This window comes from Talpa occidentalis, unplaced genomic scaffold (genome assembly GCF_014898055.3).
Source record: "Talpa occidentalis isolate TD23 unplaced genomic scaffold, MPIMG_talOcc4v2.1 talOcc4.9, whole genome shotgun sequence".
In the NCBI taxonomy this organism is placed as follows: Eukaryota; Metazoa; Chordata; class Mammalia; order Eulipotyphla; family Talpidae; genus Talpa; species Talpa occidentalis.
This window is the reverse complement of record NW_023605305.1, coordinates 2295572-2401145: the sequence shown is the minus strand read 5'-3', so window position 1 is coordinate 2401145 and position 105574 is coordinate 2295572. Positions and strand designations below refer to the sequence as shown.

The 105574-nt window shown below is 65.3% G+C and overlaps 6 protein-coding genes and 2 long non-coding RNA genes across 10 annotated transcripts; 4 read left to right on the top strand and 4 right to left on the bottom strand.

The window, feature by feature from the left end:
• Nucleotides 1-2388: 2388 nt before the first annotated feature.
• On the top strand, nt 2389-9197 carry GPR153 (G protein-coupled receptor 153). Its single transcript, XM_037500238.2, is given in 7 exon segments — nt 2389-5041; nt 5335-5764; nt 7278-7479; nt 8042-8230; nt 8452-8507; nt 8510-8570; nt 8573-9197. Coding segments are annotated over 7 exon segments (2727 nt in total). The 5' UTR covers nt 2389-3806; the 3' UTR covers nt 9127-9197.
• A 3232-nt stretch (nt 9198-12429) lies between these two features.
• On the bottom strand, nt 12430-13361 carry HES3 (hes family bHLH transcription factor 3). The gene is made up of 3 exons (XM_037501459.1): nt 13281-13361; nt 13096-13177; nt 12430-12782 (listed from the first exon to the last, which is right to left on the bottom strand). The coding sequence occupies exons 1-3, from the start codon at nt 13359-13361 to the stop codon at nt 12430-12432; spliced, it is 516 nt and encodes a 171-aa protein (XP_037357356.1).
• A 7747-nt stretch (nt 13362-21108) lies between these two features.
• On the top strand, nt 21109-28909 carry ICMT (isoprenylcysteine carboxyl methyltransferase). The gene is made up of 5 exons (XM_037499693.2): nt 21109-21303; nt 21818-21906; nt 22790-22959; nt 23687-23904; nt 25701-28909. Exons 1-5 carry the CDS (start codon nt 21109-21111, stop codon nt 25881-25883), a joined length of 855 nt encoding a protein of 284 aa, XP_037355590.1. The 3' UTR covers nt 25884-28909.
• Nucleotides 28910-29415: 506 nt separating this feature from the next.
• Nucleotides 29416-38893, bottom strand: RNF207 (ring finger protein 207). Its single transcript, XM_037499692.2, has 17 exons — nt 38703-38893; nt 37976-38108; nt 36846-36990; nt 36678-36759; nt 36528-36603; nt 36335-36460; nt 35990-36036; nt 35703-35775; nt 35550-35618; nt 35142-35210; nt 34979-35073; nt 34220-34406; nt 33909-34094; nt 33685-33736; nt 33280-33397; nt 30338-30418; nt 29416-29691 (listed from the first exon to the last, which is right to left on the bottom strand). The coding sequence occupies exons 1-17, from the start codon at nt 38891-38893 to the stop codon at nt 29526-29528; spliced, it is 1896 nt and encodes a 631-aa protein (XP_037355589.1). The 3' UTR covers nt 29416-29525.
• Nucleotides 38894-42508: 3615 nt separating this feature from the next.
• Nucleotides 42509-50561, top strand: RPL22 (ribosomal protein L22). The gene is made up of 4 exons (XM_037499829.2): nt 42509-42565; nt 45864-45968; nt 48014-48138; nt 49850-50561. Exons 1-4 carry the CDS (start codon nt 42554-42556, stop codon nt 49992-49994), a joined length of 387 nt encoding a protein of 128 aa, XP_037355726.1. The 5' UTR covers nt 42509-42553; the 3' UTR covers nt 49995-50561.
• Nucleotides 47918-50924, bottom strand: LOC119236155 (uncharacterized). 2 transcript variants are annotated; one of them, XR_008550248.1, is made up of 3 exons: nt 50751-50924; nt 49693-50520; nt 47918-49249 (listed from the first exon to the last, which is right to left on the bottom strand). It is a non-coding gene; the product is annotated as an uncharacterized LOC119236155 (long non-coding RNA). The 2 variants fall into 2 exon arrangements; XR_005122993.2 differs by having other exon boundaries at nt 47918-48762.
• Nucleotides 50925-51502: 578 nt separating this feature from the next.
• On the bottom strand, nt 51503-54840 carry LOC119236156 (uncharacterized). 2 transcript variants are annotated; one of them, XR_005122995.2, is made up of 4 exons: nt 54743-54840; nt 52720-52813; nt 51659-51840; nt 51503-51577 (listed from the first exon to the last, which is right to left on the bottom strand). It is a non-coding gene; the product is annotated as an uncharacterized LOC119236156 (long non-coding RNA). The 2 variants fall into 2 exon arrangements; XR_008550249.1 differs by lacking the exon at nt 51659-51840.
• Nucleotides 54841-55680: 840 nt separating this feature from the next.
• CHD5 (chromodomain helicase DNA binding protein 5) lies at nt 55681-105126 on the top strand. The gene is given in 46 exon segments (XM_037500036.1): nt 55681-55759; nt 64382-64509; nt 70782-70961; nt 72286-72404; nt 72856-73094; nt 75218-75342; nt 76483-76606; nt 77178-77344; nt 77460-77681; nt 79148-79354; nt 79484-79695; nt 81361-81492; nt 81578-81686; nt 82635-82826; nt 82901-83101; nt 85423-85560; nt 85639-85760; nt 86346-86519; nt 86737-86878; nt 87770-87901; nt 89778-89895; nt 90955-91079; nt 91926-92157; nt 92321-92431; nt 92718-92890; nt 93813-93827; nt 93829-93988; nt 94208-94300; nt 94491-94579; nt 94866-94999; nt 95437-95581; nt 95978-96137; nt 97386-97424; nt 97427-97464; nt 97670-97794; nt 101152-101237; nt 101559-101651; nt 101654-101695; nt 101938-101979; nt 101982-102045; nt 103402-103534; nt 103821-104016; nt 104631-104794; nt 104893-104935; nt 104938-105006; nt 105085-105126. Coding segments are annotated over 46 exon segments (5841 nt in total). The 3' UTR covers nt 105093-105126.
• The last annotated feature ends 448 nt before the right edge of the window (nt 105127-105574 follow it).

The window sequence follows — 105574 nt, the reverse complement described above, 5'->3', positions numbered from 1 at the left end:
GCTTGTGTTTCCCTTGAAACACACTTGACCACCAGTCACCTGGCTAGTCTCCCGCTGCCGTGGCCTGTGTATAACCAGGTCTGTCCGCACAGGGCACCGAGCGGCACGGAGGGCCCTGAGTGTCCAGAGCAACACCAGGGGGGCCTGCCCTGGCTCCCCAGTCCCAGCCCCACGGTCTCATTGGGGAGCCTTTCTAGGCAAACACCTGTGTCTCACAGGACTGAATGACCTGAAGGTCCACCCAGGCCCCAGCACTGCTCCTGGGGGATGCGGTGGTGCCGGGGGATGCAGGAGCCAGGTCCAGGAGCGCATGGGCAGATTGGGCTGCGTTTGGCTGGGGCCTGGTGGAGATGGGTGGGGCCCCCCTTCCTCTGGACACAGGGCTGCCCTCACCGGCTTCCCCCAGGGAAGGGCCGTGCTGTGCTGGGCCGGAGTGGCTCTGAGGCCTTGTGCCCGGGTGTGTGGGGGCCCTGGCTTCCCAGAGGCAGGAAGGGCCACTGTCCTGCCTGCAAGGCCCCTCTCCCTCCCCTAGGGGTCTGCCGAGGCCCCCATCCCAGGTAGTTATCTGCCCCCCAGATGCCCCTCAGCGGGTGGGTGGCAGCCTGAGCCCTGACAGGGGTGGGGGCGGGCAGTGCTGAGGGAGGGAGGGGACAGGGTCCGGGGTGAAGGTGGCAGACCCCTGGCGAGCCCCCAAGCTTCAGGGAGAACGTCCCGAGCCCCGGCGAAGGGGCAACCACAGGTGGCCCCTTCACTTAATTCCCCAGGACACCCCGGGGCCCGGGTGAGCTTGAACCCTCCTCGGCCCGCGTCAGCCGCTCGCCCTGGAGTCGCCGCTCCTCTGGCCTGGGGTCCTCTCCACGCGCCCCCCATTGCTCGCCTCGGGTGCGGCTTCCTCGGAGGCCCCAGCCCCCGCTCCTTCCACCCCGCCCCGGGCCCCGGGGTCCGAGGGCCCCGAGCGCGGGCCTGGGTCGCCCCCGGGAGGCTCCGGGGCGCCGGGACCGCGGACGGCAGCGCGGGCGGCGGGGTCCGGCCGGGGCGCGCCCGCGGCGGCGCGGGGGGCGGGGGGCGGGGGGCGGGGGGCGGGGGCGGGGCGCGCGGGCCGAGGGGCGGCGCGCGGCACCCGCAGAGGCATGCGCCCTGCTCCGCCCCCCGCCCCCGCCCGCCCCCGCCCCGGCCGCGGGCGCAGCACCGGCGCGCGCCGAGTCCGCGGCGGGCGGGAGGGCGGCCGGGCGGGGCGGCGGGCGAGGGAGCGCCGGGCTCGGGCGCCGCCGCCAGGATGCCCCGGCCCGCGGGCCGCGCCGCCGCCAGCCACCCCGCGGCCCCCGGCGGCCCGCGCTCGGCCGGGGGGCGCGGGAGCCGCGGCCGGAGCCGCAGCCGGAGCCGGAGGCGGGAGCAGCGCGCAGGAGCCCCGGGCGCCGGACGCAGCGTGAGCGCCCCTGCCCGGGCGGGGGGCGGGGGCCGGCGGCGCCGCCGGGGGCTCGGCGCGGGGTGTCCGCGGGCTGGCGCCGGGGTCCGGCCGGGCGGCGCGCCTCCCCCAACTTGGGGACCTTCGGGGCAACTTCCTGGGGTCCGGCCCCCTCCCCGCCCCGCCTCGGGGCCCAGCGCCGCCCCGGCTGGCTTCCGCGGAACGGGGTGGGCTGGTCTGGGGGCCCCGGGCTCCCCCTGTCCCGGGGGCGGGGGCGGGGGCGCCGGGGTCCGCAGTCCCGCCGGCCTGCGGCTCCCGGGGTCGCCCCGACGCGCCCTCGGGGCTGGGCAGGGCTGCGCCGGGCGGGCGGGCGGCGGGGTGGGCGCGGGGCCGGGGCCGGGGCCGGGGCGGGGCGGGGGGCGCCGGGGCCGGGCCGGGGCCGGGGCTGGGGCGGGGGGCGCCGGGGGCGGGGTCGGCGGGCGGGGGGCGCCGGGGGCGCGGGGCTGCGCTGCGCCCCGGGCGGCGGCCGGGCCGGGCCGGGCCTGGAGCCCTGCGCGGCGGCGGCGCGGGGTGGGGCGCGGACCCGCGCGAGCCCGCTGGGCGCCGTCAGTCGAGCCCGGGGAATCCTTTCAAGTTCTGGGTTCTCTTTGTTGCGCAATCGAGCCCCGGGGCCCCGCGGCCTCATTGGCCCGCGCCCGTGACGTCACGCGCCGGCCCCGCCCGCGGACCCCGCGGGGCGAGTTTTCTGGGCCGGGGTGAGGCCCGCGGCTTCGCCTCGGGGCGCTGGGGAGGGGGCGGGGGACTGCGGTGTCTGGGGAGGGGGGCGCCCCACCTGCAGTGCCGCGGGCGCGCCTTGGACAGGACGCGGGAGACTCTCCCCAGCAGGGGGCGGGAACCCCCCGGGGTGCGGACCTGCCCCCGACGGCCAGAGCCCGCGGGGCGCTCCTGGGGTGAACGCGCAGCCGCTGTGATCCCCGCTCCGCTCCGCCCGCAGGTGGGGGCGCCGCTGCTCCCGCATAGCCAGCCCGTCTCCAGGCATCGGGCACCCGGGTCCACTCCCCACCAGCCCGGGGACCCACCTCCCCCATCCCAGCACCCCCAGGCTCAGGAGTCCCGGCCCCCACCCGCCTGGGCTCCAGGGCCTCCCTGTTCCCAGCTGCAGGGCGGGCACAGTGGTGGGACCCCAGCACCCTAGGGTTTGAGTGTCCAGGACTTCCATGTCCGGCCGCAGGCAGGAAGGAAACAGCTTGGAGGAATGGTGGACCTCTCCCTGCCTCTGCCTGAGCAGCGCTGCCCTGGGGATGCTGGCAGCCCCCGTCGCGTGCAGCCCCGGGGGACGCCCGCTGGGAGGAGGGTGCCTGCTGACAGGAGGTGCGGCCCCCTGCACCCTGGCACGCCCCCGTCCCCAGAGCGGCGCCTGCAGTCAGACCCTTGGCTAGGCCGCCGGAAGAACTGGCAGCTAAGGCCTCGTGCGTTGGAGCCCGGGACGCCGCCCCCCAGTGACTGACATGCAGGCAGAAGCTGGGGTCACGGGGTGGACAGCACCTGTGGGGCATCTGCGGGAAGGCCCCCCGCCTGTGGGCACACCAGCGGGCCGGGTCCTGAGCTGGGCATGTGATGCGGCATCTGCACGTCCAGCGCCAGCAGCACCCACACTGCCTGCTGCGGGTCTCCGAGGCATCCCCCTTCCCGGCCCCACATTCTGGTTGGGGTAACTGTCCCCGTGTGTCTGAGGGTCCCCCCACCTCCAAGCTCAGTGTCTGCCCTTAGAGCCAGCACAGCCCTGCGAGTGGGAAGGGCGGCGCGGAGGACACGTGTCTCGGGCCTGCTGCGTCTGGCTCCCCGGAGGCCTTCCCCGGCCCGGAGGCCTGTGAGGCCCGCGCGGTCCAGGCCAGATCACAACTGAGGAAACTGAGGCCCGCTTGAGTCAAGCAGTAGCTGGTGGGGAGCCGGGGTGGAACCTAACGGTTCTTTACCCCACTCTGTGGCCGCGGGGTGCTGTGTGCTGAGGTGGGTGGTTGGCTGGACACGGGGGGATGACAGGGCCACGCCGGGCAGGTGGGAGGGGAGGCGGCCCTGCAAAGCGGAAACCTACTGTTTAGGAAGCACCTCCCCTGGCCCCAAGCATCCCCCCAGCTCTGAGGAGGCCCTTGAGGGGCACTAGCTGGTCCAGAATAGATTCCTCCCCTGTCAGGGGTCCGGGCAGGCCCACTCGGGGGCACAGCGATGAACGAGACTGTCCTCAGAGGTCCCTCGGTGTCCAGAGCGGCCAGGCCACACGCACAGGGAGAGCGCAGCCTGCAGCCGGCACCAGGGGCTGGCGGTGACTGCCCCATCCCAAGCTGGAAGCCGTCCCTGGGGGTCATGTGGCTGGTCTGCCAGGACAGGGCACCTCCCGGACATGGGCCTCCTGCCCGGTGTCTGCGCTCACGCCCACGGGCGGTCAGCGCTTGCTCCTCGGGCCCAGGTCTACTCCCTGGCTGTCTCCAGGCCCAGTGCCCAGGGCGTTGGAGCAAAATGCCGACTTCCCCAAAGCACCTTCTTGGGTGACACCTGGGGCTTTCGGAGACGAGGCATTTGGCCACCCCCGGCCCTGGCGGAAGCATCGCCGCCCATGACGGAGGAGGAGGGTGTGGTTGCCAGGACGGCCGGTGGGCTGGAGCTTCATTTGACCCTGTGGTTATGCCAGGCAGGTCTGGGCACGGAGGCCAGCTGGGGGTTGACCCACACAAAGCAGGCTGCCCTTTCCCAGGGGGGCTTGAGAGAGGCCACCAGCCCCCCCACCTCTCGGGCGAGGTTCATGGCTTATCCTCCCGGATCAAAGGGTGGCAACAGGGCTGGTTCTGGGGCCAGGCCAGGGCACATGTGGGACAACCATGCCCCGTGGGCCCAGCCTGCCCGGTCCCTGAGGATGCAGGTGGCCTGGAAGGAGGCCCAGATTCCACGCCTTGGCCAGCAGAGGGTGGGGGTGAGGGGACACGCACCCCTCCCCTCCCCTGGGTGCCAGGGTCAAGGCAGGAGGCCCCGGAGTGCAGAGGTGGGCAAAGCAGCCCATCCCCAGCCAGAACCGGGCAGGTCATGGACCTCCGCCCCTCCCACTCCCAGGAGCCCCAAGAGCTTCACGCTGTGCCCAGAGGGTCACTGGGTGTTCACTGCTCCCCCACTGCAGGTGCTCGCGCTCCCTGGCGTCCCCCAGCTGCTGCGTGTGAGGGCTGCTGCCCCCGCCGAGGCCTGGCTCCCAGGAGGATGCCCGGGCCGCCGGCCAGCTCCCGTCTGCACCATGAGTGAGGAGCGGCGGCTGCCGGGCAGTGCGGTGGGCTGGCTGGCATGTGGCGGTCTCTCCCTGTTGGCCAACGCCTGGGGCATCCTCAGCGTGGGTGCCAAGCAGAAGAAGTGGAAGCCCCTGGAGTTCCTGCTGTGCACGCTGGCGGCCACCCACATGCTGAACGTGGCGGTGCCCATCGCCACGTACTCCGTGGTGCAGCTGCGGCGGCAGCGCCCCGGCTACGAGTGGAACGAGGGCCTGTGCAAGGTCTTTGTGTCCACCTTCTACACCCTCACCCTGGCCACCTGCTTCTCCGTCACCTCGCTGTCCTACCACCGCATGTGGATGGTCCGCTGGCCCGTCAACTACCGGTGAGCTCCGGGCCGCGTGGTCACTGGGCTCTCAGTGGGGTGGGGGTGGGTGGCGGAACCCGGAGCCACCTGGTGCCCTTGCATGTGCCTTTGTGGGGTGACAGTGGCCCCAGTGGAGAGCTGGGGGCGGCGGGGAGGCCCCAGAGGGGCGGCAGGTTGCCGGGGCCCAGGCCCCCACAATGCTGACTGGGCCGTGACTGTGACATACTGGGGGGCGGGGGTGGTTGGGGATGGGGGGCGGAGGAGGCCCATGAGTGACCCCGGGTCGCCCTGTCCCGCCCTGTCCCGTGCAGGCTGAGCAACGCCAAGAAGCAGGCGGTCCACACTGTCATGGGTATCTGGATGGTGTCCTTCATCCTGTCGGCGTTGCCGGCCGTGGGCTGGCACGACACCAGCGAGCGCTTCTATGCCCACGGCTGCCGCTTCATCGTGGCTGAGATCGGCCTGGGCTTTGGCGTCTGCTTCCTGCTGCTGGTGGGCGGCAGCGTGGCCATGGGCGTGGTGTGCACGGCCATCGCCCTCTTCCAGACGCTGGTGGGACAGGTGGGGCGCCGGGCTGACCGCCGAGCCTTCACCGTGCCCACCATCGTGGTGGAGGATGCACAGGGCAAGCGGCGCTCCTCCATCGACGGCTCTGAGCCCCCCAAAACTTCGCTGCAGGTCACGGGCCTGGTGGCCACCATTGTCGTCATCTACGACTGCCTCATGGGCTTCCCCGTGCTGGTGGGTGTGACCGTCAGGGACCCGGCTCTGGGGCGGGCCCGGGGCTGGCACACACCAGGCTGCACGGGGCAGAAGGGAGGGGCCCTTGTCACCATCCCCATTTTACAGATTTGGGGACCCAGGTTCTGAGAAGTAAAATGACCCTCCTGAAGTCGGGCAGCCGTGGGGAGACTGGAACCCATGTCAGGGGACCGCCGAGCCTGGGTCTTTGTGCCATGCTGCCTGGGGGGCACAAAAAGGGGGTACTGTGCCCACCAACTTTCCGGAGGGTCCAGAGCCCAGGATGGATGCAGGGCTCAGCGGGACAGGACTGGCTCTGGTTCTGAACTGGGAGGCAGGGCAGGCCTGGGATTCTGCTGCATGGTCAGACTTGATCCCAGCAGCCGAGGAAGGTCCTGCCCAAAAGGGTCCAGGATCACCAGGGCTGCCTGGGCCCTGCCTGCCTGGCTGCACCCTGGCCTGGCCGTGACTGCTGTCTAGACTCACTCCCAAGCCCTTCTGCCCGCAGAGCTGCAGTCCAGCCCCCAAGGTCTGGAGCAGGACAGGCAGGGGCCCAGGACAAGGGCCGGCCAGGAGCTTCCTCCAGACAGCTGGGCAAGGCTGTGTTCCTGGACTCTCGCCAGACATGAGCCCCAGCAGGGGCCTAGTGGGCTGGGGAGCTGCTCGAATGCAGCCCCGGCCACCTGCTGCCCACCCCGGTGGCCCAGGCCCACAGGGTCTCAGGTCCACCCTGTGTGTGATGGGAGCCGGGGCCCCCGTCCCTGCGCTGGGGGCGAGGGGACATTTGAGCAGTGTCAGATCCAGACAGGCGGGAGGCCCTCCTGCCTCTCCAGGCCAGGGTGCTGTGGGGGAGCCCGCACAGACGTCGGCCTTCCCCTCACCCTGGGAGGTGCGCCCAGCCATTTCACAGAAGGAGAACGTGCGCCCCCTAGAGGCTGAGCACCGTCCTGCCGGCTGACAGGACCAGGGCGGTTCTGGGGTGCGGTCTCCGCTCTGATGGCAGAGTGCTCCGTGTCACTGGGCAGGGAGCCAGGGCCCTGGGCAGTGACCCAAAGGCCACCTGGCCGAGCCCTCTGATCCTTGGACGCTTTGATTTTCTTCCTCTGGAGTCTGAGGCCTAGACCCCTAGCCAGGGCAGGTGGGGGAGGCCATAGGCCATGGAGGACCTAGGCAGGGGAGGGCGATGGCTGAGGCTCGAGAACTGTTAAAATGGAGACCTGGTTCACCAAGCCTCTAACCAAAGGGTGGGTATCCCATGGCCCTGCCCTACTCCCCAGGCATTCGCGGGGTCACGGGAGAGGGTGCCCAGCACACTGCAGCCTCTACACACTCGTGGTCACCAGCTGGGGTCCCGCGGTTCTCCGTGGGCAGGGGCTCCCACTCTCCTGCACGGTGCTGTGGGCCGGGTGCCCCTGGCAGGTGGACATCAGCCCCACCACTCAGAGCAGAGGCTGGGGGGCGGGGGGTGGTGGTGCCAGGATCCTCTGGCCCTGGCCGAGCCCTGTGCCCACAGGTGGTGAGCTTCAGCAGCCTGCGGGCGGACGCCTCGGCACCCTGGATGGCGCTGTGTGTGCTCTGGTGCTCGGTGGCCCAGGCCCTGCTGCTGCCCGTGTTCCTCTGGGCCTGCGAGCGCTACCGCGCCGACCTCAAGGCCGTCTGGGGGAAGTGCGTGGCCCTCATGGCCAACGATGAGGACTTGGACGATGATGAGGATGGCCTGAGAGTGGCCCCCCGAGAGTGTAAGTTGTGGGTGAGGTCAGAGGGGTTGGGGGGGGTGACAGCTATCGGGTAACCAACCCGTGGAGAGAGGGACGCCCCATTCTCAGTTGCTAGATACCCCTTGTGTTCACCCCCAAATGTACTGGGACCCCTAAAAGACCCCAGCCTGGTGTCCCTTGGGGCACTTTCATGCCCACTTAGCTGCCCTGGGCAGTACCAACTTCAGGGATCCCCAGCAGACTGCCCCAGGGGCTCCTAGCCCAGGTCCTGTCTCCTTCAGCAGTAACAATGCCACCAAGGGAGCTCTTGCTACCTGCCAGCCAGCATCAGCCCCCATGTGCCCCCCAAGCTCCCAGGGTAACCTCAGATCCCACCCCTACAGATAAGGTCACTGGCTGGGTGTGACCGCCGGGTCCCACAGCTGCAAGGTGGCACGGCAGGGTCTGAACCAGGACCCTAGCCAGCCTCTGCCCTGTGTGTGTCTGGGGTGGGGGGTGCCCAGGACTTGCTCCAGGAGGCCCCCAGGTTCCCCAGCTCCAACACTCTGCCCGCCTGCAGACACCAGCCTGGAGGGTGGCATCCCCACCAACCTGGTGTTGGAGCGCTCCCTGGACTACAGCTACGGGGGCGACTTTGTGGCCCTGGAGAGGATGGCCAGGTACGAGCTGTCTGCGCTGGAGGGGGGCCTGCCCCAGTTCTACCCGCTGCGGCCCCTGCAGGAGGACAAGATGCAGTACCTGCAGGTAGGCGCGGCCCGGGCGTTCCTCTCTGGGCACCCCGCCCCCCTCCCTTGTCCCCAGTGCTCTGGGGGAAGCGCCGGGTCCTCCTATGTCCTGGGCGGTGCCGAGGGCGGGAGAGACGGTCCGCGTTCCCAAGCCCCCTCCTTGGCCGGGGCCGCCCTGAGGGCAGGCCAACCTTCCCGGGGTGCCCGCGGGCCAGGGCCCCCGGCTGACCGCGGGTCCCCGCAGGTCCCGCCACGCGGCGCTTCTCGCACGACGACGCGGACGTGTGGGCCGCCGTGCCCGGCCGCTGCCCGCCCTCCTGCCGCGCTGGGGCTCGGGCGAGGACCTGGCCGCGCTGGTGCTGCCCCCGGGCCCGACCGGCGCCGCGGGAGCCCGCTGGCCTCGGCGGAGGACGCGCCCCCGTTCCGCCCGCGCCGCTGCTCCGCGGAGAGCCTGCCGGCCGCGCGCCCCCCGGCCCTGGACGGCGGCCCGCGCCGCGCCCCCGGCTCGCCCCCCGGCAGCCCGCGCCGCCGCGCCGGGCCCGGCGCGCGCTCGGCCTCGGCCTCGCTGCTGCCCGACGCCTTCGCGCTGACCGCCTTCGAGCGCGAGCCGCAGGCGCGCGCCGCGCGCCCGCCGCGCCCGGCCCTTCCCGGCCCGCGCCCCCGGCCCCGGCCCCGCCGGCGCGCGCCCCCCGGGGAGGCGGCGCCCCATGGCAGCGGCGCGCAGCGGAGCCCCGGGCCGCGCCTGAGCGCGCGCGCGCACGCCGGGACCCTGCGCACCGCGCGGAGCGCGTCGTGGGGCGACCCGGGGGGCCTGCGCGCGGCCGGCGGCGACGGCAGCACCAGCAGCTTCCTGAGCTCGCCCTCCGGGTCCTCGGGCTACGTCACGCTGCACTCGGACTCCCTGGGCTCGGCGTCCTAGGGCCCGTCGGGGGCTCGGCCGGCGGGGGCCAAAGCACCAAAGACGCCGCCCTGGCCCTCCCCGAGCCCGGGACAGGCCCGCGCGGGGCCCGGCGGCGGGGCCCGGACGTGCGCCCGCCCTCCCGGGGCCACAGGGCGGCGGGTCTCTGCCGGCCGTGGCCGGGCCAGCGGGCCTTGCTTGCAGGAGCAGAGTGGGGGGTGGGAAAACCGAGCCGGGGCCGCTATCGCGGGGAAAGGCCCCGCGGTGGGGGAGAGGCCCCCCCACTGCGTCCTGCCGCCTCGCTGCCCCTCACTCGCACCGCGGGGGCAGTGGCCGTGGGTCTCTAAGCACAGGGTCTTCAGCCCCCAAACAACCTCTGAGCAGGGCTCTGGCCCGTTCTGCCTCAGTTTCCCCATCTGTGATGAGCAGGTGACCACGTTAACTCTCAGGACTGCTTGGAGAAGTCGCCTGCCCCGGGCAGCGCCTCAGATGGCCTGGGGTCCTCTGTGGGTCAGTCTGCAGGGTGTGGCTCTAGGCCTGAGCCGCGCACTCAGTGCCCCCAGCTGAAGCACAACCCATCAGCACCCTCACCTTTGGCACCAGACCTCCCTGGACCGCCATAGCTTCCCCACCTGCATTGCTCTGCCACCACTGCCACTCCCACGGCCAGCCCCCTGGGTGGCTCCCACCCTGAGGGACCTGGGTGCAGGGTGGAAAGGGCTGAAGCAAGCAGGAAGCAGGGGTGGGCCTTCCTGTACCCGCTGCCCAGCCCTTGCTTCTCTTCTGGCCAGAAAGGGGTCCTGGCTTACAGGCCTCCTGGGTCTTGGTGAGAGTCCTCTCCCCTGAGGACAGAGCTCCTCTTTGCTGCCGTCCTGGGCGGACCCCTTGCAGGCTCGAGCTTTACCACGTGTGTGGGGAGGGTGCGGGGGGGGGTGACTCGGGAGCAACTGTTACCTTGAACTGGAGGGACAGGGCAAACGCTGTCCTGCCTCTATGCTGTGGCCCCACGCAGGAGAGGATTTGGGGGGCGCGAGCAGGCCTGCACCCTGTTCCTCTTGCTCTGCAGCTGGGGTTACAGAGCTGCCTCTGCCCTTTGGGCTGCCAAGCCCACCTCCTCGCCATCCAGACAGGTCCCAGCCCAGGAGAGGCAAAGGGACCAGGGAGGGTAGCCTCGGCCTCGGAGGCCCCCTGCAGATCCTGGCCGTGGGGTAACTTAGGGGGTGAGCTGGCCCACAGGTGAGCCAGATGGGGGTGCTGTGTCCAGCCCTGGCCAATGATGCTGAGCCTTCAAGGACTGACATGTCATACGGGGGCAGAGATCACCAGCTCGCCACTGTCACCCCTTCAGACTGGCCCACTGTCCCCTTGGGTTTTCACCTTCATGTCCACTGGCAATATTTGCAGGAGAACCTGGTCCCCCAAAGCCCCTCCAGTTCTGGTTTTCACAAAATTGAAGAGGAGGGAGGACCTCAGTGGAGGATGCTGGGGGCCTGGTGCTCCCTCTCACTTTGTCCAGCCTCCAGACCAGTTGGCTGCGTTGAAAAGCAGCTTGACCCCGGGCTCGCTGTGCATGGAGCTGTCTTCAGGCCACGTCTATGCAGAGCTGGGGATCTGTTTGTAGTTTTTTTGACAACTGAGCATTTCTCTACTGTACAGAATCCAATAAAAACGTCCTCACGATTTGCACCCGGCATTGCTAGGCTGGTTTCATGGCAACACCCTTCTGAAGCCTACCTGGAGCGGGGCAGCTGCGCCCACACCTCTCTCCCTCTGGGCCCTGAACCCCTCCGCTGGTGTCCGGTTCCTCTGGGTCTGACAAGTGCTGACCCTCTCCCGACGAGGGGGATGGGCACGGAGCAGCGCGAAGCCCCGAGTCCAAATGGCAGCCCCTGGGGTGTCTTCAGGGCTGCCAGCCCCCTTGCGGGTGTTTTAAAAGACCGAGAAAGGCAGGACCTGGGGGCGAGGCACCTGTGACATTTGCGCAGACGTTCACCCCTCTCCGCGCTCCCGCCTGGAGTCAGGAGGCTGCACCCCGGGTCCGCAAAGCAAGATCGCCACCTGGTGGGCCAGAGAGGAGGTAGCCCCCCCACGACCGCGCAGGGGGGAGCGGCACTCGAGAGGCGGCCCCCGAGACCGCACTGCGCGCACCCCAGCTGCGCCCGCGCGGGGCAGTCCTCTGGCCGAGGTGGGGGGCCGGGGCGTGGCGGGTCGCTCGCCCCACGGACTGGCCAGGACGGGTTTAGGGCGCGGTCCAGGCAGGGCAACGCCGAAGGGGGGCTGTGTCCATAGAGAGTGGCCATAGAGGGGCAGAAAGGAGCGCCCGGGTAGGCACGGCGGGAGGAACCAGAACCTTCGCGCTCTTTTACCCACTTCACAGGCCCCGCTGTCTTTATTGAGAATTTCAAGCAGGTGGAGGAGGAGCTGGCACCCCAGGCGGCCCCGCGGGCCGGCGCCCCATGCAGGGGGCCTGGGGGAGACCCTGCCCGGCGCGCCCCACCACGAAGTCCGGGCGCAGCAGCCACCTCCTGGGGAGAAGGGGCGGCCGCCGAGGGGCGCGGGTTCCTGGCGGCCCGGAGTTCGCAGGCCGGAGCGCTGCGGCCGGGTGGGGCCCCGCGCGGGGTCTCTGTGGAGGGCGCGAGGGGCCCTCTCCGCGCGAGATGCCGGGCCCGCCGCCGCCGCCCTTGGCTGGCTGGGCCGTGCGCGGGGTCCCTCCCGAGCGGGGCGGGGCGCGGGGGGAGCCGGGCAGGGCCTCCCTCTCGGCGGGGCGGGAGCCGGGGCCGGCTGGGGACCCCGCGGCGCGGGGCGGGTCTTCCGAGGGGGCCGGGCCGGGCGCGCGGAGGGGCGGGGGCCGGGGCGCCCGGCGGGGCTGGGCGGGGGCCCGTCGCTGGCGGGGCGGGGCCGGCGCGCTTTGTGCCGGTGGGAACCGGGCGTCCCCGGCCGGCTGAATGGGCCGGGGCGGGGCAGCGATTCTCCTCGCTGCCAGGGGTCCGCTCTGGCCGCTGCGGGCGGGACCTTCCCAGCGCGCGGGCCCTGGGGGCGGGGCGGGCGGCCCGCTCGGGGCCCCTGGGAAAAGGGCGCGCCCTGGACGTCCCCGGCCGGCCCCGCTGGAGGGTGGGGGAGGGAGGGTCCCGGCGGCAGCATGGGCTGCGGGAGCGAGGGCTGGGCCGCGCCGAGGTGCCAGGCACCGGCTGCCCGAGGCTCGGTGTCCCCGCCCGGGCGGGCGCGCCCGCAGGAACGGACGACGAGGGGCCCGGCCTTCCCCCGGGGCGCCCGGACAGCCTCCAGGCGCGCCGAGCAGCCGGGGCCCCCGCGACGGCGCTGGCCTCACCAGGGCCGCCACACGTGCAGCCCGGGCCGCGGGCTCTCGGCGCAGCGGGGCGACGCCGGCGGGGGCGCCGGGACGCGGGTGGACGCGCCGGGGAGCCGCGGGGGCGAGGGCCGGGAGCCGCCCGCAGCGGGGCCGGGACCCCAGACGGCCGGGGCGCTGGGGGCGCGCGGCGCGGCCGCCTCCCGGCCGGGGCCGGCGCTGTCCATGGTGCTGCCGCCCGCGCGCCCGAGCGCCAGGGGCCAGCGCGCGCCGCCGCCGTCCTCGCCGCGCCGCGGGAGCGGGCCCAGGCCGGGCAGGCAGCCGCGGAAGCCCGACGGGTGTTCCGCTCCGCTGGGGACCGGCCAGAGCCCTGGGGAAGGGGCGGCAGACAGAAATGGGGGGGTGGGGTGGGGAGAGTAAGAGAGGGGGGTGAAGGGGGAGATGGGGCAGAGAAGTGTGGAGAAGGGCGGGGGAGAAGCGACCTAAAGGTCTCTCCGCAGGGTCCAGACCTTCACCGGCCCGGATCAAAGCTCCACAGCCAGCGACCTGGCGCCCCTCCTCACCCAGCCACCCCCGCCCTGAAGTTCCCCCCAGTCCCTCCCCTCTCCGCCTGGACTCCCGCGCTCCGGGTTGCGCGTCTCTTCGCCCCCCACCCTCACCCCCACCCCTGGGACCTTCTCTACCTTGCACTGCGTGCTGAAGGCTTTTCATGTACTTGACGCTCAGTTCCAGTATGTCCGCCTTCTCCAGCTTGCGTTTCCGGATCTGCAGCCCGTGAAAAGGGCCCTTAGCCGGGGACTTGGGTCGGTTGGAGGGGATGAAGCTCGGATCGCGTCACCCCCACCACCACCACGGCCCCCCGTCTCGCCTGGTGGGAGTAGTGTTTCTCCAGCAGGGACTTGAGTTGTTCCAGCGACACATTGATGCGTGCCCGGCGCTTCTTCTCCATCAACGGTTTGGAGATCTGTGGGTGAACAGCCATCAGAACACAGGACTATGGCCCTCTCGCCTCCGGGCCCTGCAGGGCCTGGGCAGGCCCCCACCCTGCGCCCCTCAAGACCCCCAACCTTGCGGAAGCTGCCCGCGGGGCTGCTGGAGCCGCCCTGGGTGGAGGGCTCAGTGCCCATGTTGTGGCATCTGGACCCGTGGGAGGCAGCACCGCCTTTATAGGGGCCCCTCGTTTACATGTCAATGAGGCTTTCCAAGACTGGAGGACCCCTGGGGGGGAGGGGACAAAGGGGGGGGTGCACCAGGACATTCCCCACCTCTTTCTGCCCGACCCCCTCCCGGACTTCAGCTTCTCCTCCGGGACCCCTCCTCCCTCTGGAGAGACCCCTTTTACCCTTCCTCACTCTATTTCCCTGCCCCCCACCTCCCCAAGTCTGGGATCCTGTCCCAGGCCCATCCCCTCCATGCTCTGTCCCACCCCAGTCTCTCTAGGCTCTGAGTCTCCACACCAGCCTCACTTGCCCAGTCTTTGATGCCCCTTGTCTCTGAGCATTCCCTGGGGGCACCCACCGACTAGGTCCCTGGGTCCAGCCGGCTGGGAGCTCTGCCAATGACTGTGACCATGTGCTTGGCCCCCCAGGGCTGATGAAGATGCGGAGATGGAGCCCTCCAGCGAGGCCTTTCTGCGGGCTTCACGCTCGGGCCACACCGGCAACGCCGCATTAGTCGCCCTAATGTTGGGACAATGCAGCGATTTTCTGCCTGTAGCCACTCAAAGCCGGGCGCAGGCTGGGCCTGCGGGGGCCACGCAGCAACATGTGTCCCATTAAAGCGTGCAGCCCGCCCGCAGGGCCACAGCCAGCCTCCTCCTCGCGAGTCCAGGCACTGGGAGCATGTCCAGGCAGGGGGGAGGGGGGCACAGCCTGGTACGTCCAGCTGGCGGGGGGCCCTGCTCTGGCCACGGTGAGCCGAAATGACCGCCCCACGCTCCTGGGGCCAGGCCTGGGTTCCAGGCAGGGCAACCGCGGGGCCTCTCTCTCAGAGGAGACCTAGGAGCTTATTTCCAAAGATCTTCCCTCCGTCCCAACAAATGGGAGGTGGGGTGGGGAAGGATCATGGGGGAGACCCCTCTGCGCTTTGGGAGGGCAGGCGGGACCACTTTCCAAAATTCAGGCGGTGGCCGGAGTCCCAGGGGGCTGGGCGGGCAGGCGGGTGAGCCAGGCCCTGCCTCAGGCCTCTGGCTGGTCCCTGGGCTGAAGTCCGCCAGCTGTTGACTGAAGGCGGGGTGACGTCCGGAGGGGTCCCTGGGCCCACACTCCTTTACTGGATTCCTGGGCTTAGTTTCAAGGTTTGTAAAACGGGGTTCCCAAGAAGGCGGGTCCCTAGGGCTGCCTTTGAGGACGCGAGGGGGCAGGTGGACGCCAAGTCTTCTGTTGCGCCCGCGGCAGAGGGATGGACAAGCTGCCCTTCGCTGGCCCTCAGCGTGGCGGGGGAGTTGTTGGGTCCTAGGTGGGCGCCCCAGCTCTGGAATCGCGGCGTCCTGCCCCACCCCGCCCTCTCCCCGGGTCCTGGGGGGCGGGGGCGCGGCGCGGCGTTCCCAGGCCCCGGGCAGCGTGGAGAATCGCGCTCCGCCCTCCGTGCCGGGCGCGGCTGCGGCCACGGCGCCCGGAATCCCCCGCCCGCCCGAGTCGCGGGGCCCGCGCGCCAGGTCCCGCCGCCGGGCCGGGGCGGAGCGGCAGGGCCGGGGCACGGCGGGCTCCGGCACGCGCCGCGCGGCTTTGAAGCGCCGGGGCCGGCCGGGGCCTCGGCGAGGAGGCTGCGGCCGGCCGGGGCGGCGGTGGCGAGGGACAGGGGCGCGGCGGGGCGGCGCGGCGGGGCACAAAGGGAGCAGCCGAGTGTCACGGGCTTTGTGCGGGCCCCACAAAGCCGCGTCCGCGCCCGCCCCTTCGCCGCCGGGCTCCGGGCGCCCCGCAGCGCGCGGGCTTCCAGCTGCTGCACATCTGCAGGGCGGCCGGGCGCGCGCCGCGCTCCGGAGGCCGCGCCTCTCCCCGCCCGCCCCGGCGAGGCGCGCGGGCAGCCGGGCAATTTGTCCCCTAATTACGAGCCTCCCCAGAAAGCGCCGCCCGCGCCTTTCAACCCGCGCGCATTAGCAAGCCAATGGGCCCGGCGCGGCTCTCGCGGCCGCCGCGGGGCGCCGGCCCGCCCCTCTCCAGAGTTAGGGCCCCCATAAAGGGGCCCGCCCCCCCCCGCTCGCCCCCCGCTCGCCCCCGGGCACCTGCGCCTCCTGGGGACGCGGCCCCCCTTCAACCCCTGTCCGAGAACCCCGGCCGCGCTCGGGGGCGGGTGGGGGTGCTGCTCGCGTGGGTGGCTTAGTGCTGCCGAAGCCGTGGAAAATGGACCGCAAAATGCGCTAATTCGCAATGTTCTGCTCGGGCGGCGCGAGGCGAGGCCGCCGGGCCGGGACCCCACCGCGGGCCGGTCCCGCCCCCGCCCAGTTCGGCGGCCGGGCCTCGCCTGCCCTGCCCACCCGGAGCCGCCTGCCGCGCCCCCGCCGCTCTTTCACTCCTCGAGACTATCCTGCGGCTGGCGTGTCCCCCACACTTTGGGAATTTCACCCCTTTCTCCCCAGCGCCCTCCTCACAAACAGCCCCCTCCGCCAGCTTGGCGCCTCAAACCGGCTGGATGCAAAACCGGATGCAAGACGGAACCGGATCGTGCAAATTCCACCCTCCCTTCCCCCGGGGCGCAGAGACAGCTCCTCCAGCTCCCGTCCCCACTTCATCCCCAGCTCGGGCTCCTTCTGGGCCTCCGCTTCCCGTCCCCTGGGGCGGGGGGGGGTCAGTTCTCTGCATCCCGCAGACTTTGGGAAAGAGGCAGAGCCGAGTCGCTTTCCCTCCCCGCGCCTGGCCGGCTAGTCCAGCACCTGGGCGTCCTCAGGCCCGCCGGGCTGGGTCGGGGAGAGCTGCGAAGAAGCAGGGGAGACGAGGAGTAGTATCGGGGTCACCCTGTCCTCGCTGAGAGTCAGCAGGATGATGCCCTCTCGGGCTGCCGGGAAGGGCAGGAACCAACTTAGAGCCGGGCCTTCAGCGGGATGTAGGATGTAGGTCACTGCTCCCTTTCCATCTTTAGCATCTGGGGCCCCCAGGGGCCTGGAAAGGAACACAAGTCCTGGCCGAGCTCTGGGGAGACCCAGGACGCCCTCTTCTTTGTCAAGGAGACAATTTTTCCATAGCCAGGAGGCTCTGGTGGTCCCCAGGGCCACTCAGGACCAGCCCTCTGCTTCTTCCTCGTGCTGCAGGCTTAGGGCCAGAGTGACCCGCGCCTCTGTCGGCCCTGCTTCCTTTTTTTTTTTTTGAAGAAAAAAGTTGTTTAAAAGTTGTTTTAAAGACACAACTTTATAGGAAGTCAGGTCTAGAAACAAGACGGGGAGGGGCCTGTAGAGGCCAGAACAGGAGCCCTACCCTTGTCACACCAACCGTCTCTGGTACATCCCTGGGGGGAAGCCGGGGAACCCCTTCCTGCTCTGTCCCTGGACATCTAAAACAGCGCTAACTGGGGAGAGCTGTGGAGGTGGCTGTGGGTGCGGGGCCTGGAGGCAGGAATGCACAGTGCCCTCCACAGATGCATTTCAAAGTGGAATGAAGTGATCGCGCCATGTAATTAACTATTGGGACACAGCAAAAGCCCTGAAATGACTCAGCCAATTGTGTACAGATGGGGTTGGAGAGGCTGCGATTGTTTAACTCTCTTTAGCTGGGTTGGGGCTCCCAATAGCCCAGCAGCCGCGGGCCCTCCAGGGGACAAAGGCAGAGCCTCTGGTGAGTGCATCAACACTGAACCGGGCTGGGCCAGCTTGGGGAGAGTGAATTCAGAGAGACCCGCATTGTCCCAGCCCTTTGTGTTACTCCCCAGCTGGCTCTAATCTTTAAATATTTACCCGGCCCCTTTGTGCACCTATGACTTATGCACTTTAGGCTGATGTGCTCATAAATTACGCGTCACTTCCCCGTTTCCAGACTAGAAGGAGGGGGCGATCGTGCCTGGAGCCGGGAATGGGCAGAGGAGGGAAAAGAAAACCTCTCTCTCCTGGGAGAGCAGCAGTCACGGGCGGGCACCTCCCGGCCTCCCTGTGGGAAGTGGACGAGCAGGGGCCTGTGAATGACATGGACCCCCAGGAGGCCACTCTGATGACTGGCAGGGACCCATCCCAGGGAGGAAGGAGAGACAGGATTCTGGACTTTTCCCTACTTGGTGTCAGACACGGACGGGAGCCCTAGGAGTCGGCGTTAAAGTGTTTGGTCAGCTCCGGAGAGAGGGGGGCACCCCATCCTTGCACATGCCTCCTCTGTGCTGTGGGCCACCCCCCTTCTCATGGTCTTTCTTGCTCAATACAGCAGTCCCGGCTAAGGAATGGGAGTGTGATTTCATCTCAGTCTGGAGTTAAACTTGAAAATGTCAAGGTGGTCTTTGGGGCGCCTTAAGACAGGAGGGAACCCCGACCTCCCCTGGTGGCGCAGCGGTTGAGCGCTGGGCTGTAAAGCTGCCTGCAGCCTCTGCAGCGCCGGTTCGATCCCCGGCCCCGGCGAGGGTCCCACATGGCGCGCAGACCTCTCCTGCCGCCCGCTGCTCCCCTTAGCAGTGCATTTCAGTCCTTCTGCCTGCTCTGCTCCCCGCTCTGGCTCTGGTGAATTCTCTCACCCTCCTGCGCTTCTGACTGTACCCAGTGCTTGTATAAATAAATAAATCAATCTTTAAAAAAAAAAAAAAAACAACACAGGAGGGAACCCCACTGGGCCCAGGATAGAAAGCCATGAGCTGATAGGTGGATGGCAGCATAGGGGGAGTCCCCAAAGAGGGACCTTCCTGCATGAGAAAGGACTCCCTTTGTGCCTGCCTGCAAGCTCCTAGAACAAGACACATTCAGATGCTTATTTATCCAAAAAGGCAAGCAAGCCATGCCAGGGCTGAGTAGTTTTCCTTTATTTTCTTATATTTTTGTGCTGTTCCCCTAGCTTGGGGGGTGGGGTCAAAGTGCTGGGATGCTGGAGAGGCGGCCAGAATGGGTCTGTGCGCTGAGAACTTCCTTTCTGGAGGGGAAGCCTCCGGAGTGTGTTTAGGTCTATGTCTCTGTGTGAATTACTGTGTTGCTGTGCGTATCTCTTTGTGTGCCACTTTGTTTCTCTGCATCTTTATTTGTTTTTTTTTTAATATGTATTTGTTTATGCATACTAGAACTGGGGTACAGGCCAGAGGTGGGCTGAGAGGATTCACCAGAAACAGAGAGGGGAGCAGAACAGGCAGATCTACTGAAACACACTGCTAAGGGGAGCAGTGGGGAGACAGGAGAGGTCTGCTGCGCCATGTGGGTAGCTCCCTGGCCAGGGATGGAACTTGTGCTGCAGAGACTGCGGACATCTTCATAGGTTGCTTCTTTTTTTTTTTTTTTTTTTTCATAGGTTGCTTCTTAACCCCTTGTGCCACCAGGGAGGCCCTGCATTTCTATTTGTTTACTTGTCTTTCTCCTCCATCACTGCTCTGCACTGCTGGGCCCTGGCAGATTCAATAACTCCAGTGATGTCTAAAATAATTCCCCTTCCTAGGGGGTCTGGCGCTCCCTGGTAGGGAACAACCTGTTTCTGTCTTCCTTTTCCAAAATGGGGCTGATGAAGATGCAGGACCTGAAAGGAAGTAATGGGCAGAGGAGAGGATTGTTCAGATTCTCCAGGCTGGATTACATGTTACGCTAAGCAACCCTCCCCTCCCCAGAACAGAGATGGCCCCTGGGGGTGAGTCAGGTGGCAAGCAGATGCCAAGGGCCAGAGGAGCTTCTTTGGAGTAGCTCTCTGCCCCTGGACCAGGCTCACTCCCGGCGTGAAGATGCAGTGAGTGCCCTCTAGTGGCCCCAAGGTGTTGGGCACAGAGAGAGGTCCTGAGTTTGGGGGAGACCCTGAGAAACTGGGAGCAGTGGCAGGAGAACCCCATCTCAACCTCCAGAGAGAGGGCCTCCCTGGTGGCGCAAGGGTTAAGCACTGCACTATGAAGCAATCTGCAGCCTCTGCAGCATGAGTTCAATCCCCAGGCGGCCAGGGAGCAACCCACATGGCGAGGCAGACCTCTCCTGTCTCGCCCGCTGCTCCCCTCAGCAGTGTATTTCGTCAGTCTGCCTGTTCTGTTCCCCACTCTGTCTCTGGTGAATTCTCTCACCCCTACATCTGTGGCCTGTACCCCAGCTCTTGTATGCATAAATAAATAAATCTTTAAAAAAAAAAAACCTGCAGAGAGAGCAAGGCCTCTATCCCACACTTCAACTGGGTGACTTTGATTTGAAAACATTAAATCTTGCAATTCCCATCAACCAAATTTAGAGAATATCTTCTGGGCACCATTTAAACATCCTTAGATTTAAAGAATTTGATCGATGGTGCATGTGAAATCAGGACAAACTGAGACTCAGTTTGTCCAGGGTCACGAAGTCTGGCTATGATGGCATGTTGGGTCAGGATTCCAGCCCAAGTTCTCCATCCTTCCCTGAGCCCAGCCACCGGGCCCCTGGCCTCCTGCCAAGGGGGCTGCAAGCGCTCAGATGCCCGCAGCCCACAGTCCTCTTGACCTCATTCTCTGTCAGCCACTCACTGCTCTGGGCTCCAGCCTCCCCTGGGCCTGTCCCCTACCCTGCCTCAGACTTCTTCCCTCCTGCCAGTGTCTTTGCCAACTCGTTGCCCTCCTTCCATCAGACGCCCTTGCTCTCATTTCCAGAGACGGGCAGGCGGCCTGCGGGTCCCCGAGGGTGCCAAGCCCAGCTCCAGGTCTCTTCCATGCAGACTCCTAGGCCTCCAGCCCTCCGGCCCCAGCCTCTCCTGGGGGCCCCACTCCCCTCCCCGTTCTTTCTTGGCTCCGGCCTCACCTCTGCCCGCCTGCAGCTGGTCCCTCTCCCTGGCTTCTTGGTCTTTCCCCTTTATCGCGCCTGTGAGCTCCCCGAGGGGGACGCAGTAAGCCTTGGAAAAAGCAGAGAACAATTTCTGACTGTAAGTCAGGCTTTGACTGTAGACGCTGCCTTTGCACAAAAGCACAGAAGGCAATGAAGGCCCCAGGTTGCGCCCCCTGAAGGTACCTGCGTCCGCAACCCTGTCGTGTGTCACCCGCCGCGCGGGCTCGCGCAGACGCTCCTGCTTCCCGCAGCCGGGGCGGCTCTGCGGAACCTTTAATTCTGCCCTAAAACTTCTACTAGAAAAACCACAGCAAACGCGCCGGGACACCCTGGGGCGACGGCCGTCCACGGCGCTGCCCCGGCCCCCCGCGAGCGGCAGGCGTCTGTTTCGGGGTGGGGGGACCCGCCGAGGATGGGGTCGCTTCGATTTCACCCGCTTTCTCCCCGCAGGCACTTTCTTGAGTTTGGGGCCAACTTCTGCGAGACGCGGGCGGCCACGTGCGCGCCCCGCCGCGGCAGCCGGGCCCGGGAGCCGGGGGCGGGGCCGGGAGCTGGGGGCGGGGCCGCGGGCCGGGGGCGGGGCCGGGGAGGGACCCGGGGCGGGGCCCGGGAGCCGGGGGCGGGGCCGGGCGGCGGCGCGACCGCCAAATTCGGGCCCCCGCCCCGCGGCGCGGCGGTCTCGCGAGAACTGGCGGGCGGCGCGCGGCTCCCGGCAGTGGCCGCCCGGCCGGCGTCGGCGGCGCAGTGCGCAGGCGCGGCGGGCGGGTTTCCCGGGGCTACAGCCGGCGCCGCCGCGGCCCGTCGTCCGCCGCCCGGCGCCATGGCGGGCTGCGGGGCGCGGGCTCCGCGGGGCTCCGAGGCGCGCCTCAGCCTCGCCACCTTCCTGCTGGGCGCCTCGGTGCTCGCGCTGCCGCTCCTCACGCGCGCCGGCCTGCAGGGCCGCACCGGGCTGGCGCTCTACGTGGCCGGGCTCAACGCGCTGCTGCTGCTGCTCTACCGGCCGCCGCGCTACCAGGTGGGGGCGGCCGGGCGGGCGGGCGGCGGGCGGGCGGCGGGCGGGCCGGGCGCGCCGGGCCCGGGGGCAGGTGGCGGGGCCCCGCGGGCGCTCGCGCTGGTCGGGGCTGCCGGGTGTGGAGCCCCCGGGCCGCGTCCCGGGCGCAGGCCCCGCAGGGTCGCCGTGGGGCCCGGCGAGGGCCCGGGGGTGCACCCGGGGGACCCGGCCAGCCACCTAGTGTGTGCGGGTCCCCGCCGCCCTGGCCGGGGAGAGCCGGAGGAGCTGACGGCCCCGGCCAGGGGCGCTGGCCCTCGAGGGCTGCCCCGCGCGCGGGCCCTCGGTCCGCAGAGCGGGTGCCGGCCCGTCGCCCCCACTGTGTAGACGGGGAGACCGAGGACGGAGAGGCTGAGCAGGTTGTCCAGGGTCACGCGGCTGGAGAGTGGCTGAGGGTGTGAGCCCGGGTCGCCCGGCGCCCCAGCCCTGGGCAGACCGGCTCCCCGACGGCCAGGTGACGCCTCTCCTGGGTCCCTTGCAGATAGCCGTCCGGGCTTGTTTCCTTGGCTTTGTGTTTGGCTGTGGCGTGCTGCTAAGTTTTAGCCAGTCTTCTTGGAATCACTTTGGCTGGTAAGAAGCTCTTTGGGGTGGCGGGGTGAGGCGCGGGTGGGCGGGCGGGGCCGGTGGTGGTGTCTTCTCATCTGTGTCTCCTCCTGGCTGAGGCTGTTGAGGGGTCTGTGGGTGAGGCTCCTCGCTTCCTCCTCTCGGACCTTGAGGACTGGTGTCCGTTCCGCTGTTGCAGACACAAACAGGTCCCAGGCACGCTCCCCACAGGTGGCCTCGCCCACACCTGCAGCGGCACTGGCAGAGATGCGGTGACCCCTTCCCCGAAGAGGGACAGGTCCTCTGTGACGGGAGGGGCGAGGCCCCGGCTCGTCTTCACTGGCCTTTTCCATCTCTAATTTCCATTAGGTCACAGCTAGTGCCTCCCCCACGGCCAGTGTAGGACTTTCCCTACACTATGATTTCAGTCCCTTGAGCCTTCTAGCCCCTGACCTGGATAGGAACCAGCGGCTTCCAGGTAAAAAGCTTTTCTCCTCCTGTCAATATGCTGGGCCATCCAATCCCTCTTGGCTGGAATTGTTTCCGTTTTGCTGCATCTTTTGTGGACATACACCTCCGCTTTCTTTTGGTGTTTCCCCCTTGTGTGTTCCTGTGCGTGGTGTCATCTGAAAAGACTGAGGGGCCCATAACGCCTTCCTAGTCTGTGTCTGGTTATTGTATTTACTTGTGATGGGGGAGAAAACGTGACCCCTCGGAGGCCCCCCTTTCTGCAAGCCTGAAGGGGAATAGTGCTCCCCGGGGGTGCCTGCTGTCCACCCTCAGACACGCGACACCAGGGCCTCTTCCTAGAACTGGGGGCCATTCCGCAGACCCCAAGCCGGACTTGGACTTGTGGCTGACTTGGTTCCCTGGCCCCCATTGACCTGCCTTTCTTTTTGTTTTTAAATAGGTATATGTGCTCCCTGTCATTGTTCCACTACTCTGAGTACCTAGTCACAGCCGTCAATAACCCCAAAAGTTTGTCCCTGGATTCCTTTCTTCTGAATCACAGTCTGGAGTATACAGTAGCTGCTCTTTCTTCTTGGATAGAGTTCACACTTGAGAATATCTTCTGGCCAGGTCAGTGTGCCCTGCTTTCCTCCGGAGGGGAGAAGGGAGGCCCCCCCCCTGCTCATGTCCCAGGAGGACAGTGGCGCGGGTTAAACTCTCGGGTCTAATCTTACCCAGTGATTATCCCCAGACTCCTCGCCTCCCTCAGCTGCACTTGGGAATTCTACTCTGAATTTGGAATCGAGGACACGGTGACCTTTTGCCTTAGGCCTTGCGTAACAGGGCACTAGGAAGTCCCAGCCTTGATAGCGGTGGTGCTTATTTACAGTCCAAGGAGGTTCGGCTCGCTTCATTTTCTGGGACTTGGGAAGTTTCATGTGAAGATTTTATGAGCAGAAGCCTCTGCACCTGAGCCTGCTTGCGGGTCGAAGTTTGCACAGCAGATCCAGTCGCACCCCAGGCTTCAGGAAAGGCCGAGTGCGAAGCCCCAGATGCTTCTCTGCCGCGCTTAGCTGTCCTTGTCCCCCCGGGGAGGGACCCAGAGCCCAGGCTCTAGGAGGCTCTTTGCCACGACCTGCCAGTTGGGTCGTCAGCACTTTACAGGAAATGGATGAACAGCAAACTTAGGGGAATGTGTTTTGCTTATGATGAAATTTTAATGTGACAAATGCTAATTGTCCACCAGCGTGTTTCTTGGCGTTTCTATCTTTGGAGAAAATAGGTCAGTTTTAAGCATCCAGAGTAGGAACTCCAGCGCCCCGGGTCTCACTCCCCCTGTCACTCATGTGTCCTGCAGAGCTGAAGCAGATCACCTGGCTCAGTGCCACCGGGCTACTGATGGTGGTCTTCGGAGAGTGTCTGAGGAAAGCGGCCATGTTTACAGCGGGGTCCAATTTCAACCACGTGGTACAGAATGAAAAGTCAGAAACGCACACCCTGGTGACAAGCGGGGTGTACGCTTGGTTCCGGCACCCTTCCTACGTCGGGTGGTTTTACTGGAGTATCGGGACCCAGGTATAGTATCAGATGTGCCGCTGGTCCCTTTTGCTTTTGCTCTTTTCACATTTCTCAGTTGACCTCTGTTAAACGTAGCGTAAGCTCGGCCGTTCTGAGCATACTGGGCAGTGACGTCCAGCGTCCTCATGAGGCCGGCGGTCTCCTGTAGACAGGTAGCGTTTCCGGTCACCTTTCAAGTGATAACTAAATAAAAGCCAGAAGAACTCATCTAGTCCTTAACCTTCTTTACTGTGTACCTCACCCCGGGGCCTCCTGACTTGTGGACTCTTGCTGACTCCGCCGTCCCCGTCTGCCTGTTTCACTCTGACCTGAAGGACCCCGGTGGGGTGAGGATGGGGCGCTGTGGGGGGAGAGCCCGCCGCCGTTCAAGTGGAGGTTGGGGCTGATGGCGTGTGCTGGGTGGGCTTGTCCCAACCCAGGCTGCGGGCCGGGCCTTGTTACCTGACGCGTGTCTCTTGTGTCTTGAGTCTGTGCTTTGGGTCCTTGGAGGTCCTAGAAGGACCTGGCTGGAGAATGTGAACAGTTTAGAGAACGCATCACCTCTTTGAGGAGACCCATTCGGGGCTGCCTCGCTCCTGGCGACCCTCTGGACCCCAGCGGTGTAGTCGGGGTGGGCACAGTGCCTGCTCTAGGGCTTGCATTTCTGAGCTGAAGACTCCGGATCAGCGATCGTGTCTCCTGGGCTCAGTGTAGTTGGGTCACGTGGTCCGCCGTCAACGCTGAGCGTGACCCCAAGTGCTTTAAGACTGAAGGGGTTTCCTGCCTCTCCGACCAGAGACATTTTTACATGGGCCCAGTACACAAGTGTGTGTCAGATGGAACCGGTCTTTCCTGGAGCAGTCCTTGCTCGCATTGCCTTCATTCCCACCTCCTGCCACAGTGGTGGGTCATGGCCTGCGCTGGGGGGCACCCGCTGCCAGGCACACCACTGGCTATGTGGGTGCCAGCCTGGGCAGGGCTGGCCCAGCCAGGCCCGCATCTGAGCTCCACCAGCCACCTCCTCTTTCCTCCCCCTGTGGAGTGGGGCCCGCAGGCCACTTCACGTTTGCTGTGTGTGTGGTAGGGGGCAGAGGGCGCACTGACGGGGCCTGGCGTGTGCTGGGACGCCTGCGCTTGGTCGAGAATGCCAAGTCAGGTGCTCGGTGGGAGACTTGCGTCCAAGGGGTCGGTGGGCAGAGGGTGAGTGAGCGGGGGCCGTGGGCAGTTTCCCCAGAGCTGGCGGTGCTCCTGGCCTGGAGGACTGTTTGGTGACGATGTGGTGTGGGGACAGCTCTCCGGAGGGACAGAGCTGTGAGTGGCAGGTGAGAGGCAGCAGTGGCTTCAGGCTGGCCCGGGCGAGAAGTAGCCGGTGCTGACGTGCCTGACTCGGAAGCTGGGCTAAGGGTTGAGGCCTCAGAGCCTTCAGCCCGATTCTTTCAACAGCAATTTGGGGTTTGGAAGCTCAGGTAGCGGTGTGTGGGGTACTCAGATCAAGTGTGGATGTGGTGCGGAGCCCCAGGAGGAGGCGGGCAGCAGGGCCTGGAGTGCCGTCACCCTGCCCTGAGGGCCGGTGTCCGAGAGGTGTGTGTGTGTGTCCTTACATTTCTAGCTGTCGCGTGAGAGGAGCAACAGGAAAGTGTGGCCGAGGCCCCGGGACGAGTGTTTAGTCCTGGAGCTTGAGGACCAGCCAGCCCGCAGCCCTTCGAGGCCCCCGGGCCTTGGCTGGATGCCGCTGTGGGGGTTGGAGAGAAGCAGGTGCCGCCAAAGTTCAGGGCCGGGTCACTGACCCTCGTCAACTTCGTGTTCCCTGTCAGGTGATGCTGTGTAACCCCATCTGCGGCGTGGGCTACGCCCTGACCGTGTGGCGATTCTTCCGGGATCGCACGGAGGAGGAGGAGATCTCGCTCATCCACTTTTTCGGAGAGGAGTACCTGGAGTACAAGAAGCGGGTGCCCACGGGCCTGCCTTTCATAAAGGGGGTCAAGGTGGAGCTGTGACGGCCGGGGCGGCCGGGCCGGGCCGAGGGCCCCACACCACGCAGCCGGGACGGAGCCGCCTCCAGTCGCCACCCGCAGAATGGATTTCCTTAATCATTTTGTATGTCACCAATTACGCTTCTGGGACGTTGTTCAAGACCCGAAGGTCGGGAGGCCTTAGGACTAAAGGGCTGCTCCCCACGCCCCCCGCGGAGCAGTCTGTGCTGGGGCCGAATCAAGGTAGGACCGAGATGAAAGCCGAACCGGGAGCAGGTCACAGGAGATCAGCAGCGAACCGCCGGAGCGCCCTGGGGGGAGCTGGGCCTCGTGCCGCCCCCCACGAGCACCAAGCGGGAGGATGTGACCCCAGCCCTCGGGAGAGGCGGCCGCGCTCACATGGAGAGGATGCAGGCAGGGGTGTGGGCGTCCATGCTCCCGAGCGTGAGAGACGCATCCAGAACCTTTCATTTAAAAGAAAAACGCAAACAGCAGCTTTAACCTCTTTATTTCTGTCCTAAGTGCATGACATCTGTGGACATCCTCAGCCGCCTCCCTCGAAGACGCCCCGGCCCTCGCCTGTGTAAGCGCGTTTGTATGTCTTTTGTTAATCAGCAGCCATAGGAATCGAGAGGGGAGCCCCGTTACCGCAGCCCGGGCTTGGGTCTGGCAGAAAGGGCGCTTGGGCCCCTCAAGGCCATCTGTCCGCGGTCACCAGAGTGCCCCAGGCCAGAGAGGCGGAGGCCGTAGTGGCTCTCAGCTCCCGCCCGCCTCCCAGGAGGGGCTGGTAGCAGGGACAGGCCTCGCAAAGGGGTCGATTTCCCTTGATCTAAGAAGTTCTTGGAGACAGCAGTAGACGCAGACTGCTCTCCAGTCACTGGGGCTTGCTTCTTTTGCCACAGCTTATATTTTTGTGTTCAGTTCACATCTATTGGCGGTTGGCCGCTGTGTTCTGTTCTCGAAGCCCCATCACCCCCCACGCCTGCCCGCTGGCCTGAAGGCCGGCCCCCAGGCAGCCGCAGAGCCCCAGCGAGCCGGCTCGCGAGTCTTACGTAGTGCAGGTGGTCCCAGCGGAGGCTCAGGCCATGTTTTTGTTCAGGTTTGGGGGAGCGGTTGACCCCGCGTCACATGGGCTTCCAGGCCCTTGTCTGACTCCGGGCCAGACAGGAAGTCGGGCTCGGCGTGAAAATCTCCCGTGAGGTTTTGCGGTGGCACCGCTGAGGTGTGACCCTGGTCCGGCCCAGCCCGGCGCCAGGCCCCCCTCGCCCCCGCCTGGCTCGGAGGAGCCGCCCACCTTTCCGTGCCTACGCCTCCCCATCTGTAGAATGGGGTCAATGCCACCTACCTCACAGGGGTGTCGCCAAGATGCAGGACAATGTCAGACATTTTGTTGCTTACCTGAGAGAGGACACGAATGAGGTCTGGACAGTGTATGAGTCTCATGACGTGGACAGACGTCTGCCTCCCTGTGCCAGAGGCCGGGATGCGTGTCCACTTTAAAGAGCACTTTGCCAACGCATCGATGCCGCTTATTTCTAGAGGTCACGGCCTAATTCATTGTTTCATTTTCATATATACCAAAGAGGTTTACGGGTTTGTTGACGGGCGGGACGTGGGGGGTGAGTACTGGTGGCACCCCCTGCCTGGCCTTGGGGCTGGGGCTGACCCAGTGCTGCCCCGGTCCTGCAGGCCTCCGTCAGTGAAGTCAGCCCTACACCCCCTAGGATTGCAGAGCGGGAGGGGAAGCTGGGCATGGCGGCCCTTCTGGCTCCCAGGATGGGTCTCTTGCCGCTGGCAGGACTGCCCCCTGCTCCCCGGGGCCAGGAGTCATCGCTAACCGACAACGAGAAGCTGCTCGGACGGAGAGCGTCTGGAGGTGTCCACACCGACTGCCGTGCTCCCTCCACCTGCCAGACGTCAGGAGGGCTGTCCTGCTGGGTCTGGGGCTCAGAATCGCAGCCTTAGGGTTTGGGAGGTGGGGCGAGGCTGCTCCCCCGCCTGGGGCTTGCTGCCCTGTGCTTGCTTTTAAGGCCTGGGCAGAAGGAAAACATTCCCACCCGAACTCGCGGTCGTGGCGGTGGAAGTCAGCAATTACTTCGGGCCAGCCAGCCGTGAGCTACTTGAGGGCAGGGCTGCGAGCCAGCCGGACTTCCTTCTCATACTGAGATCTTCAGATTATTTTTAACTCGATAAATTTAGCAGTGACCAGGTACGCAGCGGAGAATCAGGTTAATGAGGTACAGGCTTTTTGGGTATTCCGGGAAGCTTTTTGGGTAAAGGCCACGTTGCCAGTTCCCTCAAATTAAGAAACTGTCGAGAGATTTCTTTTTCCACGGCAGGGTGTAAGGTGGAGGAGGGTCTTCCCTGGGGAACGGGCGCGGCACGGGCCGGAGCTCCTTTGAGGCGGCATAACATGAAACAAACGTGTCGGGCGGGTTTGCGGGTGCTGAGGCCGGCGGTCACCTCAGAGAGGGGGCCAGGGCCCTGGCTGAAGCAGACGGGGTGGGCCCGGCATCCCTCTTCTGGTGTGAACTGCTTTTTGAGCCCACAAAGTGCACCGTCCTAGTCCCTTCCATTTATTTAACACTCGGGGGGTCGACCCTGGGGACTCAGCCCTAAGCCAGGGCGTCCTGTCGCGTCACGGACCGGGCCCTGCAGGGTGGCAGCCCCTCGGGAGCAGGCAGGCCGTGCTGTCCCCGACGCCCTCCCTGCGCCTTCGTAGTTGGCCTCCTCTGCTCAGTAGCCTCGCAGCCCTCTCTGGTGGGAGAGACCCACCCTGTGCCCCCCGAGGGCGGCGCCCGCAGGAGCGGGTCCCACTCGCTTGCTTTCCAGAAAGCCGCGCCCCGTAGCTAGGAGAGTAACTCAGATGGAGTGATTATTCTACTCTTCTTTATACATGCAAAAAATGTTTATTTAACTATTTTAAATTGGATTTTCTTTCACAGATACTGATTATTCTTTCCAATTCTTAAATAAAATGTACTTGATTTCACTATGAGCCACAATGTGATTGTGCGGGCCGTACAAACTCCAGAAGTGTCCAGAACCCACAGCGTGAAACTACTCTGTTCTGAATTCCTACCTTGCCCAGGCTGTGAGGAGCGCCCCCTCCTGCCCTTCCGGCCGCCGGGACTGCTGGCACGGACGCCTGGGCTCCTGCCTGCGGGCGGAACTCTGGGTTGTGTGGGTTCATTTTTTCTTTACCGTTTATTATGCCCCCCTTGAGAAGTGCGGTGCGGGCATGGAAGCCGCGAGAGGACGCCCTGGCATCCGCTCTGTCCGAGGGAGGTGAACTAGGACGGGGGAGCCCCTCCCTTTGCCTGGGCCAGTGCTCACTAGCCGGGTGGGGCTCCAGGGGCCGGGTAGGGAACAGGATTCCCGCAGGGGCAGGGCCTCGCAGGCACAGTCTTCTCTGAGTTGCACCGGGCTGAGCCGGGCCTGACTCTGGGTGTTGACTCAGGGCCTCCCGCCGCACCAGGAAGTTGCCCCACATCCCTCCCGGCAGACACTGCTACAGCCGGGGTTAGCAGAGCGCAGCCCGAGCCAGAGAGCCGGAAACGTGCACGCCAGAGCCTGCCTTTATTGAGAAAGGATTACCCTTCAAAAATTACCAAGAGGGGAACCGCCTCTCAAATGCCCCGGTGCTGGCATAAGGGGCCCCGTTTGCTAGGTCGGGGGCTCTCTCCAGGTGGAGACATCACCCCCATTTTTCTGCTTGGGTCTGTGATGACCTTTGCTTTTCGCCGATGGCTCCTCCGTGAGCTCCCGGCGCCCGGCTGGTTCCTCCAGGCTCTGATGTCGCCTCCTGTCTGCGACCCCGCTGGCTTCGCTCCTGAGGGAGGCCACCCTGATGTCACCAGGCCTCAGGGGCCCAGCACCAAGACCCCTGGGCCGGGGCTTTCGGATTCGGGAGTCTGGAAGGGCCCCTGCAGGTGCCGTGCTGGGCAGAACGACACCCTCTCCTGAAGGACTCTGAGCGCACGTGATGATTCCTAGTTACTGCCACGTCCCCAGTTTGGCTGTGGCGGGCCACCAGCTTCACGCTGACAGTCCCCTAGAGCTGCTGGGGGGACGGGCTGACCTCAGGTCCCCATCAGGACTCTACAGTGCAGACCCGGCCCTCCAGGCCCCAGCGCCGTGACTCAGGGGTGTCCCTGGTGAGATGCGGAAGGTCCGCCGCACCTCGGACGGACGTGCGGCCTCAAGCACGGTGGCCGCTGCCCTGGTAATTCTCGCCCACAAACAGGCCTGTGCCCTTGCTCACAGGTGGGTGTGGGTCCCCGGGTGTACGGAGGCCTGTCTGCCATGCTGGCTGCTCCCGCGGGCCGCGTGCGGCTGGCTATGGTGTAAGAAGGGCCTGTCTGGCCCTGGCCGCTTCTGCCCTCTCTGAGCCACTTGTAAGTCACACCCAGCCTCTGGCCCCGGGCAAGGCCCACCTGTGCACAAGGGCGGGGGAAGCTGGTCCTCGCCCTGCTTACCTGGCCTGGGCCTCGCCGCTCCTGCCGTCCTCCAGCAGGCTTGGCCGGTGCTCTGGCTGCTCCTCTGCGGGGGCCTGGAGCCTGCAAGGCAGCAAGCCCCAGGCCCTCAGGCGGCGAGTGGCCACCACCCGCCCAGCTCACCCAGCAAAGCCAAGCACTCGGCGCCCACGGGGACTCCGGCCCGGCCGTGACTACGGTGTGGACAAGAGTGCTCGGGCGGGAGCACTTCCGGTCGGGGACGCTGGGGTTGGAGGCTGAGCAGGCTGGGGTGGGCAGCGCGGGCCTGTTCCCACGGGGCCTGCTCCCACAGGGCGCTTTGGGAGGGCCTCTCTGCTGACAGTCACATGAGACGGGAGTGGGAAGGCGCCGTGGGACAATCTGAAGCAAGAACATTCCAGACAGAGGCCAGGAGGTGGGGCCCGCGTAGCTGCTCTGGGGACCCAAAGGCCCCTGTGGCGGGTGGGAGGGGAAGGGGCTGGCCGGCTGACCTCTGGAGCGGTGGGGCAGGGCTCGCACTGGGGCAGCAGTGGAGACAAAACCTGTGAACTAAGGAATCAAGTCAACAGGTCTGGGGTGCGTTGGAAATGGAGGTGAGAGAAGGAACCCAGATCCCCCCATACTTGGACACCTGTGTGGCTGTGAAGCCATTTCCTCTGGGGACACCTGAGAAACATGTTGGGGGAGAAAATCAAGCTCTGCGGGCTGTGCGGGGGGAGGTGCGGGGCACCGGGGAGGGGCAGTGGGATGACTGGAGCCGGGGAAGGACTGGTGGGGAGAGGGCTTGGGGGTGCTCTGCACGATAGGCCTTTAAAGCCAGGATGAGTGCGTGGAGGGCCAGCAGGGGGCGCAGCACAGGGCCCCCAAGGGAGGAGGCAAAGCCAGGCACTACCGGCTTTGTGGGATCCCCGGACAGCCCAGACCCAGGAGTGTGGCAGAGGGCCAGGGCGGCGGCCCCGGCGTAGCTGCGAGGTCGCTGGCGGCGGAAACTAGAGTGTGCCCTGTGGGTGGTTGGTGAGTGGGTGGGTGGAGAGGAAGCAGAAGGGGCAGCCTCAGACACCCGGGAAACTTGAAAGGGCTCTAAAGACCCTCTGCCCCAGGTCCCAGGAGGTGGGCTGGGCCTGAGCGCCCCCGCATTCGTGAAGCTAGGCACAGGCGCCACCTCCTGGCGGAGACGGGTCCGCCGGCACGGGTGTCGGGGCGGGTCGGGCTTCCTGACCCAGCTCCCTGCAGCTGAGCACAGAGTGGAAGTGCAGGGGGAGGAGCACAGTGGGTGTGTGCACATGGCGTGGGCAGCACCCAGAACATCACCTCCACCCAGAGGCCCCTCCGGATGTCACTCCCCCTGCTGCAAACAGCAGGGCGTAGTTCTGCCTGGCGCTGAGGTTTTATTTTTTTTTTTTTAAGATTTGTTTTATTTATTTATACAAGCACTGGGTACAGTCAGAAGCGCGGGAGGGTGAGAGAATTCACCAGAGCCAGAGCGGGGAGCAGAGCAGGCAGAAGGACCGAAGGACACTGCTGAGGGGAGCAGCGGGCGGCAGGAGAGGTCTGCGCACCATGGGGGACCCTCCTCCGTGGCCGGGGAGCAGCCGGGGATCGAACCGGCGCTGCAGAGGCAGCGGGCAGCCTCACAACCCAGCGTTCAACCGCTGTGGCGCTGAGGTTTTATAAATAGAACCACACCGTGTCTGTAGTTAGTGCGCTGAATGCCAGCCCGGGAGGGAACCCTGCAGCCAGACCCGCGTAGCCGGGGCTTCATCGAAACTGCGCAAGCGACGCCGAGCTGAGCCTCTCGGTGTGATGGGGCAACACAGCCACGCGGCCCAGAGCTCTGGCTGAGCGTGGTGACCGCACACGCCCTCTCTAACATTCCCTCCCCAAGCTCACTAAGACTTCCGTAAAGGGATCTGGACATCAGGGGAACAACTTGCCAGGGTCACAACAGGAGAGGGTAACACCAGAATTTGGCGGGCTGGAGAGAACGTGGTGAGGGTAACTAATTGTGAGCAGCCCCAAGAAACCTGTTGAGGGTCTCCCTGTTGGCACAGGGGTTAAAGGAGCTATCAAGCTACTGCCGGCCTCTGCAGCACGAGTTCGATCCGCGTCCGGCCAGGGAGCTACCCACATGGCGCAGCAGACCTCTCCTGTCTCGCCTGCTGCTCCCCTCAGCAGTGGATTTTGGTCCATCTGTCTGTTCTGCTCCCTGCTCTGTCTCTGGGGAATCCTCTCACCTCCCGCACCTCTGGCTTACACCCCAGTTCTTGTATGCATAAATAAATAAACCTTTAAAAAAAAAACCTTAAAAAAAAATAAACCTTAAAAAATCTCCAATCTCTTGTCCACACCATAGTCACGGCCGGGCAAAGCCCAGGAGTGAGACCAGTGGAATCCCCAGGGTGGTTGTGGAGGGAGACCTGCAGGTCCACCCTGGCTGGGGTCAGCTCCCTGGCAGGGGATCGAACTCAGGCCCTGGTGGTGACAGCTTGATAGCGCTGAGACTTAACCCTGCACCACCAGGTAGGCCAAGAAAAACTTGGGAGCCTCCCTGGTGGTTCAGGGTTAAATCTCAGTGCTATCAAGCTGTCACCAGCCACTGAGGCCTGAGTTTGAGACCCGGCCACAGGGCGCAGCAGGCCTCTCTTGTCCCCCCGCTGCTCCCCCAGCAGTGTATTTCAGTCAGTCCGCCTGTTCTGCTCCCCACTCTGTCTCTGGTGAGTCCACTCACCCCTGCACCTCTGGCCTGCACCCCAGCTCTTGTATGCATAAAGAAAAAAAAAAAAGAAACACGGAGCAGCTCACACACTCACTGCTATTGCTTGTGGCTGGCACCTGGCACACCCAGATGCCCAGGTGAAACCCCTGCTGACCCGCTGCCTGCCCTGGAGGGCCCTTCCCCACAACATCCGGTGTTCTGCTCCCCTGGGGACACTCCCGGATCTCACCTGGGCTCCAGCCGCTCCTTCACCTTGGCAATGGAGCGGACATAGGGCGTGATCTGCTTGGTGATGGTGGTCAGGTAGGCATTCTCCTGTTTCAGCTGGAGAAGGTCATGGAGCTGGGCTGTGGGGTCAAGGCCTAGAGTGTTAGGTCTTGGCTTCAAACTCCCACACTGACCCCACACCCTCTCAAGGCGCTATTTCAGCAGCGACCTCTGAGAGTCGTGAGGACGTCCTGCTTGCTGGATCCTGCCCCAGATGCGTCGGTTGGAAGCCAGTTAGCCGCTGTGAGGCCAAGCCAAGCGCGAGGGGAGCGTGGGGGACGCACACGGGTTAGTGGGTAGCTGACGCCTGCCTCCGCCAGCACGTGCGTTAGCTCCAGGACAGGGGTCCCCAGAGAGGGCCCGGGACCTTCGTAAATCTCCTGCTCATTGGCCACTCGCTGGTAGGACTCCTCCCAGATCTGAAAGACAGGAAGGTGGTCATTGCCCTGGACGCTGAGCGGCCACTCAGGCACGCCCTCCCCCCGCCCCCAGACGTTCGCACGCTTCCAGAACCTACCACCAGAGGGCCTCGGCGGGCGCCAGGTTCCCTCCCCCGGCCGCGCGCCCGGAGCCGGGTTCGGGGCCGCTCACCTCCTGGAAGAGCGCGCGCATGCCCTCCACGCACGCGTGCTCCGCGGCGATCTGCGCGTCCAGCTGCAGGGCCTTGCGCAGAATGTCCCCCATGATCTCGGCCTTGATGAGCGAGTGGTGCCTGGTGAGGTCGCGGTGCAGCTCCTGCACCTGGTCCTTCAGGTTCTGCATCTCAGCCTGCAGGCGCTGCGCGAGGGGCGAGAGCCGGGCGGCTGCAGGGGCCGCTCCCGGGCCGGTAACTGGGCAGCCAGGCCGGCCAGTCCCTCCGAGGGGGCTGAGGCCCCTCCCGGCCCGCAGGGCCCGCCCCTCACCTGGTAGGAGCCCTCGTAGTGGCGGCAGTGCTCCGCGAAGGGTGTGTCCTCGCCCTCGGCCAGCAGCACCTTGGTGCTGATGGACCGGTGCGGCGTGGGCTTCTGGACGGGTGACCCCAACATCTTTCCCACCGGGGAAGGGCAGCCAGGCCCCATGAGCACCTTGGGGCCTGGGCCCCCTGCTAACCTGGGAAGGGCCAGATGTGGGGGTTGGGAGGGCCTGCCCCCGCCCCTTCCCCTACATTGTGCGCACATCTGGCCAGTGGCACCAAAGCCAGTGACATCAGCACGGAGCTTGTGAGTCTTCCCAAGTAGGGCGATGTCCCTGCCGAAAGGTGCATGGGGGTGCCCTCGCGGCCCAGTCTCCCTGGGGTGCCCTGGGTGAATCAGGTCAGGCATTTCTCCCAACGGGTGGGGAGTCTCCAGCGCTCCAGACTAGGCACCCCATCTACCCCTTCCCTTCAGGCCTGACGTGTCCCAGCAGGTCATGAGGGCTCCAGCCCCAAGGTCTGGGGGGTGCAGCCCTTGTGTCCTCTCCTGGCCGACCTCCACTCTGGTTCAGCCACAGCTTTCGACCCCGGGGATCCCCTGTGCTCACTTCCGTGCTGGCCAGGGGGCACTCACTCTCCTGCGTGGCCACCGCTGGCGGCCAGAAGCAGCAGCTTAGGGAGCTTGGGGAGCTGGCAGGGGCCGCTTAGTGGCACCCACCCCACCAGGACCTGGTATCCGCTGCCCCCCCAGTCCCCCCTTGCTGCTCACGTGTTGGTGCCGCCACTGGCCCCTGGTGCCCGACGCCCCAGCAGCAGCAGTGGCTCCAAGCAGCGCGCGAACTCGGCGTGGTGGTCGCTGGAAATCTGGGCAGGGGAGGGTGGTGAGGCAGCCTCCCAGCCCAGCCCGCCCGCCCGCCGGTCCCCCAGCTCACCTTGCTGCTCTGTGCGGGCCGGAGGCGATGTGGCCGCGTGACGACGCCCTGCAGCCTCTGGATGAGCTCCTGGGCATGGGAGGCAGGCTGTGGGGACTCAGCTCGGGTCATGGGGGAGGGGGGATGTGGGGGGAGGCCCAAGGGGCACGGCCCAGAACCCCCACCCCACCCCACCCCGCACACCCAAATCTAAAGGACGGGTAGGGGTGCCAGGCTCCAGGGGACACTGCACTTGCGGGGAGCCAGAGCTTGCTGCCCTTTTAACATAGACTCAGTTGTCCCTAAAGGGTGTGTAGTTAGATGCTGGCGTGGAGGGTTGGAGACGGCCAGCACCCCCCAGGCCAGCCTCCAGGTGGCAGGCTGTGGTGCCCGCCTGGTGGGGAGGCCCAGCAGGAGGCCAAGACTCACGTATCCCAGGTCCAGGAACTCGGCCTTGTTGGCCAAGCTGAGGAAGGAAGAGCAGATGACCAGGTGGACCTGTGAGGGGGACCCTGCTCAGTGCCTGGCCCGTGGGAGCGGCCTCTGGGCTCGGGTGCCAGGCCCCAAACCCACTGCCCTCACCTGCAGGGTGGGCAGCAGAGTGGCCAAGTGGGACAGCTGCTCCTTGAAGGCCTTGTCCTTCTCTTCGTACTGGCTGGGGAGGGACAGGCATCTTGTCTCAAGGGGAGGGCTGCCCCCCCCAGGGAGCTCAGAATTGCGTGATTCTGTCTCCCCCCCTTTGGCGGTTGTCCCTGTCACCCCTTCCCGTTTCCTGAGCCCCTCCCCTGCTCAGCAGGCGGACACCTGCGTGCTCCCAGGAAGGGCGAGGACTGCCCCGCCCAGCGAGCCAGCGGGCCCGCCGCACTCACCTCTGCACAGCCTGCAGCAGCAGGTCCTTCCTCTCAGCCAGCTTGTCCTGGAGGCAGAGTCAGCTCCCAGGGGCGCGGCCCTGCCCCTCCCGGCCCCCCTCATCCCCCCTCCCCCGCAGCCAGTCTTCCCCGACCAGCCAGCCCTGCCCAGGAGCAGGGGCCTCCCTCAGCCTGTCCCTGTCGAGTCCCTTAAAGGTCACTTCCCGCGGGGCGTCTTCCCTGAGTCCCCCCAGACCGGCACCCGCCTAGGGCTGGCCCTGGCTCCCCTCTGCCTCTCCGTGCCCCGCGCCTGGGGGTGACGGCTGAGGGTGCTCCCCTGCCCGGTGCCCTCTCCCCGCCCCTCACCTGCACGCTGCCGAAAAGCGCGTGGATGGCGGCCTCCTCGTCCGCGGCGCTGCGCCGCACCTCCTCCACGCGGGCGCGCAGCAGCGCCATGGCCTCGCGCGCGGCCGTCTGCAGCGCCTTCACGTCCTGGGGACCAGGCGGCTCAGCCCCGTGGGGGCGCGCGCCTCACCCCCGGGCCGGCCCCGGAGCTCACCAGCACCGCCTGCTCCAGCCGCTCGCAGCCCTGCACGTAGGCGGACTCCAGGTCCACGCAGTGCGCGCGGCTCTCCCTGCGGGGGCGCGCGGTGAGCCTCGCCCTCGCGCGCCCCGCGCCGCCCCTGCGCGCCCCCCGGGGCTCCCTCACCCCTGCATGTCGCGGAAGCAGCGGATGCACAGCAGCGACCTCTTGTCGGCGGAGAACATGATGTAGGGCTCGGCGTGCAGCGCTGCGGGCGGCGGGCGGGCGGGTGAGGCGCGGGCAGCTCCCGCGGCCCCCCCCCCCACCCCGCGCCGGGACCCCGGGCGCACTCACGGCACTTCTGGAGCACGTCGCGGCTGCGCTGGCCCAGGGCCACGATGTCGTGGCGCGCGAACATGCGCGCCCGGTGCGTCTCGTCGCGGCAGCGCGCGCACAGCGGCTGCCCGCACGTGTTGCAGAAGTAGGTGGGCTCCGCGTCCTGCGGGCAGAGCGGGGCTCAGCCAGCCCGGCCGCCCGCGGGAGCTGCACCCCCAGTCGTCCCCTGCGTGGCAGCCCCGGCCTGCCCGGCGCAGGTGGCGCCAAAGGCAGCCCCTTGGCAGAATCCCGGCCAGCCCCGTCCACCCAGCTGGCAGGTGCCGACAGCGGGGGCCGGAGAGTAGGAGGCGGGTCCAGCTAGGAGCAGACTGGGAATGGGGGAGGGGGGGCCCCGTGGGAGGGAGAGAGGACAGAGACGTTACTGGGACAACATTTCACCTCCTACAAAAGTGCTTGAAGGGCTCAGGGCCCGCAGCCCTCCTTGGCACCCTCCATCGTGGCCAAATGGTAGTGCCCCCCTTGCCGTCTGGGAGGGGAGAGGGTGTGAGGGGCTGTGGGTTCCCTTTGCAGGCCAAGCACAAGCCCTAAGTCCTTACTTTGGCATTCCAGTCCGCCTCCTCCCCTGCCCCCAGCTCCTCACCTCCTGCTGCTGATCTCTGAATTTCTGGGTCACATATACTCCAGCACCCCCAAGTTTCTCCTGCAGGATCAGCTTCCTGGGATTCCATATACCCACAGGCCCAAGGCCGGTGTGCTCCTTGCAGCCCAGCCCGAAGCCTGGCCTCGCCACTCCTTGGCCTTCCCTGGACTGTCCTCCCCAATGGCTCGCTGTCCTCGCTTCCCCTGGAGCTGTGGGGAGCTGCTTATCGCTGCCCAGGGAACAGCGAGTCCTCCAGGGCTGGCCCAGCCCTGTGCCTGGACCACCTTTACTGTGCAGGTCACAACTCTGTCCTGAGCTGGGAACTAGCAAACGCTCCCCAAAGCTAATGACCTTAATGTAACATCTCCACTCTCTGGAATTGAGGGGCCCCACACTGGGAGCCCAGGGTGCTTAGGGAGATGCTGGAAAATCTGCTAAGGGCCAAGACTGTGTTGGACACACACTGCAAGTCTGGCACCGCACCGGGCCCCCCCCCCAGCGTCCCTGCCTGCTTGGTGCACTCCAGGTCACAGTTGGCACAGTGCACCACCTCCGTGCCATCCCCGGAGCTGTCCACCAGGAACTGCAGCAGTCGGTCCACTGGGGGGAGCCCGCCCGGGCCCTTCACCACCGTCTGGTGCCTGTGGAGACGCTGCAGCCAAATCCAGATGCCCCTTCTCCGTGGCTCCTGCCCCATTCCCACCCCCCACATTCCAGAAACTAAAAATAGTTAGGGGTGGCCTGGCATCTGCTATAAATATCTCAGCCCATGGCTCCCACCACCCCTCCCCCAGCCCAGTTCTGGGCAAATCCTGGAAGGCTGGGGGGCTGGGGACCCCCACTCCCTGCAAGTCCCCTCACATATCGATTAGGGTCACCCCACTGCACCCCCTATCTTGAGTAGGTATAATGTGCTTATGTTGCTCTAAGGGTCCCCAGGTGAGCTGGGGGAGTGTCCTGGTACTGTCCTGAGATCCTGGCCCAGCCCTGCCCTGGCCCCCTGATGTCTGGGGTGGGGGCTCTTGGGCCCTAACCCGGGCCTCAGCCAGTGTGATCTGCACAAGGGGCAGAGGTCCTGGTTCTGATTGGGAGAGGGGAGTCTGGGGGCCGCCCCTCCCAGCCCTCAACTGAGAAGGGGCCCAGCTTTGCCCTCTTTGTGCGCGTCAAGGCCCCACCCTGGCTGAGCCCGCGGGGCTGGGGGCGCGCGGCGGTCTTGGGGCGGGTCGGGCACTCACTGGCACAGCGGGCAGAGCAGGCGGCCGTCGGCGACGCGGCCGCGCAGGCAGCCGGCGCAGAAGTCGTGGAAGCAGTCGAGCAGGCACGGGCGCTCGTACTGCGCGTGGCACAGCGGGCACACGAGCGGGTGGCCGCTCAGGGCGTCCAGGGCGCCGGGGCCCTCGGCGGGCGCGAAGATCGCCCCCGACATGGGCGGGGTGGCGGGAGGCCGCTGGGGCGCGCACGGTACCCGCCAGCGCCCGCCTTCCAGGCCCGGCTCCCTCCTGCCGCTCCTGCGCGGACTCCGGCGGCGCCCGGCGGGGTGGACAGCGGCGCTGGGAAGTGGCTGGGGGTGTCGGGGCCTGGGAGCGGGGTCGCCCCGCCGCGAGGCGAGGGGAGGGGCCGGGGCTGCGCCCACCCACCAGCCGCTCCGCTCCAGCCGCTCCCCTCCTGCCTCCCGCGGCGGGCGGAGGCCCCAGGCTTCCACCCAGCGCCCCGCCCCGCCTCTCCCGCCGTGCCCGCCCCCCTCCTCTGAGTTCCCGTCGGGCGTCCTCTGGGCGCCCCGCGGGCGACACCCCCATCCCCGCGCCGGGCGCACCGCTCGGGCGCTGCTCGGGGGCACCTTCCCCGGCCGGCCGGGGGCGCGCGGGGGGCCGCTGCCTGCGCCGGGGTCGAGACGCGCTGCCCCGGGGCTCGGGCCACCGCGGGAGGAGACGCCGGAGCGCGCGCAGAGAGGACGGTGCGCGAGGGTCAGCGCGGCCGGGACCAGCCCGGGTGACGGCCCCGCGCAGCTCTGGGGGTGGCAGGAGCCCGCGAGGCAGGAGCGGAGGACCCGGGCTGCGAGGTCCGGGGTGTCCAGTGTCCCGACCCAGGCTCACCCTCGCGGCCCTGGGTCAGGGTCCGGGTGGGTCCCGCGGCCCCATTTCCTGAACCGCAGGTCGCGGGCTGGGGAGCCCCAGACGCGGCGGGGCAGGCCCCTGCGTGCTTGGGGGGCTGGGGGTACTGAGCGCGCCTGGGCGGGGGGCCTTGGGCTGGTTGAAGCTCAGTGCCTGGTTCTCGGAGCCTCAGAGCTTGGGTGGGACAGGCCACTGCGGGCCAGGGGAGCCGGCAGGGGAGTAACACAGGACAGGGCGGGCATCGGGGCCTGGCACCCAGACGTCCGGCTCCTCTTCTCCAGAGGTCTCTCTCCTCTCCTCTCCTCGGTCAGGTCCCCAAAAGGGCAGGGTGGGGAGAGCCTGCGGGCCCTCCAGTGGGGCCTGCTTTGTTGGTGACCCCGAGAAGCAGCCCCGTGTTATTTCCGCAGAGTACCCGCCTTCCTTATGCCAACCTGTCTTCTTTCTCCGCCTGTTGAGCTGAGCTCAGGGAGAGCAGCCCCTGTCTTGGCTCCTCAGAAAACACAGATCCAAGTCCAGAGCCTGATGGGTAGAACATGCACAGCAGTGGCTGACTAACCGGTTACGAAAGAAACTAGGAGGCAGCCCTCCCTGGTGGCACAAGGGGTTAAGTGTCAGCACTATGAAGCTATCAGCAGCCACTGCAGCCTGAGTTCCATCCCCCACCAGGGAGCTACCCACATGGCTCAGCAGACCTCTCCTGTCTCCCTGCTGCTCCCCTCCGCAGTGTATTTCAGTCACTCTGCCTGTTCTGTCTCTGGTGAATCCTCTCACCCCCCCCCACACACACCTCTGGCCTGTACCCCAGCTCTTGTTTACATAAATAAATAATTTTTTTTTAAAAAAGAAAAAAACTAGGAGGTTATTTGAGCTGTTTTTTATAAAAATGTTTATTTATACATACAAGAACTGGGGTATAGGCCAGAGGTGTGGGGGGTGAGAGGACTCCCCATAGACAGAGCAGGGAACAGGCCAGGCAGATTGACTGAAATACACTGCTGAGGGGAGCAGCAGGCTAGTCAGGAGAGGTCTACTGTGCGATGTGGGTAGCTCCCTGGCCGGAAATTGAACTTGTGCTGCAGTGGCTGTGGATATGTTCACAGATTGCGTTTTAACCTCTTGTGCCACAAGGGAGGCCCCATAGTGCTGCGTCTTAACCCCTTGTGCCACCAGGGAGACCCCTGAGCTGGGTTTTGAAGGATGAGTAAGAGTTTGCCCATAGGACATGAATTCTAGGCAGACACTACCTGTTCTTTTATTTACTTATTTGTGTAGAAGAACTGGGGTGTAGGCCAGAGGTGCAGGGGGTGAGAGGATTCACCAGAGACAGCATGGGAAGCAGAACAGGTGGATTGACTGAAATGCACTGCTGAGGGGAGCAGCAGGGAGACAGGAGAGTCTGCAGTGCCATGTGGGTAGCTCCCTGGCCAGGTGGGGAATCAAACTTGTGCTGCAGTAGCTGTGGATAGCTTCATAGCGCTTCACCCATTGCACCACCAGGGAGGCCCCTTCAAATAGACTTTAATGTAAAGGATTGTTAGCTAGGTACAAGACTGGCAAACTTGGTAATAATGGAAGGGGTGCAGTAAGAAAAGTGGCACCTAAGGGAAGCTGGTAACATTTCTAGGGTGGTATTAAGATGTTGAAGTTTGAGGAAGGGAATCCCTCAAGGAGAGGCCGGGGCTAGAGTCTGTAGGGGAACAAAATGAATCTGAGTCCAGTTCTTCAGTGTTGTAATAACTGCACACTGGATTCAGCTGCTGCTTCGGGAATGTTCCAACTACCATGAACAGGATGAAGAAGCAAGAGTGAGCCACATGACTGAGTGGGAACAAGTAGGAAGAAGACTCTTTTTCCTTCTCCAGTCTTGCCCCCAATTGAAAGCACTAAGCAGCGGCAGCCGGTGGAGCAGAAATGGGGTTTGCAGTCCAGAGGCGGCGTGGGTTTGGAGCTCGGCCAACCGATGCAGGACACCTGAGTTTAAACCCACGCCTCTCAGCCTGGGGTGTTGCCTTCGATTATAAGCTAGGACCGGGTCCCTAGATGAGGACACGGAGGCCAGGTGAGGACCCTGGAGCCAGTACCGGGGAAGGAAGGCGTTTTCTGCCAAGTGATCACAGCCTGGGATGGACCTGCGAGTGACCGGTGAGGGTGGGAGGCCAAGGCCCTGGGACGAGAACTCAACTGAGTGGCAGCAGCAAGAGCAGCGCCTGGGAGTGCCAGAGGAGCAAAACCTCGGGCAGGGGAGGACTCCTTGCCACTTGTGGGGGAGGCTCTAACAGAAGAGTTTTTGGAACTGGGGGCCGGGGGCGGGCCTGGGGTGCGAGGGGGGGGTCTGGGTTGCGGGTGGTGGGCCTGGGGTGCGGGGGGGACCTGGGGTGCGGGCGGCGTGCCTGGAGTGCGTGTGGGCGGCCTGGGGTGCGTGCGGGGAGGGCCTGGGGTGCGGGGGGGTCTGGGTGCGGGCGGGGGGCCTGGGGTGCGTGCGGGGAGTCTGGGGTGCGGGGGAGCCTGGGGTGCGTGCGGGGAGTCTGGGGTGCGGGGGAGCCTGGGGTGCGGGCGGGCGGCCTGGGGTGCGGGAGGCGCCGGCCGGGCACCAAGTGCAGCCCGAGGCCGCGCCGCGGGGACCCGCTTCCGGCCCGGCCCAGCCGGCGGGCGCCGTGCGGCTCAGCGATGCTCCTCGCCCCTCCCCAAGACCCTCCCGAGCACGGCGCCCCCGCCCCTCCTCCTGGGGCGCCCGGCGGCGGCCCCGCGGCCACGCGCGCAGGGACAGCCCGCCCGCCGCCCGCGGGCCCGAGAGGGGACCACTCCGCGCCCAGGCAAAGCCAATCGCTCCCCGAGCGCACAGAACGGGGGCCGGGGCGGCGACCGAGGGGCGTGGCCGGGCGATTGCTCCGGCCTGACCCGTGCGTGCCCCGCGCACGGCGAGCTCTTCGCGTCTGCGCAGTGCGCCCCGCTCCCTTTCTGCCTCCGCTGCCGCCATGGCGCCTGTGGTCAGTACGGCTCCGCGTGCGGCCCGGCCGCGGGGAAGCACGTGCGCCGCGGGCCGGCTCCCGCCCGCGCTCGCGGGGGCCCGCGCTCCCCGCGTCCGGCCCGGCCGGGCTGGCGGGACGGCCGGGGCGGGCCGGGGCGCTGCCGGGCTCGGCACGTTGCGGCGGAGGAGGCCGCGGCCTGGGCCGGGGAGGGAGACGCGGGGCCCGCGGGGGCCGGCGCGGGTGGGGGCCGCGCGGGCTGCGGCCGGGGCGCGCCCCGGAGCCCGGCCGGTGTGCGGCAGCCCGCGGCCGGGCCCGGCTCCCTCGGGGAGGCGGGGGAAGCGGGGGGGCCGCGCTCTCGGGGGCCGCGCCCGGGGGCCTGGCCGGCGCGTCGTCGGAGGGAGGCCGGCCCGGACGCCCCGATGGGCCACCCGGGCGGAGGGCGGGGAAGCACAGGGGTCCGGTCCCCTTTGGGTGTCGCGCTCGGAGGAGCCTGGGGCCGGGGCCCGGGAGCGGGGGCGAGGCCGGCGGAGGCGGCCGGACCTGCGGGTCTGCGGGGGCCGGGGCTCGAGCACCCTGGAGAGTCCCCGGAGGGCCTTCGCCCCCCGGGCTCCTCGGTGCGGGCCGCGTTTGGCACCGGCCAAGGGCCGGCGCCTTCTCAGCCGGGGGCCCGCGCCGCCTGCGCCCGCCCGCCGCTCCGCTGGCAGGTTGCTCGCCGGGTTCCCAGGAGGAAGGAGTTGCCTCCTCTCAGGGGTTGGGACACCTTTATTAGCATTTCGCTTCCCCCGCTGTTCTGCCCGGGGGTCTTTGAGTGCGTCTGTGCATTTGTATGCTTTTGGGTGAAAACCTTGGCAGGAGGTTTCAGCGCCGTTGTGGGCAGGTCTTTTACTCGCTGATGGTGTATTTCCGGGGCCAGATCTTCTCGGAGCCCTTTTGGTGGTTACTAGGAAAAACACATCTTAGGGTGAACAAAAATACGTGTGATTTTGATGGTAGCTAAATGTTTGAAAATGGACCCAATTAATAATTTAGATGAATTTTTTTAAACATAAAGGGAAGGGACTTAAGACGTGTTCTTGAAAGGTCTTTTTAGATTCTGCAAAACATTTTAAAGTGGAAACTCAGGTAAGTAGGTTGGACAAGTGTCTTTTTTAAGATTTTTTTTTTTTAAGATTATACAAGCCTGGGGTACAGGCCAGAGGCGCAGGAGGGTGAGAGAATTCACCGGAGACAGAGCAGGGAGCAGAACAGGCAGAAGGACCAAAGTGCGCTGCTGAGGGGAGCAGCGGGCGAGACAGGAGAGGTCTGCCGCTCCATGTGGGAATCTCCCAGACTGGCCGGGAATTGAACTGGTGCTGCAGAGGCTGTGGACAGCTTCACAGCACTGCGCTCAACCCCCTGCTCCACCAGGGGGGGCCCCCCTTTTTTTAAGATTTATTTATGTATGCGAGAACTGGGGTACAGGCCAGAGGTGTGGGGGGGTGAGAGGATTCACCAGAGACCGAGTGGGGAACAGAACAGGCAGACTGACTGAAATACACTGCTGAGGGGAGCAGTGAGGAGACAGGAGAGGTCTGTTGAGCCATGTGGGTAGCTCCCTGGCCGGTGGGATCCAGCTTGTGCTGCAGTGGCCGCGGCTGGCTTTATAGGTTGCGTCTTATCCCCTTGCGCCATCAGGGAGGACCCTGGACAAGTGCTTTTTAATGGTGTTGGCGTCTGTAGAGGTAAACGAATCAGCTGTTTGGTGAGCATCAAGGAACTGGTACCTTGCATGGTGTGCTTAAACATGGTGTGCTTGTTCGAGGGAAAAGGAGGGCCTGAACAAACTCCACAAATAGGTTTTATGGACCTCACCCCCACCCCAGACCAAAGAGGTCCCAGACACCAAGGACAACAAATCCCATCATGTCCATCCCCACCGAAGGGAGGATGCTGGGAACTGGGGGTGGAGTTAAGTAGCCAGGCTTGGTGCATAACCAGACATGTGGGCCTTGGGGGGGGAGGTCCTTGGTTTTTTGACAGCTTTCAGCGGGCTTTTGAGGTTCCCGCTCAGCGGAACTGGTAGGACGCAGTCACCAGTTCATCTCTCCCTGGGTTATTTCTTCATTTCCCTTTTTTCCTGGTAAATAAATCCTTTATTACCCTTTTTGTGGGTGCTTACTGAGTCTCCTAAGTCCCTTTTTTTTAAGATTATACAAACACTGGAGTACAGGCCAGAGGTGTGGGAGGGAGAGAATTCACCAGAGACAGAACAGGGAACAGAACAGGCAGAAGGACCGAAGTACACTGCTGAGGGGAGCAGCGGGGAGACAGGAGAGGTCTGCCACGCCGTGTGGGAATCTCCCTGGCCGGAGAGGACCCACAGTCCGGCCAGCCCATTTCACATTGGGGTTGTCCTGTAACAGTTTGAAAGTGCTTAGCCACACATTAAATCAGTCAAGGCCAGAAACTGTGATAGTATAATTAAAACCCAGTTTTTATTTTTATTATTTTTAAAGATTTATTTATGCTTACAAGGACTGGGGGACAGGCCAGAGGTGTGGGGGTGAGAGGATTCCCTCACTCTGAGACAGAGTGGGGAGCAGAACAGGCAGACGGACTGAAATACACTGCTGAGAGGAGCAGCGGGTGAGACAGGAGAGGGCTGCTGTGTTGTGGGTCAGCTCCCTGGCCGGCTGGGGGTTGTGTTCATGCTGCAGAGGCTGCGGATAGCTTCACAGTGCTGTGCTTAAACCCTTGCGCCACCAGGGAGGCCCACAACCCAGTGTTTAGCTTCACCTCTTTTCCTCAGTGGACTTGGTGTTAGGGTATAAGTAAATACAGGTTTGCCATTGATCTAGAAGGTAGGTGACTCAGGATTGAGGGAGAGAGCAAAGCTGGATCAGGACCCTATATGGGGGCTAAGAAACAAGTCTTGATTTTTAGAGTAAAATTGTTGCAGGTGTACAAGGCATTTGGGATGCCGTAAATCTGGGATAAAATGAGTATTTCTTGGAACTTTGGTTTGGAAACTCAGGCATACAAAAGCAAACGTGCAGCTTATTATGCCTCAGAAGCTAACAGGCCTTCCGGCTGAGAGAGATTGGGGCGACTAGAGGGCGCCTGTGAGTCAGGAGAGCATGACCCCAGCCCTCCAAGCGCTAGGTGCTACACCCCCCACCCCCCTCAGGCAGGGCACAGCGCAGGGCACAGTAGGCTGGCTCTTGCAGTGCTTGAAGGGGAGCGCAGCGGATGGGTTTGCATTTGATGGGCTTTGGTTCTGGTAAATGTGTTTCGGACTGGCGGTGCCTTCATCTGTTACCCTTTGTATACTTTCTAGAAAAAACTTGTGGCGAAGGGGGGCAAAAAAAAGAAGCAAGTTCTGAAGTTCACCCTTGACTGCACCCACCCCGTAGAAGATGGAATCATGGATGCTGCCAACTTCGTAAGTCGCCCTCGAGGCCACGCGGGTCAGCCACGGATTGAGGCTCTTACAAAACCCACAGCAGCTTATTTGTGGCCTTGGGCTGGTTTGCAGCTCTGCAGCCTGACTCCTGATGCAGGCGCTTGGCCGGGTTGTTTGCGTTTAAGTCTTGCCTCTTGCCTGGCGGAGAGGAGCGGCGCTCTGGCGCCGCCGTGCTGGGGTGCCGCCGCCTCCGCCCGCCCGCCCCCCCCCTTCCCAGCGCCTCCTAGAGTGTCAGAAGCGCCTCACTTGTTGCCGCGACACAGGTCAGCGTCACTGGCCGCCGCGGCCCCCTGCCCTGGTGTGTGTGGGCCGAGCCCGGGCCCGGCCTGCCTGCCCCAGCGCCGGCTGGTGTGGGGGGCCGAGGGCAGCGTGGCCTCGCTGCCCGTCCTACTCAGCGCGGGACCGCCGGTGTTCGCAAGACGGCCCGCGTGCTGCCTCGCGGTGGGAACGTGATAGGTGATGGTTTTTCTTTCTGGCCCTAATCCCCGACATTTTGCTATTTACCTGAAATCTAGGAAATTCGAACTCATCGCCTCCTTTCGACTCAGCCACTTGGTTTTGACAATTTACTCCTCTAGGCCGTGCTTGGGGAATTCAGACTAGTCTGAAACCTAAATTGACCTTTGCTCTTCGATCTCTAGAGGTCAAGTATTTCCAACGCGATTCCTTGACCAGGGCAGTACTGAAACTATGTGACCTGGTCTGTGGCCACTTACTGTACCGCACGCACAACTCGGGCCCCTGCCAGCCGTTGCCCTGCCCCGCGGGGGGCCCTTGCTGCCTGCTGCGCTTCTCTGTGGCCTGCTCCCCCCACCCGTGGTGGCGTCTTCAGTCTGTCTGTGGTCGCCCTGCCTGGCATTGTTTCCCCTGCTCATCTCTACCTTAGAGTCATTCCTTCTAGCAGTCTCCTTAGGGTAGAAAACTTGAGTCATTTATGAATTTTAAGATGCGGAAGCGAAGATTTCTGAGCTGAGTCAGAGCTCCCTGCCCCATTAGCAGTCGATGAAGTGTGGATGGGCTTACAGAGGGGTGGGGAGTTGGGGTGAAGGGGACGTCGTATCGCTGTGCAGCAAGAAGAGAACCAGAGGCCTCCCTCTTGGACAAAGCGCTGAGGCCCACGGAGATGAGTGACTAGCCCAGGACCCCACGGGTTTGCTGAGAGCCCCATCTCTGGGCTCCTTCCGTCCCAGGCCCAGGGTTCCTGGACTGGCGCGTGGGTGTTTGGGTCACTCTGGTTTTACCAGTCCTCCTGCAAGTTGGAGGCAGTTTCTTCTGACCTCACCGGCGGCAGCACGGTGTTCTCAGGCTCAGGAGGTGCTCGTGCCTTGTGAAGGTTTGGTCATGGGTTTCTTGTCTCCTCAACCTGTGGCCGAGGGGTTGAGTGGAGGCCTCCCTGGAGAGGCACGCTGCCTTGTGTGGGGCAGGCCGTGTGTTCTGTTGTCACGTTAAAAAGACTGAACATGTATCTGTTCCCCGCTCTGTCTCTGGTGAAGCCTCTCACCCTCCCGCTCATCTGGCCTGTACCCCGGTTCTTGGGTAAATAAATAATTTTTTTTTTTTTTAAATAATTTTGGAGATGTCTTCTTTTTTTTAATGTTTTTTTTTTTTTTCCAAAAGATTTATTTATTTCTACAAGCACTGGGTACAGTCAGAAGCGCGGGAGGGTGAGAGAATTCACCAGAGCCAGAGCGGGGAGCAGAGCAGGCAGAAGGACCGAAGTACACTGCTGAGGGGAGCAGCGGGCGGCAGGGAGGTCTGCGCGCCATGTGGGACCCTCGACGGCCGCCCGGGATGGAACCGGCACTGCGGAGGCTGCGGGCAGCTTCGTAGCCCAGCGCTCAACCGCTGCGCCACCGGGGAGAGGCCCAAATAAATAAATCTTTTTTTTTTTTTTTAAAAAAGAGACAATGGAGAAACCATTTGTTTGTTCAGTGTTTAGAGTGTGAAAAAGCCTTATGGGGGGCTGGGGGCCGGGACCCCGCCACCCCACTCCCCACTGACTGCTCCACATGACGCCTTCACAGGAGCAGTTTCTTCAGGAGCGCATCAAAGTGAACGGGAAGGCCGGGAATCTCGGTGGAGGGGCCGTGACCATAGAACGGAGCAAGAGCAAGATCACCGTAACTTCCGAGGTGCCTTTCTCCAAAAGGTAGGGAGAGGGAGTTACCTGCGGCCTCCAGGTGCTTTTGTTGCCCTCACCCGGCCAGGAGGTGGCTGCCTTGAGGAGTTTGCTTCGTGGTCGCCTCTGGTACTTTCTGGAACAGTGCCCAGAAAGGACTCCGTGAGCGAGCCAGCGTCACTGTGGCGGTTCCTGGGGTAGTGTGCAAAGGTTGGTTTTCCACAGGCTGTAGTATTTTAAGCCGTCAGGACGCTCAGGCTAGTTGGGGCCGTGCTCTTAAAAATGAAGGCGTTGCCGCCTCCGTCTCCCACCCCAGCGAGGGGCTGGCCTGCCCTGTGGCCCGCCCCCTCGTCTCAGTGGACTGAGGCCGCTTCTCGCCGCCTCGGCGCGTTGCAGAGCTGTGTCGAGGGTGAGATTAAAACCCCAAGTCACTCTGGAATTAGATGGGTTTATGCCCGGCCCTAGCCCAGCCCTGGCACAGTCTTAGGGGGGTTTAATCCAACTGAATCAGATAGTGGGGACGTTTGAATGTGGGTTAGGACCGCTCGCTTGCGATGAAGCCTTTGCTTTTATTTTTAACTCTGTCACTCACGAGATGACTTCCGACGTCAGGGTGGCGGCTCCTGCGCGCGCGGTCTGACTGAGCTGCGGTTCCTGTGAGGAGGGCGATGGAGCGGGGCGAGCTCACGCAGAGCGCCCCGATGCCCCACCTCGGCCTCCCAGGCCTTCCTCACACAGTGGCGAGGGCAGGCGCCCCTGCGCAGTAAATGCTCCTTTTTTGAGGATAGTCGTTTCACTTCCTTGAGGCCTTCCGGTGTTCCCGCTCTCGCGTTGCCCTGCGCCCCGGCTTCGGCCTGGGCCCGAGTCGAACACGGATGTTCAGGCCACCTGCACTTTGCGTCCCCGCCCTGAGCGCCGCGGGAGATGGAGTAATTGAGCAGAAGATACTCTTTACGTGGGACATCCAGGGTGTTGGTCTGTGCGTGGGCAGGCGTGGGTGCAGTTGGCGAGGCTGTCGGCTGTGTGGTGCCCTGTGCAGGTGGGCTCGGGGCGTCCGGTGCTGACTGCGGGCCCGTCTGGTGCCCATCTCGCCGTCTTTGGTCCTGGGGCCGTCTGAGGGGATGGAAGCCCCGGGCCCTCCCTAGAGGGGGGCTGCGTCTTGAAAGGTCGGCCTGCCCGCCCCTGGGTTTGCCCGGCATCCTGTTCCTGCTTCATGGCTTGGGAACGACGCTGGGGTAGCTGCACCTCGGCCCGGTGAGCCTCAGGTGAGCGGGCGGGATCTCCGCCTCAGCGAGGGGCGCAGGAACAGGCTGGGCTCCCGCCTGACCAAGGCGCAGACGGTGGGGACAGCGGGTGCTGGTGGGGGGCGGCCTTGGCCCCCGCGCCCGGAGTGAGTGTCACACCCGGAGAGGTGGTCCCGGCACCTGAACCGCCACAGGGGGCTGGAAGCCCTGAGGTGATGCTGGGGTCTCGGGGCTGGTGGAGGGCGCTAGGATGTGTGTGACAGCGACGGCCTGTCTTTCCCCGGTGGGCTCGAACCCACGGAGGGGCTTGCTGCGGCTCCGCAGCTCTTGGGACACTTACCGTTGGCATGTTCGGTGGCAGCTTGGCTGAAGCAGCTGGAGGTCCCCTGCAGCGGCGGGTGGATGGGCCCTGCCGGCGCCCGGGTGGAGGGAGGGGCGGCGCCTGGGGCGTGGCGGCTGCGGCGTGTTCGGAGTTCTCAAGTGTCCTTTCTCCGCAGGTATTTGAAATATCTCACCAAAAAATATTTGAAGAAGAACAATCTACGTGACTGGTTGCGCGTGGTTGCTAACAGCAAAGAGAGTTACGAATTACGTTACTTCCAGATTAACCAGGACGAAGAGGAGGAGGAAGATGAGGATTAAACTCACTTACCTGGGATATTTTGTATGAGTTCTTGAATAAAACTTGGGAACCAAAGTGGTGGTTTTCCTTGTATCTCTGCAGTGTGGTTTGACCAGGAGCTTGGAAATGTCAGGAGCCGCCTGGGCCGCGCTCCCTGGCCATCGGGCTTTTTTTCTGCCTGAAACCCAGACAGAAGGGCCGGGCCTGGAGGCGGGACCGCCGGGGCCTTGACAGCAAGCAGGTAGATGGGGTGTGGAGGCCTGCGCTTCACATCCTCGCTATTTTACTCTAAAGGGGGACAACTGTGGGGCCTCCTGACCCCCTGAGAGCCAAGCCTGACTTCTTCCAGGCCCCCTTCTCTCAGGAAGCTGGCAGCGTGGGCTGGGGGCACCTGTCTTCATGTTTTTTGGCCTCGAGCCCCCTTGATGCACGCCACTATGTACATCCCCGCCTCCTGCACAGTGCACGGTGGCCCTTTGTCCTTCCTGCGTATTCCTCTTCCCTGAGAAGAGGGTCTGGAGAGTGATTGTAAAGGCCCCAGGTTTTCTGTGAAGTAAAAGCGTACAAAAATGAATTTGTAAGTAATGGTCGTTTCTGTCTTCGCAACAACCTGTCACTTTGTCGCCCAGCAGGGGGAGCTGGAGGTGAGGACATGGGTGCCTTCCCCAGGGTTGTGGTGGGGCGTGGCTGCCTCCTGGTACCGCGAAGCTTGGGAGGTTGGAGGCAGTTTCCAGAAGCCTCCAGAAAAGTTGAGATGCCCAGGGGTAGTCACTGACCTGCCAACTTAATGTCTAAAGTCACTACAAGCGTTCATCAGGGAGCACCCAACACAATGGCTTTCCTGCATGGTGTCTGTCGGGGTGAAGGCTGGTTCATCTTGGGGTTTTGTGGCTTTGTGCAGGGGCTGGCAGGCCACATAGGGTGATTAGCAGGTTGTCAGGGTGTAATTGTGGCTGGCAGAAAAAGCAAGATTTATGTATGCATACAAGAACTGGGGTACAGGCCAGAGGTGTGGGGGTGAGAGGACTCCCCAGAGAAAGTGGGGAGTAGAACAGGCAGAGTGGCTGAAATACACAGCCGAGGGGAGCAGCGGGGAGATAGGAGGGGTCTGTGCCACGTGGGTCAGCTCCCTGACCAGGGATCGAACTGGAGTGGCTGCGGACAGCTGCACCGTGCAAGAGTACTTGAGCGACTCTGGCCCTGATGCCTCCTGTTCCCTTTGAAATTCAGCGCCGCCTAGTGTGAGTGTCAGCAGCCATGTTTTCAAAGCGCCTGCCTGCAGCTCACCCCACACCTGAGGTTCGGATGTTCTGCCCATTAATGAATGTTTGGGTCCTGCCTGGGCTCCCGCTGAACACTGGGTGCTCCTAGGATGGAACTGAAACGTGTCTCAGCTCTGCAATTTCATCTGTGGTATAAGCTCTAGCATTTTCTATTTCTATGCAAATTCCTCTGAGCTGACTTGCCTGCTGCCTCTGCCCTAACTTGGGGGGGCACCGGGGGGAGGGCTTTCTGTCGCACTCGCCTGCTGCGTCTTGGGGCTGTCCCTTCCTCTGAGAGTAACTTTTTTCTTCGCAGATGCGCCCATGTAGTCATTCTTTGGCTGTAAGAAATGAACCCCAGGTTGATGTTAATTTTTTAAATTTAAACTCCCAAATGCAGCTTGTAATAAACTGGAACGCACTGGTTTTTCTGTGCCTTTCTGAACTTTGCAATTGGCTTTTGACCACATTTTACGTTAGAGTGGCTGACAGGTGGCTGCCGTGCTGGCGCCAGCCGGGGCTCTGAGGGTTGGCCTGCTAATATGCTCGGCAACGTGACTTGTCTTCGTCCTCGCGGGTCAATTGCTGGACCGATGACCCTGGTCTTGAAGCGTGAGAAGAAAACGTGTCACCTCTGTCCTCCCTCCATCCTGCCCTTGCGTCTGGGATGTTGGACGTGACTGGCCCTGGGCTCTGCGGGTACAGCCTGCAGCTCCAGCACTGGGGGCTTCTCCCCGGGGGGGCTTGTGGGAACCCGGATTCTGGTCCCCTGCCCTGTGGTACCAGCGGGGCCGCAGCCACATCGTCCAGCTGTTTCCTTAACAGACTGGGTCTCGGAGGTTGAGACGCAAGTGCACCGAGGAAGTGATGTGGGCATTTCTGGACTGGCTACCGGCACCACCCCTCCCTGGACCGGCAGCACCTCGTGTCTCAAGCTGCCCACCTCCTGTGACCTCACGGGTGACGGTGCTTTTCTGAGGACTCATTCCCCCTACTTCTGGAGGAAGAGGGCCCAGCACCGGCATGCCATGCTTAGGGGAGACGGGCGGAGTAGGGGTACATTTGATAAACAGCCCATCTCTTGAGACAGTTGGTCAAGATCCCAATGGTCTGGGGTATTTAAGACCTCAGCCTTTTCAGGGGGTGCTGGGCTTCCTGGAGGGGAGCAGGACCCTCTGACAGCCTCGGAGCCTGGAAGCTGGGCTTCCCTCCCCCTGCTGGGCCCTTTGGGGGGGATACCCCCTAGCCAGGCTGGATCCTGTGAGGGGCACACACCTAGCACAAGGGGCCCTAAAAGGCAAAGGGAGATTTGGCAGAATCCAGGGGACGGGGCTCCCCTCGGGTGACCTCCACGCGGGGGCTGGCTGGGTCAGCCATTTCCTGAGAGCCTGGGCGCAGCTGAGTCTCAGGAAAGGGCCTTGGGGTGGGAAGCTCCGGGGGGCGCCTCTCCTGGGAGGAGCAGAAGGTGGGGAAAGGGTCTGACCTGGGGGAGCCGGGCTGTCACCCCAGCAGGGAGGTGGTGCCGAAGCACCAGGTGGGGGGGCTGCCTTTTCACTGATGCACGATGGTGCTTCTCTCTGGAAATGAAAAATCAAGACTCAGTAGTTCTTTTTTTCTCTTTGCGAAGATTTGAGAATCCAGTTTTTTTTTTTTTTTTTAAAGGCTATTTTGGGCCAAGCTACAAGTCTGCTGAGCGGTGCTGACCAGCTCATGAGCCAGCACTGAGGGCCGGGCCCAGCGTCTGCCTTTCAGGGGAGCCCCCACCCCATCCACAGCAACCCGCAGCCGTTTGGGTTCAGGTGGGGCCAGACCTTGAGAAAGGGCTTCAAGTACCATGGAGAAGGGGATGCTGACCCCCACTGCAGACGACTGCAGCCTGGGAGCACGCCCACTTCAGAGGCAGCCCCGGTGGGGTTGTGCCCTGAGTGACCTGCTGTCACCCACTTCACTCCAGAAGCTCCGGGGCCAGGATGTGGGCTCAGGCAGGACCGAGGGGAGCCTCCAGGAGGAGCTCGGAGAGGGCGCAGGGGACCCACGGAAGACAGCACCCGCTGGCCGAGGCACCTCTGTCCTTGGAAAAACAGTTTTTCCCGGGCGTTTCCACGACCCATGTATCAAAAAGCCTTTTGATTGTGAACCGTCACTGGGGTGATTCCCAGCTCCGTGATGGGGAGCCCTGGTCTTGCCTCCCCGACGGCCTCTAAGATGGGCTCGTGCCCAGCCCGCGGAGATCCCTGGGCCTTCACCAGGGCTGGCTTTTTAACCTCAGGCGTTTGGGCTGTTATTAAAATCCCATGTACTACTTTAACAAGAAGAGCCGTCCTTGGAGTTTTATGGGGGATTTCTAGTCAACAGTCCATTTGTTTCTGTTTTGTTTTGCTTTGATCGTTAAGGAGCATGACCTCGCTGCCGCCATGGGCGAGACCGGGATGGGGCCACGACGAGCGGCTCCACTCTAATTTGTTGCCAAATTAAGCAGTTGGAACCGCTCTGTCTTGAATGATGTCTTGACTCTCTCAGCCTTGCCTTGGGAACCCGAGCCAAGGTTAATGGTGTGTGTGGTGGGGGGAGGCGCGTCTGGTGCCGGGAAAGCTCTGTCGTGGGCCAGGGAACCTTGGCAAGTGTCCTGACCTCATCCACCCCCGGGCGGGGCGGGGGAGGCGGCTGGGGGGCCGGGGGGATGTGTTCGATGGCACTTGGGCGGTTGGCATTCTGGGAGATCTGGAAAGAGCAAGGCAGCCTTGCCGGGGAAACTGCAGGTCTGCCGAGGCCGGAGTTCGGGTCCCCCTCGGCGGCGGACTCAACCCCGTGACGCACGACCTCAGGGCCCTGAGGCCTGTCCTTTCTTGGCCTGCCCCCTGCCGCCTTCCCTGCTCTGCCTTCCCCGCGCCCCTCGGCTGCTCCAGCTGCTCTCCAGCAGGTTTAAAATCATCTTGGAGCCTGTCCTATAACAATTCCAGCTGCCTGCACTTTGATCCTGAGGCCCGGCAGGCCTGCTCCTGCCAGGGATGAATGAAGAGGAGCTTCTGTTTGGGGGTGCTGGCCCCTGGGGAGGAGGGTGGCACAGTGTCTACTCACCTTTGCTGGCCCATGACGACCTCCCAGGCCACCCGCTGCCTCCGACTCACGGAGGCTTGTTGTGTTCTCCCTAGGGGGGCTTGGGGACACAGCAGTCCCAGCAGCGCCAGGTCCCCAAAGGCCCCAGGAGGCGGACAGCCTCCTGGAGTGCCCGGGGATGGGCGGGTGCTCAGCTGAGGCCGGAGGGGCTGGTGCTGGAGAGGAGACCCCCCCCCCCCCCCCCACCAGGCAGGTCCCACCACTTAGGCCTCCAGGAGGCTCCCTGACCTGGCCCGAGGCAGCTGGTGAGCAAGCCCCCCTTTCTGGTCTCCCCAGTTTGGAGAGCCGGTCACCCTGCCCTCCGTGGACACTTGCTTTCCTGCAGCAGCTTTAAGGCTTGCTCATTCCAAATTCCCTTCTCGCTCCCAGGCTTCTGCCTCCATCTTCACCTTTAACAGGGCGGGTGGAGCTGCCCCTCCTGCTCCGGCGGGGTGTCCTTCCAGGCCAGGCTCCGGGCACGGAGGCCACAGCCCGCATCGCCCCCAGGAGTCCGGCGCCGGGCTGGACTCCCGGGAGCCCCCTTGAAGAGGACGGGTGGCCTGGGGTGGGTGCGGAGGGGCGGGAGGACGCAGCCCGCGCGCATTTCTGGAATAAGCAGAGCCACGTCTCCAGAGCGGCCCTTCCCCGGGCGAGGGGCCCGTCTCCTCCAAAGGCGGTGGGAGCACAAGGCCGGGGGGCGCGGGCGCCGCACGTGGAGCTCGCCGCCGGCGCCGGGGCCCTGGCCTCCGTGCCCTTGGGGCCCCCGGGACCGAGCGTCCTTTCGGGCGCGCGCGGCGGCCGCGGTCTCCCCGCCCGCCCCGGGGCGGGGGCTCGAGTCCCGGCTGCCCGCCCTGCCGTCGGGTCCCCGGGCGCACGGGCGCCGGGACGGCTCCCCCGGCTGGGGCGCCCCGCCCCGCCCTCCACCCGGCGACCCAGGACTAGTCGCCCCAACTTGTTCTCGGCTGTTAACTAGTCGTGCTGCCGGAACGATGGGATGGGGTTGCCACAGCAACCAGACTGGACGTCACAATCCGGGCATGTGTGCCGCCCCCCCGCCGCGCGCCGTGCCGCGGGCGCTGGCGCCGCCACCCTCGGCCGCTGCGGGGCTCGGCTGCGGGCGCGGTGGGCGGAGCGGCCCGGGCGGTGCGGGCTCGGGGCGCAGGTGGCCGCGAGGAAGGGGGTCGAGACGGGGGGGCGGAGGTTTGGGGGGGCGGGGGGCAGGCGGCCGCCATCTTCTCGCCGAGGCCGCCTCGCCCGCCGTGCGCGCCCGGCCGGCAGCGCACGGGTTAAGGCTGGCACCGCGCCCGGCGGGAGGGGGGCGCCCACCTCCCCTCCCCCCGCGCCGGGCATGCGGGGCCCGCCGGGCACCGAGGAGGAGCTGCCGCGGCTGTTCGCCGACGCGATGGAGAACGAGGACGAGATGTCAGGTGCGCGCGGCCCGGCTCGGCCCGGCCGGCTGCGGGGCTGCGGGTCCCGCCGGGCCCGGGGCGGACGCGCCGGCGGCGCGCGGGGGGCGGGGGGCGGCCGGGGCCGCGGGGCCGGGCGGGCTCGGGGCGCGGCGCGCGGGCGGCCGGGTGGGGTGTGCCCGGGGCCGGCCCGGCGCGGGCGGAGGTCCGGGGGGCGCGCGGGCGCCCCGGGCGGGGAGGGGGCGCGGCGCCCCGGGGTCAGCCCGCGCGTCCTTGAAGGGGCGGGAATCCGCGGGCTGCCGGCGCCCCGCGCTCCCGCCCCGCGCCGCGCCTCTGGCCCCGGGGGCGGGCGGGACCGGCCCTTGGCGGCCCCGGGCGCGCTGGGTGTGGCCGGAGCCGCGAGCCCCGCCGAGCCGAGACCGGCCGGCGCTCGGGCGGGGGCGGCTTCCCGGGGGCGCGGGCGGGCGGGCGGGCGGGCTCGGGCGGGGCGCGCGCTGGGACCCGGACTCCGCGCCCCTTCCCGGCGCTGCGCCCCCGGCCGCCCGGCGCTGCGCACGCTGCTCTCCAGCACTTTGCCGGCGGCCGGCGCGGTCCTGGCGCGCGTCCAGTTCGGGATCGCGGCGGCAGCGCGTCCCAGACCCGCCCGGCCCCGCCGGACACGACCGCCGCCCCTGCCCTGCCCTGCCCTGCCCTGCCCTGCCCTGCCCTGCCCTGCCGCGCGCTCCGAGCCCAGCGCGCGGGGTTCGTGCCCCGCGCCGCGCGCGCGTCATCCCGTAGTTAATTGCTCTCCTTTTGCTTGGGACGGTCCCCTCCTGGCGCGGCTGGGCCTCACCCTGCCCAGCGCACCCCCCTTCCGTCTGGGGGACTCAATTCTCAGCTTCCCTGCAGCAAGGGTAGGGTACTTCTGGGCTTCTTAGGGACTTGTGGGGGGCCCCCGGGGGGCCCTCCCTGGCCCAGGGATGTGCTGTCTGACCCCAGGAATGCTTCCCCAGGGGGGAGAATAGTCCACAAATTGGCACCCCAACTCCTGTTTTCAGGAGAGGAGAAGGGGGTGGTCCTAGCTGGCAGCAGCAGCTCTCCAGTCTGGGGGATGCCTACCAGATGGCGGGGCCTGGAGGGGTGGGGGGCACCTCTCCCCACTTGTTTGCTGGCTTCCCTCCTGTGACAGGGGCTCTGCAGCACGCGGCCCACCTGCCTCTCAGACAGTCTGGCCAAGTGTGCAAAGAGCCTGCTGGGGTGAGGGCCCCCCAGGGCCAGGTTGCTTGGACAGTAGTTGCCTGGTCCCACCCAATTCCTGGGGCGCAGGCCTGCTGCTTGGGTGGGACTCAGGCCCAGCACGGGCATGGAGGCCCAGGGCTGTTTTCCACCCAGGAGGCTGCTCCTCCCGAAGCCAGAGGGAGTGGCTCCCCGCGGGGCTGGGGGGGCCCCTCCGTGGCCCTGGGGTGGCAGCGAACTGTGGAAGGTGCTTCAGCAGACATGTTTCTGGGACTTCGCTGACCCCGTGGGCCTCCCATCTCCCATTCCCAAGTGCCCGACTCTCCTCGGCTGGTCGGTGTGAATCATGGAGGGGGCAGTGTGTGTGTGTGCCTGTGTATTTGCATGCGGGCAAAGCCCCAGTTCGAATCCACGCCCATCTGCCCCCAGCCCTGTCCACACTGCAGGCTCGTGGTCACCACCCTGAGTGGGCTTCCGTCACAGCGGCCTGCCCCCACCTCCTTTCCCTCTTGCACGAACTGCTCCCGGGCGGGGCGGGGCGGGGCGGGGTGGGGGGTTCTCCCCAGGGCCTCTAGGAGCCCCTCAAATTCCCACTTTGGCCCCTCTGGCCTAGGGTGTCAGCCCCATCCAGCAGCAAGACCAGCCGCGCAGCCCGCAGGCTGTGTCCTCAGCCTCCCCACCCCTCGGTCCCCCCACCCACCTGTCCAAGTGCGAGCCCTGACTGGTCCCCTCCTGACCAGTCCCCTGTGATGCCCTCACTCCCCAGCAAATCAGATCCAGGTCCTGGTGGCTTGGATGGATGGCAAAGCCCTGTTTTGCCCCCTGACCGCCCCCCCCTTGCTCACACTCTCCGCACTGGCCACCTCGGTGCTTCTGGGACATCCCAGACTTGTCCTGCCCTTGAGCCCTGGCTGCGACCTCTGCCTGAGCAGCGGCGGCTTCCTGTCCTTAGGTCTCGGCTCCAATGTCACCAGGAGGAGACTCCTCCTGGCCTCCTGGCTCAAGGGTGGCCCCACCCCATCTTCATGCTTTATTTTCTGGGCAGCCGCCTCCTCCAGACGGGTAGGCCAGTTACGTGTCTGTGAGCACGAGGGGGCCCAGGGTGATTCCTCTGGCCCGGCAGCAGGCACCTGGTGCCCAAGAGATGGTTGTGGCCCGAGGCCTGAGGCTGGGAAACTGCCTCTGCCTCCATTGTTTGTCACCCGGAGCTGGCCCGTGCCCCCTGCACTGGCATGGCAGCCCCCCAGGGACCGGGTGGACTAGAGCGTTCCAAGCCCCGCCGTCTGCAGGAGGAGCTGTCACCCCCATCTGAAGCAGCGGTTGAGGGGTTACTGGTCAAATTTACTATCTTTTCATTTTGCTCTTTGCTCGGCTCCCGCAAGGGCTGCTCTCAACAGTGGGATCCCGGTTTCCCAGCACCCTCTGGGGTTGAGGCAGGCAGGTGGGCCTGCTTGCTGGGAGGGGGTTGGCCCCGGGTGCCGAGCTCTGCAGGAGGTTGGGAGGGTCCGAGAGACAGGTGGGTCCTTACTCTGCCACTTGTTAGTCGGCTGACCTTGGTCTGCCAACCCAGCCCCTGTGCCTCAGTGCCCCCCAGTGGAATGGGGTGTAGCACTCGCTACCTCATAGAGGGTTATTATGAGGACTGCTGAGCTGGTGCCCGTGGAACATTTAGGTCACAGTGCCCAGCACGCAACAAGTGCCCCATAAACCGTGCCCGTGGTAATCAGTGCCGTCCGAGGGCGCTGACCTGCCTCCCCGAGAAAATGCTTCCGAGACTTGCACCCTCGTCCAGTAAGCTGGGGCCGTGGAACCTGGCCTGGAGAGGCCAGGAGTGAAACCCACGTAGGGCTGGAGGGAGGTGGGAGAGGGGCTGGACACCCCGGCTTCTTCTCAGAAGAGGGGGGGCTGAGCCGCTGAAGGCCGGCACTAGGCCACCAGGTCCCCTTCCTGGTAGACCTGGGCTCCCTCAGCCGCACACGGCCGGGGGGGTGGGCAGCCCAGGCTGTGAGCCCAGCCGCTCTCCTGTCCCGAAGACCCCTGACCAGCCCGTGGCCCCCAAGCCCCGGGGCTGCCCCAGCCGTGTGGGCATCTTAGACTTCCTTGGGCCCAGGGGCCAGTGATGGCTGTGGGGACTTGTAGTTTATCTCCCCCTTGGGGAAGTGGGGGTCTTGGGGTGCCCCATGGAGCCTGGTTGTACTTAACACAGCCAGTGTGGCCAGCACACCTCACCCGGTGACTTGGCCTGTGAGAAACTTGCCTCACGCCACGCTGACCGGGGCTAAGATCCAGGTATTGTTTTATCAGTTTATTTTTTAAAAAATTAATTTATTCATGCATAAAAAGGTGGGGTACAGGCCAGAGGTGCGGGGGGGTGAGAGGAGTCTCCAGAGACAGAGTGGGGGGCAGGACAGGCGGATCCACTGAAATCCACGGCTGAGGGCAGCAGCGGGCGAGGCAGGAGAGGCCTGCTGCGCCCTGTGGGCCGCTCCCTGGCAGCGGCTGCGGACAGCTCCATAGTGCTGCGCCCTGTCATGGGCTGGAGAGGCAGAAAGCGGAGTGGAAGGTGCCCAGGTAGTGGGCGGAGCTGGGGAGGCTCCGACGGTGAGGATGTGGGTGGGCAGGACGGGAGACAGGAGGTTTCACCCCTGCGCCCCCAGGGAGGCCCTATCGGTTCACTGAATCACCTGCCCGCCTGCTCATCCTCCCGCCCGGGCTTCTACCCCTGCACCCACCTGCTACTCACCACCTACCCCCAGTGCACCCACACGTTCTCCCAGCCAGCTCTCCTCCCCCCCTCCCCCATCCATTCTACCTGGTCTCCTCCCTCCCTCCCCCCTCCCTCTACCATCATCCGTCCTACCTGGTCCTCAGCCATCCAGCCGCCATCCCTGTATCCATCCATCTACCCAAGAGCTCTCGTCTATCCATTCATGCATCCACTCATCCATCGTCCCTCTGTCCATCCGTCCATCCTTTCTATCTAGTTTCCATCCATCTGTCCCTCTGCCCACCCGCCCACCCAGCATGGAGCTCGCGGGTGTCTTGTCTGAGCAGGTGCTGAGCACGGTACGTGGTGTCTGACTTTCTCTTTCCTTTGAGAATAAGGCTTTCGAGACGCCCCCTTTTCTGGCTCTGTCCTTGTTTCCCTCGCCCCGCCTCTCTCTGGCACCCTGTCCTCTCCACCCTCGGTCTGCCCGGTCTGCCCGTGAGCCTGTCCTGGTGTTCTTGGGAGTCCCGCCTCTGCTCTCTGCCCGTCCCCGTCCCTCCTCGTCTCTGTCCTCCTGGCCCTCTGGGTGTATCTCCCCTCCCGCCTCCCCTGCCCCTCAGGGTTCTGGCCTTGTGGCGGCCACTCCCTGCTGGCCTTGGGCCCTCCCCAGGGCAAAGCCTCCCCCCCAGGGTAAAGCCTCCCCCCACAAAGCCTTCCCCCCTAGGATAAAGCCTCACACTCCCTCCCCAGGACCACTGAGGCTTTCTTTGATGAGATGCCAATGAGGTGATGTCTGGGTTGTGTTAAATGTCATAAATAAATTATTAATCCCCTCTCGGGCACAAACATCACCCCACCCACCTAGTCTCAGCAGAGGGTTGGCGTGGCGAGGGGTTCTTCCAAGGGCTGACCGGAGCCTTGGCCTCGGTGCCTCTGCTTGGTCAGCCCTAGGGTGGCCTGAGCCGCCGGGCCCAGCGGCGGGCAAACCTCCTGTCTCCCATCCTGCCCACCCACATCCTCACCCTCCGGAGCCTCCCCGCCTCCGCCCGCCACCTGGGCACCTTCCACTCCGCTTTCTGCCTCTCCAGCCCATGACAAAGGCCACCTGAAGCCCGTTTTGAGGCTGGGAAGAGGCTTGGGGTCACCTGTCAGGAAGGGGTGGTGAAGCCCTCCCTGCCCCTGGCCTCCGGGTGCTCTTGTTCCAGGAGTGGTGCTGGGCAGGGATGGAGCTGGAGGCGGGGCAGGGGTGGGTGCTGAGCTGGGCCCTGTCCCAGGCAGACCAGCCGGCTCCCTGCCCCTTGGCCTTGGAGGGTAGCCCTGCCACCTGGCTTGGCACCCTGAGTCCTTTGACCACCCAAAGCACCCGGAGAGCCTAACTTTGCCCCCCTCCCCCAAAGCCTTATCTTTTTTCTGATCACCTTGTGCTTGCCAAGCCCTTCTGCCCTGCCCCTCCCCAGGGGCTCTTCCCGGCCCCAGAAGAGGGAGGCCAGAGCCAGCAGACTCCCTTGGGATGTGCATGGGCACTTGGGGGTGGGCTGGCCCGGATCCCCCTGTAGGACTCCTGTCCAGATCAGGGGTCCCTGAGTCACCCCAGGGTCACCAAGAGTGTGGCGGGAGCTGGCACACATGCCAGGCTGTCGCAGTGCTTGTTGGGAAGTACGCACAAGGGGAGCCTGAGATCGGGGAGGGCTGGACGCCTGTCGGGAAGGGCAGGGGCAGGGTCACACTCGCTGCCCGCCCGGGGCCCGCCGCCTCTAGCCTCTGCCACTGTGTAACCCACACGTGGGCAGTGACGAGACCGCCGAGCCTCGCATCCTGCGGATGGGCGGTGGCAGCGCCCCTCCCTGCTGCCGCGTGCAGAGCATGATGAGCACCTCGCGCCACCTGCTTGGCAGCTCAGGTGTGTGCAGGTGCTCCCGCTGCGGTGCTCCCGCTGCGGTGCTCCCGCTGCTGTGAGGCATGCCCTGAGCTGCCAGGGCCGGGCAGCCTGCCACGCCCCTCCGCAGGGCTGTGGGGAGGCAGCCAGAGCCGGGGCTGAACTCAGGGAAGAGCAGCAGAGGGCACCTCTCCTGGCCCCCAGACCGTCCGGGCCTGTCTCCACCTGGAGGCAGCCCCCCACCCACCCACTGCGCCAGGCCTGCTCTGACCCAGGGGCTCAGGAGGCAGGTGCCTGCCCAGGCTAATGTGTGCTCATTAGAGCGTGACTTGGCCCGTGAGCCTTGGGCGGGCCTGGGCTCGGGAGGGCAGGGCTGCGGCGGAGGCACTGCGGGGGCACAGGAGGGCCCGGGGGCGGCCGGGCATCCTGAGGGCGCTCCTCCAGGGACCCTCACCCCAGGGTGGCCAGCTCCCGTCTTCCCCAGGACACTGTGTGCCCGGGGGAGCGGCTGGGGGCGCCGGGAGGGTTGCTGCGGGTGGCGCTCAGAAAGCCCAGAGCGTGTTGCAGGAGAGGGGAGGGAGGGGGCTGGGGCGAAGGTGGGGTGACATTGGGGGTTATTGTCACAGCAGTCAGTCTTGGGTGTCCTCAGGGTAACAGCAACTGTGCGGGGGGCGCTGGGAGGATGGACCTGTCATATGGGGGGGCGTCTCCATCCTGGAGGTTCTGGAACCTTCTTGGAGCAGATTGACAGGACCGTGAGTCTTCTGGAAGGAAGGAGGGTCTGTCCAGCAGGGGTGGCGCCTCATCCTCCCAGGGTGCAGGATAATCCGGGGTGTGGGTTGGACGGTGCTCCCCTTCCCAGCCTCCTGCTCTTGGCAGGGCGGGGCGCAGCCCATGCAGAGCACAGGCGCCAGCACCTCCTGCCGCACCCGGTTGCCCCCTGTTCTGCTGGTCAGCCCGTCGGTGACCATGTGCTGGGCATTCCCAGCTGGGCCACCCGGGGGGCGGACAGTGGTGGGGGGGTGGCAGCGGCAGGAGGGAGGGGCCCCCTCGGTTGCATCAGCCTGAGTCCATTATATAAGCCCTGCTGGGCATCGCCGGGGTGTGGGGGTGGCTCTGCCCAGGCCTCTCTGGTGGGGGTGGGGAAGTGGGGCAGGGCGAGGGACTGGCACCTGCTCCCCATTCTGCTCCCCACCATCCTTGTCACTGCCCCTCAGGCCTGTCCACTCCAGGATGACCCTGGGGGTCCCCACACGTATTTACAACTAGCCCCAATGTCCCTCCCTCTGTGTCGGGGCTCAGAGCCAAGGGCCAGGCTGGCTCTTTGCGCGGTCCCGGGGGCCTCACGCAGCCTCCTCCAGGCCTGACCTCCCCGGCCCCGCCTTGGACTGTCCCCTCACTGCCCAGTAGGGGACACGGCGGCTGTGCCTCCTCACGTGCTGACCTCTGTGCTGCCCCGCCTGCCAGTCACCCCCTCTCGGAGCTCCAGAGCCTGCCTGGCGTCCCCTCTGCCCTGCTGGAGCCCCCTCTGTCCTGTTGGAGTTTCCCAGCAGGCTGGGGGGGCCGGGACTGGGCACCTTCTCCCTGGGCAGGGAGGCTACCAGCTGCCGGCCGCTCTAGGGGCCTAGTGCCCAGGGTGCTGGCAGTGGTGCAGCCTCCACCCCCCTGGCAGAGGGTGGGTGGCACACCTGGGACTGGTTTTGTGGGTGCGGGAGTGAGGGCCCCCACCGGGCGCTGGGCCACCAGCACCCCTTGCTGCCCCAGAGGGCGGTTATGGGAGGACCCGGGGTGGGCGCATTCACCACCCGCTTTGCCTCTGGCTGGGAGGGGTGGGGGTCCAGGCTGGGGAGGCCTGTGAGGGGGGTGGGAGGCCAGCTGTGGGCGTGTCCCCGCACCCGTGGCGCCCAGCGCCTGCTAGGCTTCGGGGGGCGGGCAGCGAGCTGTTTCAGCAGTCTAGCCGGGGCGCCTGATGACCGAGTCCAGGGACTTCCCTTCTGTCTCTGCGGCACCGGGGCACCGGGGGCACCGGGGGCACCGCGGGCCCCTGGCAGGGCTGTTCTCAGGTGGAGGAGATGCCCACGCCCTGGCACGGCAGAGCCCCGGTTTGTTCTCTTGGCCCCCTGGGTGCAGGGGGCCACTGAGGGGGACCAGGAGGGACACGCTGGCCTGGGGTCCCCGCTGGGGCGCAGCCTGGCTCCCGTGGCTCCCTGTAGGGGCTGTCGGAGGCTGCGCTGGCTCCTTCCGAAGCCTCCTCTGCCCTGGGCGGGACGTGTCTGCTCTGCGTGCTTTGCTCCTCGGCACCCCCAAAGGGCTACCCGCCCTGTGGCCATGACATGGTCTCCGTGACTGCCCTTCCGCACCCTGGATTTACTGGGACCAGGCCCCGGCAGGGCCACTCCCCAAAAAAACCTCTCCCTTCGGGGGATGGTAGGGAGCCCACTGCGGCAGCGACACCCCGACCTCCCCGACCGCCCGCTGCCCTCTTGGCTTCCCGAGGGCGAAGGAGGCTGAGGCCGGGTCACCTGTGGGTCTCGAGCCAGCGGGGGGAGGCCGAGCGGCCCTCCTCCTCCGCGGGCCCCTCGCTGGGCCTCTGCTGGGAACCTGGGCTGGGCCCTGTGGCCGTCGTCCGTGTCCCGCGGGCCGTGGAGGCCAGAGCCGCTGCCTGGGCCCGGAGGAGGCGCCGCGACCCCGCGCTGGCGGTGGGCAGGCGGCTGTTGTGGGGTGGGGGGCCTGGGCGCTGCTCGCGGGGGCAGGGCGGGCCGGGAGCACGGAGAGGCCCGTCCCCGAGGCGGCCTGTGTCCCCCAGGGAAGTGACTGGGTAACGCCTCCCCTTTGGCCCCCCCAGAAGAGGAAGACGGGGGCCTGGAACTCTTCGATGACTTCTTCCCCGAGGAGCCCGTGAGCCTCCCCAAGAAGAAGAAATCCAAGAAGCTCAAGGAGAACAGATCCAAGGGGAAGAGGCGGAAGAAGGAGGTAGGGCCGGTGGGGCGCCCGCGAGTGGGGTGGGGCAGCGCCTGGCCCCGTCCCTGCCACCCCCACCGTCCCCCCAGCGACCGTCCCCTCCCCCCACCATCCCCCCACCCCCACCCCCCTCCCCACAGTCCCCCCCCACGTCCCCCCAGCGACCGTCCCCTCCCCCACCATCCCCCCCACCCCCCTCCCCACAGTCCCCCCCACTGTCCCCCCCCAGCAGGACGCCGGGTCCTCCATCCCTTTCCCTCGGGGCCGGGTGGCGGCTCCGGGCCTGTGGGGCCTGCTGAGGAGAACGTGGGCCGGGAACAGGCCCCGCGGTGGGGCCTGGGGGGGCTCTTGTGGGGGGCGTGGGAATCTTCCTCCTGGACCCACTTCATCCTCCAGCTCAACCTCGGGAAGTGGCACAGGGTGGTTCCCACCCGTCGGCAGATGGGGGACTGGGGTTCCAAGCTGGAGGGGCGACCACCGACAGCCCCGTCCCCTCGTGCCAGCCGTCCACCCCGACCCCGCAGGCGGCCCTCAGGGTGTGCACCCTGGTTTGTACACCGGAAAGTCAGGGTTCAGAGATGGGCCCGCCCAGGGTCACATGGTCACAGGCTGGCACGGTCCAGGCCTGGCCGCCCGCCTGTCACCTGCCCTGCCTCAGAGGGGTCCTGCTGGCCGGCCTGGCAGTGGGGAGGGCACCAGTGCCCCACTGGCCCTGGGCAAAGCTGCCCTTGGGTCCAGGCCTCCTGACCGCGGGCACACCTCCCAGGCTGGGGAACAGGTGCCCCCAGCTGACAGGGAGACCCCAGTCAAGAAGGGCCTCGGAGGCCACCGTGGACCTCTGGCTTGTCCCCCCAGGGAGACTGTGTCCTGGGGAGTGTGGCAGCCTCCGGGCAGCTGCGGGCCCAGCAGGAAGTGCCCCTGGGAGGGCGGCCAGTGGCGGTGGGCAGGTGAGACCCTGTCCCCAGGCACTGTCCACGCTGCCTCGCTTCTGTGTCTGCAGGACGGGGCACCCCGTGTCCCCCTGCTTGACGGGCGAATCAGACGTAGGCCCACAGGGCGCCTTCTGGGGTCTGTGGTGCCAGGGCCAGGCAGTCCCCCACCTCCCGGGAGGAGCTCCCTTAGGGCCTGTCTGGCCACGCCCCTTGGCCACCCCATCCAGGCACCTTGTCCTGATGCAGCCGGGCCCCTGCCCAGCCCCCCACCCTCCCGTCTGCTTCCGTCTCCTGCCCTGCCCCTTGGCCAGCCCTCAGCTCCTTCCTGCCCCACTTTTGGGGCTCCTGGTGTGGTCCAGGGTGTCCCCTCCCAGGACACCAGCCAGCATGTGGGTTGCAAGTGAGGTTTGTGGGGAGAAGGAAGGACTGAGTGGGGGAGCCCCAGAGTGGAACAGGTGTCCAGGCTCAGAGGGGTTGGAAAGGGGGTGCAACTCCCTGTCCCCATTATCCAGATGGGAATGGTGGAGGCGGAGGAGGGAAGGGAGGGACCAGCGCCTGGAGGCCCCCACCTGGGAGGGGCTGGAACTTGCTGGCACCCTGGCGTCTGTCTGTCTCCACGGGTGGGGGTTGGGTTGGCTCCCCCAGGGCAGTGGACACAGGCTCCCTTCTGCCCGGCCAGGCTGCAAACTTTTATTCTGACTTAACCCCCAGACCTGAAGCTCAGTGGACTTTGGGGAGGGCAGATTCTGGGGTCATGTACGCAGCGCCCCCACCGCACCCACCCCCCGCGCCTCCCCCCACCCCCGCCCCATGGTTTCCCTTTGGCAGTTTCTTCGCTGGAACTGGGCAGGAGGTGAGGTCAGGACGGCTGTGCCCCCGGGTCCTTGGGGCTCAGGCATCGGTGGGTCTGCCCAGTTCCTGAATGCAGATGAGAACCACCAGGGGTGCCCCCCCCCCCCCAGCAGGGCTGGATTTTCTCTCCTCCTGGGTCCCCTGGCCGGGAAGGAGGGCAGCGTGTGGACGGGGTGAGCAGGGCTGCGGCCGGGGGAGCTGGGCAGTGAGAGTGGGAGGGCGGCGCCTCCCCCAGCCACCCTAACAGGGTCTCTTCCCGCCCTCCCTCTGGGCCTACCTGAGCAGGCCTGTCTGTCTGTCTGTCTGCGCCCGTCTGCCTGTCTCTCACTGCCGGGTCCTGCGCTCTGCCGGCCTCACCCGTCCCCTGCTGTCCCTCAGTCCCTTGCCTGCCGGCTCGAGTCTCCAGACCTTTCTCCCTCCTCATGTCCGTCCCTCCCTCTTCCTCTCTCCTCCTCCCGGCTCTCCCTCCCGTCCTCTCCCCACCGAGGTGCTTGAGGGTTCTGTAAAGGGGTGGAGGGCGGGGGTGGACTGCAGGCCGGCAGGCGACTGGGCAGTGCCGGGACCCCAGGTGACCCCTTGGGGCCGGTGCTGACCCCACCTCTGCCAGCTGCCAGACCTTGCAGGGGAGGCCAGGCTGAGGCTCCATGTGGCCTCCTCCTTCGCTGTCCCTCCGTCTCCAGCAAGGTGGCCCCTGATCCGTTGGGGGTGCAGGCAGCAGAGGGAGGGGGCGGGGGGACCTGTGCAGCATTTTTTTGGGGGGGGCAGCAGCAGGTCTTGGATTCCGATTTACATAAAATAACTGGGCTGCAGTGGAACCTGAGCATATGTAGATGAAGCTCCTTGTCAGACCCAGCGCAGGAGGGAGAAATGATTTCAACCTGTACTGCAGCGGTTGCCATAGCAACCAATTATTCAGTGCTAGATTATAACTGTTTATAACACTCGTGAGCGGGAAGGCTCATATTTCATTCTTTCTCTTTCCCTCTCGGTCTTGACGACCCCAAATCGAGAATGGCCAACTCTTGGAGGGCCTCCTTTTGAGTGTGAATCCGAGCACTGGGCTTGGGGGGGGGGCGCCGGCTGCAGGGCTGGGGGAGGGGGCGGGAGGAGCAGGTGGGCGCTGCTTGTTGGGCACCTGGTTGCCTCTTATGCCCGCGGGCTTGGGCACCGCGCGGTGGCCCCTTCCCGCCCAGGGCTGCTCGACTGCACGGCCTGGTCAAGGAGTTGAAGGCTGCTTTGTGGATGGAGTCTGTTGGGGAGCGCACTAAGATTCTTCTACCTCCACAGTCACCTCTGGAGCTGCTGCAGCCCAAAGGACAGTGTCAAGGTCAAAGCCCCATGTCATTGCCTTGTTCTCAGCCACGTGTGGCTTGGGGGCTCGGGGCCTTGTTGGGGCGTGGCTCTGAGCTGCACCTTCTCCCTCGAATGTGGCGTGGCCTGCGCTCTTGTGTGCGTTTCCAGATACTGACTGTGGTCCCCCCCCCCCCCCCGCCCCCGGGCTTGGTCACTCCCCCCTTGCTTCCCCTCCTTCCCCTGGCTGACACTCGCCCCGTCAGGCCCAAAGGGGGCCCGTCCCCCGCCAAGTTGTTTTCAGAACCATTGGCTGCCCTTTGCCTTGCCCCGGCTCTGCAAGGAAAGATCTGGGGGGAAATAGAAAAGCAGACCCGAGTCTAGGAATGTCCAAATAGCTGCATATCCAGATTAGCCTGTGGGAACCCGCCTCTGAGACCGCCCTGTCCTCCTGCCCGCAGCCAGCCCCCCAGCGTGGGTAGGCAGGTTTGGAGGAGCTCGGGGTGCAGGTGGGCGCAATCTGGGTGGTGTGGAGGGAGAAGGCAGGGCCTGGCAAGGAGTCGGGAGGACTGGGGAGTCAGTCTTCGCTGGGCCTTCCTGGTAGACAACGGAGACAGAAGCCTCCTTCCCTGAAATGAGGGGCTGCTGTCCTGAGCCTCTGGAGATGGGGTGCTGGCCGGTGTCCTGCTGCAGCTCTAGCTTGCTCCGGCCACTTGGTGCAGGGGCGATGCTGGGCCAGACCTGCCAGCCCTGCTCCTGCACCTTGCACTACAGATGGGGAAGGGACCCAGCTTCTGCTGGGCTCCATTCCGTGCCATGGCTGCCACATTTCGCCTCCCGCCCTTGGGATGTGGCTGTGCCAGGGCCATTAGAGATACTCAGGTCACCCCCGCCCCCCAGTTAACACTGCTTCGCAGCCCCCTGCCCTGCCTCCGTGCGCTGTGGTGTGCCAGGTGCAGGCTCCATGTGTGGTTGGCTTTGACCCAGTCCTGACTTGCAGAAATGTGGGGACCAGGCGGGTTGTCCTCTAGTGTGTCACACTGGCTGTGCTCATGGGTCATCGGGGCATTTTCTGGGCATTACCAGAATCAGGGCTGATGTGGGAGCCAGGGGAGGAAGTGGTGTGTGGGCAGAGGTGGATGCTTCTGAACGCAGACTGCTCCGGCCTGGGCAGCGAGGCCTGGTCAGCGGGGCCGGCCCCGCCCCCCTCTGATGCATCACTGAGCACCGCTTCTCTGTGCTGGGTCTCTCCGATTTCCAAGTGTTCAGGGTGTCCTCTTACATGTCTCCTTCGTCCTCTCACTACCCTTTGTGGTGTTCCCATTTCACAGATGACGCTGAGGTCAGCGTCCTGCCCAGTTCTCAGACGAGCAAGGGGCAGAGCTCTGAGGCGCTGTGTCTGCAGCCTCCCCAGGGAGCCTCATGACCCCCTATCAGGCCATGCGGGTTTCCGCTGGGGGTCCTCCTGCCTCCTCCCTGGTCTGGTCTGTGGGTCCTTCAGGGCCGCTGAGGGCCAGCCCCGTGCCCTCCCTGCCCGCCCTGTGGTCTCTGTCCACGGTGCTGAAGTCGGAGGCAGCGGCCTCCCGTCCTTACCTTTGCCTGGTGGTGGAGCCGTCAGGTCTTTGGAAGGGTGGTCCCGAGCTTGGCAGAACTCTACACCATTGAGTCGTGGCCCCCACTTCTGGGGGCAGGAGCCCCTGCGAGGAGCCAGCACTGGCGTTGCCTCTGGGGCCGCCTGGCCAAGTCGGTATTCCGGGAAACACCAGCTTCCAGAGAGGCACAGGGGCCCTGCTGCTGCCAACCTCCAGCCAGCTACTGACTCAGAGGCTTAATGGGCATAAAAGGCTCGGGAGCTGGCAGCCAGCGGGGAGGGAGCGCGAGCTGGGGAGGGAGAGGGCGAGCAGAGCAGCCAGGAGAGCCCGGAGTGCAGGGAGCCCCTGGGGCAGATCCTTCCCGCTTAGGTGGAGGGGAGCCCCCCGGGAAAAGCCTCTGGACTCTTCACAGTGCGGCCTGAGGGGCAGAGATGGGGCTGGACACTCCCCGCATTCTCCAGACAGACCCTGCCTCTGCCCCTGTGCCTCCCCCCTGCCTCCTCCCCCTCCCTGGCTGCTCCCCCCACTGCTGCTTCCCGGCTCATCTTTCATTCCCCACTTCCCTCTTCCTTCCTGCACCTCTCCCTGCTCACCTTGAAGACAGAAATGAGCCTGGAGGAGCTGGCAGTCCCCTTGCCCGGACCTGGAGCCCGGCGCAGCCTCTCCCGCAGACCCAGGCGGGAGAGGCTGGGAAGGGCCTCACATCTGGAAAGGCCTGGAGCAAACGGCTTCCTCCTCGAGGGGCAGCCCCTCCGGGTGGGGCTGCTCTGGCTGCGGAGCCCTTATCTCCATACAAATGGGCCATTTTCTGCCTGTACTGACAGGAAACTAAATCTAGGAAGCCAAGCTTAAGAGCTGCTTAAATTACCTTGTCTCCTGTTGAGATGAAGCCGTGGAGGGGAGCAGGGGGTGGGCTTGCACCACAGCTTCTAGAGCCGGGAGCAGGACGAGCAGGACGTGGGCGCTGCATTATTGCAGGTTTCCCTGGACAGACGCAGTTAGTTCCGTAGGACGCAGACACGAGCCGCTTGGGTGCCGGTGGTGGTGGTGGTGCCCGGAGCCCTGCTCTGGCCCTGTTCCCACCCCGAGCCCTACAGCCCCCGCCTCCTTTATTCCCCCATCCCCCAGCCCTCCGACCCCCCTCAACCTTCCACCCCACACCCTCCCAGGCCTCCCCTAGCCAGTCCCCTGCCCCCCACTCTTCCCCCCCAGTCTTCTGCCCCCCAACCCTCTGCCCCCCAACCCCAGCTCTCTGCCCCAGGGCTTTTCCTGGGCACTTTTGTTTTTTGACTGCTCAGTTAGGAGCTCCTGGGTCCAAGCGCCCCCAGGGAACACTCATCCAACCCCCAAAGTCCCTGGGACCCACGCCTTTGCAGCAGAACCCGCCCTCCCTGCCAGTCCAGGCTTGCAGGGGGAGTCCACGTGGCAGGGGCCTGCCCCGCACAGATGGGGCGAGGCCCTCGAGCTGTGCCGCTCAGGACGGCCCCGGGCTGGACTGTGGTGCTGAGCTGGGAGGGCTGTGGGAGGAATGATCTAGAAAGTGAGTCCACCGGTTGGCCAGAGGCCGCTGTCCGGGCCTCTCTGGACCCCTTGGCCCTCACTGCGCTGCTTGCCTCAGGGGAGCAACGACGAGCTGTCAGAGAACGAGGACGACGTGGAGGAGAAGTCGGAGAGCGAGGGCAGCGACTACTCGCCCAGCAAAAAGAAGAAGAAGAAGCTCAAGGAGAAGAAGGAGCGGAAAGCCAAGCGCAAGAAGAAGGACGAGGAGGAGGACGAGAATGACGAGGGCTGCCTGAAGGTGACGCGGCCTGCGGCCCGGTCCGCCCGTGCCAGGAATCAGCTGCCCTCCCCAGCAGGAGGGGGGGAGGGGCGGGGGCGGGGGCAGCGTGCTGTGTCCCTGTCCCAAGGGAGGTTGCCCGCGGGGCCTTGGAGACACTGGCAAGGGTGACAGGAGCTTGGGGAGGAGGCCCCCGGGCCTGGGGCTGGAGGGGAGCTTGGCGCCCTGAAATCCCACCTGGGGTGTTGTGAGAGGGTGAGCAGGAAAGGCGTCCCTGCCCTGGGAAACGGCTCACCCGAGGGTGGGTCCCCAGGCAGCGCTGGGGGCCAGGCTGGGGCAGGCGGGCACGCCCCTTTGAGCTGTGCCCCTCGGGCCTGCCTTGGCGGGGTCAGCTGTGTGGTGCAGGGTGGGCTGCCCCCCAGCAGCTCTGGGCTCCTTGGTCTCACTGCCCCAGTCCGGGATGGAAAGCGGGCCTGGTTCCTGCTCGTCCACATGGCGGGGAGCTAGTGTTCCCCAGCAAAATTGGCTTGGGCCACATGCCCCCTCAGTGAAGCGCGGGGTGGGGGGAGTGCTAGAGCAGATTTGATCAGCTGAAAGGAAGTGTGCAGGGTGGGGCAGGGCTGCGCGGACAAGCGGGACAGGGGCCGAGGCTTGTCCAGACACCCGTGCCCGCGTGGCCCTCCTGCGAGGTGGTTTTGTCACATAAATGGGGAAACTGAGGCACAGAGTAGGGAAGTCGTGTCGGCCTCTCACTGCTGTGTGGAGCAAAGCCAGGGCTGGGAGGCCGGCCTCCTGGCTCCAGGGCCACGCTGACAGCCCGCGCCCCACGCAAGCCCAGCAGCCGAGTCTGCGCAGTGGTCTGGCCCCTGGACACCGCCGCCAGGGCTCGCCTGTGACCCTGAGAAGTCACCCCCGCCCGGGCCTCAGCGCCATCAGGAGCGGGAAGCAGTGGCCCAGGGCCCCTCTCGGGCCCAGCTGGGCCCCCGTCCCCTGCCCTGGCCAGGGCATTTCCTAGCTGCCTGCCCCCCCAGGACGTCCTCCCCTGCCCCCACTCCCACCCCTCTTCAGGCTGCTCTTCTGTGGTCCAGTGCCCAGGACGTGTTCCTCCAGGGAGGGAGTCCTGTCGTAATTCCTGCCCCGGGCACACTGTGGGCTCCCCACCCCACACCATCCCTGGACTCTGTCCTGCATCTTCATGAACCGGGGTGCTCAGGGTGTTTCTGGGGGCCGCGGGGGACAGCAGACAAGCCCTCCCCTCCCCTATTCCCAGGCCTCCTGGGTGGGCAGCCTGCTGGGGGTGCAGGTCAGACAGGCCTCTGAGTCCACGTGCCCCCTGTGTCCACAGGAGCCCAAGTCCTCGGGGCAGCTCATGGCTGAGTGGGGCCTGGACGACGTGGACTATCTCTTCTCTGAGGGCGACTACCACACGCTGACCAACTACAAGGCCTTCAGCCAGTTTCTCAGGTGGGCTGTGGGCCGGGGCCCTGACCGGGGGTCCTGGGGGGCTGCCCTGGAGGCTTGCACTCCCCAGGTGGCACCACGTGGGGGTGCCCCAGCTCCAGTGTGGGGCCAGGGTAGGGCCCCTTTTACTTGACAGACAGGCCTGCCTTCGCTGGCTCCCTGCCCTGGGCTGGTCCCAGACAAGCCCTGGGCCTCAGCTCCAGCTGGCCCCTCTGGTCTCGCAGGGTCTGGAAACCCAATGAGAAGGTCGCCCCATAGGCTAGGAAGGCATGTGGGGGGCAGACCACTGTCCCCGGCTTTGTCCTCTCCCCTGCCCCCCGCCCCCCACCCTGCCCAGTTTTCTAAGCTGGGACACAGGCCGGGGGGTTCACGGGTGTGGGAGAAGGCGTCAGCGCTGCCGGGGGTGTGGTGTGGGGGATCTCATCCTCTCTCTGGCTCTGACCCCCCAATGCAGGCCGCTCATTGCCAAGAAGAACCCGAAGATCCCCATGTCCAAAATGATGACTGTCTTGGGTGCCAAGTGGCGGGAGTTCAGCGCCAACAACCCCTTCAAAGGCAGCTCTGCTGCCGCTGCCGCCGCCGCGGTGGCTGCCGCCGTGGAGACTGTCACCATCGCCCCCCCGCTGGCCGTCAGCCCCCAGCAGGCACCCCAGCCTGTGCCCATCCGCAAGGCCAAGACCAAGGAGGGCAAGGGTAAGGCTGTGGGTGGACGGCACCCAGTCCTGCCCTGCGGAGCCCCCTCCCCCCGGGCATCGGCTGCAGGGGCAGCTGGGCGGGCTTCACCAGGGACCCTGCGCCCTGGGGTGCAGCTTCCTTTCGTGGCTCTGCAGAGGGAATGGCGTGCTCGGCGCTTTGGGGGGCTTCCTGGGCATGGAGGGGGATACCGGGGAAGTCCACGCTGCTGCTGCTGGGGTTGGGGCTCTTGAATTTGAGGTCGCGCCTCCCAGGGATCAGGGGTCCTGAGGTTGGCGCCTGGATCCCTCGTCTGAGCACCCGCTGTGTGCCAGCACCCTCTCGAGAAGGGACGGGGCCGGAGAGGCAAATCCTTGCTCCCCTCCCCCACAGCGGGATCCCGGCGGGGGGCGTGGCCGGGCGGCGTGGGCGTGGCCGGGTGGCATGGGTGTGGCCGGTCAGCGTGGGCGTGGCCAGGGTGTGGCGTGGGCAGGCGTGCCGGGTGGCGTGGGCGTGGGCAGGGTGTGTCCGGGTGGTGTGGGCGTGTCCTGGTGGCACGGGCGTGGTCAGGGAGTGGCGTGGGCGGGGCGTGTCCTGTGGCAGGGCGTGTCCTGGCGGCGTGGGCGTGGCCAGGGAGTGTTGTGGGCGGGGCGTGTCCTGGTGGCATGGGCGTGGTCAGGGAGTGGTGTGGGCGGGCGAGTCCTGGTGGCATGGGCGTGGTCAGGGAGTGGTGTGGGCGGGGCGAGTCCTGGCGGCGTGGGCGTGGTCAGGGAGTGGCGTGGGCGGGGCGTTTCCTGGTGGCATGGGCGTGTCCTGGCGGTGTGGGCCTGGTCAGGGAGTGGTGTGGGCGGGCGTGTCCTGACGGCATGGGCGTGGTCAGGGAGTGGCGTGGGCGGGGCGTGTCCTGGCGGCATGGGCGTGGCCAGGGCGGGGCGTGGTCTTCCTGGGAGTCAGCTGACGCCTGGCCCGGGCCGAGGTCCGAGGTCCAGGCCCAAAGACTGGCTCGCGGGGCGCGGGTCTGGGCGGGGAGAAGAGGGACAGCAGACCCCGCGGCTGTGACTTGAAGGCTTCGGGGAGGACACTCCGTCCGGTGGCGGCTTTCCAGCCCCTCGGAGGCCGGTGGCGCCCTCGCTGCCTCTCGGGCTCGCAGTGAGGTGGAGCCCCATGCAGCCCCTTGAATTTGGGTGCCCTGATTGGGGTTTTGATGAGGAATTGAAAGGGGGCCCTTTGTTTCCTCCCCAGGGGGCTTGGTTTCTGGAACAGGGCACCCCTTTGCCAGGTCCCTGCCGGAGTCCAGTGGGCAGAGTTGGGGGGGTTTGAGCCGGGCCCTGCTTTCCACCCTGGGCCGCGCCCAGCCCGCCCTGCTTTCTCATTTCCTCTCGGCTCCAGCTGCTGAGCTATCGATTCCCTGGTCTGCCTATTCAGAGCCTGAAAAATTGGAATAGATTTTCTGTGGTGCCGCCAAAGTCCAGCTGGGCTCCCAGCCCCGTCTCCCTGTGCATGCTGCAGCTGGAGGTGGGCTTGGGTGAGGCCACCCGCCTCCCAGCTCCCATCTCCCCTGCTCAGCCCAGTGGGTGAGGCTGCTGGGGGGGCGTCATCACTCCCCAGGGGGCTAATTGTCCTGTGGCCAGCTCCATGAAAACAGCCCCAACCCTGCTGGCCCCTGAGAGTCCATGCGTCCCCTGGGTGATTGGCAGAGGTGGGGGTGGCCTTGAGTGGGGCCAGCGAGGCTCAGACCTGGGGATGACCAGAGGCTGGCAACTTCCTGGCTCAGCAGGGCACTCTAGGGCGCAGGCATGGACCACAGGTGGGTGGGCGCCCCTTCAGAGTCCCAGCTGGCTCCGGGGATCCCAGGTATCAGTGGGGACAGTTCCTACTTGGGGAGAGAGGCAGGGCAGTGGCCACTGGTCAGGCTTCCCTCCTTACTTGCCGTGTGCCTCTAAGCAAGGACTTGACCTCTCTGAGCCAGTTGTGGGCGAGTCCAGTGCAATCTCTGCCTTTTCAGGCCACTCTGTGAAGAGTTGAGACTCTCTTATCAGAAAGGGCCTGGATAGGACTGAATCCTCCTTCTGGAGGCCCTGTGGGGGCCCAGGGGTGAGTGCGGGAGCAGGGCAGGTGTTGGTGAGCCCACCCTCCCCTTTCAGGGCCGGGGGTGAGAAAGAAGATCAAAGGCTCCAAGGATGCGAAGAGAAAGGGCAAGGGGAAGAAGGTGGCCGGGCTCAAGTTCCGCTTCGGAGGCCTCAGCAACAAGAGGAAGAAGGGGTCCTCGGTGAGTGTGTGCTGAGTGTGTGCATGAGTGTGCGAGAGTGTGTGCGTGCACGTGCGGGAAAGGGAGTGTGTGTTGTAACAAGAGGCCGCGCATGCTTGGGCGTCCTTGTGGCAATGTGAACGGGGGAGTAGCCTTGTGGTGCGTTTTGCCTGCGCGCACATGTGTGTGTTGAGGTGAGGTTGGGGTGGCCGCGCAGAGCAGGGCCTTCGGCTCAGTCTCCTGTGACGGACTAGGGGCAGACCCTGCACCCCTCTCTTCCTCCTCTCCTCGTTCCACACACGGGCCGGCTGCCTCTGTTTCCCCGCTTGACTCGTGAGCGTGCAGATTGGATTTTCCAAGGACCCCTGTCCTTGGGCCCTGGGCTGGGGCTCTCCTGTGCACCCTGGACAGCCAGGAGCCTGTTTCCAGCCCACGCTGCCATAGCCATCCTGTGTCTGGGCAGTAGGTGGGAGTCAGCCAAGCCCTAAGGGTCTGCAGGGCCCTGGATGCCCAGGTTGGCTGGGAGGGTGGACAAGGAAGGTGGCATTTAGGCAGGATCAGACCCCTTGCCCTGCAGAGGCGGCTCCAGCACCAGATTCAGACCGATGCCGCGTCCATGTCTGAGTCTCTAGGTCGCCTGTGCCCTTACCTCACAGCAACCCTGCAGAGGTGCAGAGAGGCAAGCCCTTTCTCTGTGCCTGGGTAGAGGGGAGTCACAGGTCTCGAGGCTGGTGGCTCTGGAGGGGATCGTGGAGCCACAGGTGTGGCCGGTCCTGGAACTGGCAGGCCAGCTCAGCTCAGTAAATGCTGGTTGTGCACATGCTCATGTGTTAAGTCCTCTGCTCCATCTTGGTGGGCCCTGCGTTGGGCATGGCCATAGTCTGGGGCTGTGCGTACACCAGAGGGAAACGCCGATGGCAGATGGGGCAGCCGGGCCTGGCACACAGGTGTGCAATGGGTTCAGTTAAGGAGAGACCTGGAAAGGCTCCATGGGGCTGTGCCCCTGAGGGGTGTGTGGGAGTCTGGAAGGGTGGAGGACAGGCTCTAGGTGGGGAGGTGTAATGAACCACAAGGGGTGCTATGCTGCCAGAGTCTCCGCAGTGCCCCGCAACACCCCACCTTCTGCAAGGTCAGCCCATAGAGCCCTTCCCCCCACTGCAGAGCGAGGAGGATGAGCGGGAGGAGTCGGACTTTGACAGTGCCAGCATCCACAGCTCCTCCGTGCGTTCCGAGTGCTCGGCGGCCCTGGGGAAGAAGAGCAAGAGGAGGCGCAAGAAGAAGAGGAGTAGGACTTCCTGTCTGCAGGCTCCCCCTCCTCCCCCCCGCCACCGGCTGTCACAGCGGGAGTGGGGATGCAGACCCCTGGAGGAGCATCCTCATGCTCAGCCTCTCTGGTCTCAATCATGAGGTTCCCTGTGGGGTGGACTTCTGTCCCGGTGCGGCAGAATTAGGGGCCCGTGGTGTGGGCCACCCCAGGACATTTGCACTGGTAGGGGGGCAGCTGGAGAAGGACATGCTTAGACGCATTCACCATCTACCCATTCAGCCCACTGCCCCCACCCCCATTACTCAAACCACCCTCCCTGCCCAGTCTCCCTTTTGTTCCTTCCACCCCCATCTAGTCATCTTTCCATCCATGCGCCTCCCATCCTTCCTTCTGGGGTCCATCTTCTTGCCATCTCTTCACCCTTTACGCCCTCAGTAATTCTCCCAACCTCTGTCCACCGTCTGTCCAGCCCTCCACGCCTTCCTCCAGCACCTGTGAAGCGCGATGTGCCCGCTTGGCCCTGGGTGCAGATTGGCTGGGCGTTGGGTGTGGGGAGCAGCCCTCCAGCGCCCCTCTGCCTCCTCCCCAGTTGATGATGGCGATGGCTACGAGACGGACCACCAGGACTACTGCGAGGTGTGCCAGCAGGGAGGGGAGATCATCCTGTGCGACACCTGCCCGAGGGCCTACCACCTGGTCTGCCTGGACCCCGAGCTGGAGAAGGCTCCCGAGGGCAAGTGGAGCTGCCCGCACTGTGTAAGCCCTTGGCCCGGCGGGGGTGGGCCCGCGCCCGTCGTCTGGGAGCCCGGCGGGCGGACGCAGTGCACCCTGCAGCGGGCCAGGGTGCCTCCACCTGCGCTCGCTTCTCCAGGAGAAGGAGGGGATCCAGTGGGAGCCGAAGGACGAGGACGAGGACGAGGAGGAGGGCGGCGGCGAGGAGGAGGAGGACGACCACATGGAGTTCTGCCGCGTGTGCAAGGACGGCGGCGAGCTGCTCTGCTGCGACGCCTGCCCCTCCTCCTACCACCTGCACTGCCTCAACCCGCCGCTGCCGGAGATCCCAAACGGTGAATGGCTCTGCCCGCGCTGTACTGTGAGTGTTCCGCCCGCCCGCCCGCGCCGAGCCCCGCCGCCGCCGCCCCGCAGGCCCGCCCCCGCAGGTGCTGGGCGCCCAGGCCACCGCCAACAAAGCCCACCTGTGCCGCTCCAGGCCCCCCCACGTCCAGCCCCGCCCACCAGCCTGCCCAGGCCCCGCCCGCCCCCGCAGGCCCCGCCCCCGCAGGTACTGGGCGCCCAGGCCACCGGCCAACAAAGCCCACCTGTGCCGCTCCAGGCCCCGCCCCATCCAGGCACCCCGACGGTCCCCCCAGCACCGCCTCCGCCGCGCCCTCGCCCCGCCCTGCAGGCCCCGACCCCCACGCCCACGTAGGCCACGCCCCCGCAGGTACTGCGCACCTGTGCCCCAGGCCGCCCCGCCAACAAAGCCCACCTGAGCCGCTCCAGGCCCCGCCCACACCCAGCCCCCACCCACATAGGGCCGCGCCCACCCGACGGCCCCCCAGGCCCCGCTTCCGCCGCGCCCCGACCCACAGGCCCCGACCCCCACGCCCACGTAGGCCACGTCCCCGCAGGTACTGTGCAGCTGTGCCCCAGGCCGCCCCGCCAACAAAGCCCACCTGTGCCGCTCCAGGCCCCGCCCACGTCCAGGCCCCGCCCCCGCCGCGCCTGGTAGCTCTCCAAGGCCCCGCCCCTGCGTATCCAGGCCACAGCCCCCAAAAAAGCCTGCAGGTCCCCCCCTGCCCTGCCCACAGAGAAGCCCCGCCCCCGCCAGGTGCCTCCCGCTGAGGCCCGGTCTCCAGACCCCGCCCTGCCCCCTGCCTGGCTCTGAGTCGCTCTCGGGGGCTGCCCCCTCCCCCAAGCCTGCTCCGCTTCTGGCTCCCAACATCCAGGCGCAGATGTGTCCCGGGCATCCTGTGGCGGGATCCCCAAGGCCGCCCACCAGAGCCAGTGTAGCTTGCTGAGTTGTCAAGCACCCAGAGTTTGTGATCCCCTTTTTTAGCTGAGAACGCTGGGGCTCAGGGAGGTAAAGTGGTTTGCTTGGGGCCGCAGAGCAGCAGAGCTGCCCGCTCCCCCACCGTGCTCCTGGGCCAGGGCAGAGAGCACGAGGCGCAGTAGGGGCTGGAGCTGCGGTTCTCAGGGAGCGCCCTCACCCTGCACCCCCGGGTCCCCACAGGCACTCGAGGGCCGTGCCCTGAGTGTCCGCAGCCCACCCCGGTGCCGGGCCTCCGACCCTGGGTCCTGGCTGGGCTGCGGCCAGCCCAGTGCTATCCCATGGGCATCTGGGCCTCTGTTGTGTGTGTGCGTGCGGGTGTGCAGGCCCGTACCCCTCATGCGTGCACAGCATGTGTGGGCTCCTGACCGCAGGGCCCAGTCGTGGAGTCACGGGTGCCTCGACCTGGGGAGCAGTGCAGCCTGTCGGGGAGCCCTGTGGCAGCAGGGTCATGGAGGCTGGGCAGGTCCTGCCGCCGAGTCCTGAATGCGGGAACCCTCTGTCCACAGTGTCCCCCCCTGAAGGGCAAAGTCCAGCGGATCCTGCACTGGAGGTGGACCGAGCCCCCGGCCCCCTTCATTGTCGGGCTTCCGGGGCCCGAGGTGGAGCCCGGGGTGCCCCCGCCCAAGGCCCTGGAGGGCATCCCGGAGAGGGAGTTCTTCGTCAAGTGGGCCGGGCTGTCCTACTGGCACTGCTCCTGGGTGAAGGAGCTCCAGGTGAGCGCCGGGCAGGCGAGGCGCTGGCCCGAGAGGCCCAGGCCGGCCTGCGGGGGCGGGGAGGGCAGCTGTGGGGGGCTGGTCCCGCGGGGGTCCAGCTGGGGCCGTGTCCGTCGCTGTGCCCGGCAGCTGGAGCTCTACCACACGGTGATGTACCGCAACTACCAAAGAAAGAACGACATGGACGAGCCGCCGCCCTTTGACTACGGCTCCGGCGACGAGGACGGCAAGAGCGAGAAGAGGAAGAGCAAGGACCCGCTGTACGCCAAGATGGAGGAGCGTTTCTACCGCTACGGCATCAAGCCCGAGTGGATGATGGTCCACCGCATCCTGAACCACAGGTCGGGCCGGGCCGCGGCGCCCTGGGCCTCCCGAGGGGGCGTCGCGGGTCTGGGTCATGCTGGCTCCCCCGCTGTCGCGGGGGGCAGAGGAAGGGGCGGGGCCCACTGCCATCAACTGGACGGTCCAGCTGGAGGGGTGTCAGGTGCACACCCCGAGCTGGCGGGGGACAGTCGTCCACAAACAGGCAACTTGATGTCCACCAGCCTGTGGGAGGGGGCCCGCCGGGCACAAGAGCTTACACCTGTGGCCTGAGGGGCGGCTGCAAGTGCTGGTTCAGAGCAGCAGCTGACTGCCCTGGGGTGGTGCTTTGTTTCCCCCGGGTTTGATGGTTGAGAGGGGAGCGCGGCCCCCAAGGCACTGCCCAAGGTCGCGCTGCTGCAGGCCCTGGGGTTTGAGCCCAGGCCTGGCTTTCTTGGCTGCTGTGGCAGGTGTCTGGCGAGTGACCAGAAAGCCCGGGTGACGGTGCTTCGAGGCTGCACAGAGGCCACGGCCGGGGGCTGGTCCTCGGTGGGGCTCTTGCTGGTTCCCGAGCTCAGGTGCTTGGTGGGGGCGCAGGCTGGGGCAGCCGCTCAGCCACCCGCCTCGACGGGGTCTGGGCCCGGCAGGACACACGCGCGTCCCGAGAGATGGGAGGTGGGGGAGCTGAGGCCAAGATCGGGGCCTGGGCCAGACTGTGGACGGCCCTGCGCGCTCTGGTCTCTGGGCCTGGCTTTCTGCCCGTGGAACAGGGTGCTCGCGCCGCGCCTCCAGTCAGGGAGCTGGAGGGTTTGAAAAAGCCTCCCTGCTTGACTGTGACACACCCTCATTTTCCACCCGACCCTCACGGGGAATGACCATTAAAAAGAGTGTCAGGCCCTGTGGCACCCGAGCCCCCACGGAGTGGACCCACGGTTTCTTGTGTTCATTAAATTGCATGTTAAAAAAAAAAATGGGAATTTTTCTCCTTCCTCCCAAGCAGAGCAGGTGAATCCCTCCCCACCCCGTTTATTACCCAGAGCCTGAGTAACGGTCACCTATTTGTTGGAAAAAAAAAAAATCCATCAGTTTCCAGTGACTGGGTTGGTCTTTTCATGCTCCCTGGACTAAACACAGCTGCTGCCATTTTGGGGGGGCCATGGCTCCCCGGCCCCGCAGTGTAGCCCTGAGTTGGTTGCCCTATCAGCTGAGGTTGGGTGGCAGGTCCCAAGGACCCTTCCAGGTGCCAGAATCCACCTGCAGTTTAAGATGCAGCTGGAGTCCCCAGTATTGGGTGTCCGGACCCCTGGGGGCCTTGGAAGAGGCCCGCCCCCTGTAGGAGTCACATCCTGTCTGCTTGGCAGAGGTGGACCCAGAGGGGCAGTGTCCTAGTCTTTTGGGGTCTAAGTTAGAAACCGGATGCCTGTGGCCAGGGGAGAGTTTGCAACTCACAGACCAGTGCTCTGGTGTCCAGACCCGCTGCGGGTGGGCGGCTGCAGCTGAGAACGGAAGGGATGAGGTGCTTGTTCCTGTTAGGGGGGCCTCCAGCCCGCACCCTCGTCCCTCCCTCTCCCCAGGTATGACCCAGGCCAGCTGCCTCACCCTCTGGAGTTGCTGCTGGGCCAGGACCCGGGGACGTGGGAGTGAGGAGACCCGCTGTGGCCATTTCCTCAGTGACCCGCCCCCCCCGCATCTTTCCACTATTGCAGCTTCGACAAAAAGGGGGACGTCCACTACCTGATCAAGTGGAAAGACCTGCCCTACGACCAGTGCACCTGGGAGATCGACGACATCGACATCCCCTACTACGACAACCTGAAGCAGGCCTACTGGGGGCACAGGTGGGCGGGCGGGCCGCGGGCGGGGGGGGGGCGCCGCCGGGACACCCTCCACCGGGCTCTCACGCGCCCTGACGTGCTCTGCCAGGGAGCTGATGCTGGGAGAGGACGCCAGGCTGCCCAAGAGGCTGGTCAAAAAGGGCAAGAAGCTGAAGGATGAGAAGCAAGAGAAGCCGCCGCACACACCCATTGTGGACGTGAGCTGGGGCCGGGTGGGCGTCCCCCGGGGTCACGTCTCAGGGCCTGTCACTTCCCGGGGCTGTGCACACTGCTGGCTGCTTGCCAGGAGCCTGTCGGGAGGAGGCCGACCCTGCCCCTCCCCGCCCTAAGGGGAGGGCCCACAGCCAGGGAGGCAGATTAGGGGAAACAGCTCTGCCCAGGACGCAGTTTACATCACTTGAAAAGAGCTGCGATAATTCCAAGCATTTAAAGGAAAAAAAAAGCATCTCTGACTTGAGGAGCATGCCAGCTGCTGAGCCCCTTACACCCCGCTCTTCCCCGTTCAGTGGAGAGCCCCTCAGGGAGTGCAAGGTGGACTTTCCTTCTTTTGCAGCCTCTCTGGGGTGCCTGCCAGTTCCTGCCCTGGAGGGTGAAGGGTTAAATAGCCCTTCTCAGGAAATGCCCATCTCTCAGACCCCTATGGGGGTGCACAGACATACAAAATAGGGGGGTTCGCCCTGGGATCGTGGGCTGCCACGCAAGGCTAATGTGCCTGGTACAGAGGGAGGACTTCTTGGGGGAGGTGACCTTGAACTGCAGGATGAAAGAGGGAAGGAGCCCCATGGTCGGGGTGGCGTGGAGGAAGCACCCCGGGAGGCACTTGCCAAGTGTGGACTAAGTGCCCACTGCGTCCAGGCACTGTATGGGGCTCAGAGCGGGCAACAGTGAACAGGCCCAGCATGGCGGCCACCGCCTGGACCAGAACCAGAGATTCCAACAGCTGGGACACTTCCCTGATAGAAGCACAGGGCCGCCGGGGCAGGGCATGGTGGGAACACCTACGCCAGGCTGGACAGCAGGGAGGGCTTCCTGGAGGCAGAGGCATTCCACCTGCGACCTGACCGATGATCAAGTTAGCAGGGAGGAGGGGGGTAGAAACAGCATTCCCGGCACTTAGGGCCTCTGCACCTCTGCCTCCCCTGCAGCCCACGGTCAAGTTTGACAAGCAGCCGTGGTACATCGACTCCACCGGCGGCACCCTGCACCCGTACCAGCTGGAGGGCCTCAACTGGCTGCGCTTCTCCTGGGCACAGGGCACCGACACCATCCTGGCGGACGAGATGGGTTTGGGCAAGACCGTGCAGACCATTGTCTTCCTGTACTCGCTGTACAAGGAGGTGCGCGGCCGGCGTGGGCGGCGGGCGTGTGGCAGGAGCCCTGGGCGGCCGCCTCACGCGTCCTCTCTTTCCAGGGGCACTCCAAGGGGCCCTATCTGGTCAGCGCGCCCCTGTCCACCATCATCAACTGGGAGCGCGAGTTCGAGATGTGGGCGCCCGACTTCTACGTGGTCACCTACACGGGGGACAAGGAGAGCCGCTCCGTGATCCGGGAGAACGAGTTTTCCTTTGAGGACAACGCCATTCGGAGCGGGAAGAAGGTGTTTCGCATGAAGGTGAGCGCCCGGGTCTGCAGGCACGGGAGGGGGTTCCCTCCAACTGGGGTCCCGAGGAGGCCGGCAAAGAGCTGCTCTCCAGCTGGTGCCCGCTGCCTCCGTGTCCTGTCATGAGCCCGTCCGCCATCGGGGGGCAGGGCCGGGAGTCCAAAATCGAGGTGTCGGGCCAGGCTCCTTCTGAAGGCCTGGGGGTCTTTCTGTACTTCTCCCGGCTTCTGGGACCACGGCCCCCCTTGGTGCCCCGACTTGCAGCTGCGTCACTTTAGTCTCTGCGTCTGCGGGCATCTGGCTCCTTCCCCGTGTCCGCATCTCATAAAGACACTGGATTGGGGCCTCCCTAGTCCCGTAGATGTCACCTTAACTCAATGCACCTGCAAAGACCCCGGCTTCCAGGAAGGTTCTAGAGGAACATGGACTTGGCTGTTACTCCAGCTGTGTGACCTCTGGGAAGTCACTTAGCCTCTCTGTGCTTCAGATTCTTTCCAGCCCACATCGCAGAATTGGGGAGGGTCCAGGGGGTGGGTCGGTGCCTGGCAGGACCGTTCAGACTTCCTGAAGTGCCCTGGGTCACCAGGGCCGAGGTTCTGACCCAGCAGCGCTAGGGTGGGGGGTGCTGAGATTCTGCATTTCGAGCGAAGTGGCAGGCGACTTAGTCCCCAGTGGCAGAAGCAAGGGCTGGGAGCAGGCATGCCCCCTGGGTGCGGGCTGGGCCTGTATACCTCACACTTGGTGCGGGCGGCACCTGTCCCCCAGGCTCCCCGACTGTGCCTGGCTTTCTTCGTCGCCCTGGAACGGCCTGGTGCCCAGTAACGACCTGTTTGTGACGAGTGAGCCGGGTTCCCAGAGAAACGGACCGCCGGGGCCAGTTCCTCCGGGCAGGACTCTGGCCAGGCGCACGCTGAGGTCCTGAGATGGCTGGGCGCCCCGAGACGCACCTCTTTTATTTTGTAAAATTGTGGTTACACGCACATAATGTCAGCTTTCCCAACAGGCCCATTCTTAAGTGTCCACCCCCAGGGTATCAGGTGCAGTATCCCCACATCCAACTCCAGAGCCCGTGTGTCTTGCAAAACCAAACTCCGCCGTCTGGATTTCACTCCCCCAGAGTGTGACGTGAGAGCACGCAGCGTCCTCGAGCCACTCGGCAGGTCCTCGAGCTTGTAGCCTGCGTCAGACTCGCCTTCCCTTGTGTAGGCCGAGTCCGTTTCGTTTCTCCATCTTCATTCTTTGAGGCACAGACTTAGCTCTTTAGTTCTCAGGGGTTTCCTTACCTACCACTCCCTTTTGCAGCGGGGAGATGGGCTCGGGGAGGTGACCGAGGTCTGCTCACCAGGGCAGGGATGGGTGCAAACCCAGGTGCTGAGAGGGCCCCCTGTGGGTCCCTCCCCTCAGGGACTCTGGTCCCCAGGAGACCCTGGGTATGGCTGGATGGGCTACATCTTTTGTGGGGTCCCAGTGCAGGTGGAAAAGGCAGGGTCGCTCTTCAACTGCAGGAAACAATCTCTGCCCTTTCTGTGTCTCTCAAATGGCTGTTTTTTTTTTTTTTAAAGATTTATTTATGTATGCATACAAGAAGTGGGGTACAGGCCAGAGGTGCGGGGGGGTAAGAGGAGTCACCAGAGACAGAGTGGGGAGAACAGACAGAACCACTGAAATCCACTGCTGAGGGGAGCAGCGGGGACACAGGAGAGGTCTGCTGCGCCCTGTGGGGAGCTCCCTGGCCGGGGATGGAACTCGTGCTGCAGTGGCTGCGCACAGCTTCATAGGTTGCGTCGTAACCCCTTGCGCCACCAGCTGTGGTGGTTTTATTTGCTGTTTGATATCATGCTCCCACCGCATGAGGATACTCTGGGGCGCACAGGGGGGTAGAAAGCAGCAGTGTTCACTGGGCTGGGGAGCAGGGAGCCCCCGGGCGCGCCCCCACTGTTCCATGGGCCTTCTACGGAAGGAAACACAAATTCAGTGCTGTAGTGACGAGGGGTTTCACATCCGTGACGCAAGCAGGGGGGCAGGGCCCTGCTCTGAATCCCGACTGCTGCTGTGGGCTGGTCAGCCCGAGACCCCAGGGGCTGTGGGTGGGACAGTGACGGCCACGCAGCTGAAGCCTGGCGAGGAGTCAGCACGGGCCCGCCCCGCAGCCCGTTCCGTGAGCGGCGGCCGTGGGGATGGGCAGCAGTCATCCTGCTAGTTGGTCTCCCAACACCCCCTCCTTTGGGTACTGGCCACCCCCTCCTCTCAGCCCCAGGGGATTCTGGGGACCATTGGGGTTTCCACCCACCTCTTCCCCTGAGACTTGGATCCACGCACCCCCCCCCCACCAGAAAGAAGTGCAGATCAAGTTCCACGTGCTGCTCACCTCCTACGAGCTCATCACCATCGACCAGGCCATCCTGGGCTCCATCGAGTGGGCCTGCCTCGTGGTGGACGAGGCCCACCGGCTCAAGAACAACCAGTCCAAGGTAGGTGGCGGGGTGTGGGCTCGGCGCCCCCGAGCCAGCTGGCCTGCGCCCCCTGACGGGCCGCTCTTCGCCCCCAAGTTCTTTAGGGTCTTGAACAGCTACAAGATCGACTACAAGCTGCTGCTGACGGGGACGCCCCTGCAGAATAACCTGGAGGAGCTGTTCCATCTCCTCAACTTCCTGACCCCCGAGAGGTTCAAGTGAGTGGGCATGGGTGGGCGCGGCCCTGGGGGAATCCCGGCTGCTGCAATATCGTGTTTTTTCTCTTTGGGACCCTGCTGGGTCCCCCACATAACGGACTCATTCCTTTCCGTCCACAAAGACCGAAGCGTCATGTGGGTGACGGTGATGGAAGGCAGAAGGCTGGGGGGGTGGTGGTGGATGTGGGGGTGAGGACGGAGCCCCAGCCAGTGGAAATCTTGGGGTCTCTCCCCCAAGTCTCCTTGTCTTCACTGACTGCCATTTTCCTGCTCAGAATGGCCACTCGGGTGAAGAGGGCAGGGTTTAGAATCAGAGGATGTAGATTGGATGTAGCTTGGGTGCCCCTCAGCCTCAGTTTCCTTATCTGTAACATGAGGGGGAGACCTCGACAGCTCGTGTCCAGGGCAGCTTTGGGGGTGGGGCGGGGTCTGTGTGGCTCGGGGAGAGCCCTGTGTGGGGTGGCACAGGGTGAGGCTCAAAGGACATCCCAGGGGGTGCCCCCACCTGCCCTGCTGCCCCTCACCCCTGATATCCTGGCCGCCTCTGCTCCCCTGCTCCCGACTCAGCCCAGCTCCTACTTGCAGCAATCTGGAGGGCTTCCTGGAGGAGTTTGCTGACATCTCCAAAGAAGACCAGATCAAGAAGCTGCATGACCTGCTGGGGCCGCACATGCTGAGGCGCCTCAAGGCTGACGTCTTCAAGAACATGCCGGCCAAGACCGAGCTCATCGTCCGCGTGGAGCTGAGCCAGATGCAGAAGTGAGTTCAGCCAGCAGCAGCTGTGGGCCCGCACCCCGGCCGCCTGCCCCGGCCCCGACGCCGTCCCCTGACGCCCTCCCCGAGCGTCCTGACCAAGGGAGCTTCCCGGCGCGTGGGTGGCATGGAGGGCTCTGCAGGCCCAGCACCCGCGGCAGGGCAGAGCGCCCCTGGAGGCTGGTGGCCTGGGTGCCAGCCGCCTCTCCCGCTGCCCGTGCAGGAAGTACTACAAGTTCATCCTCACCCGGAACTTCGAGGCGCTGAACTCCAAGGGCGGCGGGAACCAGGTGTCGCTGCTCAACATCATGATGGACCTGAAGAAGTGCTGCAACCACCCCTACCTCTTCCCCGTGGCCGCCGTGGTAGGTCCGCGCTCGCCACGGCGGGTGCCTGTGGGTGCCGTGGCCCGTCTGGCCCGTGGGGCTGGGGCTTGGCCCCGCGGCCAGTGCTCCGAGCCTGAGGACCTGGAGGTGACGTGGGGCCTGTCATGCTGGAAATCCCTGAAAGGCCGCCTCCCTTCCCCTGGTCCCTGTTGTGACCCACAGAGTCATGGGGGGCCTTGGGTCACCCCAAGTCCGGCCTCCGGGCCAGGGTGAGGGCTGACCTGACTGCTTTCAGTCACCATGGGGCCTGGGGGGCTTGCAGTGATGCTGGGGGGCTGCTCTGGTGAGAGAAGGGACCGGTCAGCACCCGCGCCTGCCCTGTGGTCTCAGGAGAGCTCCTGAGCTGTCCTGGCCCCTCTGGGCCTCAGCGTCCCCTCCGCGTGGGGCAGCAGCGTGCCGCTGGGCGGGCGGACGAGAGTGCAGCGCCACCCCAGCCCTGCGCCCCCACCTCCTCCCCCCCAGAAGCCAGTGCAGAGCGAGGTGTGCTTGGAGCTGCTAGACTCAGGCACCCCCGATCGCTCCGCGACTCAGGGCGGCCGGGCCTGACCAACGTCCTGCCCGGCGGGGGCCCAGGGGGGCTTGCCTGTGCCCACGGTGACTGGGGGGCCGGCCGAGCTCCTGCTGGGAGGGCGGCTTAGCTCCACGCGCCCGGTCTGCGGGGGCGCTGAGACGCGGGCTGAGACGCGGGCGCTAAGACGCGCCCGGCGGGGGCGGGGGTGCAGGCCTGAGCTGCCCCTGCTGAGCCCGGCCGGGCGGCCTTGGGCTCTGCGCTCAGCCCGTCCCCGGGCCCTTGTCCGTCCTGGGGGTCTCCGGGCGCACAGCCCGAGAGGACAGGGTAGCCCCCATGCCCCGCCTCGGCCGTGCCCACAGGAGGCGCCGGTCCTGCCCAACGGCTCCTACGACGGCAGCTCCCTGGTCAAGTCCTCGGGGAAGCTCATGCTGCTGCAGAAGATGCTCAAGAAGCTGCGGGACGAGGGGCACCGGGTGCTCATCTTCTCCCAGGTGAGTGGCCGCGCGGCCTCCCTGCTGCCCCGGCCTCCGCGCCTGCCCTGTGAGCTGAAGGCACAACCTGCAGCACCCCCAGGGCCCGACGCCCTTCCCAGGGGGCTGCTGGTCTGTGCCCGGGCCAGCGCGGGTGCTCGGGCCCCTGGCCGCCTCCACAGGCCCCGCCGGCTGCCCTGCCAGAGCAGTGGGGGGGGCCTCGCGTCCAGGCTGGGGTGACAGCCCCTGCCAGGTGACCTGACACAAGTCTGGGTTTTCACGAAGGGGGCGCTCTGGAGTAGTTTGAGGGGAACCCCGTGGGGGTTCAACCCCCAGCTCAACCCCGAGGTTGCACTCGCAGCACCGCTGCTTTTCGGGTGGTCAGAGGCAGGGCCGTCGGCCTCGGGGGCGTGTCCATCTGGGTCCACCCTTCCGCGTCCTTTGCTGTGACCTCGCCTGTGTCAGGCTGTGCCAGGCATGTGGTCTTGACCCGCCCTCAAGACACTCGTCGTCCTTTGGGAGACGGAGGTAGAGAGGTGGGGTGGGGGGCACAGGGATGGCCTTGAGGGGCTGGCGCTAAACAAGGTCCTGTTGGCGGGACTGAGCCGGTGCTCCGTGCCAGACACCGGATCTGGCCCCCTGTGTTTCGAAGGCTCTGGAAGCACCGCCTGGGGTCCCCGGCAGGCCAAGGAATTGGGGGAAACTGACCACGCCTGTGACAGCGGGCGGGCCTGGGGCTGCGTCTGCAGCCCTTTTGTTTCCTCACGTGAGCCATGATTCTGCACTCAAGCTGGGCGGGTCGGAGGACAAGAACTGCGGCTTCTAGAAATGCGCCAGAGGAAAGTGAGAGGGACAGAGCCCGCCCCTCCAAAACGAGCCTCCATCCCCACACCCCAAAACTCACGACAGAACTGAGTGTGAAGACATCTGCAAAACAGCTGAACAGATGCCTCCTGACCAGAAGGATCGAAGAGCCTAGAAAAGACTAAATAAACATGTTTATGATGCTTCAAGATCATGGCGTAGCCCCCGTCGGTCAGGGAGCTGTCAAGGAAGCACAAGCAGGAGGAAATGAGACAAGAAGGACCGGGCAGGGAAAGGACCTGCGTGGACTGGACAGCCCTGGACCTGGTGCCAAGGACACCGGTGACCGGGGCCCTGGCTTGAGGGCCCCCAGAACAGAGCACAGGGGACAGCCCGGTGAGAAGGGCAGGCGGCCTGCGGACGTCGGCCTCCAGCAGGGGCTGCAGAAGAAAGAGAACGAGGTGAAGTCAGGTGTGGCGAGACCCCGCAGACCTGGAGGACGAGAGGGCCCGGATCTGATGCCCACGCTGAGTATCCAGCAAGAGGACGCACGCACCACCCCTCCCAGAACAACCCCGCACGCCGTGGGGGGCGGCACGGGTCAGAGCGGCGCCCACGGGAGCGGCAACCCTGGCCTTGGACTCTCATCGGCAACCGCGCGGCAGGGACCGCTGCAGCGTCTTCCCGCGCGGAGGGGCTGCCTTCTGGAGCATTCCCTGCAGCTGAGCGCGCACTCTCGGAGGGGGCGAACCAGGGTCTGCGGGCTCGGGGACCACCTTTATGCATGCAGGGGAGGGAGGGAAATCGGGGTCACAGAGGCGGTGCTCTGAGGTGGGCGTTCCAGGAAGAGTCAGGGGCCGGGGCAGGAGCAGGGGCGAGGTGCGAGGGGGCAGCTGGTACTCAGGCCGGCCACCGCGGCTGGTTTGGCCCTGGGGGCTTGAGGCTGGAGCCCTGCGTCAGGTCTGCCTGGCTCCCAGCTGCCCCACCCAGCAGGCTGCTCTGTCCTCCTTGGTTGTTGTGGGGGTCCCTGCCGATGGCCCCTTGGGGGGGTCCTTGCTCTGTGGCAGCCACCGGCCTGCTGTGTCCCCTGCAGATGACCAAGATGCTGGACCTCCTGGAGGACTTCCTGGAGTATGAGGGCTACAAGTATGAGCGCATCGACGGCGGCATCACCGGGGGCCTCCGGCAAGAGGCGATCGACCGATTCAACGGTACCCGCCTCGCCCAGGGCTTCCTGATGAGACCCCCGCCTCGGCTAGGCCCTGGCCAGGCCACCCAGCTGGTGTTCAGATTAGCCGCCACCCAAGGGGCTGGAGAAAGCAGACGGCCCTTAGGCCCCAGAGTGTCCCCTTAGTTGTAAACGCTAGAAGGTCCCGCCACGGCACCTCCTGGGGGCCCCCAGGGTGCTGAGGGGCCCGGCTGATAACAGCTGTTCAGAGCGGACAGGAGCGAAGCTGAGGCCGAGGTCGGGCTGGCACCTGTGGGCTCCTGACACTGACAGCCCCCCGGCTATAAGCACTGCTGGATGGGGGCTCGTGCTCCCCACGGCCTACTCCCCAGAGGCACGAGAGGAAGGCGTGGGGTCCCAGCTGCCCACACTGCCCAGTCTGCCCTCCTGCTGCCCTGGAGGGAGAGAGGAGGGTGAGGGCCAGGAGGGTCTGCAAAGGAGGGAGCTCTGCAGTGGGGCTCTGCTGCCCAAGCACCCTCAAGCCCACCTGGGGCAAAGCTGAGGTGGGCGCAGAGCTTCCTGGTCTTCCATGGGCCTGGCTGCCATGGGGCAGGTGTGGTCAGAGCTCTAGAGGGGACCGTGGTCAGTCCCAGGGTGCTCAGCAAAGACACCCCCAAGGCCTGAGCCCAGCTGTGCTGTGATAGTCGGGACCCCGCTGGAGTGGCTGAGGTCACCCCGAGTGTCCCCGGTCGTGCTGACAGCACCACAGGTGGGGGCAGCAGGGGACGGGCGGGAGAGCCAAGGCTAACCCTCGGGAGCATGGACTCGACCTGGCTGTGCTTTCACATGGACGTCCTGCCTGGTCTGGCGCCCAGCTGCGGGGCTGGGGACTGGGCGGGGCGCAGGTGGGGGCTGCTCCGGCCCCGGCCCAGGGCTCCTGTAGCTTCTCTGACGCAGGGGTGGCTGCTGCCGTCACAGCTGCGGTCACAGCTCCTGCCCCTCCCTTGGCCTCCCCTCCCACCCTGGCTGCCGCCCGCCTGCGCTCACCCCTCTCTCCGGGGGTGCCCATCGCTCATCCGCGGTGCCCCCGTCTCCTCTTCAGCCCCTGGGGCCCAGCAGTTCTGCTTCCTGCTGTCGACCCGGGCGGGCGGCCTGGGCATCAACCTGGCCACGGCGGACACGGTCATCATCTACGACTCGGACTGGAACCCGCACAACGACATACAGGTCTGTGGCCCTGACGCCGACGCTCTGGGTGGCCCCTGCCCTCCGCTGGTTCTGTGGGTTTCTCCTCCTCTTCCTCCCTCCGCCAGATTGTGTCTCAGGGCTCCACCCCCGACCCCCGGCCAGCCCCGTGGAGTCTCGGCCCAAGAGGGGGCCCCGGGAGGTGAGTGGAGGCTTTGTACCCCCCTCCAGCTCCTCGTGCGCAGAGGAGGAAACAGGCCCGCAGAGGGCAGGGGAGGTGTGCAAGGACATGCGGCCTTGTTGCTAACCCCTGGGGCCCCGCCTCTGGCCGAGGCCGTGGGGGGGCTGCACCGGAGGGACGAGAAGAGTGGGTGGGGCAGGTCTGTCGGAGCCGGGGTGGAAGAGACAGAGGCGGCCACTGAGGCCGGCGAGGAAGGAGGGGAGGGTGAGGGTCTAGACGCTGTGGGAGAAGACACACCTGACCCCCCGGGCACCCCGTTTGGGGCAGGGCATGTTGAGTTCTTTTTTTAGGGACGCGCACAAACTCGTGTCTCATGCACGGACACGCCCGTCCCATCATACAGGGCTGGAGCTCGTGTCTTCTGAACCCCGAGCAGCCCCTGAGCTGGCCACTCTGCAAAGTGGTGGGGGTTTCCAGACCCCAGGGGCTCACTACCGGAGGCTGGCACCCCCACGCCCCCTGCTGCCAGCCCCCAGGCCCACATGAGACCCGGCACAGGGAGTGAGTGTCACCTGGCACACACCTCCACCCGCCGCTCCTTGTTGGTTGTGCAGAATGCGCTCGTGGGCACGCACGCACGCACGCACGCACGCACGCACGGCCCTAGCCTCGAGCAGCCTCGGGCCTGAGCTGCAGGTTGCCCCCAGGCCTTCAGCCGCGCCCACCGCATCGGCCAGAACAAGAAGGTGATGATCTACCGCTTCGTGACGCGGGCCTCGGTGGAGGAGCGCATCACGCAGGTGGCCAAACGCAAGATGATGCTCACCCACCTGGTGGTGCGGCCCGGCCTGGGCTCCAAGTCGGGCTCCATGACCAAGCAGGAGCTGGACGACATCCTCAAGTTCGGCACGGAGGAGCTCTTCAAGGACGACGTGGAGGGTGGGCCTCCGGGGGCTGGGCGTGGGGTGGCCCTGCCTGAGACCCCGGTCCTGCGGCCCGGCCACCTCGCCCACGGCCTCTCCTCTGCGCCCCCCTCCCTGTCTCCTGGCCGGGTGTCGCTGGGCGCTGCCTTCCTGCCCTCAGCCCCTCTGTCTCTGCCCAGGCATGATGTCTCAGGGCCAGAGGCCGGTCACGCCCATCCCCGACATCCAGACCTCCAAAGGGGGCGCCCTGGCCGCCAGCGCCAAGAAAAAGCATGGCAGCACCCCCCCAGGTAGGGGCAGCAGTCCCCAGCCCCTTCTGTGCGTTCCGCGGCTGCCCCTGGGGAAGACCGGCCGCCCCGCGCGGCCCGCTGCTCCCTTGTCTGCAATTTTGGGCTCCGCTGCCCGCGCCACCGGTGCCCTCACCGAGGTGCCCCGCTGCCGAGGGGGCAGGACGGCCGCTGCGGGCGTCCCTGGTCACCGTGCCCCTCGGCTGCAGCCCTGCGGGGGCAAAGGGCGGAGGTCAGGGCCCGGCCCGGCCGCAGGCCCGAGACACCCAGCCCGCGGCCGTGCGCGCAGGGGACAACAAGGACGTGGAGGACAGCAGCGTGATCCACTACGACGACGCGGCCATCTCCAAGCTGCTGGACAGGAACCAGGACGCCACGGACGACACGGAGCTGCAGAACATGAACGAGTACCTGAGCTCCTTCAAGGTCGCGCAGTACGTGGTGCGCGAAGAGGACGGCGTGGTGAGGCCCCGCCCCCGCCGCGGCCCCCGCCCCCCGCCCCCGCCGCGGCCCCGCCCCGCCCCGCCCCCGCCGCGGCCCCGCGCCCCCGCCGGCCCCGCCCCCGCCGCGGCCCCGCCCCCGCCGCGGCCCCGCCCCGCCGCGGCCCCGCCCCCGCCGCGCCCCGCCCCGGCCCCGCCCCCCCCGCCGCGGCCCGGCGCTCCCCCGGCCCCGCCCCCCCGCGGCCCCGCCCCGCCGCGGTCCGGCCCGCCCCCGCCCTGCTGCGGCCGCGCCCCCGGCCCCCCCCCCCGCCCCCGGCCCCGCCCGCCGCGCCCCCGCCCCGCCCCCCGCCCCTGCCCTGCCGTGGCCGCGCCCCCCGCCCCGCCCCCGCCCCGCCTTGGCCCCGCCCCGCTCTGCCCAGTGACCTCCCGCCACCTGCTCAGCCCCGCGGAGCTCAGGCCCCGGGACGGCTCCCGACCCCAGAACACGCCCGCGTCCCGCCCAGCGCGCTCCGCTCTGCTCCTGCCGGCAGACCCTCAGTTCCTGGGCCTCTCCCCAGTGGCCCCCACTTCCACTTAAACGCCCAGCGCTCTCCCTGTGGGCCCCGGGCGTTGCGATCCTTCCGTGGGCGCCACTTTTCTTTTTGAAACGGTGCCAGTGCCTGGCACAAGGCCGGGGAATGTAGGCACGTGCCTGCCTGAAGGAGCGAGTGAGTGAGTGAGAGTGTGACGGGCAGCGGGAGGAGGAAGGTCAGCGGGACGGGGCCGTCAGGGAGGGTCCTGAGCAGGCGGGCCTTGCGGTCCATGCCTGGCCGCTGCAGCGGTGGCGGGTGTCCTGGAGGCGGCACGGGGCCCGAGAGGCCCAGCCACTCGCCTGCCTTGGCACCTGTGCCCGTGGGGTGCTCCCTGCGGCCCTGCCCCACTGAGCCGTGCGCCTGCATCTCTAGGAGGAGGTGGAGCGGGGAGATCATCAAGCAGGAGGAGAACGTGGACCCCGACTACTGGGAGAAGCTGCTGCGGCACCACTACGAGCAGCAGCAGGAGGACCTGGCCCGGAACCTGGGCAAGGGCAAGCGCGTCCGCAAGCAGGTCAACTACAACGATGCCTCCCAGGAGGACCAGGGTGCGTGTCCCGGCTGGGGGCGTGGCACCGGGGAGAGGGCCTGGGGCCGGCTCCGGCAGGTCAGAGGGGACAGCCCTGTGCATGTTAATGCTGACCTGCGTGGTCTGCTATTACTTGCTGGGCGACAGGGCCCGACCTGGCCTTGGGGGTGGGTGGGCCGGGGATGGGCTTCCGCTGGCATCACTCACTCTGTGCCCCCTGCCTCCTCTCCCACCCCAGAGTGGCAGGACGAGCTGTCAGATAACCAGTCCGAGTATTCCATCGGCTCTGAGGATGAGGACGAGGACTTTGAGGAAAGGCCAGAAGGGCAGAGTGAGTCTCAGAGCTGGTGAACCAGGCTGGGGCTGAGGCTGCATGTTGGGGAGCCGCTGGGCAGCCTGGGGTCCCCCAAGGGCATCAGAACAAGCTCGAGGGCTGGATCCTGCTGTCCTGGGATGACTTGGCAGATGCAGTGGGTGATCAGGTTACCCTGGGCTCTGCTGAGGGGTGTGGTTGCCCCCAGGCGGACGGCGGCAGTCCCGGAGGCAGCTGAAAAGTGACAGGGACAAGCCCCTGCCCCCTCTTCTTGCTCGTGTTGGTGGCAACATCGAGGTGGGACCTGCCTGCACCCCCCTGCCCCCGTCCTCTTTCCCAATCCATCTCATCCTCTCTCAGAACAGGAGCTCATCCCTGCAGCCCCCCCTGGGGTGTGGTGGAGGGGCGGGGTGTGAGGCTGGGATTTGCCCCGTCACCCACCTAGTGGAAGTCTGTCTGGGCACGAGCCAGGTCTGGTTCTTGCCTTCGTCGGAGGCCCTGCCTTCTGCATGTCCCCTCCCTGCTGTCCCTCCTCCCGCGCCTTTCTTCCCGACCCCGAATGCTATGCTCTTGTCCTGCCCAGGTGCTGGGCTTCAATGCCCGACAGCGGAAGGCTTTTCTGAATGCCATCATGCGCTGGGGCATGCCCCCCCAGGATGCCTTCAACTCCCACTGGCTGGTGCGGGACCTGCGTGGGAAGAGCGAGAAGGAATTCAGGTAACGGGCCGAAACGGTGGCCCTGGTGCGGGGCGGCTGGCTCTGGCTGCGTGAATCAGCACCACGGACAGCAGCCCCGCTCCCGCCAGGCCAAGGGCGCTGGAGACCTCCCTGCCCTCCCTGCCAAGGAGGTGGCTGGGGTCCTGGTGCTGGGCAGGGGTAAGTTGCAGAAAACCCCGAACAGCCACCTCTGCCAGACTAGCTGGTGTCAACGACAGGGAGGAGGATCTGGGTTGTCCAGGCTGAGGCTGACCAGGAGGTTCCCCTACCAGGCACGGTTCCTCCGTCCCTCCCCGCAGGCTGGCCCAGCAGGCCTGGGTGGGAAGCACACGATGAATTCCAGCCAGGGGGTGCCCGGGGGTCACGCTCCAATCCCGGAGCTATCAGAGGGTCCTTGCTGGCCTCCCACCCCCTGAGCCCTGGTCCTCCTGCCCCAGAGCCTATGTGTCCCTCTTCATGCGGCACCTGTGTGAGCCGGGGGCTGACGGCGCGGAGACCTTTGCGGACGGCGTGCCGCGCGAGGGCCTCTCGAGGCAGCACGTGCTCACGCGCATTGGGGTCATGTCACTGGTTAGGAAGAAGGTGGGTGAGTAAGCCTTTATTGGGCCCTTCCTGGTGGCTGCCCTCGCCCTGATTGCCCCCGGAGCGGGGAGATCAGTGGGCAGAGGACAAGGGTCTGGCCTGGATCATGTAGCTGCCCAGGGTCTGAGCCACGCTGGAGGCACTGGTCCAGAACGCCTCATTGGCGGGGATGTTGGGGGCAGCTGGCAGCCAGGGTGGCTGATTACAGGGTGGAGGACCCAGAGGCAGACTGGGTGGGGTCTGTGGTCAGAAGTGCGCCTGCCCTGCACTGGCCAGCCACAGGCGAGGTGACAGCCACCCCAGCGTCGTCCTGTTCCCGGCCACCCTGGGCTCTTAGGCTGAGCTGCGACCCTCTCTCTCCCCCTGGCTCCCCACCTGCCCTCCCGCCTGCCCCAGGTTCAGGAGTTTGAGCACGTCAACGGGAAGTACAGCACACCCGACTTGGTCCCCGAGGGGCCGGAAGGCAAGAAGCCGGGCGAGGTCATCTCCTCGGACCCCAACACGCCGGTGCCCGCCAGCCCCGCCCACCTCCCGCCCGCCCCGCTGAGCCTGCCAGGTCTGGGGCTGAGTGGGCGGGCGCCTGGGTCACGGGCCCCCTCGGGGGGCCCCACAGAGGACAGCCTTCCCCCTCAAAGCCTGCGCCTGCAGCCATGTTACCCGCCTGGGTGTCTTCATGAAGACAGTTTTGAGAGATGAGTTGTATGCCACAAAATGTAGCCTTTTAAAGTGCACGTTTTGGGCATTTTCTAGCATATTCCTAGGGTGGTGCCACCCTCACCCTAGTTCAGAGCATTTCCAGAAAGAATCGTACCAGTTAGCACGGACAGACCGCGTTTGCCACCCGTTCACCAGCTGATACATCTTGGGTGGTTTCTGCTTTTTGGCTCCTTCCGCATGGACGCGCTGTCGGTCTGCCGGGATGATTCTGGGCGTGACGGTGCCGTGGCTGTTTGTGTCCGTGAACACCACGACTCCGCTTCTCTTGGGTGCAGAGCTGGGGAGGGGCCCCGGCTGACTGGCCCGGCCACTGTGCCCGCGCTCGGGCGGTGCGTGGGGTCCTCCTTGCCCGTGTCCTTCCAACTCGCCCTCCGGCTGGGGGTTGTGAGCCTTCCCACCCACGCAGGGGCCGCCGTGTGTCCGCTGTGGACAAAGGCCTTTTCAGACCCACTGCCCGCGAGCTGGCTCCGTCCCTGGGTCGGCTGAGCTCTTCCTGCGTCTCTTGGTGACCGTGTGCCTATTTGGGGGAAGCATCTTCCTGTGGTTGGGTCTCTCAGACCTGCCCCACCTGTCCCTGGTGACAGGGGGGACCCCGAGTGGCCTGGGGCCTCCATGACACCTGCTCCCGAGCACCCTCTGGAGGTGGACACACCTGTGTGGCCCTGGGCCGGTCCCTGAGCCTATGAGCCATTTTTTCTCTGCTACCTGGGGCGACCTGGGCGGGCTGGTTGCCCCCCTTGGGCTACATGGACTGCTGGCACCTTGCATCGTGTCTAGACCGACTCAACACCGAGGAGGCTCACGGCCAGGAGGACCATGTCTAGGACCTGGCTTCCTGTCTGGGCCTCCACCCTCCTCGCGTCCTGCTTCCAGAGGGGTGACCCCACTGTGTGCAGCCCTGTCCTGTGGGCCCAAGGTCATCCCCGTGTCGGCGGTCTGTACTGGGTCTCTGCTCGCCTGTCCTCCTGTGTGGTGCCTGGCCCCGATGGAGCCTCCTGCAGGCCAGGCCCCCCCTCCTCTCCGGCTCTCCATTTCTTGCCCTCTCCCTCAACCCCCGAGCCCACCGTCTCGTCTCTTGGTCTTTCAGACAAAATGGAAGCCCAGCTGGGCTACATGGAGGAGAAGGATCTGGGGTGCAGAAGCCAAAGAAGCCACCAGAAATCCAGGTACAGAAGGTGGTGGTGCCTGGACACCTGCTGGGTACAGGGGTGAGTGGGCCTGGGTGCCTTCCCAGGCCTTCCCCATCTAACTGGAAGCCTCGCTTCCTGGCCCTGAGTTTGGGTTCTGGGTCTGGGGGCCAGGAGGGTGGGTGCCAGCTCCGTTGCTGTCGAGGCCCCAGGCTCTGAAGCAGCCCTGCCCTGTCCTTCCCAGGCCCTGCCGGCTGCCCTGGACAGAGTGGAGGGCGAGGACAAGCACGAGAGCTCAGACGGCAAGGAGAGAGCCCGGGAGGACACGGAGAAGGCCCAGCCATCCCCAGAGCCACTGCTGAAAGGTGGGCTTCCCACGGGCCCCGCCCCGGGTCCCCCCAGTACCCTCCATCACAAAACGTGGCCCCGTTCACTTAGCAGCCTGTGTTCAAGCTTCATCCCTGCCGGAGCATCTAGGAGACCTTCGCTCCTTCTTGTGCCGAACGTCCCGCTGCGTGGACGGTGGGGTGCGGGCCTGGGGTTGCGTCTGTCTGGCTGCTGGACTGACCGCCTGCACACGTGGGGCGCGCGGCGGTGCGGGCTCGTCTGGTAACCGCCTGATATTTGGAAGAATCACCGGCTTGTGTTTTGCCACGGGCTGCCCCGAGTTCCAGCCCCACCGGCCAGGAGGGAGGGTTCCGGTTTCGCCGCAGCCTCGCCGACGCCAGTTACCACCTGTCTTTTCCGTGATGGCCCTCCCGGCGGCGAGAAGGGCGGCTCCCCGTGGCTTTGGTCTGTGTTTCCCTGAGGCAGGAAGATGCATCCTTTTGGAGTTCATTGGCCGTTTGTATTGCTGGGGAACGGCCACCTCAGATCTTAGCTCCCTGTGTCAGCGGCTGCTTTGCTCACTCAGTGGTTAAGGTTTCTTCGTAGGTACGTGCTCCTCGTCAGCGGGACGGCTTGCAAGATTTTTTTCCCATTTCTTTGCACCTACCTGTGTGATTGTTGTAGGAGTGTCTCTCGCAAGCAGGGTGCAGAGGGGACTTGTTCATTCAAATCTAGCCGTCTATTGGCCGGCAGTTTAATCTCGTTACAGTGATTGTAACAGCTGGAAATTTGGAGAACACCAATGACTTTATTTTGGGCTTTTTTTTTTTTAAAGATTTATTTTATACAAGAACCGGGGTGCAGGCCAGATGTGCGGGAGGGTGAGAGGATTCACCAGAGACAGAGCGGGAGCAGAACAGGCAGACTGATGAAATGCACTGCTGAGGGGAGCAGCGGGCGCGGCAGGAGAGGTCTGCGGGACCCTCTGGCCGGGATGGAACCGGCGCTGCAGAGGCTGCGGACAGCTTCACAGTGCGGCGCTCAACCGCCTGCGCCACCGGGGAGGCCCTGTTTGGGCTCTGCACTGCCTGCTTTTTGTTCCCTTTCCTGCCCTCTCTTGGAGTCATCACACCTTCTTTACTCTTCCCTTTTTGTCCTCAGCTCGTCTGGAGGGCCCAGGCTCGTTCCTTAGGTTTCTAACACGCGCCCCTCCCGACTAACGCAAGGGCCGGAGCCAACCGTGGCTCCCCTTCGCCCCTCTCCACCCTCCCTGAGCTCTTGCCCAATGTTTTAGTTGCTATTTGTCTAAATTCCCCAGATTTAATTGGTTTTTACGTGTTTCTGAATCTCTGGCCTTCCTGGCCTGCGGCCTCAGCAGTGTCTGTGTTTGCTTTCGTCGTTGCTTGCTCAGTGTCCTTCCTCCTGGAGCAGCCCCTTGGTTTATGTCTTCTTCTTCTTCTTTTTTTTTTTTTTAAAGATTTAATGTATTTATGTATAAAGAGCGTAGAAGACCCGGGGTGCAGGCCAGAGGTGCGAGGATGCACCAGGGACATGAGGGAGCAGAACAGGCGGACCTACTGAAATGCACTGCTGAGGGGAGCAGCGGGGAGACGGGAGAGGTCTGCTGCGCCCTGTGGGTAGCTCCCTGGCCGGGATGGAACTGGTGCTGCAGAGGCTTCTAGTGCTGAGACTTAACCCCCGCGCCCCAGGGAGGCCCGACTTTCTTTTACAGCTGCATGCTTTTCTCAGTCTCCCTCTTGTCGTCTCCCCATGATGCTGATTTCCCGCCGCCATTCCAGCCGCTCCTCATGAATTCGCTCGTCCTGAGCGGCTGCTGAATGGCTGTGCGCTGCGGCTGCCCGGCCCCAGGGTGCAGGCACTGACCCCAACCGGCAAAGCCTCGCGTGGATTTGCACCCCGGTGCAGAGACAGCAGCCAGCCGTGCGCAGACATATGTCCTGCTCAACCACAGACGCCATCTGCAGCGAGGAGCGAGATGGTGCCGTCTGCCGCGAGCCTGCCGTGTCCTCTGTCCTCCGTTGCTCTTCGGCCTCCTGCCAGGCTTTTCGAGCAAACCCCAGAGCCGGCTTCAGCGCTTTTAGCCCATTTGTATTGCAACAATTCGTAGCCACCGGGCAGCTTAAAACAACGCCGTTGGTCAGCTCGTGCTCCAGATGCGCTCGCGGCCACGAGTGGGCGTGGCGGCCGCCGAGGGCTCGCAGGTCGCAAGCAAGAGCTTTGCTGGCAGCCTGTGCTCGTGGGCCCCGCCCTCCCCTCGGGCTGGAGACACGCCCGGGTCCAGCCTGTGGGTGGCTGGACACTGTTCTCCGCAGCTACCAGCCGCCCCGTTCCTGCTGCGGAGCCCTGGGCGACCAGCCCCATCCACTTTCGAGCTCCGCCGCCCTTTTCTGCGCGGCTTTGCCAACACCCTGGTTTATTTTTTTTATTTTTTAATTTTATTTTTTTAAAGATTTATTTATTTATTTAAGATGATTGATTGATTTATACAAGCACTGGGTACAGTCAGAAGCGCGGGAGGGTGAGAGAATTCACCAGAGCCAGAGCGGGAGCAGAGCAGGCAGAAGGACCGAAGTACACTGCTGAGGGGAGCAGCGGCGGCAGGAGAGGTCTGCGCGCCATGCGGGACCCTCCTCTGCTGGCCGGGAGCAGCCGGGATCGAACCGGCGCTGCAGAGGCTACGGGCAGCTTCGCAACCCAGCGCTCAACCTCTGCGCCACCGGGAGGCCCAACACCCTGGTTTTAAAGGGCTCGGGATGAGGCCCACCCAGGGGTGGCTCCCCCCTTTGAAGGTGACCTGTCCCCCTCACACCGCCTGCTCGGGGAGTAGAACCCCTCCCATTCAGTCCCGAGGCTCTGGGGCTAGGACATCTTAGAAATTTGCAGCGAAAGTGTGTAAAATGTTAGTGTTGTGGATTTTGCTCTAGACTTTTTTTTTCTTTTTTTTTTTTTTTCCCTCCAGTTTTCTCCACCTCCCACCCCCTTGGGGCTCTTCCTGGCATCTGCTAACCCTGTCTGGGTCCAGCTGGTGTCCCTTCCTTTGGGTGCCTGACACTTTCTTCCTTTTCTTGTGGCCTCACCCCTGTGTCTCTACCACATGCCAGAGCTGCCTGGCTTTTCTGGGTGCTGGCATGAAAGCCAGTCCTGTTGCCAGCACTGTGCGCAGGGAGGATTCCAGACTGTGTCTTGAGAATTTGGGGTTGGGGTGCTTGATTGGGTGAGAGGGGAGGAGTAAGCCAAGGGGGGTCTCCACGTGCCTCCTGCCTCCGCACGGGAGCACCCTGAGGCACCTGCTGGGACATTGCTCACTCTGATGGAGAGTGCTCTGGGCGCGGCTCAAACCAGACCCTCCTGCCCACGAACACCCTCTGTCTGCAGAAGAGGCGCTTCTGGGAAGGAGAAGGCGCTGGACAAGCTGGAGCTCAGCTTGCTGCACAGCAGGGGGGACGGCGGTGACTTCAGGCCAGGTTGGCGCCTTCTCTGTGGGCCGTCCTCGGTTCCCTCTTGGGTGCTCTGTCTGCGCCTGCGGGGCCTCAAGGCAGCGCTGCCCTCTCGGGCCTGGCTGCCCCTGTTGGCGCTCTGGGCCCTTCACAGGTGGAGAGCGGCCCTCGTCCGGGGTGGGGGTGGGGGTTGCTGCTGGTGTGCTGGAAGCCCGTCTTGGGAGCGAGCCTCGTGACGGCGGAGCCGGGGGGGGGGGGGGGGTCTTTGGGTCCCCGCACCTGGCAGAGACGCCCCTGGGCAGGGCCTTTGGGTGGGGCAGTGAATGTGGGTCTGTCTTCCTCCCGCAGATGACAGCAAAGCTGAGGAGAAGGAGCCTGTGGAGACGCAGCAGAACGGTGACAGGGAGGACGACGAGGACGGGAGGAAGGAGGACAGGACCGGAAGTTCAAGTTCATGTTCAACATCCGCGACGGGGGCTTCACAGGTATGGGGAGTGGGCGGAGAGCTGGGGCTGCGACACTGCCCTGGAGTCGGGGCAGGTGGTTTTCTACTCTGAAGTGTCAGTGGCGGCTGGAAGTCCCTTCTGCGGTGCGGCCTTTGCTAGTGACGCGGAAGCGCTGACCCTCCCGAGGCGGGGGGCGGTGGGAGTCGTGCGGGGAGGCTTCCTTTGGCCCAGCTTCTCTGAGGCGGTGTGGACGGGCCTCTCTCCTTCTGCACCCCTCCTAGAGCTGCACACCCTGTGGCAGAATGAGGAACGTGCTGCTGTGTCCTCGGGAAAATCTATGACATCTGGCACCGACGCCATGACTATTGGCTACTGGCAGGCATTGTGACGTATCCTTGGCAGGCCAGGCTGGGCAGGACTCTTGCCTGCGCCTCTGTGGACCTCGGGGCAGGACGTGGCCTGTGGGGTTAGGGTTAGGAGCCAGCACTGTGAGCAGGTGCCAAGGAGCCTTTACTGGTGATGATGGTGGTGATGATGTGGTGATGGGATGGCGGTGATGAAGGGTGGTGGCGATGATGATATGATGATGACAGCGACCCAGGGAGAACCCCCCAGCAAACCTGCCTTCCTGACATCCTTGAATAGAGCTGGTTTTACAATGAGCAGTGAAGTTGTGGAACGAACTGGCAACTTCCTGTAAGGGCAAGAGAACAACTATTTCAGACTTTGCAGAGTGACTTCACTCTGTCCTTGCAGCAGAAGCAGCCACAGACAATATAAGCCAGGGAGCTGGCTGTGTTCCAATAAAACTTTATTTGCAAAATCAGACTGTGGGCTGGATTTGGCCAGGGGGCCAGTTTCCTGATCCCTGTCATACAGTTTAAAGTGTTTGGAGGCCTGCCTGCCTGGGTTCAAATCCTGCCCCTGCCTGTTGCTGACTGGGCAGGATTAACTCTGTCTCCTTGTTCCCCCTGGAGACTCTGGAGGGTGCTGTCTTGTCTTCCAGCTCTGGCACGGCTGTAAATCCTAGTGCCCTTGGCTTGCAGCCCCACCCCTCCACTCTGCTTCTTTTCCACATCTCCGCCTCCCCCGCGTTATATCTGTGTCCAAATTTTCTTTTCTTTTTCTTTTCTTGAAAATTTATTTATTTATGTATACAATAACCAGGGTACAGGCCAGAGTGTGGGGGGCGAGAGGATTCACCAGAGACAGAGCGGGGAACAGAACAGGCAGACTGACGAAACACACTGCTGAGGGGAGCAGCGCGGAGACAGGAGAGGTCTCCTGCGCCATGTGGTAGCTCCATGGCCGGGGATCGAACTCGTGCTGCAGAGGCTGTGGACAGCTTCATAGGTTGCATCTTAACCCCTTATGCCACCAGGGAGGCTCCAAATTTTATTTTCTTGTAAAAAGGCACCAGTCACTGGATTAATGTCTGCCCTAACCAGTGACCTGATTACATCTACAAAGAACTTATTTCCGAAATGGTCCCAGTTGCAGGGGCCGGGGGTGAGGCTGGGATGTCTCTGTCCTCCCCCTGGCTCGCTGGGACAGGGGAGTTAACCCGCGGAGCCTCAGGGTCACGTCTCGTGTCAGAGGGCACGCGTCAGCCTCTGCTGATGGTCATGTCATCATCGCCATGGGCACCAGCATGACGCTTTCCTGCAGCTGAGGGGGCTCCCGGAACCCCAGCTGGGCCCCCGTCTCTGCCCAAGCCAGGTTTGCCCTTAACAGCGCCCACCCAGGCATGGCTACGCCCGCTGGCAGGACATCCAGAACGACCCCAGGTACATGATCCTCAACGAGCCCTTCAAGTCTGAGATCCACAAGGGCAACTACCTGGAGATGAAGAACAAGTTCCTGGCTCGCAGGTTCAAGGTCAGTCCTCGGCAGGCCAGAGGCCGCGGGTGGGGCTCTTGAGAGGGTTGGAGGGGCTAGGGGAGGCAGCCCCCTTCCCGTATGTGGACCTATACTAGGCTGTCCACGGGGGAGCCGGGCAGCCAGCTGGCAGTCTGGGTCCTTGTCTGGGCCCGGCCGCCGGGCAGCGTCCCTGCCTGGGGGTGACAGGTGCAGGGAACCCAGCTGGGGCGGGCTGGGAAGGCAGCCAGGAGGAGCAGAGGGTGGATGACTGGTGGCCGCGTGGCCTCCCCGCCTCCGCCCTCAGCTGCTGGAGCAGGCGCTGGTCATTGAGGAGCAGCTCCGGAGGGCCGCGTACCTCAACATGACCCAGGACCCCAACCACCCCGCCATGGCTCTCAACGCCCGCCTGGCCGAGGTGGAGTGCCTGGCCGAGAGCCACCAGCACCTGTCCAAGGAGTCCCTGGCGGGGAACAAGCCGGCCAACGCCGTCCTGCACAAGGGTCCGTGAGCCTGCTGCCCGCCCCCGCCTGCCCCGCTGCCCGCCTGCCCGCTGTCCGGCCTGCCCCTCCTCCTTCCTGCCAGGCCCAGTGGGTCCTTGGCCATGGGGGAGGCACTGGTGGCCCCGGGGACACGGCTGCAGCCTGAGGGTGGTGCCCCTGGTCAGGATGGGACATTCTGCCCAGTCCCCCTCTTACCTGTTGGGGATGGAGGCTTTTCCTTCTTAGGAGGTGGTTATTGCTTACGATTCCTGGGGTCCTGATCTTTGACCTGTATACCCCAAATCTCAGGAAGGTCCCTGGAGGGAGGGGCTGGGCCACGGTGGAGTGCAAGTGGCCCCTGGACTCGCTGGCCCTTCCTGTGTCTGCCCTGCAGGGAGGAGCTGTTTCTGGGGCAGCTGCTTAGGGAACCCCTGCCCTGTCCCCATGTGGCCCACATGTTCAGGCTCCCATCTCTGCAGCCCCGTGCCCCCGGGGTTGCTCTTTGGAAAACCCCACCCCTAGTCTGGGGGTCTGGGAGGGCCTGGCCAGGTGCGCCCCCTGGTGTCTGCTGAGGAGGGGCCAGAGGCCCCCAGGTTCCGCGTCCACCCGGCCCCAGCGACTCCTGCCCCCTGCAGTCCTGAACCAGCTGGAGGAGCTGCTGAGTGACATGAAGGCGGACGTGACGCGCCTGCCCTCCATGCTGTCCCGCATCCCGCCGGTGGCCGCCCGCCTTCAGATGTCCGAGCGCAGCATCCTGAGCCGCCTGACTAACCGCGCTGGGGACCCCACCATCCAGCAGGTCGGCCCCCGCCCCGCCCGCCCCCGCGCTTCCTGGGCGCCCCCTCGGGGCTGGGGGCCGTGGGACCCTCGCCTTTAAACCTGAGTCCTTGCCTCCAGGGCGCTTTCGGCTCCTCCCAGATGTACAACAACAGCTTTGGGCCCACTTCCGGGGCCCTGGACCGGGAGGGATTGTCAACTACAACCAGATGCCCCTGGGGCCCTATGTGACCGGTAGGTGCCCTGCTGCGGGCAGCATGCACCGGCCTCCGCGCGCTGCCCGCCCCAGGCTGAGGCTCTTCTCTCCGGCAGATATCTAGCCGCCCCCGAGACTTCCCCCTGCCGCAGCGCTCCTTTCCGCCGAGGTAAGCCCGGCCCCCGCCTGGCGGCGCGCCTGCGCGGGCCGGCCTCGCTCACGGGCCTGCCCTGGGGCGCCGGGGGCGGTGCATGCCCAGCTTCCAGACTTCTCCCCGGGAGGCTGGGAAACAGGACCCGAGGCGGTTCTGTGTGCGCCCCAGCCCAGTGGGGACCGGCCTCCACTGCCCGGGGGGGCTGGGGCCCCAGAATGTCACCTCCTGCCCTGCCTAGGGCCAGGAGGGTGGCAGAGGGCTTGGGGGATGTTACGGTGAGAACAACGGAACTTGTTCTGAGGAGCCGGCAGGCACCCCGGTCTCCGCCTGGGCACCCAGCGCCCTGCCCGGCTGTCCTGAGAACTGCACTGAGGCTGGAGGGGGAGGCCACTTTCCGGGTGCTCGCTGGTACTCTGAGAGGGCCTCAGCCCGGCTGGGGATCTGAGGCGGGG

Bases quoted from the DNA above. Each gene is read 5' to 3' on its own strand.
- HES3 (XM_037501459.1), bottom strand. From the start codon at position 13,361: ATGGAGAAGAAGCGCCGGGCACGCATCAATGTGTCGCTGGAACAACTC. The intron at 13,178-13,280 runs GCGAGACGGGGG...CACGGGCTGCAG, and splicing joins AGAAACACTACTCCCACCAG to ATCCGGAAACGCAAGCTGGA. The intron at 12,783-13,095 runs GTAGAGAAGGTC...CCCCTTCCCCAG, and splicing joins CCTTCAGCACGCAGTGCAAG to GGCTCTGGCCGGTCCCCAGC.
- ICMT (XM_037499693.2), top strand. From the start codon at position 21,109: ATGGCGGGCTGCGGGGCGCGGGCTCCGCGGGGCTCCGAGGCGCGCCTC. The intron at 21,907-22,789 runs GTAAGAAGCTCT...GTTTTTAAATAG, and splicing joins TCTTGGAATCACTTTGGCTG to GTATATGTGCTCCCTGTCAT. The intron at 23,905-25,700 runs GTATAGTATCAG...GTTCCCTGTCAG, and splicing joins ACTGGAGTATCGGGACCCAG to GTGATGCTGTGTAACCCCAT.
- RNF207 (XM_037499692.2), bottom strand. From the start codon at position 38,893: ATGTCGGGGGCGATCTTCGCGCCCGCCGAGGGCCCCGGCGCCCTGGAC. The intron at 36,604-36,677 runs GTGAGGGAGCCC...GCGCCCCCGCAG, and splicing joins TGCTTCCGCGACATGCAGGG to GGAGAGCCGCGCGCACTGCG. The intron at 30,419-33,279 runs GTGAGATCCGGG...GCTGCCTTGCAG, and splicing joins AAGGAGCGGCTGGAGCCCAG to GCTCCAGGCCCCCGCAGAGG.
- RPL22 (XM_037499829.2), top strand. The intron at 45,969-48,013 runs GTAAGTCGCCCT...ACGCCTTCACAG, and splicing joins TCATGGATGCTGCCAACTTC to GAGCAGTTTCTTCAGGAGCG. The intron at 48,139-49,849 runs GTAGGGAGAGGG...CTTTCTCCGCAG, and splicing joins GAGGTGCCTTTCTCCAAAAG to GTATTTGAAATATCTCACCA.